Source organism: Canis lupus, chromosome 10 (genome assembly GCF_011100685.1).
Source record: "Canis lupus familiaris isolate Mischka breed German Shepherd chromosome 10, alternate assembly UU_Cfam_GSD_1.0, whole genome shotgun sequence".
NCBI classification, from domain to species: domain Eukaryota; kingdom Metazoa; phylum Chordata; class Mammalia; order Carnivora; family Canidae; genus Canis; species Canis lupus.
Genome location: NC_049231.1, coordinates 10,136,998 through 10,281,176, shown reverse-complemented (window position 1 = coordinate 10,281,176; position 144,179 = coordinate 10,136,998). Strand labels below are relative to the sequence as shown.

Below are 144,179 nucleotides of genomic sequence, written 5' to 3'. Positions count from 1 at the left end.
TAATGTAACATAAGAAAAATAGAGAAAACATTCCACATATTTACAGAGAAATGAGCTATGTTCAAGATTGTTCATTATAAATGGAAACGTTGAAGGATGGTTAGAAGGAACTAAAAAGGAACAAGAAAATTAAAAAGAGAGGTGATAATGAGACACATAGGGTTTCCTGAAGTCCCTTCGACTACTACCGTATTTCCCTACTTTGACATCTCAAGGGATTTGCAGGTGAACTGCAACTTACTTTAGATATTGCATGCATGGTCAGTGCAATAAACTTGTGAATGATAATTAGTTTTCACCTTAGAGCTGGTCAGCCGCCCCAAGAGGATTCCAATCCTCACAGGTCTAAATAATAGAAGTATATGTTCATACAATGGGGAAATACTAAGATAACGGGGATGTGCTAATGAATATAAAAGGGGCTACGTGTGCATGTAGTGGGAGACATAATTTTCAGAGGTAGAGTTTGGGCCCTTTTACTCCAACCCCCATACTAGTCTATCAAACACAGATCGAGAATATTTATATGATCATTCGATGTGCTGCCCAACTTCAGATAGTGAAACCAGAGGGAGAAATTTCATTTATGAATGAGTCTAAGTAACTCAATCTTAACCCAAGGGGAAAATTGTCATGTTGGAAGCATTTCTAATTTTGCGGCAGGGTCTCAGCTTTAAGACTTTTGGCTCAAAGGGCAATTAGCTTGGATAGCGGTTTTTGATTTTTTTTTTTTTTAAGCATTTACCTTTTGTACATCTAACCAGATTGCACTTGGAATAATAACCCTCTCGGAAGTCAATAGGTCTTTGGAAAAAGGAGTGTGGAAGGCTGGAGAGAATGGAGATGGATCCCACCAAGGACAAAGTCGGGGAGCCCTAATGCAGCCTTTTATCTTCTCCGTTAAATGGTCCATTAAATGGTCATGCAAATAAGTGGCCTTCTTGTGAGTCAGCCTTCTGGAAACTGATATGATTTCCTGGGTGGATCAAGAAAGCATAATGTCTCTAAGGTCTGAGTCGAAACTCTTAAAGAAAGCACTATACTGAAAAGATGTATTTCATTCAACTCAGCTCTTCATTGTCTTTTCAGTTCTATCGCTTTCCACTTAATGTAGTTTTTTTTTTTTTTCTCTTTCACACATAATAAGCTTTAGTTATAAGGAAAAGAGACTGGCAGGAGAGACAACCCAACCATTCAGAATTTCTAAAGGTCTCATCAGATAATCACAATCATTGGTGCCATTGCTGGGGCCCCGGCGGTGGGGGCAGAAAGCCCAGTGACATGGCCACAGGCGTGGGGCTGAGCCCGTGCTGAGATTCTGACACAGTCTTTTCCAACGGTTCCCTCAAACAATTGTTTTCTTCCTCCCTGAATCACCAATTATTTGATTAAACTAAGAACTAACTGCTTGTTTTGACTTTAAGCTCCAGCCCGATGCTGGATTGAAGTTTGCCCTCTACCGTAGCTAAGTTCAACTCGCTGCTAAATTTAGGTTCAGTCTGAGATACGAAACGGCTACAAATTATGTTCTGAGGCCAGTAAGTCATTGTTAACCTATTTTGGGGCTTTAGCAACACGCAGGTCATGCAAAAATAGTGTGAGCGAAAGACCTTTCTTTGAAAAATCCCAGCAGCCAGTGATCCTTTCTTTGGGTTTCTTTCACCTCCTGTTATCTGTTTGTTTGTTGGGATGATGCGTTGACCTGGGAGTAGTTGGGTCTGGTCCGTTGATGAGTGTGCGTTGTCACCAGGTGTGGTCCCAAGAGCACGTATTTCCCTGCACCACCTGGGGCCTCCACGCCTGGTGCGCTTTCCCAGGCTTGCCTCTACCTCTGCCAGCGGCCTTCAGCCACACTGGACCTGTGAATGGATGTGGGCCTATGTTCACCTGGGGGGCCTGAGCTCCTCCCGGGCCCCAAAAGTGGGCCTCCTATCTCGGAGAAGATTGGTAAAGAGATGTCATTTGTCATGCCAACATAGACTGCCTCAGTGCGGACAGCGGTTTGGCTAGCGGTGTCCAGGCTCAGCAGAAGGAGAGCAGGGGTTGACAGTGACAGCTGACATACATGAGGAGCGCACCAGGTGTCCCCCCATCCCCACCCCCCTGGTTGTGGCCTATTGTTCATGCTCCACATGCTGGTTGAATGGGTGCGACCAGAAGGGACAAGAAACAGGCTATGTTCTTCACGGGTTCGTTGGCACTCAGCACTCACAGCAGCCCCTCCTTCCCCCACCCTCAGAAGTCAGGGGAGACTTTCCTTTTTAAAACTTTTATTTATTCATGAGAGACACACAGAGAGAGGCAGAGACACAGGCAGAGGGAGAAGCGGGCGCCCTTGTGGGGAGTCCGATGCGGGACTCGATCCCGGGACCTTGGGGTCACACCCTGGGCCAAAGGCAGACACTCAACCCCGGAGGCCCCCGGATGTCCCCAGGGAACACTTTTCTGCAGGTGACTTACATAGCCTCCACGACCCAGAAAAGCCCTCCAGTAAGAGATCTGGGACGAAGTGGCTGAGTCCGTGGCAGAGGGCCCAGGGTACAGATTCACGTGTCCTACTCCCTTTTTTTTTCTTTCTTTTTAAAAAAAAATTTTATTAGAGTTCAATTTGCCAACATTTAGCATAACACCCAGTGCTCATCCCATCCAGTGCCCCCCTCAGTGCCCCGTCACCCAGTCACCCCAACCCTCACCCACCTCCCCTTCCACTACCCCTTGTTCATTTCCCAGAGTTAGGAGTCTCTCATGTTCTGTCTCCCTCACTGATATTTTCACTCATTTTCTCTCCTTTCCCTTTATCCCCTTTCACTAATTTTTATATTCCCTAAATGAATGAGACCATATAATGTTTGTCCTTAAAAAAAAAAAAAAAAAAAAAAAAAAAAATAATGTTTGTCCTTCTCCGATTGACTTACTTCACTCAGCATAATACCCTCCAGGTCCATCCACGTCGAAGCAAATGGTGGGTGCTCATCTCTTCTGATGGCTGAGGAATATTCCATTGGATACATAGACCACAGCTTCTTTATCCGTTCATCTGTAGATACATGTCCTACTCCCTTTAGCGATTCCCATGGTGCTCTAAACACCCGGAGGCAGTGAGGCTACAGTTTTCTGTGCTGGGAAGCAGAGGCATGAGGCCACCTCTAGGCGCTGGCCGTCGGGAGCCTCTCTCCTACGGACCCGCTTTACCTGCTTCCAGCCGGCGGTCGACCCTGGAAAACCCTACTCCCACCTGGAGCCCATCTCCAGCCTGCTTTGCAGGCATCGTCCACTATGCCCCTTCCAGATCAGAGGGTGCAAATAAGTGAGTTCGTTCTGTGTGTTTCTTCAAGTGTTTCTTTTTAGTGGCAGTGTTTGCTTGTGTTAGATTAGGCCTGGGGTCACCAGTGACCTCATACCTACCTTCCTGTGGCTTCTCACCCTTTTATGTTGCTTCCTCAGAAAATGTTTTATTTTTTATTTTTTTATTTTTTTTCAGAAAATGTTTTGATTAGTTTTGGTTTTCAGTTTTAGCCCACGGTTCTCATTTTACTTCTCTCTTTCTCCTTAAGCCCCGTCCCTCCGCTCTCACTCCTACGCTCTTGCTCCTTCTCTCCTTGCCATCGCCTATTAAATAAATAAATAAATAAATAAATAAATAAATAAATAAATAAATAAATGTAAATAAAGCATCTTTACCTGTCACGATCCCTCTACGTAGCCTAACAACAAACACACACACGTGTGCACACACCTTGCTGTGGATTTCTCCTTTGCCGCGAGGCTGCAGAGCTGGGTAGCTACCCTCCCTCACCAGTGGAGTGAGTTATGTGGCAAGAGTACATTTGGGAGGCCTGGATTCTTTCACATGGTAGCTGTGTGATTAGAGGTAAGTCCACCTCTCTCTATTTTTTTCATCTATAACGAGATGCTCCGCTCCCTGGCTTCTTAGCAGTTTTTTTTTCTTTCTTTTTTTTTTTTTACAAAGATCAAATAAAGGAATGCTCTTGAATTCTCTTTGTGAAGTATAAGCGGCTATGTAAATGTTGTTTCATTATTGCAATCGCTTTGCAAATCTGGTCCCCCCCTTCCCCCCCCCCCCCCCCCACTGGAAGGTGCTAATTATACTGCAGGAGGATCTGATCGCCCTTTGAGGCACCTGGCCAAAGAATGACAGCTTCTAGGCCATGCCTATCCCAAGTAATTCTCACTTATCTGGAATCCTCTTCATCATTCCCAAGAATGTTGCCTGATTTCCTGACATTAACCACAACACAGGCGCTCAGGCGGGAGAAGCTGGTGGGGCCCCTTCAGTCGAGGCAGCAGGATCACCATCAGCAGCGTGCCTCCCGCATTACTCAGGGACTTTTATCTTTGTCATCCGTAATCTTCTTGTGGGTGCAGGTCAGAGATCTCCAGATGCCTTCCAGCTAATTGCAGACAAGACTGTGGAAGAAAAATGTGCTTCCAATGTGGGGATTTCTGTTTGACAGCCTTGTATTTGTATCTCAGTTAAAACTTCTTTGCAAAAAAAAAAAAAAAAAAAAAAAAAAAAACTTCTTTGCAGCTGCATCTGATTTGCCTGATGGATATTAAAGACAACTGGTGGTCTGGCTTAAGAAACTGATAAATTATCAGTGCTATACTGGTTGGGAGCACTTCCCTAAAAATCCCCTCCATGCTTCTACTGTAAAAAATGATTTGCATTGAAAACTCAATGGAAAAAAAAATCAATGAATATTAACATGATGTGTTAGGAGACGACACCCAACTAAAGGCTCAAGTATCACACAATACGATCCATTCCTATTTTCAATACAGTAGTTTCTTGTCAACCGTAGAAATTTAGTTCTGAGAATCCCCAGGGTAGAATTTATAGTCAAGGGGAAAAAAAAGATTGTTCAGAAACAAAACCAGAAAAACAAAACAGGGCTAGTAGGACTAAAGTGCACGTCAACCTTAAAACATTCTTATGAATGTATTTCAATTTCCATGAAACAAAGGCAGCACATTCCATAAAGAGAGAATCAATGAGATGATGAAGTTTTCACTGCTTGAAATTCGTGATGGTGTGCAGAGTGCTTTACCTCCCTCTCCAGAAGGGTTGTGGCAGGAGGTAGGAAAGTATTGCTGAGCAGCAGGGATACAGGCCGGGTGAGTGGGACCAGCTCGGGCTGGGTGCCCTTACCTTAGGCTGGGGCTGCTGCTCATCCTCATGGGTTCTGCTTAAGGACGCAGCCTCGGAGCGGGGCTTGCACGTCTGGAGCCTTGGTGTTCTTTCAACATGTATTTGTAACATGGGCAGAAGAACACCCCTGTGATGTATTGTTGACACACATTGGCCTTGCCCATCTGGCACCATTGTTCCAAGTGGCACAGATCAGACCTCCGGCACCAGAGGAAATCCCATGGGGGGGTGGGGTGACAAGGAGGTCTGGCCCAAGTCCCATCCCCTTTTGCCTTATCCGTGGCCTCAAATCTCAAATCCCTGCTGTCACCACTGCCACCTATGGCTCTGAGGGATATGGCTCCTCGTCTCCCATCCAGGTGTGATGGGTCCTGCTCCCTGGGTCCTGCTTCCTGGGTCCCTTTCAAATGTCTGTTGTCTAGGACCCAAGAACCCAAGAACAAATAAAGTCACAATTGGGCAGTGGAAAAAAAAAAAAAAAAAAAAGCTTGGCCACGAGAGGCGGGAATGGGACAGAAGGCAAGCTGCTTGTCTTTAACGTCCAGCCAGGCTGCCGGAGACCAGGGTGCAAATACCCAAGTGATGCCCTGAAGTGCTAAAGGGAAAGCAGGCAAGGATGTCCCAAATAGAGCAATCCAGGTCATGGCACGTGGGGTGGAGAACAGGGCGGGTTATCAAAGCAGAGGCTTCGAGCCCAGCAGAGAGCTCAGGAAGGAGAGAACGGAGCCAGAACAGCAATGGTGCAGTGCGCGGTCCAGGTCGCGTTGGAGTGAGGCCTCTGCCGCCCTGGGAGCTCCTGCAAACGGGGGAAACCAGCTGCCAAAGGAGTGGGATTTGGGCCTTTCCTGCGTGCACAGCCAAAGAAGTTGAAATCCCTGAGGATGGCATGCCTCTTGAGGAGGGAGGGCAGCCCACAGGGCAGGGAATTCCCCACAATGGACCCGAACTTTCCTTCAACAGTCTGCTCCCCTTGCCCCGCATCCTGTCCTCATCGGCTGCTTTGTAGGTAACATCAGGGCTTTCACGTAGCCTGTGCTTGCAACCAACCTACACCTACTGCCCTCTAGACCCTTCTTAGAGCTCCTTTCCAGAAACCTCTTTCCAGTCTCACCTCTCCTGCTGTTACAGTATACAGCATTTCTTTAATAAACAGCCTCAATATTTTCAGTGTCTCAGCAAGTTCTGATGCAACTTCGTTCATATCTGCCGCTTAGTAACCCAGTTTCCTGCTAGTCCTAATCTGTTCTCGCCTCAATTTGTTACTGAAGTGCCTTAGGTTTATTATTAGTCTGTTTATTTTCTTCTTCAACAAATTCAAAGCTGGAGAAATTAGTTGTCAAGAGAATCTTCTTGGATCTGTCAGACAACTCCCTGATAATTCAGGATAAAGACGGTTTCTTTCTTTCTTTCTTTTTTTAAATTTTATTTATTGATTCATGAGAGACACAAAGAGAGAGGCAGAGACATAGGCAGAGGGAGAAGCAGGCTCCCTGCGGGGAGCCCGACGTGGGACTCGATCCCAGGACCCCAGGATCACGCCCTGGGCCAAAGGCAGGTGCTAAACTGCTGAGCCACCCGGGCCACCCAAAGGCAGTTTCTTAATGCACCTTCTCTGAGGTTTCCACCATGGGAGCTTTAAATGTTCAGAGTAATCTTTAAGGCAAAAAACTAGACGCCTGTCGGTATTAGCCAGCTGGGGAGGCTAGACCAAAATACCATGGACTGGGTGGCTTAAAATGGCAGAAATTTACTTTTTCTCAGTTATGGTGACTGGAAATTCGAGATCAAAGTAGCAGCACGGTCAGTTTCTGTTGAAAACTTCCTCCCTAATTTGCAGACAGCTCCCTTCCCCATATGTTTTCAAATGGCAGAGGAAGAGTGAGCAAGTTCTTGGTGGTTCTTCCTCCTCCTCCTCCTCCTCCTCCTCCTCCTCCTCCTCTTCTTCTTCTTCTTCTTCTTCTTCTTCTTCTTCTTCTTCTTCTTCTTCTTCTTCTTCTTCTTCATCATTGTCTTCTTTGTCTTCTTCTCTTAAAGATTTATTTATTTATTAGAGAGAGAGTGTGCACAGTAGGGAGGGGGAGAGGAAGAGAGAAATCCAAGCAGACGACACACTCAGCAGGGGGCCTGATGCCGGGGACTCCATCTCATGACCCCGAGATCAGACCGTAGCTGAAACCAAGAGTTGGAAACTTAACTGATGGGACCACCCAGGCGCACCACTGGTGTGTCTTCTTTTAATCCCATCCTGAAGGCCCCACCTTCATGACCTCATCCAAATCTGATTATCTCCCCAAAGCCTCATTTCCAAATAACATCACATTAGGGCTTAGAGCTTCAGCATATGAATTTTGAGAGGATGCAATTCTGTTGATGGACCATCCAAAGAGCAGATAGGGTGTATCGCCAGGATTACAACAGAGCTTCCCTTATGCTTTCCATACCAGCCCAAGAGCAGATGTCGCACACAGTAGTTGTTCAGTGATCCTTGTTGAACAAATTGAAGCATGATCAAATGCCTAGACCTATCCTTCTAATATCATGATGCCACATAGCGAGAATCAGTATTCATTTGTTCAGCAAATAAATATATTAATGAATTAATATCTTGTACCCACAAACTCTACCATTGGAGACCAACCCTGAGCTATAGTTTGTTAGCTGGGTGGATCTCATTCCCTGAAGCCGACCTTCCTTCCTGCTCACTGTTCACTGGGTTCTTATTTCCATCGTAGCCATTGGTGGTGACCTGCCCCTGCAAGAAAGAATGACAGGGTAGGGTTTGAATGAAGCGTAGCTGGATTCCAATCCCACAGCAACCATTTTATATTTGGGTGAAAATGAGCATGTCACTGAATAGCCTTAATAACCATAATCTCCCTGGGGATGCAGTTGCTTTCAAAGGAAAAGTTAGAATTAAACGATTTTAAACAAAATTATATTTCATCAGCCTGAAGAAGCAGCATCTCAATAAATGTCTATTCTCTTCTGAGAGTGGGCAATTTCCATTTTCTACAAATCTTGTTTCTTCTGGGAAAGTTTTCTACCTAAAGTTGTGTTCAGTCTTGGGTGACACTGGTCATCCAGGTACTCTGCCCTCTGGAAGAGGTCCTGAGATTTGTTCTGACTCAATCTTATTCCCACTGCCTCAGTGCGTCTGCAGGGAAGGCATGTGTCCCAAGCTCAGCCAGTCAGCCTTTCTCTTAGGACTTTGCTGAAAAGAATGATGTGAAGACAAAAGAAACTTTTAAAAGCTCATGCATTCCAGCAGCTACACCTTTAACAATCATGAAACTTTTATCCTGGTTCTTACCTCATTTCCCAGCCTGATTTTCTGGTCTTCCTTTCAACTATGTGAATTCCCCAATGCCTTTCTGATACATGATTAAGTTAGCCACAGCCTGATTCTCTAGTTTGCCACCACAAAATGCTAACTAAAATTCTATTGTTAAAACTTAAAAAAAAAAAATCACTTAAGGGCATAATGGGAGCCAAATAAAAAGAAATAATTATCTTGTTTGTAGTCAGAAGGATTTGATACTTTAATGATAAAAAAAATTTTCTATAAAATCAATATGATAGTAAACCACCAAAAGGCTTGTTCCCAACTAAAATTTAAAAAGAAAAAAAAGAATAACTCTACTAGATATTGAAAGGCATTATTATACCCCAAGATGTCCAACTGCAGTAGTGGATTATTTAACTAAGGATACATCGATAACTATTTTGGGGGAAAAAAACCCTTCATATATCAAAAGAAATTCTAGAGAGATAGAAGATGTAAGTGTGAAAAATAATCATAAAAATTTTAAGAGAAAATAATATATTAATGTACTTATGTTCTTGGAGTGGGAAAAGCCTTTTCAAGTATGAATCAAAAATTAAAAGTCATAAGGGAAAAGACTGATTAATTTGACTAAATATGTTTTAAAAATTCTCTGTAGAGCAAAAATACCAAACACATGACCCCTCAACTGAATTGATTCCCAGTCTTCCCCCAGCCCTATAATATCACTAGCAATTTGCCATGTTATCACTTTAGTCATTTCTTTTTAAATCATAGGAAAGATACCATACCAGTGCTTAGTTATGTAATATTGATCCAGATTCAGGAATCTGGTGACAGCCACCTTGAACTGAACCACGTGCATTATTGAAATCTGTGTGAAATAATGAAGGCAGTGTTTTAAAATACATATTATATAAAAAAATACATATTATATGTCAAGGCAAGTGCTTTGCATCTATTGTCTCATTAAGCCTAATAAATCTGCAAAGTAAGTACCGCTATTATACCCATTTTACAGGTGAAAAAATCGAGTTGAAGAAATAAAATCACAGGCATAGTTATTAAAATGGCAGAGTGAAGACTTGCACTCAGGTCTATGAACCGAATGTGTGTTCTTAATACCTTTTGGTCCCACTGTTGATGAAATGGAAATATGACGTATCTCTATTTGGGAGGCTCAGTGAGCCTAAGACCAGGTGCTTCCCCTTGTTCTCCTCTTCTGAATAAAAAGCAAGCTTCGCTGCACACAAACACACATTTACTCATTCAAAAACCTTTACTGAGTACCTATTATGTGCCAGGTAGAAGTTGCAGCAGTTAGCGAACAAATCAGTGAACAAATCAAAGTGTCTGCTCTTAAAAGAGGAAGTAGATGGTACAAGACAAACACGTAATATGCTGGATGGCAATAAATGCTATTTAAAAAAGCAATTAAGGAGAATAGAGGGTGATAGAAGGCAGGGTGGGTGATTTATTATAATGGACGATCAGGGAAAGCTTCTCTATTAAGGGGACATTGGAGCGGCTACTTGGGGCATTAGGCAACCAAGCAGATATTGAAGAACAGAGTAATGAGCGTGAGATTTTCAAATGCAAAGGCATGTGCACTCCGGACATGCTCGAGGAGCATGGGGTGGTGGTGGCCAATGAGGTCAGGCACAGAGCAGAGGCTAGAACACCTGGGAAAACGTCCTCCTGCCACATTCACAAACAACCCCCTGTAGGGTCAGTGTCTGCGAGACAGCGCTCGGCTGACTTTCAAGCCGAAGAGTGTTTTATACCGTCACGCTCTGGGAAGAGCTGCACGAACTGATGGCAGACTTGAGTCACCTACCCTGCTGTACCCAACCAGAGAGACACACTGTCCCTTAGAGAATGGGAAGCCAGGAGGTGTTTATGATTAGCGTACACGTCTGCTAGGTAATCTTTCCCATCAGTGTTTTTATCAAGCGGAGTAGACTAAACAGTTGAAATGATCAAGTAGCTTAATTGCACTTGGGGCCTTGACCCCTACCGTGAAATGAATTCTCTCCACTTGGACTAGGTTCTGCATTTGAGATTTACATGTGCTAGTGCTACTGTCATTTGGGTTTAGAATTACTCTGATTGTCCTCCTTGTGGGTTCCTGTTAAAAAGGCGACTCACTTAACTCTCGATAGTTAACACATATTGAGTGGAAGTGATGCCACGGATTCTGTATTTTGTTTCTGAATTCAGTTTGGCTGTCATGAGATGTCCTATAAAAGCTTGTGTTTAGACCCCAAGTCTGATCAAAAATCAATGTCAAAAGATGAATTTCACCAAAACAAGAGTAAGGGATTGAGAAGATAACCTTTAAAAGAGAAGATTGTTTTCACTGCAGTTGAGTTACTGTACTAAGACATGAAATTCCTAAGGAGCAAGGATTGGCAAAAAAAATGTATTTTTTTTTTCATATAAAAGGCCAGAGAGTAACTATTTTAGGCTTTGTGGACCATGCAAATGTCTTTTATAACTTCTCAACTCAGTGTGAAAATAGTATGCAAGTATGCGTAATGGAAATGCATATTTCCATTTCATGCATAGTATGCAATAGAGTGCGGCAGGGCTTGTTCCAATAAAACTTTATTTACAAAAAGCAGGTGGCAGGCCGGATTTAGCTCACAGGACATAGCTTGCAGGCTCCTGTCATAGAGCCTCTGGTTATTTATTTTTACAAGTGCTTAGGAAAACAGGTAGGTAGACAGAAAAGTAGCACAAGTTCTTTCTTTGGTCTCCTGGCTCATGCATATCCAAATTAAATGTAATTTTCAAAAGAAATCCAATCAAGCTAAAACTAAAATAAATACCAAATAGAAATAATAAGTGGGGCTCAGGGGACAGATGACCTTTGCAGTCTTAGGACCATGGAAAATATTTTGGTGCCTAACCATGGCAGGGAGCACCCTACTTTTGCAATGGGTCATAGCAACTGTCTTGTTAAGAAAGGTCTCCGGTCCTATGTCCCCTCCCTCCTTTGTTGTGTGTGTGTGTGGAATTTGATGAAGATTTGGGAGCATGGCTATGGCACTTGCATCAACCTTCTGACCGTCACAGACTTTTCTGTCTAGGGCAGGCCAAACGTACTGGCTTTCTCCGGGCTCTAGCCGTGGAGACCCTCCTGGCTGTCTCCCCAGTCCCATTGTGGCCGCCTTCCTCGGGCTTTCCAGGACTTCTGCACACAGCATATGCAGCAAGTCCCATGAGTCTGAGGCGAGGCCCAGGTCACCAGGAGGGTGCTCCTCCAGAAAGAGGAAAGAGACAGAGGCAGTCCTGTCTCCTATATCTGCTCAACTCAACTATAAACCCTTAGAAGGTCAAGGTCGTAGGGTATATTCCTCCCCTCTGCCCTTTGAGCAGAGGCTGACATGGACCTGCCTACAGAGAGGGTGCCCCATGAGTGCCGGCTGGAAGGAGATGCCCGACACCGGCTGCCACATATCTATTGATCACTCGGGGCCTTTTGAGGTCTTAACACTCAGCAGCCTTCACCGGCCTTTCCCTCCTCTCGCCCCACATATTGCTTCACACGCCAGCCAGGAAATAAGCCTGGAAGTGAGATGCTTTACATGCTGGGAAATCTCAGAATTTTGCTTTAATGGCCCATCGAAGACACATTTAGGATTCTGTACCATGAAATCACACGAGTCCTCATTGACAGTGGTGGTGGAAAACCCAAGCACAGAAATAGAGAAGATGTGGGCAGTCTGGTGGGACCTTTGAAAGGTGCATGTTCTCCTTCACCACTAGTTTTTTGTTTTCCTTTTAAGGTTACAGTCACAGATTGTTCTCAGAAAAAGGCACAGGTTACCCGGGGCGCTGGAGGCTCTGTTGTCAGCAGCATCGCCACCCGTCTAGGGCTGCTCCCTTCTCTGCGTGGTCCAGGTGAGAGTTTGCCCGTGAGAGCAACTCAGGATGTTGGGAACACAGAAGTGAAGCCGAGAAGTGGTTGTCGGCAGATGTGGGGGCAGAGAGGAGATTCCCAGCTGCTTCCAGAGAGTTCTCGAGAACCATCGGCTTCGCTGCAGCAGACTGAGGCTGTTGAAGCTCCTCTGAGGTTCCTAAGAATTGCAGTAGCTTCCAGGCAGGCTTCTGAGAAGCCACCTGCTTAGGTGGTGCTGCCTGAGATCACCAGTGCGACAACCGTGATCTCCAGCGACAGCTTCCCTGATTTCTGCGTCCTCAGAGTCCCCATGAAAACCCCTAATTCCATGTTGAACCCTTTATCTAGCCTGAGCCCTCTATCACCGCAGGTAAAGACAGGGTAGCACATGGGTCACATCACCCTAGCACTTACTTTCCTGTTGGAAATTCCTGGGTGTCACGGAGAGCGGCCCCCGGGAACCAAGTGCTGGATCCCATGGAGTCTAAGATGTGCTTGACTTTGAGCCATACAGGCGCCAACAAGAAGGGAAACGGCCCCGGATCCGGAGGCCCACAGGAAGCCCCTCCATGAAGCAGGGAGAGCAAGCAGCTCTACCTGCGGTGCAGGCATAGACAAGAAATGAACACACCTGACGCCAAAGGAGGGGGAGTCACTGCAAAGGGGGGGGACGCAAATCCCCCCCAGGGGGGAATCTCCCCTGCATGCTGCTCATGTAGTTTTTGCATTCACAACGTCCCCTGCCCCAGCACCCCCCCCAGCCTGGGGCATCCCCCGTGGCTGGCCTCCCCCCACCCCGAGATGGCCCTCCCGTCCAGGTGCAGGGACTATTCCAACAACTGGAAGATGCCCTCTGATGGCAGAGACTTGGATCGTGGAGGAAGAACCCTGTGGGTCTTAGGATTACAGAAGACGCTGGAAGCGCTGCCTCCTGGCTGGGTTCTGCAGCTTCCCACCAAGACAAGGCTGGGGGGGGGTCCCCTTTGGATGAGCCACAGAGTCAGCAGGCTCTGCTCTGGGCCCAGACCATCTCCCCTGTCCCCCACCCTCTGAGCCACCCTCCCCGGTCCCCTCCAGCTCCCCAGGCCCCTGAGCCATCACCACCTTGGAGCTTCAGCACCCATCAAGGGATCTGCTCTGGGGTGCCCCCTGCCCCCCCCGGGGTGAGCCCTTCCCCGGGGAAGCTTTCCCTGGAACCTCGGCTCCGGGGCACCTGCCCTGTGCTTGCACAGCACCTGCCCCGTAGGGGCTGCAGGGCGGCTCCGTGGTTTGCGGAAGCAGAGCCTCAGTGAAGGGCTGGGCCCAGCGGATCACCCTTCTCCCTCCTCGGGCCGCAGTGTCCCGCTCAGGCCAGCAGGCCACTGTCCCCAAGTATGCTGGCCATGGCGCCCCGGCAACAGGCAGGAATAAAACACGGTCCCCGCCCGCGAATGACAGTCCTCAGAGAGAAGAGCAAAGAAAGTCAGCAGGGTGGCCTGACTTGAGCTGAGAGGCCCAGGAAGGGGTCCCAGGGCTGAGTATCTGAAGAGCCCACCCCCCTCACCCCCCACCCCACGAGACCCAGTTACCACCAGCCTGGTGGTGCAGGAGGTAGAAACTCATGAACAGAGACACAGGGGCGTGAGAAGAGAGCTCTAAGGAGGGAGGGGCAGGTGCCCCAGAGACCCGGCCTGGCTGCTGGGGGGAGGGAAAGAAGGAAGGGGTGGAAGGGAGGGGGAGGGAGGGGGAAGAAGGGAAGGGGAGGGAAGGGGAGGAGGAGAGGAGGGGAGAGGGTAATGGGGGAGGGAGGAAGGGAGGGAGAGGGGAAGAAGGGGGAGGGGGAGGAGGGGAAGAGGGGGAGGGAAGGGGGAGGAAGGGAGGGGGAGAAAGGGGGAGGAAGGGAGGGGGAAAAACAGGGAGGAAGGGAGGGGGAAGGGGGAGGAGGAGGAGGGGAGGGGGAGGAAAGGAGGGGGAAGGGGGAGAGGCAAGAAGGGGAGAGGAGATGGGGAGGGGAAGGGGGAGGAAGGGAGGGGGAGGAAGGGACAGGGGAGGAAGGGAGGGGGAGGAGGGGGGAGGAAGGGGGACAAGGGGGAAGTGAAAGGAGAGGAAGGGGGAGGAGGGGGGAGGAAGAGAGAGGAAGGGGGATTAGAAGGGAGAGGGGAGGAGGGGGAGAGGAGGGGGGAGGAAGTGAGGGGGGAGGAGGGGAGGAAGGGGGAGGGGGTAGGCGCAGAGGCTGTCTTGCTTTTAATCATCAGCTGGTCATGGGCGGGAGCACCTGTGCTTAGTCACCAAGCACCTAAACCAGGAAGGAGGGAGACGGAGGAAAAAAAAAAAAAGAAGCTAGAAAAGGAGGGGAGGATTTTAAAAATTTTTTGGTCGTTGTTGTCTCATACTCTTGATCTTACGCTCATTTTCTTTAAATTAAACCTAAGCTTCCAGGGTGCCCATCAACCCCAAGGAGACGCCCCCCGCCCCGCGCCCCAGAGCAAGGGCCCGCGTGGCTTCCACGTTGGCAGCTATTTGACAAGCGGCTCCGGCGGGGGGCGGTGGGGAGGCGGGAAGGTCTCGGGGGCACAGGTGCAGCCCCCACCTGAGCAGCGCGGTGCGGCGGGTCCTCGGCCTGGGCCACGGCAGGCTGCGCGGGACCCACGGCCTGGCTGCCTCCCCCCACCCAGCGGGGCCTGGTCAGCGCAGGACGCTCAGTAGGAGGCTGGCAGGGACCCAACTCCGGCCGCAGGGAGACCTTCGGGAGGCCCCCTTTTTGCAGGGGGGGCGCACCTCCCAGCACCTGGGGGGGTCACGGAGGTTTGTGGGGGAGGGGGCCGCCCCTCTCTGCACCCCAGGGGGTCACGGGGTTTGGGGGCTGCACCTCTCTGCACCCCGGGGGGTCACGGGGTTTGGGGGCTTCACCTCTCTGCACCCCGGGGGGTCACGGGGTTTGGGGGCTGCACCTCTCTGCACCCCGGGGGGTCACGGGGTTTGGGGGCTTCACCTCTCTGCACCCCGGGGGGTCACGGGGTTTGGGGGCTTCACCTCTCTGCACCCCGGGGGTCACGGGGTTTGCAGGGGGGGCCCGGAGGTGGCTGGGACAGAAGGCCTGGCAGGAATGCGGACCCTCCCGAAGGCTCTGCTGCCCTGGGGGTGAATCTGAAGTCCGACCCCCAACCCCTTCCCGCCACCCCAAGAGGCCAGAAGGCAGGGCGCCTGCGCAGCTCCGCGGCTGAGCATCCGCCTTCCGTCCTGGGGTCGAGTCCCGCGTCGGGAAGCCTGCTTCTGTCTCTGCTTCTGTGACTCTCAAGATGAAATAAATTTAAAAATCTTAAAAAATAAAAGCGAGCAAGCCAGAAGGCAGCTGTGTCGCCCTCGCTCTGGCCGGATACTGCGCAGAGCTGAACACCCAGGGGACCCCCGGGAACCTGCGCTGGGTGGCGGCGGGGGGCCAAGCCCCCACGGGGCGGGGGGGGGGAGGCCGGGAGGGAGGCTGATCACCAGGACCGCGTCCGAAATACTCGGGAGCATCCAGGGCCACTGGGCGCGTGAAGGTGGCGTGGAGGATGCCCAGGGGAGCGCAGAGGCCGGTGGGCGGAGGAGAGCCTGGGCTCCCGATCAGAAATGGCCAAGGGAGGCGGGGCCTTGCGTCTTGCCCTGTCCTCCTTCCTCTTATCAGCTGGGAGAGGATGCGGAGTGGGCGCAGAGCGTGGGAGGGCAACAAAGCAGTTCTCTGTAGTAAAGCAAACAGGAGGCTGTGGTTCCCCTGCAGAAAGCTGAGATCTCTCCTCCTTCCCCGGGCAAACGGGGCCCCCTCACCCCAGCCAACACTCCCTGGGTGGGATCAGAGTTCAGGCGGTCGTAAAAACGCCCAGAAGACACATCCACGCACAAAAAAAGACTTGCACAGGGATGTTCAGAGCAGCGTTGCTTAAAATAGCCAGAAGGTGGAAACAACCCAAATACCCATCAACTGATTAATGAGTAAACAAAATATGTTATATGCAGACAATGGGGCAGGGGAGCCTAGAAACAGGAGGGCAGTACTAATATATCCTGCCATAGGGTGGGCTCTCGGAGACCTTATGCTAGGTGAAGGGAGCCAGCCGCGGGACCCTGTAGGACCACATGATTCCATTCCTGTGAAATGTGCACAACCGGAAATCTAGGAGCTAGACATTCAATTTATGGTCACCCAGGACTGAGGGTAGGTGGGGGGGTTGGGGGGGAAGAGGGTGGTTGCTAAGGAATACTGGACTGCCTCTGGGGACGATGGAAATGGTCTCAAATTGGACATGTTGGTGGTTCTACATCTCTATGAACATCCTAAAAACCATTCAATTGTACTCCCTAAATGGGTGAATTCTGTGTCACATAAATTATATCTCAATGAAGCTGTGTTTTTGAAGGCCTGATGGAAGCCGGTGTTTGAAGTCTGACCCCCCGGGCCTCAGTGCCTCCTCCGTGGTACCGTGGTCAAAGCATGGCCTCCTGCAGCCACACCTGCTCAGCTACGGGTGTAGGCCTCTTGCAACACTGAAGCAATGGACAATCAAAGCAAAGAAGAACACACCTAAAATAAGAGATTTAAGGTAAACAGAGCGTGCAGCTGTCATCTCTCCAGTCACCCAGTCCAAGCGCCCAGGAGTCATGCTTGGCACCTCCTTGACCCTCGTCCTCCACATCAGGTCCGTCATTGAGTCTGTAGACGGTGTCGCCCAAACACTTCAAATCTGTCCCCTTGTCCCCTTCTCCGCTGCTGAGCCCTGGTCCGAGTTATCACCTGAGCCCTCTGAGAGCATCCTACCTGGCTCCCTGCTTCCACTCCTGCCCCTTCTGGCTCATGCTCCATTCCACAGAGCAAACTTCCGAAACCCAAATATAACCAAGTCACAATCCCCAGTAACTTCCCACGGCTCTTAGGAAAAAGAAAGATCCTTAAGCTCGCCCACAAAGTCCTGTGGCCCCCAGCCCCTACCTTACCTGCTAGCCACGTGTTGCAAGAGCCTCCCCCTTGCTTTCACGCGCCAGCCACACCGGCTCTCCCTCGTGGTCCTTCAGAGGAACCGTGCTTCCTGATCCCACAGGCCCTTTGCACCTGCTGTTCTCTTGAACAGAAAGACCAATCACTGCCAACTCACTTGGGTCCTTTTTATCCTTCAAATTTTAACCCAAGTATCCCTCCAGTGGCTTCCCGTTACCAAAAGCGCCTGTGCCCCGTCTCCTACCCTCAGTCGTGCAGTCTGTTCATCCCTTCATAGCATTAGCACAGTCTGCCCTGGATTGAGTATTTATTAATTCTCTCCTGGAATGCAAGTCTCCTGATCGTGTCCCAGACTTCCCAGTCTCCCCCACACACCCGTGCCAGCTCCGCGCACAGAACAAAAGCTCAGTGTAAATGTAAGGAATGTGAAGTCCATCTTCAGACTCTTCACAAGTGTTTGTTGTTGTTGTTGTTGTTTGTTTTGTTTTTTGTTTTTTTCCCAGCTCTGCTATTCCCCAGGGCCCTATATCTTCTGGCTGCCCTGGGGCCTCCAGGCATATCCTCTAACCTGGCCTGGCCTATCCGGGAAAAACCACCTTCAGCCTTCCTACTGCCCCTTCCTCATCCCTGCTGCTGCTGCCCTCAACTACAGCATAAAAAGAAATCCCTCCTGGGCGGCTCAGTCGGTTCAGTGTCTGCCTCTTGATTTCGGCTCAGGTCACCACTCAGGGTCGTGAGATCGAGCCCGGTGTTAGGCTTTGTGCTGGGCGTGGAGCCTGTTTCCCTCTTCCCCTACCCTTCCTTCAAATTCCCACTTGCCTGCTCTCTCTAAAAAGGAAGAAATCTATATCCAACCTAATTAACTTCACCAAAGTGAAAACATGGCTAGCCCCTTAAACAGTTGTGGGAGTGATGTTTCTAGAGGAGCATCAGTGCGAGGGCCCCATCTACAGAGAGGGCAGAGGTATGTGAGGGTTTGGCCGGGTGCTAATTACCCCGCTTCCCCAGGGACGACTGTCCTCAGCTGTCCTGGCCTTTCACTGCCCTTCTCCTGCAGTCTCCACGGGGTCAGCAGCTCCCAGATGAGGACAGGGGAAGAGGCGGACACAGCTTCGACTATTTGTACGTGGGGGCATCCTTAAGGCCAGGCTCTGGATTTGGGGAGAGCCTATATCACAGTCCTAATGAACATATTTTTGTTTAATTTTTCCTGAACTCCGCGTCCAAAACTTACCCAGATCGTTGGCTCGTGTCACATCAGATGTTTTATGGTAGAACCGAAAAAAGAAACCACTCTAAACAGCCAACTCCATGCCTAAATTAATCTAGATCAAAGGACTCCAGATTTGGGGGGTTTGCTGGCCTTTGGGTCGGGTCATAAGCTCAGGCTAGGTCTCACCACGCGTGTGTCCTCTGGGCAGAGCTTCCCAAGGTCTCTTCACTCAAGAACCGTTTGGGACACTTATTACAAAGGCATTTTCTCAAGCTGCCAGCTTGCTGAATTATAAGCTTTAGGGCAGGGACCACTAGGTCTCTAGATTTGTTAGAGGTTATGGGGCATCTCCTCCAGGAGAGGCGGTGACTAGAGCAGCAGCGGTGCTTTTGTCCTTGGTGGTTACGTGCCTGTAAAACCCTTGTGGGAGTCCTACTGCTGGAATTGCCAATCCAGCAAGGTGGGACCCATGAAAGTGAATTCCTACCAAGGTCCTGGGTGATGCTGATGCTGCTGGTCCGGGCCCCACACTTTGAGAACCACGGTTTTAGAGCAAAATTCTTTGAAAGAATTGTCTGTGTTTGCTGCCCCCACCTCTCCCTTGCCATGGCCTCCTGAACCCACTCCATTTGGGTTGGACTCCCTTTCACTGTGGTCATCAGTGACCTACTCATTGCTAAGTCCAGTCTTCCTTCATCCTCCTTGGCCTATTCAACATGCCTCATTTCTCCCTCAACTGCGAAATATTTCCTCACCAGATGCCCAAAACACTCCTCTCTCTCACTTTCCTGGTTTCCCTTCTATGTCATTGTCTGCTCCTTCTCAGTCTCCTTGGGTTGGGGACCTCCTTCCTTTATTCTCTATACTCACTCCCTACAAAATCCAACCTATAGCTTTAAATGCCACCTGTATGCTATGGGTTCTCAAATGTACACCTCAAACCCGGCTATCTCTCTAGAACTAAGTATGAATTGTATATATTTTCATTTATCCGATTGCCTGGTTAACACTTCTGCCCATTTCCAGATCTCAAACTTACACTCCCATGCGCCTTGCCTCCACCATCCTACTCCTCTCCCCATCTCAATAAATGGCAACCCCATCCTTTTCATTGCTTAGGCCAAAATTATTCGAGTCATCCTCAACTCCTCCCCTTTTTTCACAACTTATACCCAATCTATTAAAAACCTTATTGGACTTCAAGGCTCATCAGCAGTCACCACCTTCACTACCACCACACTGGCCCAAGTGACTCTTGTTTCTTTCCTGGATTCTTGCAGCCACCTCCGAGCTGGACCCCTGGCTTCTGTTCTTGCCTGGCTTTGGTCTACCCTCCATGCAGCAGTCAGAGTGATCCTGCAACACGAAGGGATCAAAAATCATCTTTAGAGTGACCTGCAAAGCCTGTGCAATATGTGCATCCTCTTTGTCCCACGTTGTCATCTGTCACACTCTGCTCACCCATGCAGGTGCGGCTCTATTGGGGTCGCTCAAATATGCAGGACACCTCAAGTCTTAGCACTTGCTGGTCCCCCTGCCCAGAATGCTCTTCCCTTACATGTCTGCACAGCTCACCACTCTTCTCCTTCCAGGCCTTGCTCAAATGTCATCTTCTTGGAGAAGCCTTCTCTGACCAGGCTCTTTCAAATTGTTTAAGAACTCCACCTCTCATTCCCTGTCCCCTCTCATTTTTTTTCAGAGGACTCCTTCACTTAATTCTCTTATGTTATTTATTGCTTTATTCCCTCCACTGGATTGTAGGTCGATAAAGACACAGATTTTGTACATTTTATTGATGTATCCCTAGGCACATAACTGGCATTGAAAAACATTTGTTGAATGCACCAATGAGATCTGATTTTTATACCAGGTGCTCTGTGTAAGTCATCTTACTTATCCCCACTTCCCAGCTGAAGAAACTAAGGTTAATTGCATATGTAATTTGTTTAAGGTCAGTACAACCTTCAGGGTGAGCCCTTATTTGTCCGTGGCCTTGAAGGGTGATGCCAGAACTTTCTGACTGACTCTCATTGGATACTGGAACCTGTCCCCAAATGATGGGTCATTCTCAGTCGTAAGTACAGCTGGACGTGCACAAACAGGTCTGTTTGGCTCTAAAACCCCCTGATTTTTCCACAGTGCTACCATACCCCTACAGTTTCCATGATAGCCACTGAATATATTTAGTTAACTAAAAGCATTCCTTTTTTTTTAGCACTTTTTATTTAAATTCCAGTCAGTTAACATAGTGTAATATTAGTTTCAGGTGTACAATTTAGTGATTCAGCACTTCCATGCATCACCCAGTGCTCATCACAAGTACCCTTTAATCCCCATCTCCTATTTCCCCCATCCCCCCACCACCTCCTCTCTGTTCTCTGTAGTTAAGAGTCTGTTTCTTGGTTTGCCTGTCTCTTTTTCCCCTATGCTTATTCGCAGCTGAAAGCATTCTTCATTGATTGCACACTAACTGGTCACTCAGTCCAGTTCTCTGTCCCAACGCTCAATGCTTTCCAGATTTCCTACCTGCAGATTGTTTATTCCCACCCAGAGGCTTGCTGAGCCACTTCTCGATTTTGAGCCTGGAGTGGGGTTTGACTGGAGACAGAGCCTGCTCCTTCAGCCAGTAGGGAAACGGGTCCACACAACAGGGCCACTTCCAGCTTCCTTCTCTAAATGTCTCCTGGTCTTGCTTTCCACCGGGTCCACATGAGGATCTTCATAAAATAAAAGGAAGCCTCATTTTATAAGAAAACACAACCAAAACAAAACGTTTTCCAGGGAAGTTGGCTCTCTCCCTATCTGCCCCCATCTTCTTTTCTGCTTCCTCTTGTGGGGTCTTCTCAGTCTCTACCGAAGTAGTGCTTTGGCCCCATCGACAAGGAAGCCTCAGTTGTGAGACTTGGGATGACTTCTCCTGCGATTCCTTTGCTTTTCCAAAACTGCCTTGCAAAACCTCTACTTCTCCGTCCTTCTTTTTAGCTTTCCAGCTTTCCAACTCTCTAGTCTCCCTTCTTAAATGATTCTTCTTAACAAGAATGCCTCGAATTCCATTACGAGTCAATTAAAAGCCTCGAAATGCCTAAAACTATAGAGAGAATTTAACTTGTCTTAGGAGACCTGCTGGAGGAGGTGTTGCTGGTCCTTGTCACTAAGAATTGCAGTGATTCGGTGACGAATTACATCTATTGCTTAAGCAATGAATCAGAGGATGTTGGCGACACCCTCTTAGATATGGACAAATAAGGAATATTCCCTTGAGGAAGGGTGTACCCGGGCAATGTTCAGAGGAGAGACAAAGGTCAAGCTCCAGATAATCCCCAGGAGCATTGGTCAGCACTGCTGCTGTCCAACAATCAGAACTGGGGTTACTTAGAGCCATTTTCTGAGAAGGCCCCATCTACTATCTTCTGCACCTGGGAAGGCCCTGGGTGAAAATAGGGAAAATACATACAAAAAGAGCAGGGTCTCTGCTCAGAGAGCACATCTGGGCCTCTCTTAGAAACCTTCCCATCATGGCTCCAAGCATGGAGTAACTTTCTAACTTTGTCCTCTTGTCTGTCAACATGATCGAAAGTACCAAATAAGAATGCACCAGGAAATAGCAAATAGGTGGTCTTTCCAGTGCAAGATGCATGACAACTGACCATTGTAGTCAAGGGGCCTGTCTCAGGAGGAGAAGGTCCAAGGAGGGACTAATTACGATTTATAGAGGCCCTAAGCATTAAGAAGGATACAGTGCTCTCCTCCTCGTAAAGTAAATGTTTAAATACAAAATGCAAGCCATAAAATAAATATAATACAGTCTATTTTCCCCCATGATATCAAGTAATTTGAAAAGAAAAAAATACCGTGCCTCTGACGTCCTGGTGCCCTAAAACCACGCACAGGCTTGGAATAACACAGCCGTTCAAGGTAGAGGTTTTCCCCATAGAGGAACTCGCCTGACGGTAGGAGACATTTATCCAGATTCATCTATCCCTTATTAAGTACCAGCTCTCTGCCAGATGCTACACTCAGCAATTTTGCATAGTTCATTTCCTAATCCCAGCAATACAATTTTATGGCAATCTGGGGACAAATTCCATCCATTCTATCCAAATGAGAGTAAACCAAGGAGTTTGGTAACACCTTCCCAAACTGTGGACCGTGTTTCACAAACAAGAGAACTAAGTGTGTTGGTGAATCTACTAAGCATCGAGGTGCCAAAATAGGGTAGACATGTAAGTGATTTCTGAAGGAAAAAACAGGAATAGGCAGGGAGAGCCTCAGACATGATGCAGGCCCAGCCCTGGAGAAAGGGGGTGGGTCAAGGAGGAAGATTTGAGGGCTGCAGCACAGATCTAGGAAGGGCACAGCCAGGCTCAGGGCGTCCTCAAGCCAAAGGTGCTCATTGGAGGAGTCACGGACGTGTCCAGAATGGGTCTGCCTTGACGTCCCACCATGCATCACTGGTGGGGAAGAGGCCTCAGGAAGTTTGGCTGGGGTGGATCCAGTGACTGGGGAAGGGTTGAGGGAACAGGGCATCTGTCAATTATGTCCCTGCAGCAAGAGAGCTGAGAGATGTTTCCTCAGTTGCCACACTGAGGGATTAGAGAATTAAAATAAGTTTTCCTGTTCCCCTAGCTTGTTTCGGGGTGAAACTGTGATTCACATCCAGGCTTTTTGGATCCATGTTCCAGATTTTTCTCACTATACCAAGCAGATCCCTTATTTAAGATGATGTGGAATTGTGGAATTTTAGGTTATCTGAATTTATCTGTTAAATGTTTTTGTTTGTTTTTAAAGGTCTCCTTTCGACGTGTTGCAGTCTGCTGGCTTCCAAGTTGGGGAGTTTTGCCAACTACCAGGTTGCCCTGTGTAGAATTCTATCCAGGTTTCTGGGTATAAGCTGGAGTCAAGAGAAAACACGACACCCTTGAAAAGTAACCGAGCATCATTGTACCTCAGGCACCTCTGAAATAGAACTTGCATTCTTGTTGGAGACACGGCATCCTGCCCTATAAAACATCTTTTCTGCAGGCTGATGCCATAAGATAATGAGCAGACACATCAGCTTCTAGCTGTGACAAAGATAGGCTTTTCTGGCACGTTCGAGCTCCTCTTTCTCTCCTGCTAAGGAAGAGGTTTGGTAGCACAATAAGCCATCAACGTTGTGTTGTCAATGATAGCGAGAGAAAGGTTTGCTAGGTGGATGCCATTCTCTGAGGAATTCATTCGTTCCACAAATATTTACCGAATGCCCACTATGTCCCAGAAACTGGAAACGTGGTGACGAACATGGGGACAGACAAGGCCCTGTTATGAAATTTTCCCTCTGGTGGGAAGACAATAAACCACAAACAAACAATACCGAATAGTAGTAACTGCTGTGAAGAATATAAAAGATTACAAGAGGCTCAAGAGGAGTGGGGGAAGCTGGGGGTGCTTACGTAATGAGCCAGAGAAGGCTTCTGAGCATGGAAAGGTATGGATGGAGTCATCCACGTGAAGATGCAGGGGGGGAGCATCCCGGGAACAAAGAACCCTGGGGAGGAAGGACAGCACTGGAAGGCAGGCACATGCATCCTCATTTGAAGCCATGGAATGGGGGTCTGTATGGCTGAAGCCGGGAAGGTATGCGGGGTGGGGGCAGAGGGTTCATGGATCAGAGAGTTAGATGGGGGCCAGGTCACACTTTTGTACTTGGAAGCCACTAGAGATTTCTAAGCAAGTAGTGTTAGAAGCTGATTTAGAGTCGTGGGGAAAATGCGTGTGGGAGGCCAGAGTAGAAGTGGAGAGGCCATTTGGCTGGGATTGCGAGGGTCCAGAGGGAGATAATGGTGGCCATGGTGGAGGCGAGGTGTGACCAGGCTCTAAATGCCATTGGCCTGCTCCTGCACAAGCCTCTTGGGACCCAAGCTCATCTACTCAGGATGGAGACTGAAATAATGGTCTCTTGGCCCTGAACACAAAACATGTCATCTGAGATGTCAGTAGGATGCAGTGTAGACCTGGGGTGAGACAGAGGATCTTAACCGAAGACAGAGAAGGAAGCCAAAGGCACGGTCCCAACTCGCCTGTGCATGATTGAAAGGGGATCAGATTCAAAAAGCAAAAAACCTATTAAATTCTATATTTTGGGACTTGGGGTGCATTTGGGATCCACTGTTGCTTCTGGGCATGGCGTGTGGCTGCATAGCCCTGGAGACGCACGGGCGAGTTACGTGCTGCCAGGAGTAGCTACCAATTATACAGCGCTCACTAGGCAGCGGGTGCCAGCTGCTTTGCCTCTCTCATCTTATTTAATTCTCGGAGCAATTCTGTACTGTAAGCTCATTATCCTTACTTCATAGATGAGGAAACTGAGGCACACAGAGGGTAGTATATCAAACCTGATTACTCGGACTTTGATGGGTCTCTTCTGCTAAATATGAGTGGGGCTCCAATGACTCCAAGGACATGGGACCTCAGCCTGCCAACCACAGCTGTCCTGCACTTAAGTGCACCGGGGCCATTTTGAGGGGCATCTTCTAAGACCTGGAGCTGCGGTGCCACAATCACGGAAGTGAATTTTCCCACTAAGGGTGTTGCCAATAGACCCTGGCTATCAGACCCAATAGAAGACCTTAGAAAAGGGTGCTGAGGTCTCAACAATCAGAAATTGTTGGTCCCCGATGTCATGGCCCAGCTCTAACCAAGGTACTGTTGATTCTCATGGGGACGCTTAGCAATGAATTCATTTAGCGATTATTTACTGACCTACTAAACGCTGGGCACGGTGCTAGACACCCAAGGTGATGGGGGAATAAGACCACTCTGCCTTCAAGGTTGTTGCAGGTTAGTAGGAATACCAACCCGGTAGCCCGCCTAACGTTCACAAAACAAGAGAATTAACAACATAAAATATGTGTGTAAATATTTAACCAGAAAACCACGGGACATAGAAGAGAAATGTGTTAGCTGAACAGAAATTAGGATCTAGAATCCATGTGGGTCGGGGCAGGCAGGGAGAGAGGGATTTAAAAGAAGAAAGGGGAAGATTACTAAGGTCACAATGGAGGAATTTGCAGTACATCTAAGGATGCCAGACATTTCACTGAAAAAGGTAGCATCTGGCTGTATTTCTGCCTGAGGCCACTGTCCTCCTTTGAGGCTGAAAGCGCTTGCCATCTGCTGGGTAATGCTAATGTTAATACAAGAAGATTTTGCTTATGACTTGTATTCTGCCCAGGAGAGGTGGATGGCAAATCTAATAACACGTGGAATGGAGGGAAATATGTTCTTGGGAAGCTCCCAGGCTAAAATCCGACTGCTCTTAAGACCTCTTCATGAGACCAAGGGCAAGGTTTGCTCAGGGATCTTTTACCAATAATTTTTGTATTGGGAAAAACACAGATCTGCAGCAGAAGGACAAAAGTTGGGACTTTGAGAATTCTGGGGCTCTAATTACCCTTCTCCCTCAACCATCCCACTCGCTCAGACGAGTGAAAGAGTCACTTGGGTAAAGAGAAGAGGAAAACAGGGAAGGTTCTGGGGAAGGTCCCACCCTTGCTTCTGAGCTAGAATTGCTCATCTGGGTCGTATTACAGAGGTGGGGACAAAGTTTCCAGAGGGCTTCATTAAAATATTTTCTGGGAAAGGGAATTGGAGGCTTCTTTCTTCATTTTGTTGGCATGGATTATTAGTTCTTTGACACTTGGGAAAGAACACTGAGTCTGGGGCTTTGAGAAAGAGAAGGCTGTTCTGGGTAGAGTGCCTCCTCCTGACACCAGCCTCTAGAACAACCATCTGGAACATACCTCTTCATCTTTGCGATGAGTAAGAACTCTCCCACCAGTCATAATACTGGATTTTTGCTATTTAAATTACAAATATTTTTATCTTATTCATCTATATTTATTCTTTTTTTCATCTATATTTATTCTAATTCTTTAGCACTAATCTGTTCTACTTTTATGTATAACTTGAGATAATGATTTAATTTAATTTTTCCACCTGATTAATTTTTCCAGGACCACCTGGTTTTTTTTTTGTCCATTCCTTCAGTAATATGAAATACATCTTCATCATACACTAAATATTTTATATACTTAGGTGTGATAGATTGCAGTACCACAGAACCACAATCCTGACAAATATTTCAGAGCCCCTTCTTATGGTGCCCTGCCTACAGGAAGGGAAGACATATGAATTCAGGGATAGCCATATAACTTGTGTTGGTCAGTGAAACACAAGCAGGATTGACATGTGTCACTTATATACAGGGACTTTGAGAGCCAGTGAGTGGCCCTTCATGGTTTTTTCCCCCTTTGTAACAATACCATTACTGTTTCCAGACAGATACTGCTCCATCAGCCCACGTCCTGGACAAAAGCAGCATGGGAGAGGATAAGTACTCGGGGGGAAAGCTAAAGAGTTGGATTAAAATTGTCTTGTACACATTTAGTTTTGGAGTTTAGGTATTATCTTTCCTCCACTATCACAAGAGCCTTGGCAACACAATGGGTTCTCACGTGATTGTCTGCATCACCATCTCATAGATGACCATCTCTCTCTCTGCCAATTCCTCCATTTGGGCCTGACTCAGAGCTCCATTGTGAAATGGTAACATTGGGCTGCCAGAAATGATGTGGGAAAGTGAAGAATGGAATTTACCTGGGGAAATGCTGAAAGGTAAGGGAGGTAGGAAGCCAGTAAAAATTGGTCAAAATCCCATTTCTTCTAGTCACGGATGCTGTTTATTCCTCACGAACTCAAGAGTGTTTAGAGAAGTTGCTGTGGCAGTCACTCTGTAAGGCATGGAACTTTCTGAAAGGTGGCAGTGTAATTTAAGCACCACCGGGTCTGGAATGGTTGGATGCAGAAGCTGGAGGGGTTTTCAGGGGCAGGAGTTCTTTAATGCTCTCCCTCCATCTCAAAGTCACTTGCCCATCTCCCAAAGGACTGAGTGCAAATCCTTGCACCAGCAACTCAGGGGACATGACACTGAGGCTCTGGAGAATGTTCAGGTTTGCATTTTTCCAACTTCAAAACCTCTTCACAGCCTCAGACTGAGCCAGTAAGAGCTGATGGATTCTAGTCAGAATCACGTCTGAATGTAGTTAAGACCTAATTCTGCACCTTTGCCTAAATTTTGACATTGAATGGCAGCCAAAATGTGACTCTCTTTTGAACCTGGAGTCAGGGTAAACTGTACTGTTTCAAAGAGCATTCCTACTCCAACCCCCCTCCACAGCCACCTCCACAACTTCGTAGAGATTCGCAGACGTATAAATCAGAGTTGGCTCAGTGTAGAGGAGGATGGAGAACTGGACACCACCCAAACAGAGAAGTCATACCCAGAACAATTAGTTACCAGCAACGTACATTCCAAACAGCACATCACAGAAACAGGAATCCCTAAGTTCAGGGCAATTAAGAACAGAAGCAGCTGGAAAAACAGGGGGAAAAATGGGTAACGATCCTAACATAAGGCTACATTTTTTCTGTTGACTGATTATTTCTGTGTCCTCTAAATTCATATGTTGAAACCTAATCCCTCCAAATGTGCTAGTATTTGGAGGTGGGGCCTTTCGAAGGTACTTAGATCGTGAGAGCAGATCCCTCACGAGTGCAATTAGTGCCCTTATGAAAGAGACCCCAGAGACCACCATTTCCCTCACCCCTTCCACCATGTGAGGATACAACAGACCACAGCCATCTATGGATTAAGAGGCAGGTGTTCAGCAGACACTGAATCTGCTAGCACTTTGATCTTAGACTTCCTAGCCTCCAGAACTGAGAGCCATGAATGTTGTTGTTTATAGGCACCCAGTCTCTGGTATTTTGTTATAGCAGCCTCAACAGACTAAAACAACTTTGAACAGTAAAATGAAGAAACAGAATTCTCTCCAGCTATTACAGGAAGCCCTACTTGAGAAAAGGACATTCAAAAACTGCACTGGGTGCAAGAAAAGTGCATCAGTGAATTAGATTATAGAAAGCCAAAAAAAAAAAAAAAAAGAGTACAAACAGGACCAAATCAAAGATATTCTCATTTAGCTCCTTCCTGAGAAGAGGTCCAAAGGAACATGTTACACCTGATAGGGTAGTGGTTATTGGTACCGTCCTACTGATGGGGATGTAGACTCAATGTGGTTCTTACTCCCTAGCTGAGGCTTAGTCATTCTGAATTAATAAAAAATAGCTTTCTTCATAAATTATTAAGGTAAATAATCTCATGAGGCTTTCTCTAGATGGGTATCTGAAGTAGGTAGACCCCACTACCAAATGAGGTCAGAATTCCAGTCCCCAGACTGGACAGCCCAGACAATCAGCACCCTTACAGAACTGCAGCAGAGCAAGGCTTAGTCCTGCCTGGGTGTACTACAAATTACACTTCCCGTCTCTAAACTCCTTTCATCCTCACAACACTGTCACAAGGCAAGCCGGGTCGATATTTTACAGATTAGGAAACAGAGGCACAGTAAAACCTGGGTCACAAAGTTGGCAAATGGCAATGCTTTACCATTGAAACGAACTCTCATGTCCTTTTAGCTAGCCCCTGCCACCCAACTGGGAAGATCTTCCAAAACAAGGTTGCAAATAGTCAATGTTCAAGCCAACAAGGAAAGATGTGTCCTAGACACTTTTGAGGATGGTGTCCAAGATTCTTTGGGATCACCCCTGAGCCCAGGGGTGGGACCTCAGCAGCCATACCTAAAACATGAGATCTTATGGCACCCTGGCCATGGCTGATGGATCCAAGTGGATGCTTGATCTAATGTAGGACATTTTGAATGTGTCGAAAGAAAGAAGAAGAAAGAAAGAAAGAAAGAAAGAAAGAAAGAAAGAAAGAAAGAAAGAAAGAAAGAAAGAAAGAAAGAAAGAAAGAAAGAAAAGGAACCATGAGAAATCCAGAGAGAGGGAGTCATGGAAGCTAGATTTTATTAGGGGCAACTCTTTCAAACAATTTTTCCTGGATGCTGTAAGATACTTCAGTATCTCCATTCAACTTTTTGGAAAATATAATTTAATCTTTAAGATATTTTGCCTAACTAATCATTTCTTGTGACTAAAGAGTCATAGTTAATAAACACAATTTTCCCAGTCTCTCCCACTCCAGATCTTAAACTTATCTTTCCATGTAACACCTGTTGCTTTTATCCAAACGCAGTTCTCTCTTCACTGATTATTTTCTCTGCGTTTGTCTGACAATTGGAAAGTTGGGGTACTTTCTATTTAGGCCACATTTTCCTTGGACTCACCAACTATTGACCTTCTCAGATGATCATGAAAAAAATTAGAGGCTAGAAGAGAAAAAAACACACTTACGTACTTAGGAGGAATGAGTGGACCGGCAGGAAGCCAATGGGATTGTGAAATCCCTGTTAAATTAATAAACTCCCTGTCAACTTGCCTCAGTTCCTCTGAACACTGAGAAGACACTAGCAGTCTGTCTCGGGCCCACCAGAACCAGCTAGTTGACTCACATTGCAGGTTAGGTCAGTTCAGTATCCTTAAATCACCTCCCTTTTGAGTCAAGTTTGCAGTTCACGTAATACCAGATCAGCAGGCCGGTAGGTAAAACGACACTTCGAAGAGTATTATGAGCTCTAAGCTTGCAAGTGGAGTTATATTAAAAAAAAAATCATCAATTTAAAACTTAATCCCTCTTTGCTTGGACTCAGGGAGACAAGGACAAACTTTGGGCGGCTCTTCTATTTGATAAGGCTGAGTGCAGTGGCTATAAATTAGAAAATAACAAATGGAGTGTTAAGGAGGCACTTGCGGTGCCCTAGAACCTTCCCACTTTTCCAGAGTCCTGCAGGATTATGGGAAAGACAGATTGGGCAGAGACACCAGAAGGGAGAGGCCTGTACAAGCGCCTGAAGGACTTCACACGGAGGCCTTTGCATCTGTAGGTGGTGCCAAGCATGGGTAACCAAGAGTGCATGTTATGAGCCTCCGGTGTCTACTTCAGCATGGCTAAAGGTGCTCTTAATTGGTTTTCTATCCAGAGGCATTAAATTAACTTTAAAAATATTGCTTACTTAGTTCAACGAAGGAAAATTGGATTTAGATTTAAGAGTTGCTGTGCAGATGCAAAATAAGCTCTAAACCTTCACATTTTTTACCACAGCATATGGGCAAAGCAAACTGCAAATGATTTTGCAATTCTTGATTTGAATGTAAGTACTTTTGCGTCTGACACCAGCATACTTTTTCACTCATTCAGGTTGATATTGGGGGGAAAGAGGAGTGTTAGGGAAATAAAGTCAGATTTGGACTCTGCTAAGTTGTTAGTCACCATGCATGGCTAAACCATCTCATTTAGGGTGGGCCGATATCAGAGTCAAACAGATCAGGGCCTTGCTATTTTTTTTATTTATTTATTTATTTATTTATTTATTTATTTATTTATTTATTTATTTATTTATTTTTAAAGATTTTATTTATTTATTGAGAGAGAGCATGAGCAGCAGAGGGCAGGGAGATGAGGGTGGAGAGTGAGAGCAGAGGGAGAAGGCAAAGACCAGGTGCTTTGGGGCTTGATCCCACAACCCTGAGATCATGACCTGAGCCAAAATCAAGAGTTGGACACCTAACTGACTGAGCCACCCAGGTGCCCCAGGCCTCGCTCTTTTTGTCAGATATATTCAGATACAGAGAGCACTGAGCAGAGAGCTGGGAGACTCAAGTCCAAAGCTACACTTTGACAAGCCAACTGAAATAAGCTCATGGGTGAGCCTTGAAAAGAACGGCTCTGGAGACCAGAGTGTCTTTAAATCTCCTTCCAAGTCTATATCAGGCTTCTAAATGGCCAATTTCATCATTATTTCTCATTACCCTAAAATTTGGATGACATTTTATCTTCGAAAGTTTTGCACAAAATCCAACCATAGTAAACTCTTATTTCTTAATCCTCAGATGGATTTCCTGGTTGTTCAAAATAGTTCGATGTTGATCTGTGTTCAAGGGACGAGGCAAGCTCCGCCATCTTAACTTCTCCCCCTTAATAAACTCTTATTTATCTAAAATCGAAACACCCCTGGAATTCAAATAATCAGAATAGTTTTAGTCAGACCAAATAATATTCACAACAATGGTTAGTCACTATGTTGTATATCATAAGTCAGCTTCAGAATCACAAAGAAAAGAGTTTGGTTTTATGAAATGTGTTGTATTTCTCTTCGAGGGAAATTCTCAGGAAATGAGAAACCAATCAGAGTAGCTCAGAAGAGACAAAATATCTTCCATTAATCTACCAGCTTCTCTAAACCTCAGTAGTGAAGCTGTGGTTTGCATTGATTTTTTTTCCCTCTTGTAAGTAAATCTCCTTTCATTTTGCACTTGCCTCATTTCCATCAGTTATTCTTGGCATCCAGAAAAGACATAATGCTTTTGGTTTTGTTTTTTTACTGAAATTAGAATCCTGCCAGGCCAGCAACACCAAGAAAAGAGTCACAGTCAGCTTTATTTCCTCGGATCTTGAAAAGAATTGACCCAACTTGAATGAACAGTTCCTTTAAATCCAAAATCACGTTAGAGGAAACTTGTTTTTGTTTGACAATAGAGAGTTAAGTGCAGCATTTAAAATGTTTCTCTCTTCCTGGAGGGAACACAGTTACTCAGGAAAGATGCTCAGACTGGGCCACAGGCTGGTCCCTTACTGGATACTGACGACAGGCTGTTCACCAAGATGCTCTCCCATGTCCGAGGCCACACAGCCTCTCTGGGGACCCAGGGGGGTTCACCCGGGGAAGCCTCTGTCTCCCATAAGCACAACGTGCCATGGAGCAGAGAAAGGATTGGAGGAGACACCTCCTGAGCATTATTTGCCTTCAGGGAAAACATCAGAAGGGGTTTTACTTTAGGGGCACCCGGGTGGCTCAGTGGTCAAGCGTCTGCCTTTGGTCCAGGTCGTGATCCCTGGGTCCTGGGATCGAGTCCTGCCTTGGGCTCCCCACGGAAAGCCTGCTTTTTGCTCTCTGCCTGTGTCTCTGCCTCTCTCTGTGTCTCTCATGAATAAATAAATAAAAATCTTTAATAAAACAAAAAGAAGGGGTTTACTTTAGTTTTCCTTTTCACTCTTTTTTCTTAATTATTATTTTTTAAGGTACTATGTAAAAGTGGCCAAGTCAATCAGACTCCAGAGCTGGACAGGCTGGTTTCAAACCCCGGTTTGGCCACTTACTAGCTGTGTGACCCTGGGCAAGCTATTGAACCTCTCTGTGCTTCCTTTTTCCCTCATAAGATTCCTGTTTCTTAGTGTTGTCTTAAAGATTAATGTGTTCAGACCCATGGCTGGCAGGTAGTAAAGGGTTGCTTATAGATTCTGAAAGATCCTAAAAGTTTTTGGTTGTAATGAATCACCCACTTAACTTCAGTTAAACAACCTCAGTGCTTTCACATACGTCAGAGAATGTGAAATGGCAAGCTCTCCGAAGGGCTGGCTTGGTTTCTAAGCCACCTGGCCCCAATCTACCTTTCCCATCTCTTTGCTCACAGCTCCCCCACCCCTCCCCTCCCTCCCTCCTGCCCTTCCTCCCCACCCCCTAGCCCCCCATCCTTTCAGTGCTCCAGTCACCTTCCTCTTCCCCATCAGAGACCCCTGATCTCCTCAGGCTGCATTGCTTCTCCCTGGGGTGCTCCTGGGAACATCCTACTACTCTTAGGATACTTTTCCGCCTACTAAGTTTCGTCATTAGTATTTTAATGCTTCTTTTCATCTCCTAGCCTTCCTAGACTGGTCAGTCCTTGAAGACAAGGCTACGTGCTACTCATTTTAGTAACTCCAACAGTTCTGCTTCACACAGTCAGTCTCAAATTAGCTTTTGTCAATAAATATACAAAGTAAAAGTACACAAGCAAAAACCACGGCAAACAGAAGTGAAGTAGACAGTGGGCTCCGGAGTCAGAAAGACTTTAATTCTGTCTCCGTCCATATCTACCGGAGAACCTTGGACAGTAATTCTGTTTCCCATCTCCTTATCAATAAAGAGGAGATAATCAAGGTTACTTCTCTTAAAGGGCTGCTGTAGGATGAAATGAAACAATGTGTAAAAGGACCTAGAAGCGCACCTGGAACTTAATAAGAAGTCAGTAACTATCAACTATAGTTGTTGCTGCTATGGTCTCATGACTTCCCTCGTTTTTATAATTAGCCTGGGGCTCTTTTGTTTATATGGAAGCATCCTTCCACCCACCAAATGACTCCTAAGGAGAAAAATGTATTCTGATGCAGTACGATCATTAAGGGTAAAAATTATGATTCTGAGCTAATAAAAAAGAATTCTTAATATGTTAAGCATATCTGTTTAAAAATTCAAGGAAGTAAGTTTGGTATTTTAGAAACATGTCCATCAAACTAAGAGTATAAAATGTCAGCACTTCAGAAGACTTCCCATCTATGAATCACATTGTTAATATGATCTATAGTTCACCTGTATTCAGGTGTGTAAAGGTCACCTGGCTACTTTCCCTTGGTACAGTTAAAGAGAAATGAGGCACAGAGAAATGTTTGGCTCCAGGATAACAGAATTAGTTGCGTTAGCTTATCCAAAAAAATCTATTCATTCTCAAGTCCTTGTCCAAATACCAACCGCAGAACCAACTCTCATTTAGCTGTTTTAAGCATGCCTTTTAAGGCGTATCGTTAAACTGAACCTTCTAAGATCCAAATCTACAAACAATTAAGACGATGTGATTCAAATATATAGCATTCTGGTGGTCTTGCTTGCTGAAAGACCCAGCTTCAATTAATTTATCAATCCAAACGCAGTCAGGAGACACAAGCTACTCTGGTGATTTTAACAGAGAGGAGGTAATAGAAAAATATTGTTATCTAGGTACTGAAACACTGAGAAGACAAACAGATGCTGTGGTGGAAGCAGCAGGGCAGGAAGAGCTACCCTCCTAGGCCTTGGAGGAACAAGGAGAAGATGTGGGGCCATGGGGCCCAGTATGGACATCTCAGAAGGGCCTCTGTGTGGTGGGTTCTGGTTTCTCTGAGCTCCGATGGAGGATGGCTCCATGGGCCTGGGGCCCCTACCTGGCAGCCCTGGGCTGCTGCTCACACCTCTGATTGTGAGCCTGGGGAACCTCCAGCTTGGAGTCCCCCGCTGCTACCAGAATGACGTGAGCCGGTGGGACCAAGAAGCTTGGCGTGGGTGATCCCACAACAACAGGAGACAAATGGCAAGAAGGAAGGCCCTGCTCCCTCCTTTGGGTCTCTATCTAGCACCTGCAATTGGCAGAGGTGAACCACACAGCAGCTGGCAAAGCGGGAAGAGCTTTGCGGAGACAGCCTGCCCTGGTTGGCATCACAGTAAAGAAAAAGGTGGGTTGGGGCTCAGAGGTAGTAACTGAAGTGGTACAAGTGCCCAGGGGAGGAGCAAATTAAAAATACTTTGCTTTGCTTTATCATTGTTTATATACCCAATCTAGTGATCTGTCTTCTATACTTTTCTTGGCTCCTATTTGCATACTTTAAAAAAAATCATAATTGAGGTAAAGAAAGTTGACCTCCCAATCCAAACATGTGTTTTTATTAAAACCTTAGATTTAAAAAAGGGGTGATTTTCTAAAGCCTAACACCAGAGTTTTCACCCGGAAGCCCTACAAAATTATGATTTATCCACCGTGCTTATTTTCGTAAATGTTATTTATCTTCAAGGAAAGAATATATATGAATCTGTAATTTTAAATGATTGAAAGCTAATGACCCTAATGGACTATAACGCATCAGTAAATAATTATAATGGATGACTTTATGTAGTTATTATTAACCATATACATATAGTAATGAGAATCACTAATGGAACCCCCCCATAACTAGAAAATTCTCCATGTTTTTATCATTACTGTCTTTGTTAGAAATGTTACAAAGGATGAATTGTCCAACACAAGTCATTCCTAACCAAACCTATTACAACTTGATTTCATTTTACTCAAAAGTAACTAAGATGTTGCATTCAGACTCAATGGAGATCAAATCTGAAATACCTGGTCGGAGAATAGTACTCCTCTCCATTGAGGAGTACTATTGATTCAAAAAGCATTCTTGGGGTGGCTATTGCATGTCGTCACTGAACATGACTTTGTAGGTTAGGGTTAAAACAAGGTCTCTAATTCAAGAAGCTGATTGAAATATCGGCTTTAATTGAAAAAATGCTCCTAACACATCTCAATGGGCCCGATGCAGGTGACTGATCACCTCATGGCCATGGGGCATTTGGAAGCTCAGCTGTGGCGCATCTCCCAACATCCCCTCAGCAACCTGTGACTCTGTGATTCATTTCCCTCCGTGGACTGTGACAGAGTTGGGATGCCTGGGTCATACAATAGTCTACACGTGTCTCTCCATGTTTGTCCCTTGCCTTGGGGTTCGATGACACAGACGATGACTAGCGTGACATGAGAGGCCACGTGTGGAGACAAACAGAGTGACATCACTCTTGAGTTTCTACAGATCAGAGACAACCCTCTCGCATCTCCCCCACCGCCAGCCTGGACCTTCTTCCCTGGACTCTAATAGGAGAAACACACCTTGACTACACTTAAGCTAATATACTCTGAGTCTATTTGTCATCAGGGTTTAGCCCACTCTAATACATAGTTGAAGACCAATCCACTGAATAGAAGAATTTCAAGTAGTAGGGTTTGAGTTCCTAGAAGGGATAAAACCTAATCTGGGTGTTAACTAATTACAACCTCAGTTGATTTAGAGCCTTGCTGTGCCAACGACAGTCCCGAGAACTGACAAGTACTGCTAGCTGTCACAACAGCCCTTCGTGTTACGTCTTCTTAAACCTCACTTTGTAGAGGAAAAAATAGAAGTTCAGAGTAGTCGGGGTTCTTCCTCGAAGTCATAAAGCTATAATGAATGGTAGGCCTATAATCTGAGCACAGGTATTTCTTTTTTTCAAATTTAAATTCTATTAATTAACATATAACGTATTATTGGTTTCAGAGGTAGAGCTCAGTGATTCATCAGTCTTCTATAATAGCCAGTTTAGCACAGGTATTTCTGCCTTCAAAACAGCGCACTGGAGTGACAATAGCTGTGGCACTTTTGCTTTCCAGTATTAACCTCATTAAAAAAAAAGTCCACCTTGCTTTCCTGTTCTTCAAACCCATCATGACTTCTGAAATCTGAACCACAGTGCTCTTTTTGTCATCGATGCTACAGCATTGGGAAAGCCCAGAATAAATAATCAAGGCATCTAGGGCTGAAAAGGAAGCAACAACAAAAAAAAACCTCAGCCATCAAGGCCATCCCTAAGCTGCAGCCCAGTGTATCTGAAAGAGGAATAGAATGGACACCAGGGAGCAATAAAGTGAGTGACCCTTCGTACTTATAAGGAGTCCCAGGAGGATGAGAAGGGTGAGAGGCAGGGACCTTGGCCACAGAATAGGAGAAGAAACCCAATCAAAGGCAAATACACATTGCTCAAGATCACCAGCATTTGCATAGATAATCAAGAGCTAACTGTAAGTCATTTGTTTTTGGCATCTGGATGGCCCCAGAGGAATTCAAGGCAAATAAACAAATGTAGGCCTGGGATGTCTACACAAAACCACACCCAAGAGCTCCTGGGCCTTGGGAAACTATTCTGAGCTTTGGATAGGAGAGGTGGGCATGCAGGGGGCTTATGGACAGTATTTCTCATGTTGTCTTTGAGCTGACATGTTTAAAGTGTTAGAACTGGTAGTGGGTTTTTTTTTTTTTTTAATTTTTAATGGAGCACATTTATAAGTCATTTATACTGCAGATGGTCCAGTAGCCCAGATTGCCATGAAATAGCTAAATAGAGCCTTATGTTCAGCCTGCCGTACTCTAAGACACTCTGGAAGCCCTTCCCAGAAGCCTGCAGTTCTCCTTAACCAACAGTGACAGCCAGCAACCAACAAGGTGAAGGTCACTCCATCTGGGAGAGCCAAGTGCTTTCACTGCAGAAGCAGAACAGCCGCAGGAGCTGTGGACGTCCTCAGTCCTGTCCGCCCAGAGCGCCTGCACTATCTCCTAGGCACTGTCTTCACCCACGTCTTCCAGGCAGGGGGTCCAGTGTGTGACCATGTTGCAAATTCTGGCCAGGGAGTCGGGGACAGAAGTGACAGTGGCACTTCCAGCCCGGAGCATTTCACTGCTGGTGCCGGGCCTCCCACAATCCTGTTTCCTTGTGCCCACAGCAACGGGCAACATTTGAGATGGTGGCTGCTCCAGGAGGGACGCAGGTCTGCAGCAAAAAAGGCACATGTCATTTGAAGCCTCTGGGAGTTTGCACTTGATTGTCACTGCAGCATGATTGCGACTTTCATAGCTGGTGCCAGTAATACAGTGTCCCTGAGTGCTCCAGTCAGGGCGCTTCACCCATTGTCCCTTCATTCTCAGGGCACCCGCTTGAGATGACACCTATTGTATCCTCACTGCATGGATGAAATGGGGAGGGACAGAGGAGTCGGAGAAGTGAGGGTGGCACAACCAAAACACAGGGCCGGAGACTTGACCCCGGGGCTGGGCTGCCTCCTGCCCAGGTATCATGTGTTTGCACACCATCGCCGTGACAACACGTGATAAAACTGCGTGTCATCGTCGAGCACATACATGTTAAAACCTGCAGGAAGGACACGGCGACACATCAAAGTCACCATATGCTACCATCGAGTTTAACTCTTGTTTGCGGTGCGCTGCAATTATTTTATGGGGAAGGAAGAAAAACAGAATCCGAAGTAATTGCACCCCAGATGTCACTACGCCAGTCGCCACGTGGCCTGGCAATTTTTAAAAAGCAGTTGCTGGCACACGAAATAAATAACCTGTGATCGTGGAGGCCGCTCAAGATCGGGGTCTACGCCCTTGAACCTGGGCTTCCTGAGTCACAGTAATACCTTAAAAAAAAGAAAAAAAGAAAGAAAATCCAGGAACTGCGAACATTATCTATTTAGCATGTTTCGTTTTAGATTAAACAGATTTTACTCCCTGTTCCCTGGTAATTATATATAATTAAAAAGCACGGAGGAATGTGCGTAAAAGCACAATGAAGTAATAACCATGTGAACAGCGGCTTATTTTAACTCGCCGCCAAGGGGAAGCTGCTTTTATTCAGATTAATTTGTGAAAGGGCTGATGAGAACATGACAGGGAGGCAGAAGGGAGCGTGTTCTTCCAAGTGGCTTGGCTCGGAAAACGCGATTCACCAAACGCGTCTAATTGCACGCGTGTCCACAAGGCATTGCCACTGAACCTGCCTTGGAGGTCACACCCCTGAGGGACGGCAATCCCTTAGGGAGACCCACCCTAGAGAGGTTCTGGGACCTTCCAGAAGCCAGATTGGCTGGGACCACGGTCCTGCAGCAAGACCTGGTGAAGCGCTCCACCTGCCGGGGGTCGGGGCCTGGGCCTGCCCCCCTCACCCCAGCTCCCGCGCATCTTCCAGAAACGAGATCCATCTGCAGACCCTGACTCTGCTCATCAAGGCATTTCCTTGCTAAGGAGCAAGGCGTCGGGCCTCTGCCTGCAGCCAGGAGCTGGGCTGGGCACCTGGGCCTGCAGAGCCTGAGGCAGGAGCTCCCACCCCACAGCACTATCTTTAGAGCAGCTGGGAAATAAGGCTTAAGCTAAGGGATCCGGAGCGCTCTCCCCTGATTCTAAGTGTGAAGACGGAAAATACAGCATGGAAGGAAGGTGGGAAGGGCTGGGGCTCTATCACGCTTTTATTTAGTTAGTTTTTTTAAGATTGATTGATTGATGGATTCATGAGAGCCGCAGAGACACGGGTAGAGGGAGAAACAGGCTCCCTGCGGGGAGCCAGATGTGGGATTCGATCCCGAGACCCCAGGATTGAGCCAAAGACAGATGCTCAAACACTGAGCCACCCAGGAGCTCCCCCATATCATGTTTTTATTTTTTATTTAAGTTTTTTTTTAAGATTTTATTTATTCATGAGAATACACAGAGAGAGAGAGAGGCAGAGACACAGGCAGAGGGAGCAGCAGGCTCCATGCAGGGAGCCCGACGTGGGACTCGATCCTGGGACCCCAGGATCAGGCCCTGGGCTGAAGGCGGCGCTAAACCACTGGGCCACCCGGGCTGCCCTATATCATGTTTTTAAACAGGGTGGCAAGAGAATGTCACTAGAAAGTGACCTATGAATAAAGCCTGAAAGAGAGTGAAGAGGAAGGCCCAGAGCTCCTGGGGGAGGGCGCTGCCAACCCAGAGGACTTGAGGTGGCAAGACCGGAAGGCACAGCAGGAAGGCATGTGTGGCTAGAGCCAGGAGGGAAGTGGTAGGGGGTTGGTCTCTGCGGAAGAGGGCCCGAGTATGGAGGGTCACATAGGTCGCTGAGAAATGACAGCGACGGGGCAAGTCCTCGAAGCATGCTGAGCATGGGAGGGTCATGACCTGACAACGACAGAATCAGTTTGGCTGCCGTGTTGAGAACAGACCCCAGGCCAGCAAAAGAGCAGGGAGGCTGGTGCCCAGGCTAGTGCAACCCGTCAGGCACAGGGTGACAGCGGTCTGGGCCAGGGTGGCAACCCTGGAAGGTAGGGGAAGAGGCCAGATTCTGGATATGCTGTATCTTAAAAGTGGGAACGACAGGATGTGTGAGAGATCAGATGGGGAGTGTCCGAGATGGCGGGGCTGCAGATGGCCCCCCGCCCTTGGCCTGGCACCTGGAAGCATGGAGTAGTCAACAACTAAGGTGAGAGAGACAGAGGAGCCACCTTGGGAGCCCAGTTTGGGGCATTTAAATTTGAAATAACTATCAGATGACCAAGTAGAAATGTCCAAGAGACTAATAGTACTGGGCCAAAGGGATCTAACAGCTAGAAAGACACGCTTAAGCCTCATTAGCATAAACCTAGTATTTAAAGTCAAGGGAGTGAATGAGGCCACCAAGAGGAGTGTAGAGGAAAGGTGCTCGAAGCCTGGATCCTGGGTCACGCTCACGTTCCAGGTGTGGAAGATGAAGAGGAACCAGCAAAGGGCATCTGAGAGAGCCCCACCAAAGCAGGCAGAAAGCCCAGACCGCTGATCTGGGAGTCAACTAGCCAGAGAGAATCACATGATTGCAGCTCTGCCTACTTCGGTGGTGTTTTGAACTACAATGAGAGGACAAATGTGAAACTCTTTAAAAAAAAAAAAAAGGTCATAATCCTGTATGTCTCTAAGATCCTCAAGAGCGTCCCAAGTATGTATGCAAACTATGCAGATTGACTTGAAAAATAAGTATACACACCCTTATTCTATTGATTTAAAATGCATGAGTTCAAATGAATCAATCAACCAAAGTTTGGGAGGTGGGGCTCTAGGAGTCATAATACATTAAAAAAATATATGCAACGAGTTATAAAAGCCACCAAGATTCATAAACATTGTTGAGTCTCTCTGCATCCTCCAGCCATCCCACCAATCTTTCCGTGGCTGCAGCAGCTTAAATAAGAGAAAAATATTTGCCGTTTATGGGATCAGTGTCACTGTGGGATTTAACTTCCAGTTCTCTACCAGAGGCTACAGAGCTGTCTCTGGAGAGTTAAGAACCAAGGATGAGCCTGTGTCCCCATTTCCCCTAAAGACAATGACATCCTACATCTCGCAACTCTTAACCTTGTGTGGTACCTGTCATATATTTAAGACCTATTTGTAGGATCGTGCTATTTGTTTTTATTGGACTTTGAGCTTATAATGAGCTTATGAGTCTTTAGGTGATGGTGATGACAGATGCTCCTTCACTTATTCGGCAGAAATGCTAGAGAGGCAACATAAAGCTCTTGCTTGGGGCGCAGGCTCTGGCTTCAGACCCCCCAGTTCAGATCCTAACTGCGCATCTATAAAATAGAGGTAAGCCTTGGACCTGCCTCATGGGCTTTTTGTGAGGATCCCATGAGCTGGTATTTTATAAAGCTCTCAGGACGGTGTCTGGCTTGTGGTCAGTGCTACAGGATGGCTGGTTTTATGCGAGGAAGTACTTCACACATGCCCACCATGCGCTCGATACCGACATCACAATGTCAGCCCTGAGGAGACGATGGAGGATAATACAAGATCCATACATGGGTGGTGGTGGGAGGGCAGAAAATAAGCAAGGAGATAGATGAGTGGGGGTGTGAGATAGATAAATGGTAAATAAATAACACGGAGTGTGTAAAGTGCTAAACACAGACATGCAGCGGGCAGCGAGTGGCTAGGAGCAGGGGCAGGTGAGGGAAGGCCTCTTTGAGCAGGAGAAATCTGAACCAAGGCCTGAGCACTGCCGGGCACCGGGCACGTAGAGGAGCCAGGGCTGAGAGGACTCCCAGCAGACCCAACCACAAAAGCAAAGAGATACAGCCATGAAGACGAAATAACCAACTTGATCTCAGAAAATACACCGTCTAATTAAAGGTGGGGAAGGCGGATGAGTCAGACATGCAGCGCCAGATGAAGCCGTCCATTCAGGAATGGGCAGGAAACCTACCCACGGGGAAACTTCCACCCTCATGGGCAAGTCTCAGGATGTCCTGATGAAGCATTGATCAAGCTCGATGCAAGAGCTCTGACGTGATTCACCGGCGCCTTTCTACAGGATTCAGAAGTACGCGTCCTCCTTGTGCCCCCCGCTCATCCCCTCATTGATATGTTCCTATCATCTTTTTTTTTTTTTAAAGATTTTATTTATTTAGTCATGAGAAACAGAGAGGAGAGAGAGACAGAGGCACAGGCAGAGGGAGAAGCAGGCTCCATGCAGGTAGCCTGACGTGGGACTCGATCCCGGGTCTCCAGGATCATGCCCTGGGCTGAGGGCGGCACTAAACCGCTGAGCCACCCGGGCTGCCCTCATCTTTTGGATGTGTGCTTTGAGCCAAGGCAGGACAAGGGAGAGGCCAGCTCTTTCCTGGGATGAAATGGCTGATTTTGCCCACCTCTAGCTGCTGCTTCACGTCCTTCCTGCCTTCAGGAATGGCATGAATTCAGATAAAAGGGTTACCTGGTCCAACCTTCCCTGTCCAGGACTGTCCTCGAATGCTATCACTCGGGAAGGAAGGCTTTCAGCCTCCCTTTCTGCTGCGCGTTCTGGTGAATGAGCTTGGATCTTCCTGCCATCCCCAGCCCATGGCTTCGCTTTATTTTTGACAGCTATGGACCTCTCAGAGGAGCCAGACAGGTTTGCAAACCAGTTTAGTCCCAGCAGACCGACACAGCGGGAGCTCACCTCTACACCCGGGGATCTGGGGCAGGGCCCGCCCCGCCTGGACTCTAGGAAGTCGGCCCAGGCTCCCAGAGAGCCCTAGGCATCCCGTCTAAACAGATACATCAAGCTGCTCACTCAGAGAATAAAGCTGGCTCTCCCAATATAATTACAGGGCGGCTGATTTATTATTCTGAACTTTGGTGCATGGCAGGGGGAGTGTTATTTGTGCCAGTTTATAGTATTGGGCCAAAAGATGAAACAACACGCTCGTCTGATTGGTTCCAAGAATCCATTTGCACAAACAGAGCTCCTGCTTATGCCAATGTGTGCTCAGGGATTATGCCACATGGCCTGGTCTCTTTGGCAAAGCCTCTTGGAGAAGGAAATTACAAGTCTCCATATATTCAGAACCATTTAATAGCTGGCAGGCTACTGCCAACCACCTGAGCTACTGCCAAATCTCCTAAAATATCCTAAAGCGTCCATCCTTGTCAGGTTAGCTTTATACATAAATAAATACACCACAAATGACAGCTGCTACATTTTCTCTAAAGGAAAAAAAAACAAAAAACAAAAAACAACCAAGCATTTATCTCTAGCCCTGGTCCCTGTCAGGGTAAACATGCTAAACCCCGGATGGGGAAAGAACTCTTTGTAAAAGATTGTGGGAGGCCCTAGGAGGCCATTGGGGAACCGACCAGGGAATGGCAAAGACCAAGATTAGAATTACAGCCCTTCCACCCAACAGCTTCGCATCCTTCGGCAAGTTTCATGACCTCTACAGACCTCAGTCAACTCATCTGTGAAGTGGGAATTAAAATGTTGTCGTGGTGAGTGATTGGTTCTAGATAAGTCACCTGTACAAGAAAGGTATCCGATAAACGTGTCTCAAAATGGTAGGGGTCTGATGACAAATCTCCTATATTTGGAAGTTCTCTATGAAGCATTTTTATTTTTTTTAATTTATTTTTTTTCCATGAAGCATTTTTGCATTTATGTTTACCTTTCCATCGTAGTTTCAAAATTACTGTAGCCAAATTCTAGATGAGTTGGAAGACCCACCTGGATTAGACTTTAGAGCTCAGTTTGGAATCTGTGCTCGTGATTAGATGGGCACCAAGTAGTACTACTTGATCTGCCGTGAGCTAGAGTGAATAGGAGAAAAGAGAGTCGCTGTAAGGGAAGCATCCAGACCAAGTAAAGGTTCATGATCCCATGCGGGTTGTGTGCATAAAGGTTCTAAGGGTTCAGAACAGAGAAAAATGGTGGGAGAACCAAGTGACCCCAGCCCTGGCCCTATAGACACGAACAAGGTAACATATTCACACCGTAGCAGTGAGTTCTAGTTTGTCAGGCTTCATTAATATTATTATTTTGATTATTAAAGGTTGTGTAGGCTTGTTTCTAACATGAAAAGTCGTTTTGATTTCAGGGTTGTTTGTAAGGAGTAAAGACATTAATACCTGATTTTAGGCTTCACATATTTAAGTCAAAATAGAATCAGTTCTTATCGAGAGTGGATATTTACTCAAAAATTTTCCCATAGAACGGGTTCACAGATTACTCAATTTTCTGAAACCTGGTAATATCTCATTCACCGTTACTCTAATTATTATGAGGGAAATGAAGAAAATGCAAGGAATAAATGGACTTATGCCATTTTAAGTGAGACACGCAGGCGAAGTGACAAAGCAGGTCGTAACACGGCACATATACTAATGATTGACACGGTGTCGAAAAAATTTTGTCCAGGAAGGACAACATGATGGAGTATTTCAAATAGTAATTATTACGTTCAGGTGATGAGACTATGGATGACAGTGTTTTCTATTAAAAATTTTTCATTTGTCTTTAGTAAAGATGAATTTTATAGTCTTAAAACAAGTGTCTCAAATGCAAAGAGCCCCTGCAGGAGGGGGTGGGCTTGCGGCTGGTAGAGGCTGATTCCAGGTCAGCTGCTGCAGGAGGTGGGGGGAGCCCCTTCCTCCCCAGCATTTACATTGCCCCCCGCCCCCTGGTTTCAGGAGATTCCTGTACCACGCTCTTCAGATCTTTAAATGCTCCCCTGGTGGCTTCAACAGATGTGATTTACAGGGCAAGTTTCTCGCTTAAAACACCTTTCTGGGAACTCGCATTCTTTTTCGTACTGGTAAGTTCCAGGAACTGTCTATGCAGCGGTGAAGGTGGTCCCCCTCCTCCGTGTCCTCCCCTGGCGTGTCTCCCTGGCTCACTCCCGGCAAATGAGCAATAGGCCCGCTGGTGCTGCCTCTCTAGCACGACCCTGGTCACCTTAGCCTTCTTTCTGGCGTCCTTCCCCAGGCATTAGTCACTGCACCACGCCTGTGCCAGACCTTCCCCAGCTGGGCTTCCAGTGTCCTGCACCCCTTCCTCCTCCGCACTTGCTTTAGACGGCATGGTGGGAACCCTGCCTATGCCAGCTGCTCTCTTTACGCGCCTGAGGCTAATGGGGTTACACACACACACACACACACACACACACACACACACACGTATTTATGTCCTTGTTTGTTTGTATTTTAAATACCCCACCACCCCGAAGCACAGGAGTCAGTGTCTTCGAAGCTGGCCCTGACATTGGGGATTCCAATGTCCAGCCAAAGTTGGGAACCACCTGATTCCAAAACCTCCCAAAGCAGAGGCAGGACCCTAAAGGACTGAGGACACACACCCTGAAACCAACAGCCTGAAATGAATCATGTCTCCACTGGGAATCTGCTAGCTGTATAACCTTGGGCAATTTATATCCCTTAGTCCATCATTTCCTCATTGGTAAAGTGGAGAAGATGCTGAGAGTGCTACCTGCCTGGTAGGTCAGGGCAAGGATTCAGTGCAATAAGGCTGTGAAGTACTTAGCCCAGCATACGGGGGGTGCTTGGCGCAGGCTGGGTCCTCCTGGTGATGATTGTTACTACTCAGTATCCCGTCATCACATGACTCAGGGGGACCCAGGACGGCAACTTCAGGAATAAAGGAAGAGGAGAGAGGCACCCAGGTGGCTCAGGGGGTTAAGTCTGTCTTTGGCTCAGGTCATGATCTTAAGGGCTTGGGATGAGCCCCATTTCGGGCTCCCTCTCCCCCTATGCTCGCTCTGTTTCTCAAGTAAATAAAATCTTAAAAAAAAACAAAACAAACAAACAAAAAAAGACAAAGTTTTAAAGGAAGAGGAAACTTGGATCTGCTCTGTTGGATCCGGAGGGAAGGCCAAGGCCGAGGCAGGTCCTGCTTTTTCTCGGAAACAAGGTCGGATGAGTGCTCTTGTCCTGAACAGATCTCTGCCGGCCGCCAGGCCCTGCCAGGTGCTGCTGAGAGGGATTCTGGGGAGACCTGAGCATTGGCCACACCCGTCTGGGCCTCCTAAGAGAGGCCCCCCGGAGCTTTAAGAAGCACCTGGTGGGAGCTTTTCATATCTGCAAGATGCCATTTCTGTGACCCTCTCACAAATCGGCCTGATTTTCGGGGAGGCATGTGTGCTGCAGCCCTCCCCAGTCTTGGGCAACCCTCAGGGCACCCGAGACTGGTGAGGCATGGAGGGGTGTGTGCGGCCCTATCCAGCCAGGGCTTACGCCCCCTCCAGTGTACTAACCCTCACCTCAGGATAAATGCCCTCCCACGCTCCGTGCACAGCACACCTGCCAGTGTTTGTTTTCAACTGACAGTGTTGATTGAGCGTGAGGCCCAGTAGGGGATGTGGTTACAGGGTGATAAGGGCTCTGAGCAGCTCAGCGCACAAGAGGAAAATCCCAAGCTGGGTCATGAAAACTGAACAGCCCCCTGCGCCTCTGGCTTAAAAATATCTTTACTGAAATTATGAAAGTGCCACAATAACAATAAAGCACCAAATGTCCCTCTCTCCAAGAGCTGAGTTTCCTTTCGCCACACTCCACCAGCCTGCAAAGCAGTGTGGCTTGGCGTGACACTCAGGGGAGGGCACCCTGTGTTTCTTAGAGACCTTGCAGGTCTCCCTGGGGGGCGTGTGCGCAGAGTTCACTTGGCCGCGAGCCTCCTTCTCTTTCCTCCGCTACAGAGAGGATGATTTGCATGCACGATCTCTCCCATTCCTCCCAGGGAGCCCATCACCTGCCTATCCTGGTGGTGAATTCACTGATGCATCCTGTGTTCAATTCCTGAGCATGAATGACGTGTCAGGCGGTGTGGGAAACCGGGGAGTGGGGTGGGGGACACTGTCCCTGGAAGCCAGTGTGTGAACAACCAGGCACAGCCAAGGAAGGGTACACTCTGGCAGTGACGTATGTTTAGGGGAAAGGAGATTTTCACAAACCAGATCGATTTTTCATAAAGAAGATGACTCTTGAAATGGAGTGTTGAGTGATGAAGAGGTGCTTGCCAAGGTGGGGTGGGGTGACAAGGGTGATGTTACAGGCGAAGTCTTGGCAAAAAGTGAGCTGCAAAAGAGTCTGGTGGGGTGGGGAATTGCTTGCAATTCTGACCCTTTAGGGGGTCTGAACCTAGATTGTGGTGCATGTGAGGGGGCGCGGGGCTGGGGAGAGAGGAGAGACCGAAGCCATTAGAGAACAATGCTTTTGGCTACCAGAGGGGATGAAGAGTGGGTGCATCAGAGCTGTATGATATAAAGGAATTCAGAGTTTAACCTACAAACATAGAGGAATCAACACTGTACTACCAGTTTTAAGCAAAACTCAATCAAATTTGGTCCAAAAGAGTTATTTGTGCAATTAGGAGATGAGAATAGGTGATTTCATCATTTGCTACTTTTTTTTTTTTTTCTTAAACAGCGTTAGATAACAGATGTGCAAGCCCTGGGTACAATCCCATTTCCTTGTTTGCTTCTTAAAGCAGCAGTGCTTGAGGCTTCCGGACAGAAGTCGTTGGCTTTAACTGGCAGCCTTCTTCTTAACACCTCTTCCATTTAGACAATACAGATTGGAAAATTATCACTTGCCAAAAGCTTGCTTTCTTTCTTTCTTTCTTTCTTTCTTTCTTTCTTTCTTTCTTTCTTTCTTTTTCTTACTGGCATCTCTATTAAGCTTTGATAAACACGCACCTGGGGTTATGTTGTCTCTCTCTTTTCCCTTGGGCTATGATTTTCTAAAAGCTTTCAAGATTTATTCTGTTGTACTCTTACCACTCCCTTACTTTCCTTTCTCCCTCTATTGTGCATTTTTCTTCTTTTCTTTTTTCTTTTTCTTTTCTCTCTCTCTCTCTCTCTCTCTCTCTCTCTTTTTTTGTGTGGACCTTGGTTATCATCTGGCAAACAGAGATTATATCATGAATATTTTATAACCCCACCGTGCCAGCATAGAAGATACTATTAATAGCTGACTGGCTTAAAAGAATATTTCCACACGCCTAGCACATGCCTGGCATGGAGCAGGTGCAGCATTAGAGGAAAACACATTAGCTGTAGAATCAGAAAGTACAGGAGTTCAGCCCTTGGCTAAGTCATTTAGTCATTAGTGGTCCTGAGCAAGTCATTTTACACTGAGCCTCAATATCCTCATCTGTAAGGTGGAATTAATAATATCATGGAAGGATATTTTTAAAGAAAAGAGAAAATCATGACTCCCCTAGAGAGATCAAATGAACACACGCTAAAGATTTTATTTAACAGATCAATGTTAAATTGGCTCAAAGGCGAAATGAAAGAAGCACAAACTTATACGGTGTAAAGCAATGTCGGAGTGAGTTTACAAATAGACAGAAACTGGCTTTTCCAATGAGGGGTTGAGCAGATGTCAGTATATATTTGTATATCTGCAGACAAGAGTCATTTGCATTGCTCTCGGTTGCCTATTACCTACAGAGCAGTAAAATCGCCTAAAGACAATGAAAGGCTCAGAGACCTGAATCAGATCATTTGAAAGAGTGTGCACTAAAACAATGTGTGGTCCTCTACGGAAGCATAAACTTTGTTCTGTAACACCTAGCTGGCATCCTGTGGTCACCAACGATTAGATCTCACATAGGTGGAACACCTTGCATAGGTCCAAGAATATACCAGATGCCCAGCAAATGATAACTGGTTTTATTACTATTATTATAAGTTATAAAAGAAAATTGCTTCTTTGGTAAGTTTTTGCTCATCTAACCAGAATGTGTGCTCTTCCATCACTATTATCTAAAGGCATCCAAGAGGGTGCCCGGGTTAGTACTCAGTTGGTTATATGAAGGATAATATTCCAATGAACTGTGAAATAGAATTTGAAAACAATTGATGATTAATCTTGTGAGTTAAGAGAGATGGTAAAGGAACCTAAATGACTCCTGCCATCAAGCTCTCTTTCTGAAAGTCAGTGGACCTTGGGGCCCAGTCATGTAAAATGAGGGTGGTTAAACAGTCCGACTCGACTCTGCTGGAGGCCAGTGTGAGTTCAGTTGAAATGAGCATTTGCTTTACCCTGGGTCTAAGTCCTTATTCAAACACAGATCTCATTGATGCCAGCCTCGATTTCCCATGTGCCTGCTGTGACATCCAGTAGCATCTTCTTCAAGGCACCAAACCCAGAGGAAGATGGCACCACTGCTGCTGGCAGTTCGGTTCTTGTGGGAAGCAAACTTAGAACAAACAAACTCTGTTTCTTGAACTTACTCATTTTAAATGATAAGGAAGCAGAGACAGAAGGGGAGCTCTGTAGGGTGAGTGTGTATGTGTGTGTGTATGCATGTGATTAAACAGTAATAAATAAAACAGCCATCCCAAATTTAAAACCATGTTCCTTGCATAAAGCTAAAATAATTCTCCGGTGATAAGGAGGAATGTGGGGGTGGGATATGAATAAAAATTGGGTGTATTTTAGAACCGTCTCTGATTTTAGTGATTTGGACCCCAAAGTGGTTTCACTTTTCTGTTCCTTCTTTTTCTTTTTGAAAGCCTTTCATGTTAGAATGGTAATAAGGAATCATCCAATTTGTACTCAACATTGGACTTGGCTTCTAATAATTTTTGGGAGTTAAAGAAAGAAATTTTTCTTTAAGCCCAACAGAGTTTCTGGAGCCCCAGCCCTCCTTGAACACCTTCCAGCACCCTACTTGGACTGTGGAGGAACGCTGACCTAAAGACAAACTTAACCTGTGCTACCCTGATTCCCATAGCTGCTCATAACTCTTCCGTGGATACAAAGAGCTCTTTGACCAGAAGGAAAACTGTTGTGGGAACAGGTAGGGGCCAGGGTGGTGGGAAAGGAATGTTGGCTTTAATCAGGAATACAACCCTCAACTGTGGGTAAAGACAGGGCTGGTCTTTTGATTTTAGGGTTATCTACAATTATTGCATGAGTTCCTGAGAAAGATCCATTCTGCCAAAAATAACTCCACTTTGCAAGAGAATGCCAGAAAATCCACAATTTTGAGTTTTAGTTCAGTGACTCAACCATCTGTTACTTTGCAAGGATGCTTGTCTCCATTTCTTCCTTGGATTTTCAGGGAAAGAAACGGCCATCTAATCTAGTGATTCTTAACTTTTTTTTTTTTTTTTTTTGGATGATGGATGCCTTTGGAACCATCTCTGATTTTAGTGGTTTGAATCCCAAAGTGGTTCCACTTGTCTGTTCTTTATTTTTTCTTTTTGAAAGCCTTTCATGTTAATGGTAATAAGGAATCATCCAATTCCTTCTTTTTTCTTTTTGAAAGCCTTTCATGTTAGAATGGTAATATGGTAATAAGGAATCATCCAATTTGTGAAATGGAGTGGGAGGGGAAATAGATCTAGAAAGCTTTGGGATCTAGAAATCAGGAACTAATTCCTAGTGGGGGTGATTTCTTCTGTGCTGCCTGTGAAATGAATCAGATTTCCCCCCCCTTGTTACAAGGAAGATTTCCCAAGAGGAAAACTGGCCTACATTAGAGCCTTTTCCACATCCCCAACCCTCACCCATGGCTAAAAGAAGTGAAGCTTATTAACTGGCAGTACCACCAAGATAGAACACTATGCAGAGGGGATCAAGGTTCTGAAGGGTAATTCGAGTCTTGATGCTACTGAGAGAGAAGAGTAATTTGAGTCTTGATGCTGGGCAGGCTAAAACTACCACTAAACACACTTCTACATAGACATCTGCATATCATGTGAGTGGGGGAGCCATGGACCCTTGGTCTAGACCCCAGCTCTGAAAACCCTATGATCAATATTTAAATATTTAATTCTCTAACATACTCCATCTCCTGAGAGTATGGCTGTTGTTAGAGGACCTAAAACCCAAGAAAAAATAGGGTACCTGACAGAAAAAATAACAATGAAGATACCAAGAAGTGATAAGAAGCAAATAAAGGAGGCGGGAAGAGTAAAACCAAGTTTTTCCCAGGCCTGATCCTAGTAGTCTCTATGTAGAGATGTATCTACTCTGTCACAGACTCTTATATCACAGATCTCCTGGACATGCACTGACCCAGTGGTAATATTACACTATCTAGAGTTTCAGTGAAGATGATCATGAGAGATCTACTGTATGCAGAATAGTGTCCTGGAGTGGGCAGTGCTAAGCCCAGCCTCTGGTCTTGACTTTTGATCTTGCTGGTATAGGTACAGCTCCAGAGAAATTCATGGTGGGAGGGAGTCTTTCATCCATCTTAGCAGGGAAGGGGCATGAACCTGGCCTTGTAGTGGCCTAGGACACATACCTTGAAGACAATGGACACAGTGCATATCTCTAAAACTGCTTGTTCTGTACATAGCTGTGGCCATTAGGGTAAAATGAGATTCTCTTAAGTGACTTCACCATTTCAGACCTTTATAACTCTACTTCTGAATAGGTGGTACAGGTACCCTATGAGGCCCAGTGTGATTTTTGCTCCTGCCTACTTCTCCAGATGTGTCTCAAGCTCCTCTCACTCTCACATACTAATCTTCAGCTACATTGGCTTCCCTCTAAATTTTTCATCTTCCATAAGACCTTCCATAAGGCCCCATCACATGTGGTACCCATGGCATGTACCATACTGGTAAAGTATGTGTGTGCTAATCTATTATACTCCTGCCTCCCTAACCTAATAAATTCTGGAAGGGTACAGACCACACCTGTCTCATTCACTGCTATAACTCCAGTGCCAGGCACATGGTAGGTGATCACTGAATATTTGTAGAATGAAAATTGTACAGTATTACACTGAATGGGAGGAGCTACAAAGGCAAGTAGTAGAAAGGAAAATTAGTTAAGATAGTAAATCTAGAGAATGATATACATGCTAATAAGTGTGGAGGTGGAAACAGATATAAAGCATGAGATGCTAGCAGAATTGTGAATTATCTTCCATTCTTTCAACCTTAGGAATGAAGGGAGCTGAGAAAGCATATGGAATGTAGCCAAAGAGAATTAAAGTTTTAGTTAAAGCTAAAAGCTCCCATATCACATTTGGATGTTGTCCTGGCAACAGAACTACCATCTTATGATAATGATATTATAATATGATAAAGCAAATACAAATAATTTAACAATTTATCAGTAATGGAGAAATAAATGAACTAGTTGGCTTCACCATTGGGGATAATCTCAGAGGAAAGCTTGGAGGGGTCTCCATGTTGCAAAGGATGCTGTCCTAGAACTTGAGTTATGTACAAAAGGGTTAAACCAAGTCATGGAATCTGACACCGATTTTAAAATCTCTGTGGGGAAGCACATAAAGCTATGATCAACAAAGATGGTTTTAAATAATGAAACAAAATATGAGACGTGCTCTGGATATCAGTTATCTTCTAGCACAATTATGTTGTGGAACCCACAACTACAAAACCTCAGTGGCCTAACACAAAAAACATTCATTTTAGCTCACAAGTTCATGGATCGATGAACAGTTTTGGTGGTCCAAGCCCTGTGTGGCTATTTTGGCTAAGCTCACTCACAAGGGCAGCTGGTGAGTTGACTGAGCACTGGCTGGTCTAAGCTGGTCTCAGCTTGGATTGATGCTACCCTGTACCACGTCATCTCTCATCTTTCAGCACACTAGCCTGAGCTTATTCTCATAGTGAAGGCAAAATTCCAAAAGAGGAATGGAAGCACACAACGTCTTTGGAGGCCTAAGTTTGGCACACTGTCACTTCCACTACATTTTAGGGGCCAAAGCAAGTAGCAAGTCCAGTTCCGATTTAAAGAGTGTAGAAATGGAATCAACTTCTTGATGCAATGACCTGCAAAGGTATACTGCTAAGGATACAAATACAAAGAGGCTATTGATTATGCCCATTACTACAATTAACCTACCATACCAGAAATCAACTTATTATAAGGCTATAGTAACTAATTCTGCATGATACTGGTGAAGAAGTATATAAACAGAATAATTATATAGTATTATGATCCAAAAGAAACTCATATGATAATATCATGACAGAGGTGGCATTGAAGATTCTCGATGGGGAAAATTATATACTTTTCAACAAATGATGCTATGACAATAGGCTATTCAATAGGGGGAAAAATGGATCTTTACCTCACATCATACACAAAAATCAGTTCCAAGTTCATTAAAAATCTAAACGTAAAAAGCAAACTTTAACACTTTTAGAAGAAAATATAGGAAAATATCTCTATGGCTTGAATGTTGAGAAGGATTTCTTAAACAAGACTCAAAAGGTACGAACCATAATAAAAATGTAGGTAAATTTGATTACATTTTAATTTATAACTTCACAATGAGTTATCACTTTACACCTGTCAGAATGGTTAAAATCAAGATCACAAGAAATAACAAGTGTTGGAGAGGGATATGGAGAAAACCGAACCAACGTGTACTGTTATTGGGAATACAAATTTGTGCAGCCAATGTGGAAAACATTGTATGGAGTATGGAGTTTCCTCAAAGAATCAAAAATAAATTTACCATATGGTCCAGTAATTCCGCAACTGAGTATTTACCCAAAGAAAATGAAAACACTAATTTGAAAAGATATATGCAGCCCTATGTTTATTGAAGCACTATTTACAATAGTTAAGATGAGGAAGCACCCAAGTGTCCATCCGTAGATGGATGGATAAAGACAATGTGGTATATATATTCAATGGAATAGTACTCGACCATAAAAAATAATGAGATCTTGACATTTGCAACAACATGGATGGACGTAGAGGGTATAATGCTAAGTGAAATAAATCAGTCAGAAAAAGACAAATACGATATGACTTCACTCATATGTGGAATTTAAGAAATAAAACAAGTGAACAAAGAAAAAAGAGACCAAAAACAGACTCTTTTTTAAAAATTATTTATTTTTTTTATTGGAGTTCAATTTGCCAACATATAGCATAACACCCAGTGCTCATCCCATCAAGTGCCCCCCTCTGTGCCCATCACCCAGTTACCCCCACCCCCCACCCACCTTCCCTTCCACCCCCCCCCCCAGTTTGTTTCCCAGAGTTAGGAGTCTCTCATGGTCTGTCTCCCTCTCTGATATTTCCCACTCATTTTATCTCCTTTCCCCTTTATTCCCTTTCACTATTTTTTATATTCCCCAAATGAATGAGACCATATAATGTTTGTCCTTCTCTGATTGACTTACTTCACTCAACATAATACCCTCCAGGTCCCTCCACATCAAAGCAAATGGTGGGTATTCGTTGTTTCTAATGGCTGAGGAATATTCCATTGTATACAGACCACATCTTCTTTATCCATCATCTTTCAATGGACACCGAGGCTCCTTCCACAGTTTGGCTCTTGTGGACATTGCTGCTATAAACATCAGGGTACAGGTGTCTCGGCATTTTACTGCATCTGTATCTTTGGGGTCAATCCCCAACAGTGTAATTGCTGGGTCGTAGGGCAGATCTATTTTTAACTCTTTGAAGAACCTCCACACAGTTTTCCAGAGTGGCTGCACCAGTTCACATTCCCACCAGCAGTGCAAGAGGGTTCCCCTTTCTCCACAGCCTCTCCAAAATTTGTTGTTTCCTGTCTTGTTAATTTTCCCCATTCTCACAGGGGTTAAGTGAGATCTCATTGTGGGTTGATGTGTATTTCCCTGTTGGCCAGTGATGCGGAGCATTTTCTCATGTGCATGTTGGCCATGTCTATGTCTTCCTCTGTGAGATTTCTGTTCATGTCTTTTGCCCATTTCAGGATTGGATTGTTTGTTTCTTTGCTGTTGAGTTTAATAAGTTCTTTATAGATCTTGGATACTAGCCCTTTATCTGATAGGTCATTTGCAAATATCTTCTCCCATTCTGTAGGTTGTCTTTTAGTTTTATTGACTGTTTCTTTTGCTGTGCAGAAGCTTCTTATCTTGATGAAGTCCCAATAATTCATTTTTGCTTTTGTTTCTCTTGCCTTCATGGATGTATCTTACAAGCACTTACTATGGCCAAGTTCAAAAAGGGTGTTGCCTGTGTTCTCCTCTAGGATTTTGATGGAATCTTGTCTCACATTTAGATCTTTCATCCATTTTGAGTTTATCTTTGTGTATGGTGCAAGAGAATGGTCTAGTTTCATTCTTCTGCATGTGGATGTCCAATTTTCCCAGCACCATTTATTGAAGAGACTGTCTTTTTTCCAGTGGATAGTTTCCTGCTTTGTCGAATATTAGTTGACCATAAAGTTGAGGGTCCACTTCTGTATTCTCTATTCTGTTCCATTGATCTATGTGTCTGCAAAAAACAGACTCTTAATACAGAAAACAAACTGGTGATTGCCAGAGCAGAAGTGCATGGGAGGTGGGGTGAAATAGATAAAGGGATTAAGAATACACTTAAATTGATGGACACCGAGAAATATATAGAATTGTCGAATCATTATACTATCCACCTGAAACTAATATAACACTGTATGTTAATTATACTATCATGTAAAAATAAATAAGGTGTTAAAATATAAAGTTGACTACATTATAATTTGCAACTTCTCTGCAAAGAAACCTCTAAAAAGTTGAGGAGAAAAGCCGTAGTCTTCAGGAAGATATTTATAGAGCAAATAATGGAGAAAAGGTTATAGTATTGGGAACTAATAAAGAACTTTCCAAAATCAATGGGAAAAACATAAGTCAATAGGAAAAAAATGAGTGAAAATTAATAAATGAAGAAAGAGGTAATTCATAGAAGAAGAGACCTGAATGGCCAATAAGCATATAATAAAGGGACTGACCTCATCGGTAAATGGGCAAAGACAAATTGGAACAATGATGAAGTATCATTTCACAACCATTAATTTGGTGAGGATGGTGTAGGCTACTACCAAGGGTTAATGTCAAACCACTAGAAGTCTTACGTGGAGTGGGTTGGAACTGCACTCAGCATCACTCTGTGGACAGCAACTTGGCAATATCTAGTAAAACTGAGTATGCATATATGACCCAACAATAGATATACCAGAAAGTTTCTCATATTTTACTCAACTTATGCATGAAAATATTCATCATAGGATTATTTGTAATAGAGAATGGGAAACATCCTAAATGTCTACAAATAAGAATATGGATCACTATGTGTTGACTTATTCGCCTAGTAGAATATGGTACTACCATAAAAACAAATGAACTAGAGGAAATATATTAACGTGGAAAAAGCTCACAAGCATCAGATTGAACAAAAAAGCAAGCCCCTGCAAGATGTTTACAATATAACAGTTATATCAAGTTTAAAGACATGTTGAACCCCACATGTTTGCTGTTTAGGAATACATACATATGTAGTAAAAGTTTGAAGATAGGCGTATGAATGATACATAAGACATTAGGATAGTACTGGTAGGTAGTTACCTCTGGGGAGCAGGTGAGGTTATAAAGAAGAGAATGTCCTTGGGAAAGATACAAGGAGGTTTCAACTGTGTCGATAATGTCATATATCTTTTTTTCTTTACATTTTATTTTTAAGTAACCTCTACAGCCGACATGGGGCTCGAATTCAGGATCCCACGATCAAGAGTCACATCATCTACAGACTGAGCCATTCAGAGGCCCCCATGATGTGACATTTCTTAAGCTGAGTGATGTTAACATGAGTGGTTTCTTTTAAAATATTGTTCTCCATATGCTACTTGTGTGTCTGATATATAACTTAAAAAAATCAGTAGATATCTAAGAGTCTTGCCATGAAAGAGAAAAAGAGATGATGGGAAGAAGAAGAACTCACCTGATGTCAGAGCTTTAACTTCTATGTGTCTTTGGGTCTCCTTGCCCCAGCTTCTCTCTCTGGCCCACAGAACTTGCCCTGTAATGTTAGAGAAATACAGTAGTAAAAAGATTCCATGCTTAAGGAAGTTTTTAAAAGTGCTGGGTTAAATAAAGTTAAATAGAGTTGTTTTCAGCAAAACTTGCCAGAGTATTTAAAATGCTAGTGGGTGCCATGAGTCTCTGAGCGGGAGATAGAGTGATCCTTCCTTCCTCCTTCCTTCCTTCCTTCCTTCCTTCCTTCCTTCCTTCCTTCCTTCCTTCCTTCCTTCCTTCCTTCCTTCCTTCCTTCCTTCCTTTCTTTCTTTCTTTTCTTTCTTTCTTTCTTTCTTTCTTTCTTTCTTTCTTTCTTTCTTTCTATTTATTTATTCATTTGAGAGAGAGAGAGAGCAAAAACAGGGGGAGAGGTAGACAGACAAGCAGACTCCCCTCTGAGTGGGGGGCCTGACGTGAGGCTTGATCCCAGGATCTTGAGATCATGACCTGAGCTGAAGGCAGACACTTACCTGACTGACGCACCCAGGCACCGCACTGGCACCATTTTTTCTTGTAGGACATCAGGGCAACAGTTTCTATGAACTCTATTTTGGGAAATGTGCCCCCAAAAGTTTCCTTTCCTGGTCATCTGCCTCTATCCCCATGTCTCAGTCTGCCCCCCAAATAATTCCACTTCTTTTTCCACACCTGTGCCTTTTTCATTTCATAGCCACTTCTCCATACCACTCTCCCACATTTTTGTCTCCCTTTCATGGAGGCAGCAGGGCACCATGAAAAGAACACTCAGCTTGAAATCCTGGGCCCTGTGAGACAGGGGAACACTAGTTTCTGTGCCTTGTTCTCTGTCCACAAGATGGGGAGATTAATCAAATCCCTCCTAATAGGAAGACTTGAAAGTATGAACTAGATGCTTTTTTGAACTTACTGTTGACTCTTACTTATAAGAGAGGGGGAAAATAATAGTTTACCTGTCTTACGAGACAGTATTATTATTTTTGGAGACAGTGTTCATTTCCTAGGACTGCCATCACCTGAATGGCATAAGCCCTAGAAACTTACTGTCTCCCAGTCCTGGAGGCTAGAAGTCCGAGATGAAGCTATGGGCAGGGTTGGTTCCTTCCTTCTAAGGATGGAGAAATCTGTTCCAAGCCTCCTGCCTGGCTTCTGAAGGTTTGCTGGCAGTCTTCAGTGTTCCTTGGCTTCCGTTGCACCACCCTGCTCTCTGCCTTCATCTTCACACAGTGTTCTCCACGAGCACAGGTCTCTTTCCAGATTTCTCCTTTTTCTAAGGACACCAGGCATATTGCATGCATATTGCACTCTAGTCATCCAGCATGACTTCATCTTAGCTAATTACATTCACAATGACCATTTTTAAAATGTGGTCACATTCTGAGATGCTGGGGGTTAGGATTTCGACATAGGAATTTTTCAGGGGACACAACTCAGCCCCTAACAGAGACCAATGAAAATAATATCTATGAAAGTACGATAACATTCTTGTAAGGGGTTGCAAACTGTAAGAGTCTGTGTTTGTCACAAATGATCACATCCTAAAGCACCTAGTAAACTACGAGGTTGCAGCACACGGCCAGAACTTGGCTTGGCACAGCTTAGACAGTTTTGGGATGAACAATGTTAACAGAGCTTATCCAGGGACTCTTTAAAGCAAGTGCTCTGTTGGGTTCTAAATCTATCCTCAGTAATTGATTGCTTTACCTCAGCTAACGGAGAAAAATCCATTCTGCGAAGTTACTAGATCCATGGAGTTTATATATAAAAGGAGCTACAGCAGTATGTGGAGAGATTAAATAATTGCTTGGAGGCAGGGATTCGAAGAAATTTCCCAAATTAGCCAGGCTGTTTCATCATTAAACTAAACAGAGAATCCAGCTCTTTTTTAAATGCAGCCTTGTGCCTCACCCGCTGACCCCAGATGCGTGTACTTTCTTAATGGGTGACTTCTACAACATTGTTTACCCTACATAGGAATTCAGAATGACATTAGGGCCACCTTGAACCTAGTGAGACTGTTCGTGACCAAATGACCTTGTTGTTAAGGTGAAACAACATAGCATGGCGGTAAAAAGCATGAATCCTCAAGTTCAGCTGCCTGGGTTTATGTCCTGGATCTACCTGGGAGGCCTCAGGCAAGAGATTTCTGTGACCTTCACCAAATAACCTTACTGGCTTGATAGGGCTGTGATGAGGATTAAACCCGACAATCCATGAAACAGAACAGTATCTAGAACATAGACTATGTTTAGTAAATGATGGTTATTCTTACTTGATGATAAAACCTCAGAAAAATCACTTTGAGATCATCTGGCCCTTTTAAATTGTGGATGGTAAAAATACTGATACCAATCATCTCAACCGTCATTTCTGCATATCATCTCGAAGTTCCCAGGACACTTAGAGTGAGATATAATTTTGTGTCGTGCTGTTTAAATATAAGCAGTTTCTGGGTTCCTACATAGTTGTCCGAAATGGTGGTATAAGATTCCATTGAACTGATACAGCAGACCTTACCCAGCAGTTTTCTTATAGTTAAGCATTCGGAATTTTTTGGTTTTGTTACTGTACGTGCCACTGACTAATATCACTTTGTACAAACCTATCATTTTTTCTCATTAAGACAGATTAACCAGGACAATCTCCCTTAAGCTTCTACCTAAGGGCCTTTGCTTCCGTTGACTCCTCCTCCATACTATTGTGACCTAAATTACCTTCCTTATAATTTACTCCCTCAAGCTCCCCAAACTCTAGTTACAATAGCTAAATCTCCATTATTGTTTCTTATTCTCCCTCTACAGATTGCTGGCTCCCCATGCCGCTCCTTGCTCTGTCATGTACCAGAGACACTCATCCTCCCTCCCTCTCTTCCCAGAGCTCACATTCCACTTCCAGGGGCATCAAGTAGGAGGACCTCAGGTTAGGGCCACTTGCTATACCTTAGCCTCCCCCTTCTCACACTGGGCATGTACTCAAAGTCTAAAAGGGAAATAATGTAATTCTTCCTAAAGCATCCTTCCTCCTGTTCTGTGTCTGCCAAACTCCTACTCATCCTTTAGCACTCATCTCAAATGCACCAACCCCCAGGCATAGCTCACTGCTCCATCCTTACTGTTCCCAGGGCACTTGCTACGTATCTTGGTGTTCTCAACAACCAACAGTGATTGCACTGTTGTAGATGCTCAAAAATGCTCAAAGAACAGTGACTATACATTATAGATGAATAAGTCAGTTAAAAACAGATCTGTGTATAAGAAGTTAGAAACTGCTTAAATTGCCTGTCTTGACAGGATTGAAGTATAGTGGCTGATAGAAAAGATTTTGAAATCAGATAGATCTGGGGACGTCTGGGTGGCTCAGCAGTTGAGTGTCTGCCTTGGACTCAGGGTGTGACCCTGGGGTCCCGGGATCAAGTCCCGCATCGGGCTCCCTGCATGGAGCCTGCTTCTCACTCTGCCTGTGTCTCTGCCTCTCTCTGTGTGTCTCTCATGAATAAATAAATAAAATCTTTTTTAAAAAAAGTAAAGAAATTAGATAGATCTTGATTTGAATAGTAACACTGCAATCTAAGTAGGAAGCCTTGAGAAATGTAAACCAAGTTCTCTGAGTCTCAGTCTCCTCATCTGCAAAACAGGATCATTTCTGTCAACCTTCTTGGAGAGGTAATATGCAGATTAAGTGGATTAAGAGACGCAAAGTCCACAACAAACACATGGCTTAAGTGGCAGCTATTAAGACTAGCAAATAAGATGCTGGAAAGTCAAGCTGGCCCAAAGTATTGTTCCCCACTGGATTTTGTCAGTAGACCCCAGGCTCTCATTTCTTAAAATACAAATGGGGGCAGTACCATTAGCTTACCAGGAGGACTAAATAACACATGTTTTCAGTGAGGTTCTGGCATTAGCATTGGTGGGTACATTCTGCTCTGGTCTCTTACTATTTTTTGCTCTTTCTTATCAGGGATCCTCATTTAACATAAAGTGTTGCTAAAGGCATGCTCCATCCCAGCCTGTCCAACTCCAGCCCACCTTCAAGCCTTTTCCACAGCTGATTCGTTGTCTGAGATCCATCTCATTTTTGTCTTTTCTTTGAATTCAAAATTGTTTTTAGCCAGTCTGGCCAAACGTGTGAATTCAATTTGTGATCTGGAAGGATCGACATTATCAAGTCACAAACAATCATGACTCATGGGTTACAACCAATAACTATAGGTAATTTAATAAAAGATTAGTGACCCTAAAGAAAGTGGAATTGTTACTAATAGATGAGGAGCAAGCATAGTGAGAAAATGGGGGTCTGAATGGCACACCCAAAATATGGCCCTGAGCAGCAATAAGATAACAGACTGTGGGCATCTCTTGGGGAAGGAGAGGAGCATACACAATGGGGAAGAAGGGAAAAGAAGGAAATCCAAGGGAAGAGTGGTAGCCCACTTCAGGTTTTGTCAGGGATTAGCCTTCCTGTGCCTATTGACAGCCAACACTCACTTGCTAGGTTGGTAAATGGGCTGCTGGCTTAGGGAAGCCAATGCCACCAAGATTGGATCAAGCCTGCAGGCCTTGGTACCACTGGCCTAGTGCCTGGTAGTGCCAGGCATGCTTACTATAAGCTATCAGAACATCCAGGGGCTTGCTGGCCCTAGGAAGGCTCTTTAAAAACTCAAAGCTTTGCATTTGATTAAGGTGCACAAGATACAAGACAGAGTATTAAAATGTAAAAGTCTGCTAAGGAATAAAACCAAAGCAATGCCAAAGAATTTAATCTAAATGCAGACACATAATAAAATCATAACTCTGCTTGGCCCAGATGCCTGAAGCATCTTGAAAGAAGGCACATTTCTGCACCTGAGTAATGTTAATCTTGGGTTTAGGAGGACTTGAGGTGAATGTGGAAAACTTTGAGACTGTTAAAAAAAAATCACTTCGGGTTACAATTAGGTCTGCTAGTAAATCAACCAAATATTTATTAGAAAATTGCAATGTAGAAGACATTGCAAAAATGTCTTTTTTTTTTTTTTTTGCAACGATGATGACAACAACCAATCTTTATTATGGTACTTTATAGTTAACACCAAGCTTTTTACATGGTGGAGGATGCTCATTGATCTCCAAATAATATGCATGTGTGCAATCTGGTATGAGGCATGATTTTCGCCCCTAAAAAGCTTACGGTCCAGCAATAAAAGAAAGACGTGACCACAATGTAATATAATACAAGCTGGATGATGATTAAAGCTATAATAAAGATAATAAATTATGATTTCAAGGACTCAGCTACATAAAGGAAGTATAATTTAAAATGTACTTTGAACTTTTGATAGGTAGAGGTGTGAGACAGGCATTTCGAGTAAAGAAAACATCACGTACAAGGGCAGGAAATGGAAAATTGCAGCATGTGTTCAAAGAATGATAGGAAACGCAGGAAGAGTAGGTTGTGGTGGACATCTGTTACTTTTGCCTACTCAATATCCATTCTTTATTCTCTTGACAGTGGTAAATATTTCCTTTGGGGAAACCTATCCATTCTCTATTCTCTTCAGAGTGGTAAATATTTCCTTTGGGGAAACCCATCTACTCTTGGTAACTAATGAGTGGAGTTGACCCTACTGTTGGAGTCAGGACAGTCTAGTGATCATCACTTGACCAATCACTACCTTCCATCTCCCTGAATATAACAATTACTTCAAAGCTGGGCACACATCTCAAGTTATCCAATGTCTCAAGACTAAATCTCAGAAATTTTGTTGGAAGTTTAAGAAAGAGATAGTCTCTTTCCATGAGATTGGTAGCCATAAAGAATAATGAAAAACTAGAATTTCCAATGGTCTCTCTGAGGAGAGTGACTGCCATAGAGAAAAGGCATCACATTTATACACTTGGATCTTGTCACATCTAAAACAATCTGCTCCTTGACTTTTCCAATACAGGAGATAACACTTTCCCCCATGGGTTTAGCCAGTTTGCATTTTTTTTATGCAATGCCAAGCTGAAAACAGAGAGGGCCTTGAGTGCCCCCATCATGGGAGTTCATTCTCTGGTCGACAAAATTCACAGGATGTTTTGGAAGAGTGATGGATTTTGTATTCCATGCCAAAAAACAGTTGGATGCAGTGTTGCAGATGAGAAAACCAAGAAAGTGACTTCCACAGAGGCAAAGCCAGTGGCAGGAATTGTTGGCTCTTTGTGCACTCCCTGTGTGAGTTCCATGGAATCATCATTGCCTCCATTTCTGAAGCTTAAGGTGTGTTAGCATTTTTCTACGCATTTGCACACATGTTAACTCACATGATGTTCACCCCAATCCTATGAGAAAGGTCCAGTGATGATCATTTAACACTCACACCAACTTTATGAGGAATGTCCAGCTATCATCTCCATTTCTCAGAAGATGGAATTGACACATAAGGAGGTTAGCAAACCTCCAAGTTTCCGCAAATGACCAAATGGCAAAAAGTAAGATTTGGACCTTGGGAATCAGGTCTCAGAACCTGTCTTCAAAGAAGATTGCCAACACCGTAAAGGCTTGGAAGTGCCAAATTATCTTCCCCAGTCGTCTATCCTTTCCTCCCACTAGCCTGGATGCCCAAATTTAGAATCACTTTTTTGACCTAGCGAATGCAGTTGGAGGTGTCGCTTCAAGAACACTCCAATTACACTGTTACTTGAGTAGGAGAATAGGATGCTGGCCTTTTCACATCAAAACAGCAGACCTTTAAGGGAGACAGGTAAGTTTTGAAGAGAAAAATGTGGATGTTGGGGTACTATTTGGGGAAATGTCCATTTTCCCTGGTGCTGGTAGAAGGGCAAATGGTGTGCAGGTGAGCAAAGAAGTGGAGTGGGGGGACAGAGAGAGAGAGAGACTCGGCCTCCTAGCAAAAATGCCATACCTCCTTCAAAATGCAGATTTTTGTCAAAATTCCCAAAAGCACATTCTTGCAATGTTATGCTCACTTCCATAAATGGCCCTTGTCTGTGTTGTTTCAGTCAGTCCCTGGATACGAGGAGATGAAGTCAGGCCTCCCAAGTACTGTCACTGTCAAGTACTTTCTCTCTGCCAGACCTTCCCACAGCCCCAGATGGTCTAGCTTCTCCTTCCCTGTCATTTCCTGAGGGGGTGGGAGAGAGGCAAGAGTTAGAGAAGAGGCAAGAAGTATAGAATTTGCCAGTACCAGCCCTGGCTCTCACGCAACCCACCCAGCAGGGTGGGTTTCAAACAGACCATTGGTTGGGAAGTGGTTGAAGCTTGGCCCTGTGCCCACGCCTCCCTGCCTACCCACATTCCCCTGCAGGAAGTACCACCCACTTCCTTCTCACCTCAGGCTCTCCATTATCATAAGGATTCTCATTACATTTTCATCACACTGATACAAATGATTAATTATGCACAGAAGTCATAGCTTCCTAGGTCACTGGGGTGATCACATCAATGGGAGCATTTTGGAGGAGAACCTGGAGAAGACATCATGCTTCCAGAGTCCTTTGTTTATTCACTCATTAAACAGATATTTACCACGAACCTATAATATACCGGGAGAACTCTCGATGCTGGAGATAGAGGGGTGAATTTTCACAGAATTTTATTCTTGTAAGTATATAAGCTTGTGTCAGGTGGTAACAAGTGCTATGAAAAAGAAATAGAGTCTGGGGTTTTAATTTAGGAAAAGGAGGAGTCCACACAGAGGGGGAAGCACTGAGATCCTGGGCTGAGTGAAAATCAGAGTGAAGATCGTGTCAGGCTGAAGGAAAGGAAGGAGGCAGAGCCATTGCTGAGGACAAGAAGGCTTGTGTGGCTAGAGCACAATGACCAAGTGGAATAGTCATTGGGAAGGAAGGTGGAGAAGGAGCCATGGATCAGATGAGAATTTTGTATTATATTCTTAAAGTAATAGGGAGCCATGGAAACATTTTGCTCAGAAGAGTGATGTGATGTACTTTCAGGGACGCTTGAGGCAAAAAAAAGAATGTAAGACAAGGAAGCAGGAAGACCAGCTGGGAGGCTGTGTAAAGGCTCAGGAGAGAGACGAAGGTGGCCTGAACCAGGGTGATAATGGTGAAGGTGGGGAGAAGTGCTAAAGTTCAAGACATGCTTTGAACCTAGACACCTCAATCTCACTTTGTGGCTGTGTGGCGGAAACCTCTGGTGACTGTTACTTGCCTTTGACTCACGTCTGATTTCAGCTGTGGCTGTGGTGGACAGTTCCCAGGAGCTCGCTCTCACCTGGTGTTACCTCTCCAGTACTGAAGGGGTCCTCTCTACCTGTAGGCAGGCTGGGGGGGGCGTGCAGGGCAACCCTCAGCCAACAGGAAACTGGAGTCATATAAACGCTCCAGCTGTTTTTCAGGTAGAAGTTTCTAGAAGGCATTCTATAGACTTCTCAGAGGTCCGCCTGTATCGGTGACCTCGAACACACACCTTCATGTTAACTGGTCCTTTTTCCCTTGCTCCCCCTGCTTTCTCACTCCTGCCTCCTAGGATCCCCTCCCAAATAAACTGCCGTCACTCAATTCCTTGCTGCAGTCACTGCTTTGGGGGAGCTCAAACTAAGGTAGCAAATTTGCCTTCTCTACCTATCTCTCATTTGCCAACAAGTCCAGACATCTATAGTTCTCTCTCCATGCTCAAGGCTCTAGAGAAGAACATCCAGGAGATACGAACCTCAACCTCATAGTCTAGTTTCTAGTTTTCTTCCAGGGATCTGTGAAGTTTGCAAGCAGAAACAGAGCTTTTCCTCAGCTCCTTCAAAACCCCCATCATCCATCCCCACTTCAAAGGTCAACATCTAGAGCCCACCTTGTGGAAATTTAATGCGAAAGCAATTGCGCATTATAGGGAAAAATAATCAGGAATGTCTTCCAGCTGAGAGAATATGGGATACTGTAAGGAAGACATAGTCTTAAAATATGTAAATGACTTTGTAATGGACCTGAATGGACACACTGCCAAGTTTATAAATGATAAAAGGACAGGGATATGGTTGAGTGATAATTCGGCCGAGAGATAAAGTGTTTAAATGAGAGTTGGCAAGAATCACTTAAAGCGCTTTGGCTGGTAGGTTCTGAACATTCTTTATTAGAAATGACTATAGATTAAAGAGATATGAGACAAGTAAGTAATACAAAGCAGAAGAAATCCTTAAATCAAAATAGACATTTTAATAACTATGCTTTAAATAAATCCCCCGTCTGAAGTCTTCTAATGTTTAACAGCTGCAAATAAATATGACACCAGGAGAATCTAATCAAATAGTTTAATAATGCAGGAAACAAAAAGAGCAAAAGGGAAACTGAAACAACCCATTTTCAGTCCCTCCAGGATTTCAATTTCTCTCTTTGGCTCTCCCACCCAGCCTCCCAACACCCTACGGGTTGGGCAGCCTCCTGGTTGAGAGCTGTGGAGCCAGCCAGCCAGACTGGGTTTGAATCTCAGTTCTGTCCTGTTTCACCTCTGTGTGCCTGGGCAAGAAATTTAACCAGCCAAGCCTTAGTGATCATGTCCACAAAATGGGACCAAACTACCTGATAGGGTCGTTCCAAGAGTCAATTGGGCTCCAACCTGTGAAGACAGAGTCATTAGTGGATGAGGTATCAGCTATTGCTTTATGACTACCACGTTGCTCAAAAATAGTTCAAAAAAGAGGGACTAGAGGAAAAGAAAGAGAGAATGAAAGGCAGACAGAGAAGACAACGGATGAGAAGTGTGCCCTGAAGGCACTGAGTCTGCCATCCAAGTAGGGCCAATATTCGGGCAGAGCACCTTGGCAGGCTGACCAGCTGGCCTCAGTTTAAGTCAGTACCAATGCTCCAACGAGTTGATAAATTTTGACTATCATCCCTGCCTTGGCTCGCACATTATTCATCCATAAGATACAAAACTTTAGCATCCTTTAAGAAATCAATATGGTGACACGTATCAAGGGCTGTGAGATTGTTAAAGCTTTGCCCCGCTCATGGGAATTTATTCAAATACCAAGGAAGAATAAGCTACAGACCCACCGAGGCCTAGGGAGAGGTTATCTACGAAGGCAAAACACCACAAGCAGTGCTAACTTCCAGCAGTTATTGTCACTCCTGACATCAGTGAAAATCATGTAGCATTAAAATTATAATTGTGAAACTCAGAAACCCACAGGGAACGTGAGGTGCTTATAGTATAATAGTAAAAAAAAAAAAGGTAGCATAAAAATTGTGAATATATTCCAAGGGAACACATAAGTTACACATGGACGGGACGCACAGAATGTGCAAGGATAACCGTGTCCTTCCTTTGTTCAAAACTGTTTAGTATGTTTGTTATAATATTTTAACAATTAAAAAGGGGCTGGGATTTGGGCTTTCTCTTCCCCAAACCCCATGCTCAGAGGCAAGGAATAATATCTGCAGAGCACGGGCCAGAGTTCCTCTCCCAGAGACACTATTATCCCATTCGGGGGGCTTTTGTGCAAATGAGGAAAAGCAGCCCCTCTCATGAAAACCCTCCCTAGAATGCGGACTTTTCTTTCATACTGAGGTCTGTTCCGAGCCTCACCATCCTCCACTGGAGGCTAGTGAAATAGGCTTCTTCCAGGAATGTGTTGGCAGGATTACCAAGGGGTGGGGGGCGCTACCGCAGACCCAGAGATTAATTATTTTCGGCGGCCTGCAGGTGAGAATTAGGACGATGGTGGCTGAGTGAACAAACACGAGGGGGATAGAACTGAATTAGACGGTATAGAAGTCAGATCTGCCTCCCCTTGACACCAGCAAGTTGGGTACTTTCTAAGCATTCCTCTCCTGCCTACTGAAGATTATATTTAGACCAACCCAGGAAAGATTGCACCCGAGATCCCACAGAAAGCTGGTGATGTGAGTCCCAGATGTAGAAGGAAGCGAATTTGCCACCCCGGGCTGTCTGCACCTTCAGAGGCAGCGCCGTTCCAGGTCTCCGGCGAAGGGGTGAGGACAGGTGTCCCCGGGGCGGGGGGAGGCACCGGACCCGGGGTCCCGAGTCCACCGGTGAGGGCCTTGGTAGCGCTCTCTGCTCCACAGGCATCCAAGGGGCACAGCGTGGATCCCGGGCACCCAGCCCCCCCACCCCGGATGGCTGGTGTCTTTCCAGGGAGACCTCGAATGTGTAAACACGTCCAGGAGCACATCACACAGTTTCTGTCAAAGGGAGCTCTTCAACGCTCAGCAACCCGGGGTCAAGGACTGGGTCTTTGGAGCCATGCCCCCCCCCCCCCCAAATATCTGAACGACATGACCACTCAGGCGTCCTGAAGAGAAGCAGGAGAATGCAGCTGATGCTCCGGGTAAAGAACAAGCGAGAAAGTTCTTGCTCCCCTCCTTGGTGCCTCTACCCACCGGTCCCATCAGACTCTGCGGGCAGTTGACCTTGCCACAGGCGTGGAACCACTTTCACTAGAAGTTTGGATGGAATCGGTTTGGGACTGAGGCACACGGTTATGTGAGGTCCCTGGGCTCGGCGCACAGAGTCCTGCACCTCGAATGTTCTTTTCACATCCTCCTGCAGGGGTGTGTTGAGGCAATGACCCCACTGACCTGGCCCGGCAGCTGTGATTCCTCCCTGGTGACTTGAAGTTCATGCCCGACCAAGCCCCAGGAGGCCTGAGGCAGGGTGGCACTGCCCGGGGGTGGCACTACCCTCACTCCTGAAACCTATAATTCGGGATCTTGCAACTACAGGGCTTGCCTCGGGCCTGCTGGCCTCCAGCTTGTGGCTCCTGATGGCACAAGTACTCGCCAACAGGGAGAGCCTCCTGTGTGCCTGGACAGTCCGAGCAGACCTGCCCGGGGCCCCAGCGATCGGGCCACTGGGTGCTGGGACCGGGGGCCAGGCGACAGGGCCGTGGCCGGCAGCCCCAGGACACGCCTGCCAGGCCAGGCCGTGCTCTGCCCTTCGCACGCATGTGCTCTTAAGTTCTCTGGAACAGTTCCCCACTTCGTGCTGTGCTGGGGTAAACAGGAGGCCGTCATCGGGAAGGTACTAGTACAAATGTCACTGTGCACGTCACTGCCCCCAAAGCAACAGCAGCCTCCTCGAACGCCAAAGGATGTCGAGAAACGGGTGAGGAGGCGCTGGAGACAGAAGCCTAGCTTTTCTTTTCCTGGTCGTGCAGCAGACAGCTTCTCGTCCTGGCAGCCCTCCAGCTCCGCTTTCCCTTCTAGAAGTTCTAGGTCCTGGTGGCCTGCTCCCGGGAAGCACAGTCACAGCCTGCTTTGAAGAGGCCGGCCGTGGGTACAGCGCCCAGGGGAGCCCCGGGCAGGCTTCGCCCCGCTCGCTGCACTTTCTCAAAAGAGGGAGCCACCTTCTGAGACGTGCTGGTGGCTGGCAGTTCAACTTTCAGTGTGTCACCGCCTACGAGCCACAGGCTTTCAGCTGGGTGACCTCTGCCTAAGGCAGATCTGAGAAGGAGCTTCCAGAACGGCAACGTGTCCGCGATCCACTGGCTGGATCCACCCAGCTGGGGAAAGGTGTGCTAACATTAGTTAGAGCAAGCTGTGCCATCCTCTCCGCCTTGCCTTGGGCTTCCTCTGCCCCCGGAGGATGGCCACCCATGGTCACGGCCAACTCCCAACTCTCCAAGATTCAGATCATACCCTTCCATTCAACAAACAGGGGTTAAGCACCCGCTCTTGTGCCATCGCTCAACTCGGCCTCCCAGGAAAGATGACAGTTAAAGACTGTTGTGTGCACCTCTGGGGGCTCTATCTGTTAGGGGAGTAACTTCACTTGGATGGGGTTGGGGGATCACAGAAGGATATCACCTCCTCCCCCAGATCCTTCCTGGCTCTCCCAAAGCCGTCCTTGCTTATTTGCTCCCATGTCTTTCCAAAGGCACGTATCATCCCATCAGGCCACTGCATGGGATTTCCACGTGACGCCTCTCCCACACCTGCCATCCTGCCATTGCATCGAGGGGTCTTCAAGGTCATGGGTTATCTCAGTTACCTGGTGAAATGGCCAGTGAGTGAAATAAATTCTCTACAAAAGTAACTGTTGTCTACCCACCCCAAAGTGTGATCACTCCACTTAAACATCTTTGTTAGGGCCATCTCACAGGTGACCATGTATTTTACTCTTTGGAACGGGAACGTGTAGACGAGTGTGACTGAGCAGGTGAGCGAAGGCTCAGTTAGGTAGGTAGTAGGGGCGGGTGAACGGAGCCACTGACACGAGGGAAAGAGCAGGGAGTGCCTAGAGCGGCTGCTGAATGGGGGTGGGGGTGAGGGGGGCATGCCAGCTGCCAGCAAGGGCGAGGACAGAGGCCAAGGAAAGGCAGGTGTCACACAGGTACTTCTGAGTCATTCACGTCCCAACTACTAAAAATGTGTGAAAGTTATCTCAATGCCAGGGAGACGTGTGGAATCTTATTAACCTCTTTGCACACGTGCCAAACGCTACAGCTTGATAGTAATTAGCCAACCCAGGGCGGTAACGGAACAATCGGGTGAGAATGCCCTAGAACAGTGCTGCTCCGACATCAACGTGTCCGTTAGCTGAGTAGCCTGATAAAATTCAGATTCTGACGTAGAAGTCAGGCGAGGCAGAGAGTGTGTATTTGGAATAGGTTTCCAGCTTCTGTTGGTCCACGGTTCTCACGTTGAGCAGTCAGTTCTAAAAGATGAAGAAGGACAAGCTGTGAAGTCAACAAATGACACTATTACTCTTCTTTTTACATTTTCACTATTTATTGAAATTTTTCTGATAGTGGAATTAATACACAGTGTGATGGTAAATTTGGAAACCATGCAATGTGCAAAGAAAAAAAAAACAAACCCCGAGTCACCTTCAATCTCGTCATCCAGAGATAAGCTATACAGCTTATTTTGATGTTTCCGTCTCATCTCTTTTTTTCTGTTTTTACATCATACCCTCCTTACATTTTTTAATCTCAATTTTATTTTCTTTTGCAGTTGTGAGGGTAATATGCAGTTAGGTTATTTGAAAACATATTTTATAGGAAGCCACTCCACAAGTATTGTGAAGGGCTCCAGGCACTCTTCTAGGCACTCAGGGTACAGCAGTTGAAGAAAGAGTCCCTGCTCTTGTTTTATAGTGAGGGGAAACAATCTGATAATAAATAAGATTAAATGGATACAATTCTCAGTTTTTAAAAAAATTTTATTTATTTATTCATGAGAGACACAGAGAGAGAGAGGGGCAGAGACACAGGCAGCGGGAGAAGCAGGCTCCATGCAGGGAACCCAATGTGGGACTTGATCCCGGGTCTCCAGTATCAGGCCCTGGACCAAAGGCAGGCACAAAACCACCGAACTACCCGGGCTGCCCAACAATTCTCATTTTAAATGACTGCATTATATTTTATGTTACAGCTGGTCACAATATAGTTAACCTCTTTCAGAGATGTAATTTCCTTTCTTTTACTAGTGTGTGTGTGTGTGTGTGTGTGTGTGTGTGTGTGATATACTATATATAGTATCCTAGTATCCTGATTTCCTTCAGGTAAATTCTTTTTAAGTGGAATTTCTGAGTCACTGAGTATGTGCAATTTTTAAGTTTTTAATACATGTTGCCAAGTGGAACCCCGGCAATGTTGCACCACATACACCCCTACCAGCAATCAGGAGGGTGCCCAAAAAGCTTCGCCACATCTTTTCCAGTATTTGTTGTTACTTATTTTATATTTGTCATGTTATTTAAATTCCCCTTATACCTATGAGGTTAAGCATTTTCACATGTGCATAAGCCATTTGCTGTTTTCTTTTGGTCAGGTATCTTTTCCCTTTGCCCACTTTGGCTCCGAGGTATTGCTCTTTTCTCCTTATTAATTTGTAACTGTTCTTTATATATTAAAGATATTAACCCTTTGCTCTACATTTTGTAAATGTTTTTCTATTTATTATTTATCTTTTTATTTTGTTTCTGTTTTTTAAGAAAACATGTTATTTAGAAGTATGTTGCTTGATCTCCACATTTTAGGATTTTCCAGTTATCTTTGTTATTGATTTCTAATTTAATTCTGTGGTCTTAGAGCAGGCATTGCATGATTTATATTCCTTTAGACTTGTCAAGGTGTGTTTTATGGCCCAGAATGTCATCTATCTTGGTGAGTGTTCCATGTGAACTTGGGAAGAATGTGTATTTTGCTGTTGTTGGATGAAGTAGTCTATAAACGCCCATTATATCCAGTTGATTGATGGTGCTGTTGAGTTCAACTAAGTCCTTGCTGATTTTTTGCTGGCTAGATCTGTCCATTTCTGAGAGAGGGTTGTTGAAGTCTTCAACTGTGTTAAAGGATTCCCATATCTCTCCTTGCAGTTCTATCATTCTATCAGGTTTCGCCTCACATTATTTGACACTCATTGGTTAGGCCCCTACTTCTTGGATAATTGACCCCTTCATTATATGTAATTCCCTCCTTTGTCCATGATAACTTTCCATGCTTTGAAATCTATATGAAATTAATATTTCTACTTTTGCTTTCCTTCAATTAGCAATTGCATGATATAGTTTTCTCCAACCACTTGCTTTTAATATATTGGTGCCTTTATAGTCAAAGTGGGTTTCTTATAAAAATATGCGGTTGACTTGTTTTTTATTTTTTTTATTTTTTTTATTTTTTTTAATTTATTTTTTATTGCTGTTCAATTTACTAACATACAGAATAACCCCCAGTGCCCGTCACCCATTCACTCCCACCCCCCGCCCTCCTCCCCTTCTACCACCCCTAGTTCGTTTCCCAGAGTTAGCAGTCTTTACGTTCTGTCTCCCTTTCTGATATTTCCCACACATTTCTTCTCCCTTCCCTTCTATTCCCTTTCACTATTATTTATATTCCCCAAATGAATGAGAACATATAATGTTTGTCCTTCTCCGACTGACTTACTTCACTCAGCATAATACCCTCCAGTTCCATCCACGTTGAAGCAAATGGTGGGTATTTGTCATTTCTAATAGCTGAGTAATATTCCATTGTATACATAAACCACATCTTCTTTATCCATTCATCTTTCGTTGGACACCGAGGCTCCTTACACAGTTTGGCTATCGTGGCCATTGCTGCTATAAACATCGGGGTGCAGGTGTCCCGGCGTTTCATTGCATTTGTATCTTTGGGGTCAATCCCCAACAGTGCAATTGCTGGGTCGTAGGGCAGGTATATTTTTAACTGTTTGAGGAACCTCCACACAGTTTTCCAGAGTGGCTGCACCAGTTCACATTCCCACCAACAGTGTAAGAGGGTTCCCTTTTCTCCGCATCCTCTCCAACATTTGTTGTTTCCTGCCTTGTTAATTTGCCCCATTCTCGCTGGTGTGAGGTGGTATCTCGTTGTGGTTTTGATTTGTATTTCCCTGATGGCAAGTGATGCAGAGCATTTTCTCATGTGCATGTTGGCCATGTCTATGTCTTCCTCTGTGAGATTTCTGTTCATGTCTTTTGCCCATTTCATGATTGGATTGTTTGTTTCTTTGGTGTTGAGTTTAATAAGTTCTTTATAGATCTTGGAAACTAGCCCTTTATCTGATATGTCATTTGCAAATGTCTTCTCCCATTCTGTAGGTTGTCTTTGAGTTTTGTTGACTGTATCCTTTGCTGTGCAAAAGCTTCTTATCTTGATGAAGTCCCAATAGTTCATTCTTGCTTTTGTTTCTTTTGCCTTCGTGGATGTATCTTGCAAGAAGTTACTAAGGCCGAGTTCAAAAAGGGTGTTGCCTGTGTTCTTCTCTAGGATTTTGATGGAATCTTGTCTCACATTTAGATCTTTCATCCATTTTGAGTTTATCTTTGTGTATGGTGAAAGAGAGTGGTCTAGTTTCATTCTTCTGCATGTGGATGTCCAATTTTCCCAGCACCATTTATTGAAGAGACTGTCTTTCTTCCAATGGATAGTCTTTCCTCCTTTATTGAATATTAGTTGACCATAAAGTTCAGGGTCCACTTCTGGATTCTCTATTCTGTTCCACTGATCTATGTGTCTGTTTTTGTGCCAGTACCACACTGTCTTGATGACCACAGCTTTGTAGTACAACCTGAAATCTGGCATTGTGATGCCCACAGCAAATATCATTCTCAATGGGGAAGCACTGGGAGCCTTTCCCCTAAGATCAGGAACAAGACAGGGATGTCCACTCTCACCACTGCTGTTCAACATAGTACTGGAAGTCCTAGCCTCAGCAATCAGACAACAAAAAGACATTAAAGGCATTCAAATTGGCAAAGAAGAAGTCAAACTCTCCCTCTTCGCCGATGACATGATACTCTACATAGAAAACCCAAAAGTCTCCACCCCAAGATTGCTAGAACTCATACAGCAATTCGGTAGCGTGGCAGGATACAAAATCAATGCCCAGAAGTCAGTGGCATTTCTATACACTAACAATGAGACTGAAGAAAGAGAAATTAAGGAGTCAATCCCATTTACAATTGCACCCAAAAGCATAAGATACCTAGGAATAAACCTAACCAAAGATGTAAAGGATCTATACCCTCAAAACTATAGAACACTTCTGAAAGAAATTGAGGAAGACACAAAGAGATGGAAAAATATTCCATGCTCATGGATTGGCAGAATTAATATTGTGAAAATGTCAATGTTACCCAGGACTTGTTTTTTAATTCACTCTGACGATCTCTGTTGGTGTATTTAGGTCATTGATGTTCAAAGTGATTATTGAGGGCAGCCCGGGTCGCTCAGCAGTTTAGCACCTGCCTTCAGCCCAGGGCATGATCCTGGAGACCCAGGATCGAGTCCCACATCGGGCTCCCTGCATGGAGCCTGCTTCTGCCTCTCTCTCTCTCTCTCTCTCTCTCTCTCTCTCTCTCTGTGTCTGTCATGAATAAATAAATAAAATCTAAAAAAAAATCCTCTATTAAAAAAACAAAGTGATTATTGATACAGTAAGATTAACATACACCCTACTTGTTACTGTTTTCTGCTTCTCTGTTTTGTTCCTATTTTTGTCTTCCATTCTTTTTTTGCCTTTGTGGTTCTAACTGAGCATTTCATAAGATTCCATTTTCCCTCTTTTCTTAGAATATCAGTTATATTTTTACCTCTTTTAGTGGTTGCCTTAGAACTTACAATACATACTTAACAACTAATCCAAGTCCACTTTCAAATAACACTATGCCACTTCATGGATAGTATAAACACCTTATCATAACAAAATAATCCTAATTCTTCCCTTCTGTCCCTTGTATCTTTGTTGTCATTCATTTTACTTATGTATAAGTATGCATATATATATATACATATGTATGCTTGAATATATGAGCATACACAATAGAATACATTGTTGCTATTATTTCAAATAAACTGTTATCTGTTAGACCAATTAAAAATTAGAAAAATAAGTGTTTTATTTACCTTCACTTATTTCTTCTTATTGTCCTGCCTTTCTTTATGTAGATCTGAGTTTCTGGCCTATATTATTTTCCTTCTCTCTAAACAACTTCTTTTAACACTTATTGCAAGTAGTAACAAATTCCCTCAATTTTTGTTTGTCTGAGAAAGTATTTCTCCTTCAATTTTGAAGGACAATTTCATGGGGTACCGAATTCTAGGTTAGTGGGGTTTTTCTTTCTCTTAAAGAAATACTCTTTTAAATACTTCACTCTCTTTTTGTTTTCATGGTTTCTAAGTAGAAGTCAGCATAACTCTTGTTCCTCTATAGGTAAGGTGTTAGTTTTTTCTTGATTCCTTCAAGATTTTTTTTTATCTTTTATTTTCTGTACTTTGAAAATGATATGTCTAGGCGTTGGATTATTTTTGCTTCGTTTTGTTTTTTTTTTTTTTTTTTTCTTGGCATTTATATTGTTTGGTGTCCTCTGAGTTTCTTGGATCTATGGTTTGGTGTCTGACTTTAGTTGAAGAGTAATTCTCAAGTCATCGTTTCAAATATTTCTCCTGTTCCTTTCTTTTTTTCCCCTTGTGGTATTCTCATTATGCATATGTTACATCTTTTGTAGTTGTCCCATAGTCCTTGGATATTCTGGTGTGTTTTTTTTGTTTGTTTTTTTCAGGCTCTTCTCTTTGCTTTTCAGTTCTGGAGGTTTCTACTGAGATATCCTGAAGTATAGAGATTCTTCCCTCAGCTGTGTGCAATCTACTAATAAGCCCATCAAAGGAATTCTTTATTTCTGTTAGAGTGTTTTTGATCTCTAGCATTTCTTTTTGGTTCTTCCTTAAAATTCCCATCTCGCTGCTTACATTGCCCATCTGTTCTTGCATGCTGTCTACTTTATCCATTAGTGCTCCTGGCATATTAATCATAGTTATTTTAAATAATTCCAACACCCCTGACATGTCTGGTTCTGATGTCTCCTCTGTCTCTTCAAAGTGTGTTTTTTTGCTTTTTGGTATGCCTTGTAATTTTTTCTTCATAGCTGGACATGATAGACTGGGTAAATTGAACTGCTATAAATAGGGGGCGTGGGATGGGAAGAGAAGCATTCTATGGTCCTATGATTAGATCTCAGTCTTTTAGTGAGTGTATGCTTATAGACTGTGAACTTCACAAGTGTTCCTCAGTTTTTTCTCTTCATCAGGTGCGACAGGATGGCTAGATTGGGCTGAAGTTGGGTATTTTCCTTCCCCTACGTGGAAGGTTGGGGCCAGCTGGAATGTGGTGTTTCTCTTCTCCTGGGGTTAATTAGATTCTAACAATATTCCAACAGGTTCAGAATTGGCTAACTTGTTTCTGCTGAGGGAAGGCCTTATTAAGAAGAATGGAGTGCTCTAGCAGTATTTTAAAATGGCTCGTTTCTCCTCAGCCTGATGGAAGCACATCAAAGGTTTTTTTTTATATTTACTGTGAGAATTGGTCAATCTCCTAGAGGTAAATCCCACAAAACAGTGGGGGCCCCCTCTATGATGGGATCTCCCTAGAGTTTTTGATTCTCAGAGTTGCCTACACTGGGCCTCCAAAAATTTATCAGTTTAAGTGTTCATACCCTGGCTCTGCTTCCCATGGCGTTTCCATCATGATTCTCCACTCTGGTAAGCCACAGCTCCCTGTTTTAGCCTGTTTGTTTTTCTAATCTTGGGGGCAGCAGTTTGCCCTGTGTCCTCCCCTTTCTTAGGAATCCAAGGAGAGTCATTGACTTTTCAGTTAGTTCAGATTTGTACTTGTTTGGGTTGAGTGGCAACTTCCAAGCTACTTATATGTGGGACCAGGAACTGGAAATCTGTTTCTGTTTTTTAAAAGCCTATATACCTTGTGAATTTTTAGGTAAATCCTAGCTATTAATCTTGTCCACTGCGAATTTGGTGTTTATTTTTATATTTGGAATAGCCTTGCCCACAGCAAGGTGGGAAAAATACAGATCCATGTTTCTAGTTCTGTAAAAGCGTCTTATATTATCGGTATATGGGAAGCTTAGAAGACAGTGTCGCAAAGACATTCTCCTCTCCTGTGACATGGTTTTTTAAACATTGGTTGTGCAATGGGTTTCTTATTAGAGAACCAGGAACAGGGAAACACTGAAAGTTGACATGTTTCAGGATAGTAAGAGGCGTTGAGAGGCCAGCTGCCCTTTGTTCCATGCATGCTTCTCCACAGGAGGGATATGATGGGGTCTTTCATCTATGCTTGGTATATGGTAGACGGAGTAATACTCTCCCACAACGTGCATATCCTAATCCCCGAAACCTGTGACTATGTTACCTTCCATGGAAAAGTACTTTGCAAATGAGATTAAGTTGAGGAACTTGAAATCGATCCCCCTCCCCCCGCCCCAGGGCCCAAAGCAATCACAAAGGTCCTTTAAAAGGGGAGACAAATGGAATATTACTCAGCCATTAGAAACGACAAATACCCACCATTTGCTTCAATGTGGATGGAACTGGAGGGTATTATGCTGAGTGAAGTAAGTCAATCGGAGAAGGACAAACATTGTATGTTCCCATTCATTTGGGGAATATAAATAATAGTAAAAGGGAATATAAGGGAAGGGAGAAGAAATGTGTGGGAAATATCAGAAAGGGAGACAGAACATAAAGACTCCTAACTCTGGGAAACGAACTAGGGGTTGTGGAAGGGGAGGAGGGCGGGGGGTGGGGGTGAATGGGTGACGGGCACTGAGGGGGGCACTTGACGGGATGAGCACTGGGTGTTATTCTGTATGTTGGTAAATTGAACACCAATAAAAAATAAATTTATTATAAAAAAAATAAAAAGGGAGACAAAGAGAATCAGAAAAGGCAATGAACAATATAAGCAGAGGTCGGAGAGAAAGAAAGAGAGTCTGCTAACTTTCAACATAGAGGAAGGGGCCAAGAGCCAAGAAATGCAGGTGACTTTTTAGGGACTGGAGAAGTCAAGGAAGTGGATTCTCCACTAGAGCTTCCAAAAGGAATGCAGCTATGCCAATACCTTGGTTTTAGGGCTTCGAACCTTCATAACTGTAAAATAATAAACCTGTGTTGTTTAGGCCATTAAGTTTGTAGTAATTTGTCACAGTAGCAATAGGAAATTAATATAGGATTGTCAGAGTACAGGTCAAGTACAGGCCCAAGCCCCGCAGTGGTTTCCGAATACCGTTGCTTCCTAGCCCCTGTCCAATTTAGTTGGCTACTGCCAGGATAGTAGAATGGATTTCACCAACATTGCATGGTCTTAGAACACTGGTATCTTACCCAGAAAGAGCTGGTTGGAGTCAGGTGCCTCAGAGTAAAAGGGCAGGACCTTGAGGCTTTTGGTTCTTGCCCTTGAATTAGCCCAGAACATTCCTATAAGTCATCAGAATATTTCATTCTGATTGGTTTCTGACAGAGACAAAAATTTCTCACCTTTTAGGATTCCCGTGAGGATGCAGTGAGTTAGTACATACCCGTGTGCCCCTTAAACCATTGCCTGGTACCTTTTAATGTTTTTAGTAGGTGTTAGCTGTTATTTGTGTCAGAGTTCTCCAGAGAAACAGAACCAATAAGATGGGTGTGTATATTCTGTATGGAGGTTTATTTTTAGAGAGTGACACAGTTGTGGAGTCTGACAAATCTGAGATCTGCAGGGCAGGCCAACAGGCTGGAGATCTAGGGAGTAATATTTTTTTAAAGATTTTATTTATTAATGAAAGACACAGAGGGAGGCAGAGACCTAGAGGGAGCAGGCTCCTTGCAGGGAGCCCCACATGAGACTCAATCCTAGGACCCCAGGATCATGCCCTGAGCCGAAGGCAGACGCTCAACCACTGAGTCACCCAGGCATCTCTAGGGAGTAATTAATGAAGTCTGGAATTCAAAGGCAGTCTGGAAGCAGAATTTGTCCTCCCTTGGGGACTTCAGGCTTTTTCTTTTATGGCCTTCCAATGATTGGAAGGTGTCCATCCACAGTATGGAGGGCAATCTGCTTTATTCAAAGGCTATGGATTTAAAAGTTAATCACATCTCAAAAAAATCCTCACAGCAACATCTAAACTGCTATTTAACCAAGCCTCTCAGTGCCATAGCCTAGCCAAGGTGACATAGAAAATTAGCCATCATGTGGTTATTTGTTTCCTATCTTATTTCAGTGGCTAAGACTTCCAGTAAAATATCAAATGGTAAAAGCAATACTGGGCATCCTTGTCCTATTTCCAGTTCTAACAAGAATGCTATATGAGGTCTTCATTTGCTATCTCAACTAAGTACAACTAAGAAACTATTCTCTAACCCCACTTTAGTATATTTTTAATCCTAAATGGGTACCATCTGCTAAGATGATTATATAATTTTTCTCTTTTGACTTATTGAAATGATGTTTTATTTATAGATTTCCTATTAATAAACCATTCCTTGCATTCCTATGGCAAATCTTGGTCAGACTGTAGTCTTTTCAGATGCTGCTGAGTGCGATTTCTTTGTATTTCAGTTCATTTTCGACTTGTATTCCCAAGTCCTTGTCAGTTGTCTGAATGGTTTTATTTTTATTTTTTATTTTTTTTTATTTTTTTTTATTTTTTTATTTTTTATTTTTTTTTGGTTTTATTTTTAATGGTTTGAGGTGGAGGGTCTGTTTGGGTGATCTTTGTTAAAATTTGGTGTTTTCGTTGTTCTCTCTTCATAAAGTGGGTTGGTAAGGGTTCCATGTTTCTCTGTGCCATGTAGCCATTCATAAAACACAGGACTAAATGTGTTCTTGTGGCAAGATACATAGATTATCTCATAACAAAAGTAATTTAGTTCCCCCCCACCTGGCAAATTCCTTTCCGTTGACTCTGTATTAACATATTAATTCAATATTACATTAAACATCAATTTAATATTTTTCAATGTAAATTTCCCTTACAAAAACATGACCTTTTTTTTTTTTTTTTTTTTTTTTTTTTTTTTTTTAAACTGTCTTTTGGATCACCTACATTCTGGAATTCTCTATAAACCTCCCAACTTAAAAAAAAAAAAAAAATCCCTAGTAAGAATAGCCAGCTGTTATTCAAGAGGGGTGGCCATCCAAACCCTGGTCTCCTTGTGAATCATCCTACTTTAGGAGTCAATCCTATATTCTTTGACAAATGGTAATTTTCCTCTTCAAAAGCATCACTGTGTGGAGCTTCTCCTACACTGAGACCAGCATAGGCTGACTCGTTTTACACTTCATGTGGTTTCCTACAAAACAAACTCAAACAAACAAAAGTATAAAATACGTGTGGCCATTCCTGGCTTTTAAAAAAAGCCAAGGTTTGGCCTGGGTGGTCTTAGTATCATGCAGAACTCGAGGCTTTTCTTTAGGGGACTCGGCTGCCACTGAGAGGTCTGGGTGACTTTTGTTTAAAAGTGAAGCCAGCAGTTGGAACAGTAAATTCTGATTCAGAATTTAAAAGCCAGCCCTGCCACCCTGCATGCTGCCCTCTTCCCAGCAGATGGCTCAGATGATGATCTCCAGCGAGGCCAAGAGCCAACTGCAACATTGGTCCAATATTCACTGAGGCCAGGCTTTATACTTAAGCTGCTTTATATTTAACTCTTATTTGCTTTCTGGTGATGCATTTTTTTAACTAGTCACACAACTGAAAATTGTTTTCACAAACCGGCATCATTCAAACAGTGTCCTGGGGCACACTAGGGAGGTCAGTGGGTGTTCGAAGAGGGGGAAAAAAGATTCTCCAAATAAACTTGGGACACGCTGGGTTAAACAAAACTCTACTGACTTGGCTGCACAACTCCACAGAGTCATGAGTACACTGATATTTTCTGTGACCTCTGAAACTTTTCTCCTGCAGTACACCTAATAACATTTCCAAGGACGCTGTTACTGGGCTGAATATATTTTGAGGAATATTATCCTGAGTAATTACAGTTGTTATCATCTACACTGAATGCTTACTAGATACTAAGTACCGTGTTGGGGATTGTACATGGCATATCTCACTTAACCCTTACAACATCCCTAGGAGATGGGCATTATTCTATTCATTGCACAGTGGTGTCCTGGTTAAGTAGTTGGCCCACAGTGATGGTACCAGTGCATCACAAACCCTAATTTGCATCCAGGTCTGTCTGATTCCAAAGTCTATGTGCTTAACTGGTAAGCTACATTTGTCTTTGCGCTACTACTCTTTGAAATAGCCGCCTCATAAATTACTATATTGCATTACATTAGCATTTGCTTTCTCTCATACTCTGAGAACTAGCCTCATCCTCATGCCCTGAGAGCCAGCCTGGCAGATCCTTGGGTCAGTGAGCACCTTCCCACCATGCTGCAGCCACTCAACCGATGAGCGCTGCATCAAGCCTATTGGGAATGTACGGTGGTTTCTGCCTCTGTCTGACATTAATGTGTGTCAAGAGGTGTATAAACGATGTCACCAGGCCTTCTACAAAGAAACACCCAAGGACACCAAGTTGGATATTAAAGTTTGATAGCATCTTCAAGGACATAGTAGAGGAAAGAGAGGGTAAAGCTTAGTGGGTAATTAGGGGTTGGTGGAAATTCTTTGGCAAATGAAGAGCACCACACCGCTGTGGTCTGGGAGGAGTGACCAGCCATTGTGTGAAGCTCTGGCTGGAGGCTTGCCCATAACCTCAGGATTTAAAGAGGAGAGAAAAGTGAATGCCAAAAACTTGCTGGAAACACCTCTCTGCAGGAATCATTCCATGCACTGCCATGATTGCTCCCATTTAAAGATCCCATCCCTGGTGCTAATGGGATAGCCTTGTGCTGCCTCTTTTAATAGCTTCCATATTTCTCTATCCAGTGGCCAGCCTTCTTCCACACTGCCCTACACGGTCTTCCCCACACAGAGGTAAAAAATTTACAATGATATAATTTTATATATCAAAGAACTACTCTGTGAGGGCCATGGCAACATGTTCTATGGGAAGAATGCCCAGTTTAGAAATCTCCTATCTCAGGAAATCTGGGGGTGAAAATTGCTAGACTTGGAATATGTAGCTTAAGGGAACCCTCCTCCTACAATCTTCACTCTTAAGGTGTCTCCTCACCTTCCCTATTAAAAAAGGTGAGGTCTTTTCCACACATAGGAGTTAGCGATTGTTATGTAATAAGCCACCCCTACTGCTAGTGGCTTAAAATTGCTCGTACTTGTCACATAGGACGAGTCTACAGATTGGTTGGGGAGTTCTGCCTGGGGCTTGACTTAACTGATCTTAGCTTGGCATACACAGGCATCTGTGGTTGGTTGGTTAATCAGGGGGCTGGCTGGTCTAGGACGGCCTGAGCTAGGAACACTCCCCTCTGCTCTCTCTACCTCATCCTCCAGCAGGCTAGCCTGGGTTCATTCTCATGGTAATTATAGGGGTTGAGAAGAGGAAAAAAGCAAACTCCCACATATAAGAAGTTTTTAAGCCTCCGGTTGTGGTACATTTGCTAACATTCCATGGGCTAAAGCAAGTCTTAGGATGAGCTCAAGCGGAATGGAAGGAAAGAGCAAAGCCATAGGGGGAAGGCCAGGGTAGGCACTCTGGTACATCAAATGGATCTCTTGACTTGAATTCAAATCATATGCTAATAGAATGATAAAAGTGGCTAGGTATATAGCAAAGAACTATATTAACCTTGGCCCTACGGCGACTCACAATTCTAGAATTAACCTAAGATCTAATTCAGACCCAATTCAGAATACTGGATTGACCTCTTTGTATAACTTTGACAACTGACAGAGATCAGGACATGCCACCCCAAAATATACCATTTTGGTGTAAGTATTATTTTAAACTGAAGACATTTTAAATTCAACAGAGACAGAAAGGCAGCTTTGTGGTGCTTTCCTTATCTGACTAAAAGCAGAAATTCCTGGGAAATCAGTCTACCATAAATTCCCTTGTTGGGGTGGTTCTGTTCCCAGGACAGAGACCAAGAGTAAACCTAATGTAAATCCTCTCTCCAGGGCAATTTTATGGCCTTGAAACACATGAAAACACACATACCACTATAGACAAGCATCACAAACTTCTGTATCTCCTTTTCTCCTAAAATTTCATTTCATTCCTTAAAAAAATTTCCCTGTAGAAGCCTTTTCTCCCCTCTCTTTCCCCTACTAATTTAGGCATATAAGCCCTAAATCTACCCACCTCTTTAAGTAACTCATCATTGAGCACTCCTGCATATATGTATCTAGATGTGTAAATAATAGATGTGTATTAGATGTGTAAATAAATGTTTTCCTCTGTTAATCTGCCTTTGGTCAATTTAATTTGTAGGACTCAGTCACTCAACATAAGCAGGTACAAGAAAAGTTTCCCTCTCCCATACAGTACCAATTCTATGACCCACCCAGGTCAGGAACCATACCCTAAAAATTCCTTGCTATTTAAACTGCTTAAATTGGAGTCTTCTGTTGTTCATAGCTAATAATATCCTTTTTTTTTTTTTGGAAGATTTTATTTATTCATGAGAAACACACGTAGAAAGGCAAAGACACAGGCTGAGGGGAGAAGCGGGCTTCCTGTGAGAAGCCTGATGCAGGACTCAATACAAGGATTCACAATCCTGGGATCACAACCAGAGCCAAAGGCAGACACTCAACCACTGAGCTATCCAGATGCCCTTAATAATATCCTATCTAATTGGATATTGTGTTGGAATTGCCTGTTGAACAGCTGAAGGGAGATATCAAGGAAACAAATGCACGTGTGAATCTATATTTGAAAATAGACATAAGGGTAGGAGATAGAAATTTGGAGGTCCTAGGCACGTAGATGTCATTTAGAGCCATGTGACTAGATGAAATCCCATTGGAAGGAATGGAAAAAGAGCAGAGAAAATAGCTCAGAACTGAGTCTTGGGGAACTCTAACATTTAGAGTTTGAGTAGGGGGCAAAGAGACTCAGTAACCAAGGAGGTAGGAGGAGATCAGAATGGTTGATACAGAAGCTCAAGGGGAAAGAAAGGATCTTGAGTAAAGCGGACTTGGATTATGTTGAACCCTTGTGAGAAGTCCTGCTCTAAAGTCTTTCTGCATCTACAGAATTTCATCTCTTCTAGAACCCACACCCTTGCCCTCTATGCTCCAAGTTACTGGACTTCCTTTTCTTCTGTCTCCCATCTCCCAGCCATGCTCTCCTTACCTCTGTGGCTTCACCTGTGATTAAACCTCCACATAAAACATGCCCCCTCTTTACCTCTCCTCTCCAACTCCTGCTGCTCTTCTGGGTCTCCGCTCAGATGCCACTGCTCTGGATCTGGCCTCAGGTCTCCTGCAAGATGCTTCCAAAGAGCGGGGATCCCTGGGTGGCGCAGCAGTTTGGCGCCTGCCTTTGGCCCAGGGCGCGATCCTGGAGACCCGGGATCGAATCCCACATCGGGCTCCTGGTGCATGGAGCCTGCTTCTCCCTCTGCCTGTGTCTCTGCCTCTCTCTCTCTCTGTGACTATCATAAATTAAAAAAAAAAAAAAAAAATTTAAAAAAAGATGCTTCCAAAGAGCTCCACGCTTCCCCTGTTGAGTTAGTCTGCTTGGGCTGCCTTAACAATACTACAGATGAGGAGGCTGAAGCAACAGAAGTTTATTTTCTCCCAGTTCTGGAGGCTATCCATCTGATATCAAGGTGCTATCACTGCTGGTTTCCAGTTAGGACTCTCTCCTTGGCTTACAGGTGGCTGGCTGCCTTCTCACCATGTCCTTGCATGGCCTTTCCTCTGTGTGTGTGTGGAGGTTGCTCTGCTGCCCCCCTTCTTAGGAGGACATCAGTCCTGCAGGGTTAGGGCCCTACTCTTAAGTCTTCATTCAACTTCAATCACCTCCTTAAAGGACTTAGCTCAAAAAAACAGTCAATTGGGCTTTAAGACTTCCACATGAAAATTGGTGGGACACGATTCAGTTGCTAACACTCCTCAAACATGTATTGGAAGACAATGTCTCTCTTCTCTATTTGACTATAAGTGCTGTGAGGCCAAGTCCAGGCAATGTGTACGGTAGGTATTCTATTCTCTCCACATAGCACAGTGCCTCATGGTGCTAGAAATATTTATGGACCGAATGAATGAGCTCAGGGATGAGGGGTCTTCATCTTCTATGCCATCTGGCTACCCCACAGAGCTAGCCAACGCTGCACCCTAGCTGGGAATGCTCCTACCACGAGTGTCCCATTTTCCATGCTCCACAAAATCTCACCCATTTGGAATAAATGGAGGGAAGCCTCGTGTGAATTAGGGGGAAATTATAGAATTTTAAAAGAAGTTTTGGCATTCTCAAGTAAGCTCAAAAAAACAAAAACTTCATATCTGAAGTTCTCCTTTGCAACGCATTCACTAATCTTTTGCCTTCAAACAAATGATGTTGAAATGGTTTAAAATGTGATGAAGAAGCTCTTTCTTCAATAAATGAAGCAATCCTCCTGAAAGAGGTCTTTTGATCCCTTTATTTGGTAAATTCTACTTCTACCATACAGATAGGCTAGAAGTAAACTGAATCCGGCCTCGAGGAAAAGAGGGAAAAAAAAAAAAAAGTTCCCAGCTGAGAATTCCGAAGGTCTCCACATGTTAGGAGAGCTAAAAATGATGAGAAAAGGGGGTTGCAGAGAGGCTCAGAACTGCAGTGTTTCAAAACTCTTTTGCTATATAAAGTCAAAGTAGTGAGTTTGATTTATAGATATTAGGATACTATCTTTAGAAATAGGAAGTCAGCAGTGGTATATATATTCTTCTTCTCCCTTGAAGATTACACACACACACACATTTTTTTTTTTTTTTTGAAGATTCAAAGATGATTTGGGAGCATAGAAACTGGCTTTTTTTAGGCTATTTCATTTCTAGGTTTTCCAAAACTCTAAAATATGTTAGGGGCAGGGAAGGAAAAAAAAGTCTCTCAACAAGTTCCCAATGGTTCACTGGTGTTTAACCCTTCACGTGTGCCTTTTTCCTTTCTAAAAAAATAGAATGTGTTTTGGTAAAGGCTGACTTGGGATGTAAATGCCTAGTTGCAGTGAGAGAGAGACAGAGAAAAGGCGCTCAACCCCCCGAGGGTTCCAGCTTTCTCTGTGGGGCTGGATTAGGGCTATTATCCCAGTGGTTTCGCAGTGAGGCTCAGGGACATGTGACAAACAAGCTGACTTGCAGCCGTGCTGACACAGACTGTACTAACAATAACACCCGAGCTGACACACCCAGCCTGTCCTCTCCCTCCGACCACAGGCCTATCAAGTGGAAAAATGCCTCTGAGAGGCAGCACAGACAATACCTCTGGCTTTAAGGACATCACCAGAAGCCAATTTTCTTTTCTTTTCTCTTCTTTTCTCCTCTTCCCTTTTTTCTTTTTCCTTTCCTTTATTTTCCTTATTTATTCATGAGGCCAGAGAGAGGCAGAGACACAGGCTGAGGGAGAAGCAGGCTCCCCACGGGGAGCCCAAAGCAGGACTCGATCCCAGGACCCTGGGATCACAACCTGAGTCAAAGGCAGATGCTCAACCACGGAGCCACCCAGGTGCCCCAAGAGCCAATTTCTTAAACAACCATACAGCGTAGCAGTGAAGGGCCAGAGGCAGGGAAAGGAGTACTACACTTGTCTATTTTAGCACAGCCCAAGAGCAACACTACTTCGACTCCTTGGGCCCTTGACATAAATGCAGATTTGTGGATATTTTCTGTGATGTGGGTCCGTTCTTGTGATATTATAGAGAGGAACAAGTATGGCCCAGAGATCTGAAGAGCTTGCCCCGAATCAGTAATACCCAAAAGGAAAAAGCACAGTGGGCACATGTGCCATGGGCTAGCTCAGGTGTGGCCTGTTTCTTTAGATCTATTAAAAGCCACCTCTAACATTTTTCTCATTGGCCCACAGGCAGGTCTGCAGGGTGATTGCAGCCTGTAGGCCCTGAGTCATTAGAGGCTTTACTTCTGTCACAGTGCAGAGTCTGGAGGTAAGCAGAGTGCCGTGCGTGAATTCAGAGACTGTGAGGCCTGGGGGAAGACAACTGGAAAGATGTGCTGGGTCATGTGTAGGTGAAGGCTCTAGCTTAAATGTCTGGAAGCTCTTGGCAAAGTCCAATTTGGCTCCAGGAAAGGATTATGGGCCTCTCTCCAGCACAGAATTTGAGACCACAAGATGTACACTCTGGTCCTGGCAATAACCCACTGAGAAAATTGCCTTTGCTTGCCTTGATGGGATAAGAAGGACCTCAGCACCTTTCAGACCCTCATAGGCAGCCGCGGTGACATCCGCACACACACATGCCAGCCTACAGGCTACAGGGGGTAGTGACCCAGACCAGTAACAGCAGCAATCCTTGCCCTCCTTTGGCCCGGGATTTCCTCTGTCCTCACTGAATCTCCTCCCGGTCAGGAAGGTTATTAAACTTACTTTGTTCATATCTGATAAGTCAAAACTCTCTGGAGAGGAGCCTGCCCAATTAGCTTCGCCTTCTGAAATGGAATGTCAGTCCTCAGCCAGACTATATTCACAAATGCCCCTAGGATTGACTTGGCTTTCATCGTTTCATGACTTTGGGCCTTAGTTTTTTCATCTGTGCGGGGCATTACAACGACCTACTCACAGAATTGTTATGAGGCTTGAATGAGAGGAAACAATGTATGTGATAGAGCTTTGTAAACTAGGGGGTTGGGGGGAGCAGGGGAAGTAACAGTCATTAATAAGATCCGTTGATCAAAGCCAAATTTATTCGTGTAGCTGTGAGTCGGGGATTCTGGGAGCATGCATTCTTTGCCATTTTCTAGCAGTGTGAACTTGAACAAGCTAATTAAATTCTTACAGGCTAACTGTTCTTCCCTATATTATTAGGAAAACAATGTCAATTTGTATCAAGCTGTTATAAGAGTTCAAAGTATACCCTCTTCCCCTAAGTGGGATGGGAGCACAGAGCAGATGCTTTCTAAATGGCAGCAATGGCTGTTGGGTTAACCCAAAAAACATATGTGCAGGGTACTTCTTTCCTCCCTAACTGGCTAGTATTCTTTCCCACTCAAGAATTGAATCTTGACCCCTGTTATTGTTACGAGCATGCAAGACTGTGGCCCATGAGGCTGATGTCTGGGGCGTGAAGGTAAATAATTCATAGACTGTGAACACCTTGCACACATTTACATGAAGATTAGTATTTCAGTTTCTTAGACTGAAAACAGAAAAGGTACCAAGGAACTTAAAAAAAAAAAAAAGGGAAAAAAGATAGGGGAAGGGTGCAAACCAAAGCAATTAATGAAGCTTCCTGGGACAGCTTGGTAAATTTTCTATCAATTTAGCCAGTGTTGGGATCTTTACCGACTCAAAGGTGAGGTGAGGGAAAGTCGCTAGGCCTCCCAACTGATAAACTGTAACCTTCAACTTCTAAATCAAGTAAAGGGAAAAAGACACTAAATTGTTTCCATATATAAGGTAGCTTTCAGAGCCATATTACGGTCTGTCAAAAGAGAAAAGAGGAGGAAGCAGATGAGCTAGAGAGGGTGTAGTCTTCCATCACTCAGGATGCCATCTTAGGACCTCAGGGTACAGCCATGTCCCACATTTGCTCTCAGGTGCTCACATAAGGATTTCTTGTCCCTTTTCTCACTGGAGTAACTTGAGACAAGTTCCACGACAACACAAGTCATATGACGAAGTTAAGTACATTCCTGCTGTCATTCAGGATCCAAAAGGAGCTCACGGGTCCCGGAGTCAGCATCAGCCGTGGATGGCTGGCGCTAGATTCTAGTATATCCTCCAAAGAAAAGAGAAGCTAGTTCTGGGGTGAAATCACAGAAAGCAAGGAGGCAGCAGTCAGAATTGCAGTGACTGGGGGAAATAAACCCAAAACCCTGTGTATCTCACCCATTCCCCAGGCTTCAAGTGTCTCTCTGCCTCCTTCTGTCTCTGCACACCAGGTGATCCCAACTCACTCTTGCCAGGATAGTCCCATTTCGGTGCCATTTGCGTGAGTGCAGATACCATGGCAATGCAGCCTGGGGCTGCTGCCAAACTTTGTCCAGGAATGAAGTAACCTGATGCCCGGTTAAGGAGTTTCTATTTTAACTCTGAATAGAGCTTTCTTATTTTATCACTTGCAAACAAACACATTGAGAAGACCAAAAACCACTTGCAGAGCCTGCAGATAGATCTCCCCGCTCACCCCAACCCTGATCAGTCTGATTCCTGTGTAGAGCATGGCTCTGAGACCATTCTCCTGGCTGCAAGTGGTATGATTGTGAGCCTCTGCTCACCGAGGGCTCCGAACGTGGTGGGGGGGGTGCTGTGAGATGTATTTGCCATCTCCGGGCTACAGCTGTAGACTGTACAGACCAGTCTAGACATGCAAACCAGTCCCCTGCATGTAACACTAGCATTAGCATCTCCCATACAGGGCAGCCCGGGTGGCTTCGTGGTTTAGTGCCACCTTTGGCCTAGGGCGTGATCCCGGAGACCCGGGATTGAATCCCCCATTGGGCTCCCTGCATGGAGCCTGCTTCTCCCTCTGCCTGTGTCTCTGCCTCTCTCTGTGTGTCTCTCATGAATAAATAAAGTCTTTAAAAAAAAAAAAAAAAGAAATCAGCATCACCCACACGTTGCTATCCTCTGCAGCATGTTGGTCTTCAGGGATCAGTGGTTCCTTCAAACACCCTCACCCCACCTTCCAGAAAGGTATGGCCTTTCTCACACCAGCCCTGCACGCAGCGGAGTTTCTATGCTACCTGGCTTGGGTGTTTCTGCTTCTATAAATTTTCCATCTCTCAGCCTTTGTATTTGCAAATCCCACCTGAATTGTACTGCTGGGCTGGAGAAACACCTCCGGCTAGTTATGGAAATCAGTGACTCTCTTTGTTTTAATCTGCACTTGGTCCTTGAGAGCTTTCACTTAGGCTCAGGGGGCTCCCTTTATCCTGGGCAACCCTAACCTTATAAGGTGTGCTCACTAATCCGTGCCCCTAACCGTGTTCCTTTTTTGCATCTATTTCCCAAGGTAGCGATTTTTCTTTGGCACCTGCTCCCCTAAACTAAGTCTAAGGTCTTCGGGTCCTTTAAGACCACAAGCTTGCCCAAACGACTACCAAACGAATGACCTCACCGACTATGGAGTAATGGACCCAGGCTCCAATAACCACAGCCTCGGGCCATCAGTAATGCTCTGTGTGTTATTGTTTCAGTTCTGCTTCCCAGGAGGGGCTACCCCATGGTGTGGGGGCAGGAAAGACCAGCTTCTAGGCAAACTGCCAATAAAAGTTCTTAAGAAACAGACCCATTTCAAAAACTTCCCCCTCCCTGATTAAAATGGCTGCTACCTCTACAGAAAAAGTCCTTTGAACCTTAAAGACCCTTTTAGAGTCTTGCCTAACTTTGGGCAGGTGACAGACGATGGCATCACCTTTCAGGGCACCCACAAGTGCAAGGAGGTAAAGAGGACACAGAAGAGGAATTTCATAGGTGACAAAAAACATTCATTCCCTGCCCCCCCCCCAAAAAAAACTAGACTTGCTTTCCATCAGCCGTGGTTCTCTTTGGTCTCAAGTGCCAACCCACACTGTCCTATGCAAGCAGGTAGCCCAAAGGGGGGCAGAAATCCTTCTTCATAGTGGGGAGAAAGTAGATAGAGCTTGTTAGCCTGAAGGGGGAGAAGTACAAATAAAATAGTTCTGTGACAGTCACCTGCCCCTTTGTAGATACCTCTGGCTACTTGGGGACACCCCTTCAGACGCTTTCTGGATATCTTATTCTACTTATTGACAGCAACCACCTGATGATCTCGTTGCTACCAAAAAAAAAAGTTCATGAAAATTCATGAATGAAAAATAGATTCTGAAGTAAAAATTAAGAGTGCATTTAGAGATAAATCGGGAAGAGTAGCTCCTGGTTCCCCCATATTATTAAATTGATAAAGGACGGTCAGAATGGAAGAGAGAGGTGATTAATTTGAGTCAGGGAAAAATGAAGGTATATTTCTCACATTAGATTTACCTTCCAGTCTTCCATGTGGGAAAAAGATTTTCTTTCATTTTTCAGCCACTCATGACAAGTACACCATCTCGAATTCCCATGATTGGATTAAACCACTATAAATAGACCTTGGAAACTCCACTCTGACTTTTAGACCCTGCCATTTAGGTTCAGGAATTTCCCCCTCTCCTTCCTGATATTTAAAAAGGAAAAAAAAAAAAAACTTTTCTATGCTTTTTTGGTCTGTGAGTTTCTCTTCCACAGGATTTCCATACCAAGTGATGAAAAGCCTGCAAGAGGAGAGAGAATACAGAACTGTGTACACTTTGTTAAAGTGAACAGAAGCCTTGGAATAAATGCCTATGTGTGAGCCTTAGAGCTAGTTAATAATTCTAGGCACCAGCAGGAAGTAAACACAAATTTGATAATCTGAGAAAATCCTATTCTACAACTGGCCTATTTAAATTAATTTACAGTGTGCTTAGTTGTGCTTAAATCATACATTCTATTCAAGTGAAAACACAAATAAATATATAATGCTCACCAGATCTCCAAAGATGGGTTCCTGTGGCTCTTACCCTCTCAGAGGAGGGAGCTGTGGGTTTGTTGGAAGGATAACTTGCCCTGAGTTACGCAGATGGCCGCAAAGACACATTGTTCCTATGGGAAGGGATGCGATATAAAAAAAGAAAAATACCAGTTCGTTGTAATCTGCTTTTAATGGGCTCCCATCTATCTTGAAGGGAAGAATGAGATTCACAAGAGACATAACTATTACACCAGACTTTATATCCTGAAACTTGAGTTTTAATAAAAGAGGGGCTATGCCATTTCTCTAAGTTGGCAGTGGACATTATTTTTATTTCAAGGGATTAAGCTTTTACTGCTTCCGCTTGGTAATCTTAGCCTAAGAAACTCTGCCATTGACATTCACATGTATGGACTGTAAGTAGAGGTAGGATGCTCTCCTACTCTTCCTCTACTCAGGGCCACAGTGAGAGTGTTTAATCCCGATTGTTTGGCACTAATTTGTTAGGCTAAATAAATTGTTGTCGATAGTTGTATGCTATGTGATAAGCCCCCTGCAGGTAAAATATAATTCATATACAATCTGGAGGTATTTATTATCTTTGGTGACGATGATGGTTGGAATGTCTTCAACATTTTATTAGTGACTCCCATCAAAAGCTTTAAAACAGTTGCCAGGATAGGGTTTTAAATTTTGAGATGGGACTTCTTAAAAATTTTGACAAGGTTAGTAGAAAAATCCTCAAAGCCAGAAAATGGAAAGAGCCCTGGATTCAGCAGTCAAGACAGGAAGCTATGTCATGGGGATGATGTAAAGTGATTCCTATAGGCCCAGTGACACACAAGGCCAAAGATGGGGATGAAGAAAGCCTGAGTGGAATTTTGCAATGAGGTTAGACTCCAGGATGGATATAAAAATTCTTTCTGTGTCTGAAATGAGCATGGGCATGAGGTGGTATTGTTCTTCAGGGTACTCTGGGATAAGGAAAGAAATGTTTGTGTGTAGATGCAGAAGGAAGAATGCTGCTGGTTCCCTGGCACCCAGAAGCCTAGAGAGATTAACTGGACCAGTAAAGCCCCATCAATAGCATAGAACCCATGAACACAGATGTCACTACTGCCAAGGCCTCCTGACGTCCGAGCTCGTGCGGCCTATGCCTGCATGTTTTCTAAATAGGATGGGGCTGCCCTCTGACTGGTATCTTCAGATCGGGCCAGCAAAGGCACACCGGTGTCTGGCACACAGAGGAGGCAAGCCGAGCTCTAGCTCTTTACCACCAATCGGTCTTTCAGCTCCGAGTGACTTAGGAAAGTGGGTAGTAGATCCTCTTGGCACATCTTGCTGAATAAGAAAAATAAGTCAAACCAAATAATGACTTCTCTTTCAGTAACTTTTTTTTTTTTTTAAGTATTCACTTCAAAGGCACCAAAGCATCCTTCCCTGGCTCCCTCCCATTCCTGTTCCAACCACAGTGGTTGCCTGTCTACAGAAATAACCCTGAAGGAGGGGTTGGGAAGGGAGTATGATGGCTGCCATTGTGGGTGAGTGGTGCTCATTCAGTCCCCACACTTTGGAAAGTCTTGGTTGTGCAAAAGTTTCTGACCAGTCTTGTGGATTATATTGCTGCTCAGTGTTCTCTTTAGAGACCTCGTTGGTACTCCATCCCTCAGTAAAGAAGAGTGTCCTTCTCTCTGCTACCATCGCATCATTCCTGAGGTCTGACCCTCAAGCCTCACTTAATATTTCATCCCAGTGACCACATTGTAGGGATTCAACGTTCTGAAATTTAATTGTAAATAATATTTCCAGGCACCCAAACAGTGAGTCAGGTAGGTCTAACCTTTACCAGATACATTCACCACCACCTAGAAAACGAACAAGACATAAATACCCTAACGGCTCAATTTTGTCAGATGGAGCTTTTTTTTTTTTTTTAATGGAAAAAATTTGTTCATAACACCCAATATAAAGTATTTAACTACTTCAGATATTTCTTAAAAGAATAGCATTCATGCCAGAATGGATATAAAAAAATTGCATGACCCTTCATTGCTTAGATAAGAAAACAGACATGAAGAGGCTAAGTTACTTGCTCAGGGTAACTGTATAGTCCCAAATTCCTTTTATGTCATTTAATAAGAGTTTAATACACTTAGATATCCCACATCCCTGTATACACTTTATCAATAAGCCTGTGAAAACCACACTATATATATTCAGGGGTCCTTTCTGCTGAGGACGCTCTTGCTCTCCTTTATCCAGGAGAAGGCGGGTGAGTGGAGCAGACGCTGCCCACAGATGGTCATGGGGTGGGATTTTCCTGCTGCATACAGAGAACTTGTAGATCCAGGGGAAGGATTCCTCCCTGATCAAGGCTTCCTGGAAAATTTCACTTTAATCCGAGAATCAGAGAAAAACTGGAGGCAAGCCCAGTCCTCAAGCAGAACGGTTCTTAGCCCCGGCTCTGTATGCCGGCCCTGCCTCTGCTAACAGACATGGTCTTGCTCAAAAGGGTTCCTGCTCTGCCCCTGTGCTCTCCTGGTCCTGCCGGGGGGGGGGGGGGGGGGGGGGGGGGGGGGGCTTCAGGGAGGAAGAGAACCAGAGTGCTGAACCTTAAGTTTTCTGGGAGCCCTGAACAGGAAGAGCAGGGAGGAGTGCCACAGTGGCCACCCCTATCCCCACCATCCCCACCCCTAGAGCCTCGCTGCCATTCTTTGGTTTCCTAAGTTAACATCCTTCAGGAGGCCTGGCTGGTTTCCTCAGGAGAGCCTCCGACCTCTGATGTCCGGGTTGTAAGTTCGAGCCCCATGTTGGAAATAGAGGTTCCTTAAAAACAACAAACAAACAAACAAAAAACTAAAAAAAAAAAAGTGCAGAGGTAAATAAAATACCATCATCCAGAGAAATCCCCAGGGAGGCCCCACACCCCCAATTATCTCGATTTTTTTTTTCCTCTTGCCTTCCCAGCAGCTACACAGAAGTAAGAAAAGGCTTTCACTGCAGTGTGGAAGATAAGATCTTGAAATATTAATCATCGTGTTTTCTTTTTTTCCGGCACTTCCTGACCTTTCCCTTAGTGGGCAGAAGCACCTACTTTGCAGAATAATTCGTGTTGCTGTGACTAGATGACTGAGGGAAAGGAAGGGTCAGCTTTCCGAGGTTGCATTTCCACCCAAGGGCAGATCAGGGCATTGGTGCAACCACACAGATTTGCGGGGGGGGGGGGGGGGGGGGGGGGGGTGAGAATCCCTGCAGGCCACCTGTGCCCTGTACCACCCCCCGGCCTCCCACTGGTCTCTGCCCTACCCTGACAGGTCCCCACACCTCAGTCACCCCTGTGATCCTCCCCTGACCCGAGCCATGGGCCGCGTGGACAGTGCTGTGTCCAACAGTGCTTGGGGCTGGACTCTCAGAGTGACCGAGGGCACTGGTTCCAGAAGGGAAAGGCCCAGCTGGGTGTGTCAGTGGACCCAGGGGTGGGGCAGACAAATTGACCCCTGCACCCCAGCAAGCAGTGGTGCTAATGGAAGAATATTTTGAAACAATGTACAAAAAAAGGTTTCTGAGGCCAGCCTCTCCCAAATACCTAAGGGTTCTGCAGAGATGCTTGCTAAGGGGATTGTGACCCTGCAGGGGTGATGGTGGTATTTCTTGCCGGCCTCCGTTAATTGGCCTGTGCCAAGCCAGCAGTGTGTACTCGCAAAACATTATTTTATTTCATTTTTTTTATGACCAGCCAGGGGAGTAAATATTCTTTTATGGATGAAGAAACAGACTCCAAGGCTTCTGGCCCTTTTTTTTTTTTTTTTTTTTTTTTTAAGATTTTACTTATTTGTTCATGAGAGACAGAGGCAGAGACCCAGGCAGAGGGAGAAGCAGGCTCCATGCAGGGAGCCTGATGTGGGACTCCTGATGTGGGACTCGTACCCCAGGGGCACGACCTAGGGCAAAGGCAGAAGCTCAACCGCTGAGCCACCCAGGTGTCCCCCAGGGCCTCTGCCCTTAACCAGTGGACTGTACCACCTCCTAATGAAACTAGAAGATAGAGAATAAAGGTAATACTTCCCTCCCCCCGAATATTCTACTTCCTAAAATATATTTTTATGATATATTCTAAGTACAGGAAACTACCCTTTTCATTGGTACCTGGAAGTTCCCCCACTGAGTAAACTAAAATTTGGCCTACTGGATGGTTTAAGACTCAGCCCCGAAGTGAGCTAATACATTAATTTAATCCAAATTTGTACAAGGAAGGGTCTCCTCAGCCACTCACAGGAGGGTGTAGGCATCAAAAGCAATTCTTTAAGGGCCTCGGATGGGAGGGTGACCTCCCCTTCAGGGCGTGGAGGGCCCACTAGCTTGCCCCCTGCAACAAACTGGTGGTGTCACTGGGCCGCAGGCACCCCCTTCAAGCACCCTGAGAGGCGGTAAGCCTTTGGAGAGTTTGGCCAATGGTGGGAGAGTACCAGAGGAGATGGGTTCCCTGCTAGTGTTCCCATCCTGTCCCTTCCAGGGGAATCTGAGGGGGAACCCCCTTCCACCTCCCACTTCCCTTCCCCATACAGCTTAGCACAACAGAACAAGTGGGTAAACACCCATCCAATCTTAAAGCTCATTTCAGGAGGTTTGGGGTTATTTGCAAATGAGGTCCTTCAAATCATTTTTGCCGGTGTATGTAAAGCAACATATTTCTGCACCATTTAAGAGAAAAGAAAATTAGTGTGAGCTGCCAACAGCTGGCTGACAGCCTCGAGCCCTGGGTGTGTTGGCCATGCTCCAGCTTTCACATAAGGAGTTCATTTTTGGTTCGTCAAAAAAGGGAAGGAGTTGGCCGAGATCCTGTTCCACAGATTCAGGAACAAGGATTCGCAATTCCCTTCAGAAATTGCTGGAGGGTGGCTCTGCAGGTCCCCTTGTTTCTCTACCTGCTGCAGGGAGAACCGTTTAGCCGTCCAGGTTTGTCCTCCGATGACTCAGTGATTCGGGGCAGCGATTAAACCCAGCGAAGGTTAATTCCCCCTTTTCTCCAAATCCCTTTTATAAAGATCTACTATTTCTGCAGATTCCAGATTTTTTTTTTTAAGCTGCTTTTTCTTCCTCATGAATCCCACTCCCCCTCACTTTGAATTTAGCTTTTTAGACGGGGGCCACGTTTACTAGAGTAATAAAGAACTCAGTTATTTGTCAGAGAAGGAAATCCTCTTATTTTCCTAATCTGTGCCTCACCGTTGCAGAGTAATAAAAATTTCATGTTTCAGAATGGCAATAACCATTTTTATTTTCAGAGCAACAAGTAATCAATGTACAAAATGTAGGCAATGCCGGAAGGGGGAAAGAGAAAAAAATTAAAAATCATTCTAAATCCCACCACTGGAGATAACTAACCACAATTATTAGCCTTTTAATGTATATGATTTTATATCCATTTTTTTCCTTTCACAAACGAAATGACTAATTTGACATTTTTCTGCATTTTGGATGTTGTTAGATGAAAACCGAATAGACCAAGGTCACTATTTTTAAAAGGGGCAGTATACTGCAGACTATGAATGTGCTTTAACTTATCTATAGAAATAGATATTCTTTGCTCATAAATACGGCTGCAGTGAACTCCTTGTACATCCATCCTTGCTCACTAGGCTAATTATTCCTTACAATAAATTCCTATGAACAAACTTTGCTAGATCAAATAATACTCTTTTTTTCTGATACATATGCCAAATTGCCTCTCCTCTCAGAAAGCTTGTCCTCATTTTCAACCTCACTACCTTCATTAGAGTGCATTTTTAAATCAAACACTCACAAATACTAAATATGGCAAGCCCTTTTAAGATCTTTGCTTGTTTGAGAAAAAATGGTACCTCCAAATTAGTTTTTTTATTCTTTAAAAAAAACAACAAAACTTTAATTCCAGTATAATGAACAGTGTTGCATTAGTTGCAGGTGTATAATACAGCGTTTCAACAATTCTATACATTAATTACTGCTCATCATGAAAGTACACTTTTATTCCCCTCCACCTATTTCATTCATCCCCCCACCCACCTCCCCAGTGGTAACCATCAGTTTCCTCTCTATGGTTAAAAGTCTGTTTTTTGGTTTGTCCCTTTTTTCTTTGTTTTGTTTCTTAAATTCTACATGAGTGAAATCATATATTGTCTTTCTCTGACTTCTTCATTTAGTATTATCCCTCTAGATCTGCCCATGTTGTTGCAAATGGCAAGATTTCATCTGTTATGACTGAGCAAATATCCATTGTATGTGCACCACATCTTATTTATCAGTTCATCTATGGACGGATCCTTAGGCTACTTTCATAATCTGGCTATTGTTAACAATGCTGCAATAAATATAGAGGGGCATGTATCTTTTTGACTTAGTGTCCTCATATTCTTTGGGTAAATACTCAGCAGTGGAATTACTGGATCATGTGGTAATTTTACCTTTAATTTTTTGAGGAACCCCCATACTGTTTTCTACAGTTGCTGCACCACTTTGCATTCCCACCAACAGCGTGGGAGGATTCCTTTTCCTCCACGTCCTTGCCAACACTTGTTGCTTTGTGTCATTTTGATTTTAGCCACTCTGACAGGTGTGAGGTAATATCTCATGGCAGTTTTGATTTGCATTTCCCTGATCAGTGATGTTGTGCCTCTCTTCATGCGTCTGTTGGCCATCAGTATGTCTCCGTTGGAGAAATGTCTGTTCATGTCTTCTGCCCATTTTAAAATTGGATTTGTGTGTATATGTGTGTTGAGTTCTAGAAGTTCTTTATATACTTTTTATACTAACCCTTTATCTGATATGTCATTTGCAAATATCTTCTCCCATTCAGTATAGGTTGTCTTTTAGTTTTATTGATTTTTTTTTCCTTTGCTATGCAGAAGCTTTTTATTTTGACATAGTCTGAATAGTTTATGTTTGCTTTTGTTTCCCTTGCCTCAGGAGACATATCTAGAAAAATGCTGCTCCAGCCAATGTCAAAGAGATTACTGCCTGTGCCCTCTTTAGGATTTTTATCAGGACTTTTCAGGTCTCACAATTAGGCCCTTAATCCATTGCAAGTTTATTTTTGTGTGTGATGTAAGAAAGTGGTCCAGTTTCATTCTTCTGCATCTGGCTGTCCAGTTTTCCCAACACCATTTGTTGAAGAGATGGTCTTTCCCCCCTTCTCATTTATGACTCCTTTATAAAAGATTAATTTTTTAAAAGATTTTATTTAATCATGAGAGACACACAGAGGCAGAGACACAGGCAGAGGGAGAAGCAGGCTCCCTGAAGGGAGCCCGAAGTGGAACTCAATCCCAGGGTCCCGGGATCACGACCTGAGCCAAAGGCAGATGCCCAACCACTGGGGCCCCAGGTGTCCCTATCAAAGATTAATTGACCGTACAATCATGAATTGATTTCTCGGCTCTCTTCTGTTCCATTGATATATGTATCTATTTTTGGCTAGTGCCATACTGTTTGGATTACTACAGTTTTATAGTATATAGTATAGTATATCATGAAGTCGGCGATTGTGATACCTCCAGTTTTTTGCCCCCCCCCCCTTTTTTTCTGAGATTGCTTTGGCTATCCAGGGTCTTTTGCAGTTCCATGCAAATTTAAGGTTATTTGTTCTAGTTCTACGAAAAATGCTATTGGTGTTTTGACAGGGATTACCTTAAATCTATAGATTGCTTTATGTTGTGTAGACATTTTAACAATATTCTCCCAATCCATGAACATGGACTATCTTTCCATTGGTTTTTTCATCTTCCATTTCTTTCATCAATGTTTTGTAGTTCTCAGAATACAGGTCTTTCACTTTCTTGGTTGATTCCTAGGTATTATTTTTGGTGCAATTGTAAATGGGACTTTTTTCTTAAATTCTCTTTCTGCTATTTCCTTAATAATGTATAGAAATGCAATGGATTTCTGTATATTTTGTATCTCGCAACTTTATTGAATTCATTTATCAGTTTTGGTAGTTTTTTTGGTGGACTATTTAGGGTTTTTAGGTATAGTAACATGTCATCTGCAAATAGTAAAGGTTTTATTTCTTCCTTACCAATTTGGTAAGGATGGCTTTTTTTCCTGTCTGATTTCTGTGGCTAGGACTTCTAGAACTATACTGAATTAAAGTGGTGAGAGCGAAAAAATAAGATACTATGTTGAGGCATCTTCCCTCTAAACCTACTTTGTTGAGGGTTTTTATCATGAATGGATGTAGTATTCTGTCAAATGGTTTTCTGCATCTATTGAAATGATCATATAGTTTTAAATTAAAAAAAAAGAAATGATCATATGGTTTTTATCCTTTCTCTTGGTGATGTGATGTATCACATTGATTGATTTGCACATATCAAACCCACTTGCATCCCAAAAATAAATCCCACTAGACTGTGGCAAATAATTTTTTTAGGTATTAATTGAGCTTGGTTTGCTACTATTTTGTTGAGGATTTTTGTGTCTATGTTCATCAGAGATATTGGTCTGTAGTTCTATTTTTTTTTTGTAATGTCTTTGTCTGTCTTTGGTATCAAAGTAATGCTAGCCTCACAGAATGAATCTGGAAGCTTTCCTTCCACTTCTATTTTTGAGACTAATTTGAGAAGAATACATATTCTTCTTTAAATGTTTGGTAGAATTCACCTGTGAAGCCATCTGGTTCTGGACTTTTATTTTTGGGGAATTTTCTTATTACTGATTCAATTTCATTGCTGGTAATCAGTCTGATCAAATTTTCTATTTCTTTCTGATTCAGTTTTGGGAGATTATATGTTTCTAAGAATATCTATTTCTTCTAGGTTCTTAGCATATGGTTTTTCATAATATTCTCTAACAATTCTTTGTATTTCTGTGGTGCTACTTGTTACTTCTCTTTCATTTCTGATTTTGTTTATTTGAGCTCTCTGTGTGGGTATGTCTTTTTTTTATGAGTCTGGCTAAAGTTTTATCAGTTTTTCTGATCTTTTCAAATAACAGCCCCTAGTTTCAGTGATTTTTTTTTTTTTTTTTTTGGTTTTTGGGGAGTTTTTTGTTTTGTTTTGTTTTTTTTAGTTTCTGTGTCATTTATTTCTGCTCTAATCTTTATTATTTCCTTCCTTCTGCTCACTTGGGGTTTTGTTTGTTTTTCTTTTCTGAGCTCCTTTTAGAGTAAGGTTAGGTTGTTTATTTGAGATTTTTCTTGTTTCTTGAGGTAGATCTGTATTGCTATAAACTTCCCTTTCAGAACAGCTTTTGCTGCATTCCAAAGATTTTTGACTATTGTGTTTTCATTTGTTTCCATGTATTTTTAAATTTTTGATTTCTTGATTGATCCATTCATTGTTACTAAACAACTAATCATGTTATTTAACTTCCATGTATTTGTGTTCTTTCTATATTTTTTTTTCTTGTAGTTGATTTCTAATTTCATGGCATTGTGGTCAGAAAAGTTGCTTGGCATGACTTCTATTTTATTTTTCATTTGTTGAGACTTATTTGTGGCCTAACATCTGGTCTGTTCTGGAAAACGTTTAATGTGCACTTGAAAAGAATGTGTATTCTGCTGTTCTAGAAGGGAATGTTCTGAATATATTGGTTACATCCATCTGGTCCAATGTGTCATTCAAATTCACTATTTCCTTGTTGACTTTCTGTTTGAATGATCTATCCATTAATGTAAGTGGGGAATTAAAGTCTCCTACTATATTTTTGTATTACTATCAATATCAATTTTATTAGCTGCTTGATGTATTCAGGTGCTCCAATACTGGGTGCATAAATATTTACAATTATATTTTATTGGATTGTTTCCTTTATTATTATGTACTGTCTTTAACTCTTGTTACAGTCTGCTTTAAAGTCTATTTTGTTTATGTAAGTATTGCTACTCTAGCTTTTTACTTACATTTGCATAATAAATGCTTTTTTGGTCTGTTCACTTACAATCTGCGTGTGTTTTTAGGTGTGCAATGAGTCTCTTGTAGACAGCATATAGATGGGTCTTGTTTATCCATTCTGTCACCCTATGTCTTTTGATTGAAGCACTTAGTCCATTCACATTCAGTAATGACTGATAGGTATGTACTTACTGCCATTTTGTTACTTGTTCTATGGTTGTTTTTGTAGTTGCTCTCTGTTCCTTCTTGTGCTCTCTTCTCTCATGGTTTGCTGGCTTTCTTTAGTGATATATTTGGATTCCTTTCTCTTTATTTTTTGCATATCTGTTACCAGGTTTTTATTTGTGATTACTATTAAGTTTATATATAACACCTTCTGCATGTATCAGTCTATATTAAGTTGATGGTCACCAGGTAGTTATTCCTCTCACCTCCCAGGTTTTATGTACCATACTTTGCATTCTTTTATTTTGTGAATCCCTTGACTGATTTTTGTAAATGTAGTTAAATATACTTAATTTGACTGCTTTTATGCACCCTACTTTTCTTACTCCTGCTTATGGTCTTTCCTTTCCACTCAGAGTCCCCTTTAACATTGTTTGTAAGACTGGCTAGTGGTCATGAATTCTCTTTAAGTTTTGTTTGGAAAACTATCTCTTCTTTTACTCTGAATGATAGCCTCAATGGATAGAGTATTGGTTGCAGGTTTTGTTGTTGTTGTTGTTGTTGTTTGTTTGTTTCAGCACTTTGAATGTATCATGCCACTCTCTTCTGGCCTGCAAAGTTTCTGCTGAAAAATCATCTGATAGCCTTATGGAATTCCCCTTGTATGTGACCATTTCCTCTTCTCTTGCTTTTTTTTTTTTTTTTTAATCTTTTTTTAAATTTTTTTTTATTTATTTATGATAGTCACAGAGAGAGAGGCAGAGACATAGGCAGAGGGAGAAGCAGGCTCCATGCACTTGGGAGCCCGATGTGGGATTCGATCCCAGGTCTCCAGGATCGTGCCCTGGGCCAAAGGCAGGCGCTAAACCGCTGCATCACCCAGGGATCCCCTTCTCTTGCTTCTTTTAAATTTCTCTCTTTATCACTATTTTTTTGTCTTTTTAATTACTGTGAGTCTTTGTGAGGACTTCCTGGAATTGATTTTATTGAGGGCTGTCTGTGCTTCCTAGATCCAGGTTTCTGTTTCCTTCCACAGATTCAGGAAAATTTCAGCTACTACTCCTTCAAATAAATTTTCTGCCCTTTCTCTATCTCTTCTCTTTCTGGGGTCCCTCTACTGCAAATGTTGTTATTCTTCATGGTGGTGCTAAGCAACTTTAGTCTATTTTCATTTTTTATTATTTTTTTTCTCTCCTCTTCAGCTTGATTGTTTTCTACCAGGTTGCTGATCCATTCTTCTGCCTCCTTTAGTCTAGTCTTGATTCCCTCTAGTGTAGTTTAAATTTAGGTTATTGAGTTCTTCATCTCTAATTGACTCATTTTTTATGTTTTTTCTTCTCTTTCATGTTTCTCTCCTCTTTGTTGAGGATCTCACTGACAGTCTCCACTCTTTCTTCAAGTCCAGTGACAGTGTCTTTATGACTATTACTCTAAATTCTCTATTGAGCATATTACTTATCTTCATTTAAACACTCTTGTGATTTTTATCCTATTCTTTCATTTGGGACATATTCCACTTTGTCTCACTCTGTCTGTTTCTTTTATCTTTTTTAAGATTTTTTATTTATTCATGAGAGACTCAGAGAGAGAGAGAGAGAGAAAGAGAGAGAGGCAGAGACACAAGCAGAGGGAGAAGCTGGCTCCATGCAGGGAGCCCAACTTGGGACTTGATTCCCAGGCCCCCAGGATCACACCCTAGGCTGAAAGTGGCACTAAATCACTGAGCTACCCGGTCTGCCCTCTATGTCTGTTTCTATGTGTTAGGAAAGTCAGCTACATCTCCTGCTCTTGGAAGTAGTGTGTGGCCTTATGAAGAAGAGGTCCTGTAGCGCCTTGCAGCACAATGTCCCCTGTTCACCAGAACCTGGCACTTCAGGGGTGTCTCCTATGTGTGTTGCATGTACTCTACTGCATGTAGTATACATACAGCTGAGCTGTGTTTGCCTTCAGTCTAATTGTCTGCAGTGACTCTTTGCTTATTGTGGGCAGAGTTTGGTCCCTGTGTCAGTGGGCCAGGATGGGGCTGTCTCGGGCTTGAGTTAAATCAGACCAGGCATTTGCCAGCGCTAGGCACTTTCCCCATGTTGTTGCCTGAGAAGCTTTCATTGGTGGGCATGGCCTGTGGTCAGTCCAGATGTCTACCCCCAGGCCATCATTGGGGACACAGTTGGACTGGTATGTGTGGTTATCTTCCCCTCTCCCCTCCAAGTTGGTGGTGATTCCTGTCAAGGCTGCTTACACACTGCCAGGCTTGTAGCACCACTTTGGATAGATTCCTGCCAAGGGCATTTGGAAGGAAAAAGCTGGGGGCAGGGTATGTGGTGCCAGCAAGATTCATGCTGGTCTGTTGTGAGAGAGGTTCTGCAGTCACCCAGGAAAACTGCTGAGGCTGAGATGGAGGGGGCCAGTCTGCAGGAGAACACAGGGGCAGGGCATGCTCTAGGTGGAGAGGGTTTGTGCTAAACTGGTTCCCACAAGTGTCTGTATATCTAGGTTTGAGAGGGAAATGGCACCCTCCAGCTCCTTTGTTCTTAGGTCTTCCAAGGATCCCTGCTCCTCCAGCACCAGCTCTTAGTCTAGTAAGCAAATCTCTCTCCCATACACCCCAGGTGTTTTCAAACTGCTTCTTCCAAGCAGTATCTCCATGGGGCTGTTTGTTGTGCCATCTTTGTAAGGGCAGAGACTCAGTTTCCTCTCACCCTCCCTAGTCTCCCAGAGCCAAGCCTGCTCATTTTCAAAGTTCCAGGTGTTAAGTCACACTAATTATAAGAACTCAAGTTAAGCAACCCTCTGGTTTTGATTGCCACATGTTAGGGGGATTCGTTTTCCCCATGCAGGTTCCCGGTGCCTGGGGTCTGCTCCTCTCCCTTCTCCCCGCCCCCCGCCCCACCCCAGCATTCCTCTCTCCAGCAGACAGTCCCACAGATCCGTTTAGCTTTCAACTGAATCTCCATTCTTCCTACCCTCTTTGATGTGGCCTCTTCTCTACATTTTGCCATGGAGAATCTGTTCTGAGAGTGTTTGGGTTGTTTTCTGGATTATTTACACTGATGTGGGTATTATATAAATTGCATCCATAGGACAAGGTGATTTTAGGGTCCTCCTATACTGCCATCTTCCCTATGCTCTGTTTGTTTTGTTTATTCTTAACAAGGTTGATTATGTATTCATATGCTAATAACTATTGGTACTTTCTTTTCTTTTTTGCATTGTCTGTTCTCTTGTGCTCATTTTTCTATTGAGGTATTAATCGTTTCTTTCCTGATTGCAGGAACTCATTACACTTAAGTGACATTTTCTAGACTGTCATTCAGGGAACTTTATTACACTTTGAGATATTAATAGGTGTGTTGAAGGGAGGAAAAGATTTCCATGGTCAGATTTAACACATCATTTCCTAAGCTTAATTGACCATCAAACCTTTTTTGCTTTATTTCTTTTCTTCCTTTGTTTCTTTTCTTTCTTTCTCCCCCCCCCACCCCCCTCCCCCCACAAAGAGCACCCTCTAGCATCATTCAGGATGTGAGAGTTCTGGGCAATAACATTTGAGAAAATATTCTATAAAGGATATTAATACTTTATATGTTACATATGTAGCATGATTTTTCCCCATTACCATTTGTCTTTACTCTACTTTTTTCCATACAGCATTCAGTTCATGTATTGAAATCTCTCATTATTTTCCTTTGCAGTTAAGTAATCTAGAATATGAATCCTGAAGTCATATTTGTTTGCTTTGAATCCTGGCACCATCGCTTGTGGGGACCCTAGGAAAATTACTTAGAATTTTATCTCCAGAAAATGGGAGAGGTATTTGAATATAAGAACCTATAAAGTTGTGGGGATTAAATTACTTAATACGGGTAAAGCACTAGAATTGTGTTTGACCCAGTGTCAGATATTTATGATGGGTTATTTTTTGGATGATACAAAAAGTCTTTCCCCATTATCCATGTTGTAAAAAAAAAATTTTTTTCTTCTAGTATTTTTGTGGAAATTAATTTTGCTATTAGCTATAGAGCAAAGAGTCTACTGTTTCCCCAATGGTTAGGTAAGTTTTTCCAACACCACTTATTAATTATTTCTCCCTTTATCATTTACTATTACTTTATTTTTCTAGATTTTTCTCTCCTGCTTGATCTGTTCTGATACCAAGACCCCTACTTTCCTATTTCCTTTCAGAAGAGTCACAGCCATGTTTGCCTATACATATTGGATTCCCTGTTAGAGTTATCCCATGAGATACTTGGTCAGGATGAGGACTTTGAAAATGGGGTTTGGATTTTTAAATACAGGTGGGAAATATAGATCCCACAGGCTTTCGATTTTAACTGTTACTATGCCTGTCAGTACTCATGCTGCTGAGTCTAGATGGGATTATAGCTTGTGGATTCCCTCAGGAATGTTTGAACCCTAGTGTTCACTGTATCGCAGGAAAATTAATGTCTTTGAATTCCATCTGGACTCTCTCCTTCCTTTTACATCAGCCACATAACCTCTAAATAGCTGGGAAAGATGTGAGAGGGAAGGGGTAGTAACCTGATTCATCTCAGGTTGTGGGGGGAAAGCCAAATGGTCATAGTTGAGAGGAAGATGTGATACTGGGAGGCTTCATAGAGGTGGGGCCAGAAGAGAGTTGAGGACATTTCATTCAGAGCTGAGGGAAAACCAAAGTCCTGAGAAATATCCCCAAGGCCCAACACAACATTCTCCTTCTCTGCACCCCACTATCTCTTGTTCACCTTGTTCCCAGCAGCCTCTTTGCTATTCCTTAAACATTGCTCCCACTTTGAAGCATTTGCATGTGCTGATCTCCCTGAAAGGTTTTTTTTCCCCCCCAGGACCTATATTGCTTGTTTTGGAGTTAGTATGAGCCCTTTGCTCAAATGTCAACTTGGTGAGGCCATCCCAATGAGACATTTTACTTTTTGTTTGTTGTCTACCTCCCCATCCTAGAATAGGAACTTCCTAAGAAGTTTGGTTCTTTTGTTCTTTAATTTCTCTCAATACCTAGAACAGTGCCTGATGTACATAGGACTCCATGATTGATTGAAGGTGAATGAACAGAGGAGTGTTGTACCAGCCAGTGTCACTTGCACAATAATTTGGAATGTGTCTGTTAACAATAACATATTTCCTCAGGATGTAGCTGCCTGAAGGACTCTGGATTTTCAAGCTCACCTCTAAAAACAAATTGTTTCTAAAGTGGGGGGTAAAAGATTGCATCTCTGGAAAGTTAGAACAGGCACATGTCTATGGTGGCTTCTTTCATTAAATGCCCGAACTTCATACCTGATGCTGCCACAAAGCCAGGCAAGGTGAAATGCAAGTTAAAACCACAGTGAGATACCATCACACCCCCACCACTATGGCTAAAATAAGCATACAGAAAATGCCAAATGTGGCAAGATTGGGAAGGAAAGAATTCTCACACATGTTGAAAAACTGTTGAGTAGCATATAGTAAACACATACCCGTGACTTAGCATTTCCACACCTATGTAGACCTAACAGGTAAAACTAATCCATTACGCTAGTGAGTCTGGAGAGACTAGAAAAGAACATGAGTGGTGCTCTGCGCTTCCGATAGCATTATGCTCTTTGATCTGTGTGCTGGTTATGCAGGAATATTCAGCTTTTGAAAATTCATCAAGCTGCATATTTACATGTTTACTGTATGCAAAATTTCCTGAAAACCATCAATTAGAGATGCAGGTCACTCATTTGCTAAAGCTACTTGTTACTTAGTACAAACTGAAACTATTTCAGGAAGCACTGCTCCAGCACCTGGTGTAGGGGTAGAGTAAGGTCAAGTGGAGGGTTTGGAGAGGGTTGGGAGGACAATTTCCAAAGGTGGCAGGAACACACCTCTAACATGATGCAAGAATGAAAACGGGCAGGAGCCAGGTGGGGTGGGGAGGAGGCAGCTGGTAGAAAGCCTTGAGTGCCTGTTTGAGGTCACTTATGGCCTCAAGGCAAACCCTGCCTCTGCTCAGGGGCAGAATGGGGAAAACTCTCCAGGCAGCCTCTGGGAGAGCAGCTATAGGCCATGCAGGTCAGTTTCCTAACCAGATATTGAGGAAAGAGAATATCCTCTGCTCATAAGTTGAATGTAGAAATTTTGTTTTAGAAGGCAGCAGAAAAGGGGCACCTGGGTGGCTCAGTGGTTGAGTGTCTACCTTTGGCTCAGGTCATGATCCTGGGTCCTGGGATCAAGTCCTGCATCGGGCTCCCCAGAAGGGAGCCTGTTTCTTCCTTCTTCCTCTGCCTGTATCTCTGCCTCTGTGTGTGTGTGTCTCATGAATAAATAAATAAAATTCTTTTTTTAAAAAAAGAGTAGAAAGACAGCAAAAAATATATAAGGCAGGTCTTTAGTAATTTCTGAAGAGCAAGCTGCAGCAGAAACTGGCTGGTAGAGATAGCCCCACATTTCTTTCAATTAATGAAGCTAGGAAAAGAAGGACCAGAACATACAAGAACTCCAAGGCCCCATTGGGGTGCTGATGGCTCCCCCTACGCCAGATCTACACACTTTGGAGCATGCAGTGCAATGGCTCTGACAAGGCTTTAAGGATCCCACTGCTAACATTGAAATGTGGGCATGGGAGGAAGACAGGACCTGAAGAAAGTAAAAGACCATCCCATTAACATTCAATTGCTGTGGAAAGGAAGGGAACCAACAAAAATCTATAGTTGAAAGAGAACCCCTCTTCAGTATTCCAGGGTTAGGCCTCTTGGAGAAGGTTGGAAAATGGTGGCTCAACGGTTTAGCACCGCCTTCAGCTCAGGGCGTGATCCTGGAGTCCCAGGATCGCGTCCCATGACAGCTCCCTGCATGGAGCCTGCTTCTCTCTCTGCCTGTGTGTGTGTCTCTCTGTCTCTCATGAATAAATAAATAAAATCTTAAATAAAAAGAAAATGGTAAATTGGCCAAGGATTTGCATTGTTTCCAGCCTTCCAGGAGCAGGTTCTTGCTAGAGAAAACCTCTAGCCCTCCCTCTCCGGGATCTGAAAAGGCCCAGCAGAAGCTGCGAAGAGAGGAGAGATTGGGAGCTCAGTGTTGCTAGTTAGAGAGTCTTTAATGATACTCGAGAGCCAGAACCTGCACCATCATCTGGCTTCCCTGTGGCCACAGTGTGGAAGCCTCCCAGCACTTGTACGTGTGAGAGGCAGGGAGGAAGTGGGAGTGGGTGGTGGGAGTTGAAGAAGTACAGGGCAAACCCAAGAGGTTTGCAAGAGGGAGATGGGTGCATAGGGCCAACTCTGGCATGCTTACTGTGCATGTCCAGGCATATATGCAGCATATTTGGGCAGTTAGTATGGGTATCGAGCCTTGAGTATGCACCATGTGCAGAAAGCTACACGAACAGAAAATATTCAAGCACTGGCTTGTCCCATTTCCTCTCTCAAGAATGTCCCAAACAGATCCCTCAGAGGTGGAAAGTTCCAGTTTTGTACCTGAGGAGATGCAGATAAGTCTAAGAAGGATGTTCAAGGTCAAGTCAACTGAACTTCTAAGTGCGGTGTTCTCTGTTTATGGGCTGAGAGCAACCTAGAGTAGACACGTGAAAGTCCTGACCATTTAGGGAAAGTCTATGTGAATTGTACTTTCTGTGAATAACCATTTAAGAGATTGGAGCTACTATCTTTAAGCCTCATAGCATGTGCATTGCGAAGAATAAAAATTCAGATAAAGGGCAGCCCCAGTGGCTCAGTGGTTTAGCGCCGCCTTCAGTCCAGGATGTGATCCTGGAGACCGGGTATCAAGTCCACGTCGGGCTCCCTGCATGGAGCCTGCTTCTCCCTCTCTCTCTCTCTCTCTCTCTCTCTCTCTCTCTCTCTCTCTCTGTGTGTCTCATGAATAAATAAATAAAATCTTTAAAAAAAATTTTTCAGATAAAACTTAGATTTGGATAGACTACTGCTTTCTAAATAGACACCAAAAGAGACCCAAACCCAAAACCTAGGTTCGGAAGGCCCAACACTGCTTTCCAGAGACATTTTTTAGAGCCAGTTTTTAGGAGCAAATTGTATCAGACCCAGTTGCCACCAAGGACAAGGAGAAGACAATTTTGCTGCATGGTGGGTTCTCTCAGTTTTCAGCAATGTGCACAAGACATCTTGGGCCCTCCTGGTACTTTCCGGTAGCTGATAGAAAGAATGATTGTTGATATGAAATATGTGGAGGTACTAATTTCTTTAGATAATAAAACTGTATTTTTACAAGGCCTCAGAGGCACAGGAATTCTGATCCTCAAAATTCAGAATTGCCTGGAAGGCTCAGGGTTGACATTCTTCATTTTCAAATACAAGTTCCACTAGATGTATAGCATCGGAACAAGAGAGGGGCATATCCAAAATAGATCTTTCCTAGTTTTCATTGGCCATTTCCCACAAATCTTAGAGAATCAAAGACCCATAGGCTTAGGGGATATTATAGGAGATTTGAGGATAACCATCCATTAGGACAAACCCTTTCTCTGACCTGACCCAGGCATATCAGGCCAGAGCTAAAAAGAAAACGGGGGATCCCTGGGTGGCACAGCGGCTTGGCGCCTGCCTTTGGCCCAGGGCGCGATCCTGGAGACCCAGGATCGAATCCCACATCGGGCTCCCAGTGCATGGAGCCTGCTTCTCCCTCTGCCTATGTCTCTGCCTCTCTCTCTCTCTCTCTCTCTCTCTCTCTCTGTGTGACTATCATAAATAAATTAAAAAAAAAAAAAAAAAAAAAAAAAAAAAAAACGGGCCAGAAGAGGCATCCATGGAAAAAGAGAAGCCAGGGTCCTCTATCTTGTCGAACCTTTTGTAAACTGGTAAGGAAAAACTATAAACAGATGCTCAAGGCCTTAGTGACCTGTTTCAACCAGGTTCTTATACACGTATTAGTTGTTCACAACCTGGTTTTAAATCCCTTAGATACACACCTCTATGGAGGGCATCAGAGCTGTGCTACAGCAGGAAGAGGCTGGGAACAGGGCTGAATTTTGCTCCAGAAGCTTGGACCATGTGAGATCCAATATCCTGTTAGCAAATCACAACTTTTGGCTCGACGTTAGGCAGTGAGATACAGGTTCTAGGAAGTGTGCATGTGAGGTATGGGGATGGTCAACAAAACCCCCTCACCTCTGGGCACGCCAAGGCCAAGCAATATCTGACAGAGCAATAGGGGTGGTAGTCTTGGTTGACTGTTTTTAGGGCTGATGTTCTCTTGCAGTTTCACCCACAAGATGCCACATCTCTTGAAGGCATCAGAGTCCTAGGAGATCCCCAGGCTCTAGAGAGATGCGGTATTCTTTATGCCAGAAAGGCTAGGGCTTTCCAAGTTGGGGTCACTGCTCTCACCACTGGGGCTCTGCTGAATCTAACTACTCCAGCAGGGAGGGACCAAGGGAACTCAGAATAGCTGATGGCCAAGGAAAGAGAGACCCAGTCCTGTTGGACTAGATTTTATATAAATTTTATATAAATTTTTATTTATTTATGATAGTCACACACACACACAGGCAGAGACATAGGCAGAGGGAGAAGCAGGCTCCATGCACTGGGAGCCCGACGTGGGATTCGATTCCGGGTCTCCAGGATCGCGCCCTGGGCCAAAGGCAGGCGCAAAACCACTGCGCCACCCAGGGATCCCTAGACCAGTTTTCTATAAGTGAATTTGAATTTGGCATTGAGAGTAGTAGAAATCACAATTGTTTAATAGTATATCATTAAAATGAGTACTGGAATGTCCCCCGTGAAGACACTTTTTCCCCCAAGAGTCTTGCAGTTTGGTTCTGAAAGACTGACAGAGCTTTGAATGGAATATTTGAAAGTTGGAAAGCTTTACACCTGTGGAAATCTTTAACGAGGGAGCAGAACTCTGATGAGTGTTCCACTTAGAAGTCCTACCCTGAAACTTTTGATGATACTTAAAATAATAAAATTTAAAATTACATTCAGTTCTCCAAAATCTTAAAAATTTTATTGCTATGAGTATTATCCCCAGAATTCTTTCCTGTTTTCTCCTGGGAGTCACAATAGGGGTCTCTCTCTCTCTCTCTCTCTCTCTCTCTTTTCAGATAAAGTTAGAGCCATTGATTCTTGGTCTCTAGCTCTGCCCTCAGCACTTACCTTTGATTCCCATAAACTTTCACTTTAGAGGTGCCTTCACCTGATCAGTGAGTTTCTTGCCTGACATCTTTCAAGACCTCCTGGAAATATCTTGCCAGAAACCTACTGTTCCATTATTTACAAATGGTTAGCTAACTCTTCATTTTCCATATTCTTCTTTTGATTCCAAGGGTAGCAATACCAACCAAAGGGTACATAACCTGTTTTTTCTAAAGCCTCTCCAGCCTGGGGTTTATTAAACTCTTAATTACTCCTCTTTGCTTTCTCTGTCTTCCATGCCAGTGTGCCTACAGAGGGATCGTGGAGGGGCATGACTCGCAATCAAGGAGCCACTCCCTTGCTGGCATGAGGCTCTCCTAACCTACTATGACCAGTTAGTCCCAGTCCTAGCTTTCAAATACAATTACCTGGGGAATTAAAAAAAAAAAAAATACTACTGCTGGGTTCTATCCCACATCAAGTAAATCGAACTCTTAGTATGAAACACTAGCATCAGTATTTTTTGAAACCCTGCAAATGTGCACCCAGAGTTGTGAAGAACCACCGGGAGCCATGGTTAGCCACGAGCCTTTGCTGAGCATCTGTTTGTATCCCGGTGTCAGCCCGTGCAATCACAGCACAGAGAAGTAGCACAAGGACTCTCCAAGTTGATCAAATTCTCCCACTCACTGCTTTTTGCCTTTTTTTTTTTTTTTTTTTTTTTGCCTTTCCCACTCTTCAAAGGGGCGCTTCTGTCATTTAAATGACTTCTGAGAACACAAGGGTGCTCTCTGCCTCTTTCATGAACTCCTCTGCAAATTTCGAAGCAGTTAGCACTTCAATCACTATTATTCATTCAGAAAATGTAAATCACCTTTTTACTTTGAATTAATCATTTTCCATTTTCCCAAGGTGATTCAGAAATCCAGAGCTCACCAACAGTGAGTGAGCAGGTGTGTGGGCCCAGAGACACACCTCACCGTTCCATTAACAGCAGAATTACACCCTGAGAGGTAGCTGACGGTGCCAACCACAATAAAAATCAGTTTCTGTCCAGTTATGGTAAACTAAAGAGACCTGTCTTTGAAAACACATTTTGATTTCTCTAGATTTCAGGCAGTGTTAAAATACATAATCAGTTCTAACCTTGTTTGCATTAATCTTCTTTACAGAAATTGCACATTTGCTTTCAAAGCACTGGGTTGGAGCATTTTGCTGCTATGTGGAAACCATATCAACAATCATCCTCAGGACATGAACTGCACCTGCACATAGAGCCCATGCAATTTTAATAATGTCTGCTAACCTATTGATAAGCACACAGGCAGGAACATACAAGACTAGACTAGAGAACCATCAAGCCAGCAAATGTTTGCTTTCTAAGAATCCTCACTTTCTGTGACATCTCATCAGAGGTTTAAGTCATTCATTCACTCACTCATTCTTCAAGAAACATTTTCCTAGATGTCTATTATGTACCAGGTCCTGTGCTTTGAGTTGGGATTGGACTATTGAACAAAACGTAGCCTCTGCCTCCAAAGTCTATGGTCTACAGCTAATCACATCAGCAGACAATGACCTTTGCAAACTCTTTTCTTCTCTCTCCCTGATAATATTCTTCTCCCATATCTTTGTTTGGCCCAATTCTATTCAACTCTTTAGATCTTGACAAGGTATTACTTCATCTGGAAAACTCTCCTTAGTGCGTCTTGTCAGGGTTTGGTACCTTTTCTATGTACATCCATACGCTCATATCCTAGGACTTGGCATTTTGTATTATAGGGACTTGTTTACATATCTGTACACCCTTAATGAGCAAGTTAGGGACAAGAGCCATGCCATGTCCCCTTTTGTGTCTTTAATGATGAGCACATAACAGGAACTCAAAAGATAATTGAATGCGTGATGGAGGAATTCACAGGGTATTATGAGAATGCAGAGGAGATACACCAAAAGAGACTTTCTGGAAGAGGTGGCTGTTAGGGGAAGCCATAAATGATAAGTCTGAATTACCCAGACTGGGGCTCATTAGAGGGTGGAAGCAGAAGGGCAACATGGACTATGCCAGAAAACTCCCAGCACAGTGGTGTTGATAGGAAGCAACATGTGAGGTAGGGTGAGAGGAGAGAACAAATTGAGGCAGCTAGAGTAAGGTCATGGGGGGCGGGGATAGGGGGCTCTGACCAAACCAGACCCAAACTCCATTTTCCCTTTGGTTCTCATCTAAATGAATGAGCACACAGATTCAAGGAGTCCCAGGATCTGATCTCCAGGGGTTACACATTCGTTCCCGGCATAGACAAGAATCCCTGAGACACAAAATATACTAAAAACTCTTCTCTGATATAAGAACCATTTCATATACTGCCCCATGAGATTCAGTACATGGGAGGAGGGGAGCTCCATAGGGGAGCTGCCCCTTACTGCAAGTTATGGGTAAAACACCTTATCAAGTGTGATGGATGCATCTTTGCTCAGTGTCTTCCTAAAACCCAGCTCTTCTTGTTTGACCTGGGCAGACCTGGGAAGAGCGTACGCCCTAATTTCTCCTTACTCGATTGTGTTTTTAATATACATTTCAGGAAAATTTACAGTCAATGCAACCCATTTAAGGTAATCCCAGGCCTTTAGAAAACCTTCTGTTTTAGGATCAGCTGATAGGATTCAGTCATTAATTAATTCAACAACCGTTTAATGAGTACTTTGTGCCAGACACGAGGCTGGAGTCTGGTGATTCGAAAATGAATGAGGCATGGTCCCCACACTGCTCACAGCCTAGTGGAAGAAGCTCTAGGATATGGAAGTTGCTCCATGCAGGCAGTGTTGAGGCCATAGTTGACCTACAGAAGCCGGTGCTTCTTGAAATGTCACCTGGGAACTGCCTAGAAAAGCACAACCTGTGGTGTCTAAATGTGGTGTCTCTCCCGATCAGATGGGGGGGCCCCAAATATGGGCAATGATCAGATGGAAGCCAGTGGTGTGGGAGGTGAAAAATTTACTCAAGACAGAACAAAGGAGATCAAAGTTGACTGAATAAACTCCAAGGGAGCTGCTGGTAAGACCTGGAGGGAGCCAGTGGGTAGAGGCTATATTTCAAGGGGAAGGTGAGGAGGTATGAGAACATATGGAATCTTCCCTTTTTTGGCAACTGTGCCTGGTTGTAAGAAGCCCATTGGTCAGTTAGGGCCTCTGGATATTTGGAGGTGGGTCCCCTGACAGGCCTGTCTGTATCCAGCAAGGGGGGCGCTGTGGGCCCCTTTTACATCCCATCACTCAAGCCTGTGTGCCTAAAAGCAGCCTCTACACAACCTTGGGCCCCTTTTCCAGATCTACTGAATCAGAATTCAGGGGATGGGGCCCAGCCATCTGGGTGTCAGCAGACCCTGCAGATGATGCCAAAGCTCATTTTTGTTTGGGAAAGTCTGGTATGAGATTGAGTCCTACCAGGCCATGGTGGAGGATCCATTAGCCTTTCCCAGCCTTCCTCTCCACAACTCCCCTTCTTAGCAAACTCCTGCTGATCCTAGAAAACACCAATCCAGAAGGATACTCCTCCAAAATGAAGTAAACGCTAAGTTATCATGAAATGTCAACCCCAGACCCTTCTAGCTAGAATCACAGGGATGGAGAGCTTCATGAATATCAGTGTGGCACGGACTGGACGGGCCAGAGTCATTTCAGTGTCGACAGACAAGGAATCCGAGGGGGTGATGTCATCCTTGTCTCCATTCCGCTCCCTGCCACTTGAGGGTGGGGAAGATTTTTTTTTTTTATTTAAATTTCACTTTTAAAATGTGTTTTAAAGAAACTATCAGCTTGGCTATTCAAACCAACCAACCAGCCAACCAACCAACCGACCAACTGACCAACCAGGAGCTTCAGAGTTATTTCAGAGCATGGGAATAGACACAGGGTAAATTGAAACAATAAAATAAGCAACTTGAATGCTTCGGAAAATAAAGGAAGAGGGAATGAGGTCACAATCGGAGCATGTGAGTTTTGTAATCTTATGGTGGCTCTAAACAAATTCAAGCAGATTGCTTGCTTTCTGGAGTTCCAGTAAAATGGATCTTGCCACCAGTGGACGGTTCAAAGCTCCTGGCTGGGGTTTTCTGGCTTATTGCCTTGTGTTATTAGTGACCTATTTTCACTGCAGTGAGATCAGCCATGTCTGCGGGCCTTGAATCAGCAGTTTCCCCTCCACTCACTGGCTCCAGGCTGGCAAAGCTGACACTAGTTTTCACAGAAAGCGCCACCCCTGCGCTCTCCCTGGAAGTGGGGAGAGCACCGTTTTGTCATAAAGATGTTGGCTTTGACCAGAGGCTGCCCTGACAGCCAGCTGTCATGTCTCCTTCAAATAAGCTGCTAAACTTGGAATTAGCGTGGCCTAATAATTAAGCAGGACTAAAAATAGCCCCAAACTGCCTGAGCTTTGCTTAAATCCTACCCAGGTGGGAGAGGTGGTTTAAAAAAAAAATCTAACTGCAAAACCATATTTTGTAAGGCTTTGCATGAAAATATGGAAATAACTGCCCAATATGCAAGCTGGGGAGACGATTCAGGTCATCTGATTCTCAAAAAACAACCTTTTGAATTGCACACTGATTTGAGATGATCAGTCCTTGGTGGTTATTGTCTTGGTGGACACTGAAAGCAGCCAGGAGCTGTACTCCGAATATGCTGAGAATACCCTCCCTCTCAGAATACTGAGAAAGTAGCTATTGGTTTAGGGCTACAGAGAGCCTGTTGCCAGGCAGATGAGACGATGAGCAGAGTTCCACGAGAGGGCGCGCTCGCCACTGTGCCTCGGAGCCCAGTGGCCTGCATTCCCCGCGGTGGCAGCTCTGTGCCCCCTGCAGGGTGCCCCTAAGAGCCAGTGCTCTGTGTCCTGACTGCCTTCTGGCTGAGATCAGCAGGCAGATGCGCTCTCTGCGACATCAGAGAAGCAACTTCAAAGGAGGGGAAATCAAGCAAAACATTAAAAATAAAAGGGAAAAAAGTCCCCAAATACATCTAGAGTAACTTTTCTCTGTAGTGATTGGCCTTTGGGTGTTCACTTCTTGATGCTCTAACGGTAGGAATATGATAAAAGGAAAGTACGCTTATCACAGTTACCCGTGTCTAGCCCAAAGTCAGAGACAGCCATGGCCCCAACAAAACAGGGACAATGGGCAGGGCGGGGGGTATTTCAGGATACCCTTCACTCTCATTGGCATTTCCCCCCTCCCACTAAGACACCTTGGCCTCACACTAAGCTAGCCCCCCCTCCCCTGCCCCAGGGCCATTTCTTCCTGCTCTAACTACCCTGGCCTCCACTCATACTCCCTCTCTCCCAGTTCAAAACTCACCTCCTCAAAGGCATCCAGGGAGGGCCAGCTGAGGAATGGAAGGATAGATTTGCTTCATCTAGCCACCAGGGAAGAAATGGAACAATGGAGAGAGCAATGATGCAAGATGGAGGACTTGGACTCAGCATGACATACCTGACAGGCAGCAGGGTTTTGCAAAAAGACCTCTGCCCCCACCTCCACCTCCACCCCACCCTCCACATATCTGGATTCAGAAACCAAGACTCCACCATGTACCAGCGGCAGAAACTAGAGGAGTCACTCATCCTTTCTAAACTCAGCCTTCTCATCTGAAAAAAAAAATGATAATCAAAATATCTGTTCTATTCTATAGGTTATTCTGAGACTAAAATAAGATACTGTAGGTGAGACTCTTTGTGCGTCATAAGGAGCTTTATAAATATAGTGAATACCTAACCCTGAAGCTGTTCAAGCATTAATAAATTGACAGGCGTAGCTGAGAAAGGAAGGAAAATTTGAATTAGGTCATATCATCATCACCACCATCATCATTTCACATTTCAGAAAAAAAAAAAAAAGCATCACTAAGTTTCTTCTTGAAGAGAATCTCTGATGCTATGAATCTGTCTCTTGTCATAGATTACTCAGGGTAGGGACTGGGAGTTTGAGTCACCCCAGAATTCATATGTTCAAACCCTACTCCACAGTGGGAGGATATTAGGAGGTAGAGGTCTTGGGGAAGTAATTAGATGAGGTCATGAGAGCAGAGCCCTCATGAATGGGATCAGGGCCCTTGTTAGAGTCACAAGAGTTACTGCTCTCTGCCCTCTACCATGTGAGTATGCCATGGGAAGTAGATAGGCTGCAACCCGGAAAAGGGTTTTCACCAGAACTCAGCCACGCTGGTACTCTGATCTTGAACTATGAGAAATAAATTTGTTGTTTATAAGCCACCCAGACTGTGGTATTTGTTACAGCAGCCAAAATGAGCTAAAACATCCAAACTGCCTTGACTCAGAGAAGTGTCCCTAAAGATAAATATCTAGAGACTCCTTGCAAAGATTTTTACTGTGAGAAATGTTTATTATAGACTTGTGCAAAATTGGAAACTCTATCCCACATGGAGTGGTTTAATTAAACCTCTCTTCAGAATGAATTATTATGCATCCATTAAAATGACACAGAACAACATGTAATGATATTTTAGAAAGAGTCCATAATAAGGAATTAGTGGGGGGAAAATAAACAACACGTATCATAGACTGACACTGAAATTGTGTGCACAAATGCATGTAGAAAGCATACCGAAGAGTTCAATAGAATATATGTCAACATGCATGCTTATAATCTGAGAAGGCGGGAATTAAGAATTTCTCTAATTTTATACTTTTGGTTTGGATTTATTTTTTACTGTCCTATAAAGAACATAATATTATTTGGGTAATACAAAAAAAAAATCCCTAGTAATCGTTACATAAAAAATAAACAATTCTGAGCTCTGGAGAAGATCAATGGGAGACTTTTGAAGCCAGGAGCTCTCCGAGGGCACTTAGTACTTCTCTGGAAGAAGAGGCACCCAGACCAGACCCCTGCCCCTCTGGAGCCTTAGTATCTAAGATGACTCAGGACCTCATCTGGGATTGCTGCTCAACTACCTCTATTGTGTTCGCTTATCGGATGAGGCCTGAGAGGGGGAGTTTGCCCCTAAAGTCTGTGTGAAGAAAGAAATAACACCAAAACCTAATGAATATTTAGTCTCAAGCCAATGGGTGACCAATGGGTGACTTAGCAACATAATGATTCTATAAAAGGAAGAGGGTCCCTGGAATACAGCAAAGGTATGAACTCCTGGTTCATTGCCTTTGACATGGGCTGGGTAAGAATCACAAGGAATAAGAGAACAGCTGTAGTAATTGGCACAGAAATCTACACTGTTCATCTTGAAAGATCTCTCTCCTCGAAGTATCTAATAGACTTTATTGATGCACTTTTTTCTATTTAGTGTATAGTCAGTCGATATGTAGAAAGAATGCTAAAGGTCACAGCTTATATTATTAAAATTCTAGCAAGTACACCAGGTCCTGGGCTTGCAAATGCATGCAAATCTCCTCATTTTAACAGCTGATTTATTATTGTTAGTTCTACCCTGTATCATCTGGTTAGAGATCAGGTCTAATGAAGCCTCAGGAGCTGATTTTATTCCCATACAGGCTTGTTAGCTTCAGAGAGAGAATTTTCCCCATAGCCACAAAACCCTTCTCCTAAGCCCTTAACCTAGATATGTCAGAAGGAGCATGAGGCATCATAAGTCCTGGGAAAACAACCCTAAATCCTTGTCTCACTGAGACAGTAGTCCCGTGTTCCTAGGAACAGGAAACCGCTGGTCATTTGTTGTGGGGTGGCCAGAGGAGGCTAGGAGGGAAGCTTGGTTTGGCAAAAATGATGCAGAGAAGGGACTTGCCAGACAGGAAAGGTAAAAAGATGATGTCTTCAGGCTAGCTGTGTGGCTGAGAGTCAACCAGTTGGGCAGTGATGACTTGCAGCCTGTCGCTCTACAGAGCCAGGTAGGAAGAAGAAAAGGCAATGGAAGTACCTAGAAGAAGAGACTGGCAAAAGCAGAGAGAGATTTTTCTGCCCCTCTTCAAAACACTAGCATCCTTCCCTTCTCTCCTCTGTGGTCCCCATACCTCCTGTTTTATTCCTCCAGAGTACTCGTCGCCCCATGTCACTCTTGCCTATTTGTCTATGCTCCTTAGTGAACTTCAAGCTTCCTGTGGGCAGAAGCCATGTTTACTTATCCACAATGGGGAAGAGGCTGGTAGCCTCCAAGCCCTCCACACCGCAGGCTCATAGTAAATGCTTAATAAGTACAAATCAGTGAATGATGTGTGCCAAAAGCCCTGTCCTGAGGCAGGGGTGATCAACACATCCTCACGAAGAGGAGCACAACACAGAACTTGGAGATTGAAGTCAGCCCCTTGGGTGGACTTCAGGGACACGTTGTTTCTATTGATTTAAATTCAATTAGCCAACATATAGCACATCATTAGCTGCAGATGTAGAGGTCTGCTATTCACCAGTTGCATATAACACCCAGTGTCTAATACATCATGTGCCCTCCTTAATGCCCATCACCTAGTTACCCCACTCACCACCTCCTCCCCTCTTCCAACCCTCAGTTTGTTTCCTGTAATTAAGAGTCTCATGGTTTGTCTCTCTCTCAGATTTCTTCCCAGTTTTCCCTTCCTTCCCCTATGATCCTCTGTGTTGTTTCTTATATTCCCCATATGAGTGAAACCATATCACTGTCTTTCTCTGACTTATTTCACTCAGCATAATACCCTCCAGTTCCGCCCATGTCAATTTAAATGGTAAGATCTCATCCTTTTTGATGGCTAATATTCCTGTGTGTGTGTGCATACACACACACACACACACACACACACACACTACATCATATCCATTCAGGGACAAGTTTTAAACAAGGAGGCAGGAAGAACTCTGACATTCCTTGTTGATGAGAAGAATGAGACTCTGGAGTTGAAATGGCCTAGAAATCTTGTATGCTTGCTATACCCACTTTGATATGAGTTGTAGAATATTTTCTTTGGTTCCTTATACCTTTTAATTTAATTATGTGGGGAAAAGTGGTTGCTATGCATTTCAAATACTCCCAGGACTGATGGGCACATAAACAGAAAAAGGGTGGAGAGGAGCCACGTCACCAGGCAATTTCTTCTAGGCATCTGGGGAGACTTGTGTAAAATGCTCTCATGGGGTGTTACCTTGCACGTAAAATAGTCCTTAACATCTAGTAAGTGCTTTTCCTCTCTGAGGGCTGCTTCTCTTTCTCCTACATCATTGATTTATAAAGGGAGTTGTTCCACTCCCCATTCTTCTTAGTGGTACAAACCAGGAGACTGGTCTATTCACAGGTGCCCTTTCTTAAATGGGCATTCTTTTTATTTTTTAAGCATTTATTTATTTATTTGAGAGTGAGCATGAGCACGGGGAGGAGCAGGGAGAGAGGGACAATCAGACTCTGCACTGAGCATGCAGCCCTACGGAGGGCTCGATCTCATGACTTTGAGACCATAACCTGAGCCAGAACCAAGAGTCAGACACTCAACTGACTGAGCCACATAGGTGCCCTAAATGGGGATTCTTACAACCCATTATAAGTTCGCAGACTGACGACTGTGTCTGAAGATTAAGGATCAGAATTTCTAGCAGAGGAGAAGGTGGAGGAGGAGTTAGGAATAATTGTGTACCAATTCTGGCTTCAGTCAGCATTATAGAAGGAGATCTCTGCCAAGGTTTAGGGGGCCTACCTAGAAATAGGGGTAATTGAGGAAAGGGAGTAATCTGAACTAGCACTCTTTGCTAGAAAGAGCCAGCAATAAGGGGGAAAATCAGCAGAGAAGCAGATAGCCTATATTCTTAAGCCTGTGGGCACCCACTAGTGACATGGTTTAGGGAGCAGAAAACTGGCCTGGGAATCTGGACACCCAGCTGTTCTGAGTGTCAGCAAAGCAAACATTGGCTCCTCAGCAAGCGAGATGGGCCTTCTCCACCCTCACACTTGATGCTTCCCCTCACACGGAATGCTCTGTCCCAGATCCCCTTGTCTTCGGGTCTCAGCTCAAATGCACTTCCTCAGAGAGGCCTTCCTAGATATCTCTCCCCTCACTTCGTGGCCATTCTCTGCCAAGTCACCCTATGTCATTCGCTGTCTGAAGCTGTTCTGTACACATTCTTGTTTGTTCTATTTACTGTGTCCTCTCACTGCCTATATAAGCTCCATGAAGGAAGGGACTCTCTCTTTTGTTCACTACTTTATTTCAAGCACTTAGAACAGTGGTACCTAGTAGGCCCTCGATTTATAAATGAATAAGTGAATGAATGAATGGAATAGCCTGCATATGAGGTTCAAGATAGCAATGGGAAAGTACTTTCCATTACCAACAGGATAGGTCTCTTCCCTTGAAAAGGAAATGTGCATTTCCTGAAGGTAAGGACCAGAGTACAAAGTGGTGTTTACATCACAGGGAAAGCCTTTATTTCCATACTGAAGCACTAACATTTCCTCCCCAATATGCATGTGTGCATGTGGGTGGACACACCAGAAGGCAGCTGTGAAGCTGGGGTGGGCCGGGGCCAGTAGGCAGGACAGAACTAACAAACTAACCAAGTTATCACTGTGATGTAGAGGAGATTGTTTACATACAGCTCCCAGAAGGCAGAGGATGGCTTTGTCTTACTATTTGGGTACAGTGACAAAATATAATTTAAAAAATCCCCAGGAACTTGTTTCATTCTCTTGAACAGCTGCTGCCCATGGGCAGGTGCTCAGGGAAGGGACACCAGCAAGCTTAGACAGCTCTCATTTGGTTGTTTTCCATCTATCCACACCGCTCAGAAGACGAAAGAGAAACAGGCCTTCCCATCATGTCCCCTCTGCCCACTGTGTGTACCTCGGATCTGGGCTTCCAGGAGTGGTGGTAGCCTGGCCCTGCCCAGAGGGGGCCGTGCTCCAGCCTCATTCTCTCTAAGGACCTTTTTCTGGTAGAATGAGGGAGGACATTCACTATTGAACAGTATGGAGCTAATGCCTTCTTTATTAATCACTTCATTTATAGAAGATGTCCTAATGAGAGGGGTGGGGGAAGGGTATGCTGAGAACAATAACCCCCCCATATGTTGGTATTTGATACAGTTGATCGCTTTCACATAGACCATCTTGTGTTCCTTTTAGTCCTCATCAGTGCCCTTCATGTAAAAAAAAAGAGCAGGTATTTTTCCATCATCATTTTACAGAGGAAAAATCTGAGTTCAAAAGAGGTGAATGACTTGCTCTAGGTCATGGAGGACTCAGTCTCCTCATCCCCACATGCAGTATCCAAAGGCAAATTTCTAGGGAATGAAACAAGACTGACAGTCTCTTTTGTCCCAACCAGATTCTCTCTGTATAAAATTTTATGCAGATACAAGAAGAACCTATTTTATAATTTATAATTTTGTTGTGTCAGACAGGCTTAGCATGGTGCCTGGTGCACAAGGTAATTCTTGAACGGTGGAAAGAAGAGAGTTCTTCTGTTTTAGGGAATGAGATTGGCTACCCGGTACACCAAAACCCTCCTTATGAGAATAGCATTAGGGCAGAAGCCCAGTACAGCTGACTGCAACTCAGTATATAGGAACTGACTAAATAGAATTTTGGAAGTAACAGAGACCCTAGAGGTCATGAAGAGCCACGAAGCTTTGTTGCTGGTTACTTAGGCTCCTCTGCAGCTGCTTGTCTGTTCCTGACAATCAGCTGATCTGAACTCACATTCCGTACACCAACATTTAAAGCAAATACTTCCTGGACTAAAAATAAAGTACACATAAAAGTCTGTTTAAATGAATCATTCTTCTTTTGGAAGCTAAAAAGGGGAGGGAAAGGAACAGTTGATATGCTCTGGGACTAGCAGCTATGAACAGCTTTGATCCTCTGAGAATTTCCAAGTTGAAAACACCATGTGAGATGATTCCTTCCCTTGGGATATGGGCTGCATCTGACCTTGTCCTGTGAGTGTTAGTTTTGACTCTCTCTCTATCTCTTTTTCTCTCTACCCCTCCCCTTGCCCCTCCCCCTTCCCCTCCCTCACTCCTTCCCTCGCCCTCGCCCAGCCTGTAAATGACTTACTCAGTAAGAAACTTGGGGCTGACGAGATAAGAGAGGCTGGAATGTGTCCTAGCCTGGAGTCAAACAAGGAACCTTATTATTTAGAATAATGTTAGAAGTTGGCCACCAGTTCTGGGGAATGGCCTTCCTTTTCCTTTTGTCTTCCATCACATGTTCATTCACTCATTTCTTCATTGATGGTCCTATAAACATTCGTTCATTGTTCCACAGATGGGTACAAATATGAATAAGAGATCATCTCTACTGTCAAGGAGCTCTAGTCAAGTGGGAAGGTGCAGGAATGAGGCTGAAGTGTGGTAGAGACAAGACACAAAGGACCTTGTGTGCTGTTCTAAGGAGTTTGCATGTGATCCCACAGGTCAGTATTTCCTGAACTTGGGGTGGAAAACTGTCTGGGTCAATTTTATTAGAAAGAATTTATTAAATATCGTTAGTATTGACAACTTGTTTTTATTACAACATAAACCAGGTAATATAATCCCAACATTTACAATCCTTGTACAATAATAAAACCAAAACAAATTTATATAAGGTAAAACCCAATCTAATGCAAATTAACAAAATTCACTTAATGCAATGGATGTTACTGTTTAACTGAAACCAAATGGCTCCTGGCGTGTGACTGTGCACTCACAGAAAGCGTGTACGTACATTATTTTAAATTCAATATGCCTAAATGACCATGCGCTAAGTAATGACTCAACTCATCCAATCCTTCTTTCAAATCAAACTAGCATGAAACTGCCATCCAAAGAGACTGTGGTGATGTCACATAGCCATCACATCCCTTACCTAGGTGTCCCTTTCATTTATTTTCTCAATAGCCCAGGACAATAAAAATAAGGCTGCTTGGCTCCTGGTCACAAGAGTCCATCAAATGACCCAGAAGATGCATCTATTTAAATTTTAAATGTTCTTAAAATTAAAAAAGGATTTTTACAAACGTCTAAGAGACCCCATCAGCCGCAAGAGGACAAGGCCAAAGACCATAGCCTGATATTTGAGGAGATATTACATAAGTGCTTGGGGCCCGCTGCTGACAGATTTTGAACAAGAAAGTGAGGTAATCGGATTTCCCTATCAGGGCAATTATACACCAGGGGCAGCAATGATGGCACACGAGAGGAAAGAGAAACCAGGAATGAGGAGTTCACTTCGGAGATAACTATGATCCTGTAGGCGATTGATGATGAATGACCCAGCGAAGGCAGGATGAGTAATGAGGTGTAAGAGAATAGATTTTTAAAAAAATGAGAGAATAGATCAGAAAGGTCTGCAAAAGGCAAGATGCATAGAACTCGGGGACTGACGACATGTGACAGGTGAAGGAGAAGGGACATTTCTAGCTCAGGTGACATTATTAAACCAGAGTGACAATGTAAAGAAGGTGAATTTAGGCCACTTAGGCAGGGGGCTGTGAACTACTGGGATGAAGATAGGCAAATACTGTGGGCTAGAACTTTAAAGAAAAGGCTTCTAGAGATGAGGCTGGTGTGCTAGGATGGCCAAGTGGTCACCATCCTGCAAAATGTAACTTCAACATCCAAGAGTGGCTCAGTGCCCACTCCCCCAACACCCAAATACAATGATTCTCCTGCCTCCCCGTTGCTACCCAAAGTCCCACCCCAAATGACCACAGCTGCAATAATCTAACTTAATACTCTGATATTGAATATATATTTAAAGTGAAAAATCTGAAGAGACTGGCCATCGATGATAGATGGCCTGAATCCCAGAATGTGATGGAGCAACTACAAACATGGCATTTGTAATCACTCAGACCATGGCTCTAATTCCTGGTCCACCACTTGCTTGTGATGAAATCTCGGCAAGTCACTTATCCTCTGGTCTTCCTTTTTGCAAATCGGGGTTATAGAATCTGAGTTCAAAAGCTAATTAGGAGCATTAAGTAAAATACTGCCTATGGTGTCTAGCACAGTGCCTTCAACGTCCTGGTCAACGAATCTGTCCCATTCTCCTAATATAACAATCAAGAGCATGAACAAAACCAGACTTCCTGGATCTAAACCGTGATCTACCACATTCTAATGACATGACCTTGGATAAGTAAACTAACTTCTCTGTAACCCAGAGGGATAACTCTATTCTCTAGTGCAGCGAATTATTGGAGTCAACTCATTGAGTTAACGTTCACAAAACTCTGAGCACCATGTGCCTTGCACATAGTATGCACTATCTAAGTGTAAGCTGTTATCAACATCATAATTACTCCACCATTCTTCCAGTAATTAAATTTGAGATTCTTTCTTGGTCATCGTTTTGGTGGAAGAGGATGGACATACAGTGTGGTGCTGGGCAAATAAGCCACTGAGTGCAAAGCCCCATGTAGAGAGGAGGAAAAGAAGGTTGACAGTCTTCAGGGTATGCTTTGCCCATCTCTCAATTTTGTCCAAGACAGGCTGGTGGCTGCAGGGCCTCAGGAGTGAGATGGAGAATAACTGAAGTCCAAAGTCCGGTGATGAAATGGGAAGACTGTCATCGTCAGATGTTTGCCTGAGAAGGAGGCACCTGGATGGAAGTTCTGTGGGTGCTTCTGAGATATGACAACACTTATTGTTTTCAGTGAACTTTACTTTTCACTTAATGGTAGTTAAATGCTACAATTATGCTGGATTTTGTCCCAAAGTAGGAAGAGAAGCAGAAAGCAAACACACACACACACACACACACACACACACACACATACACACACACAACCTTCAAACCAACATGCATTTCCCAAGGGTTAAATCCAGAAAAGTTAGAAGCCCAGTTAGGAACATGGGCCAGTGAACAAACATAGATTTTTCTGACATATTCAGCATTATCATGTCAAGTTTCTGACCCTAATCAACCAAGGTCATGAACAGACTAGTCCTTTTAAAAATTCTATGAAAGAAACTGCTGTGCGTTTTTCTCTCTGGACTCTGGACTCTCTCACTTGGAATACAAATGTGGCCTGGCTCTTTGCTGAAAGGACTTTAAGCCTGAGCTGAGTTCTCAGTGATTTGCTGCCTCCATCAGGATCAGAGAAGAATATTCCTTAATGCATTTCAATCTGTTTAACCCTGAGAGGATGCAATGACTTTGGGTGAAAATGAAGCAGAAGGGTCTATTGGAGACGGAGACATTGTTTATCTGGGTACAGATTTTAATTAGACTTTTTCCCATATTAAAAAAAAAAAAGATGCCTAGGAGTATAATGTAGAGAGAGTTCTTTGGGGTGAGGCAGATATTAGATCCAATTCCCACTCTGCTACCCACTCTGTGTGATCCCGGGCACATCACTTAACCCCCTGAGCTCACTGGCCTCACCTGTAAGACAGCAGTGGGACCTGCCTTATAGGTGGATTATAAAGCCCATCAAACTCTGTCCCTGACTCCTGCCTCTGCCTTCTAGCCATTTCCTGCCAGCACAGCCCTCGTTAGGCATATCGGGCCTCTCAGGGCTCCCTTTTTGTCTCTTGTTATTAAAAAAAAAAAGATTTTATTTATTCATTCACGAGAGACACAGAGAGAGAGGCAGAGACACAGGCAGAAGGAGAAGCAGGCTCCCTACAGGGGAGCCCAATGTGGGACTTGATCCCGGGACTCTGGGATCATGACCTGAGCTGAAGGCAGATGCTCAACCACTGAGCCACCCAGGTGCCCTTGTCTCTCATTCTTATTCGAGTCAAGATTCATCTGCTTGAAACAATCTCCCCCACCCCAATTTTCCAGGCTGATAGCCATTCATCCTCCAGACGTCCCTATGGATGCCACTTCCTCCAGGACGTCGTCATCTTTAACACCCCACCCCCACCCCAGTTAAAGTTTAGTTTGTGTGTCCTATGAGCCCAGAGCACTTGTGCTTATCCCATCAAAGCACCTAAAATGCTACCCTGTTGATTTTATCAGATCATCCCCATGGACTGTGAGCTCTGTGCAAGCAGAAATCCTGTCCTTCTAATGGAGCAGTATCTCCAGGGCTTAGTGCAAGACAAGACACACATGAAGCATCCAATATATATATTTGCAAAGTGAATGAAAAAAATAAGTGAACGAAGACTGGCAAATATTATTGTGTTGCTCTTTGTATGATCCTGAGATGAAAGTTAGTGCGTGAGAAGTCACACTCTTAGAGCATACTCCGGGGTATTTTTCCATGTTGCAGCGCCTAATATTTGCAGTAGTCCCCAGGGCCAGACCACCCCCTTGAGCTCAGACTCCACCTTCCTTTGAAGCTGAGACTGCTGGCTTTCCTTGTGCACACCTTCTATTTCCTGTGAGTGCCGCCCACCTATGGCACTCCAGCCAGGACCTTCAACAAAGCTTGAGGCCCAATCTCCTGCCCTTGCTGATCTAGCATGTCCTTCGATCCCATTTCTGCCCAGTCCCATGCGAAGGGTTACACAAGATTCGCTCTGACTTGCTATCTTTGAAACTATGTGACCAAGTAACAGTCCTATTGATCTTTAATGAAGAAAGATCTAACCCAAGTATTGTCCTTTCTTCCTCTCCCATAGGTCAGATTTTCTAAGAACATACTAGAAGGGGGAAATCTACCTCACATCACTTTTCTCCTTGGAACTCGCTTCTTAGTGCCCTATTCTCCTTCCCATTCTGCCATAGGCTCCCACTCTTCCTCACTGGTCATCACTGGGAACTCCCAGTCAACCCCCATTAATCAGTTCTTCTCCCCTCTCATGGATTCAGACAAGAGGTTGATGCGGGGCTGACCACATCCCTGTCAAGTGCCTGGACCTTTCATTCTACATTGTGTCAACACAAAGGGGTAGAGATGTTTCGGTCTTGTCTAAACAACTAGGGTAATTCAAGAAACAAACAACATATTTTCCTCTTAACTTAAATCTGCACACTGCCCATGAATCTTCCTATGGCCTAAGGAAGAATATCAAAAAAGTAGACTTTTCTCGTGCAGTTTCCATCAGGGTACAAACCCATTCCCAAAGAGGCTCTCACTTCTCAAATACCTTATCCTTCCCACTCGGCAGAAAAATGACATCAAAGTGAAAATCTAACTCACTACCCAAAAGACCTGCTCCTGACCCAGAAGCCATCACCTTCCCAGTGCTACATTTCTCTAAGTCTGGGTTATTCAGCCTAAGGAAACTCAGGAGCACTCCTTGGCAATGGGGGAACACCCTGATCTCAGTGAAGTCTGGACCCCAAAGTAAAAGAGCTATGCGACTACAAGCTGGATCTCTAGATCCAGGTGACAAAGGCTTGAATACAGCTCTAATTTTCCCAGCTGTGTGACCTTGGTCATGTTTCTTAACCTCTCTGTGCCTCAGCCAATTATTTGTGATATGGTGGTAATAACAGTGAGGCTATACAAGGACTGAGGCTTTAAAGAGTGAAAACACTTACAGAACAGAGCTCAGCAAGGAAGATGTACTCAATACATTTTATCTACAGCCATATATATATATAGTTCCCCACTGATATAGACATGTCTATTACCTTTTCTGTTTGTCTAGCAAATAATTGTTGAAGCAGACATAAATATACTCATAAGCATTTTCTGAGAACAAACACTAATTCCCAGAGATAGTGCAATCTGGAAATATTTTTCTGAATGACTCGTGAGGAAGTCTCAAAATGGATCCAGTACAGAAAGTTCACTCCTTATGAACTTTCAACTTACAGATGCCCATTAGGTGCAAATGGAACTTTTCCTGCTGTCTGCATTTTGGCTGAAGCCCCTAAAGGGAAGGTAATAAGTAGCATGCACCTCCCTCCTCAACTCCTCAATCCTATAGGGACCTGTTGGATACCAAAACTCACTAAAAGGTAGCCCAACTAGACTATATATATAGACTATATAAATGGAGACTAATCTAGTCTAGAGAGACTAGAAAGGAAGATGAGAGGTGCTTTGAGTTCTGATAATATTCTGCTTCTTGATCTGGGTGCTTAAATCTTGAAATTCCCAAAGGGAGCTCACTGAAGGGAATCCCCAAGACTAAAGATCATTCAGTTATTCTCATCACAGGAGAGTGTGACACATGCCCTCGAAGGCTTGAGGACATAGTAGTTGAACGTAGTTGAACAGAGACCAAAGCCTGCCTCATGGACAGACCATTTCTGAAGGCAGGAGCCTGCCTCAAGCTGCCCAATAGGGCAGTTGAAGACAGAAGCAGCAAGGGAGTATGCTTTCAGCATGGTGGAGCATGACTGCATGAGTCCTTGTGAGCCTTGTGGACACCATAGAAGATGTATTGAAACATTGTAAAAGGACCCCACCTTACAGAGTGGTCTGCAAGAGCAATGAAACCCCCATAGTAAGAGGCTAGAGATAGGACCACTGGGATGGGATTTGAGATGGACGGAGGAAAGTGGGTCACAAGAGGTCAGCTGAAGAAGGCATCAGCCATATCAGGAACCAGTACAAAGTCCCAAAATGGAGGAGCCACAGATGCACATTGTGCAAAGGGGTATCAAAGGGCCTAATACCGTGGCAGTGCCAGCCAAGAGAGAATCCAAAAGAGCACCAACTACATGAAAAGACTATTTGCCCTTCTTTCCCTTTTGCCCCACTCCCTAACCCTGGAGAAGCCCTAGGCAGCAAAGCAAATTGAGGAGGAAGAGTGAGTCAGAAAGAACATTGCCCAAGCAGAGCCCAAGATCAACCCTCCTTCCCCATTTCAGGACCCCCAGCCAAGGGTCAGCTCCATGCTATGGAAATGAGAGAAGTTTTAAATTGGATCTGAGATCAAAGATTTGATTTAGACTCCACTGAGTCTTTTAATACTCAAAGAGTCACAATTATCAAAGTAAGACTTGGGGTTTGTTTTTTGTTCTTTCATATAAAAATGACCAGGCTACAGAAGGGGACAAGAGAAGAAAATGCAGCAGCGTACATTTTCAAGGTGGTCATAGTGGGGGAAATTTGGCAGTTTCCTGTGTGTAGGTGTTGGACCCAGTGCATTCACAAGACATCAGTTAAAATAGGACAAAACAAAACATATGTCAAGCAAAAATCTCATCAGTCATGCCTTCTCCCACCAGACGGTTCTGAGCTATTGCTCGCCTGGGCTTGTCATAAATTGACCTGATCCTTGGCAAAAAGGTCTTTCTCCTTAAGATTGTTATGAAGGACCTAGATCCTTCCTTTCTTTTACCCTTTTTTCCTCTAACCTGCTGGGCAGAGGACAGTATGCCCTTCAACCACTCCTTGAATCCACAAACACCTACCCCAAGGACAGAAAGCACTGATCCTACTGACATCATTAGATTCGAAATCAAAGCCCTGTCTCAATTTCTCTCTAGGGAAAGAGATGCAGCATGTTTATTTTTCTGGCTACAAAGATATTGGGTATTTAATTTGGGATGGGGAAAGAGAGGTATGATTTAGTTGGGGAGAAAAGTAATTTAAGGACCTTTCCCAAGACATGAAAACTTTCTCTGAAAGAAGCAAATTTAGAAACTCCAAATGACTTCCAAGAGGGCTCACGAATGGACTGGAATGATCTTCCTTTTCTCAAAACAATAAAACAAAAGCAAACAAACCACAACCAAAAGCCCACACCATGCCAGTAATGCCAGTAAACATCAAGAACTCAGCCAGGCATTGGACATCCCCCTTCCTTCCCCTTCCCCCTTTTCTACTCTCTTTCCTTCAGGACAGACTTAAGTCATTTCTCATCACATATCCCACCTTATTATTGGTTCCACCATTCTTTGAAAGCGAGCCCCTTGGTCAGCCATATCTTCCTTTCACACTCAGGGAAGCCAATACAAATTCCACATGGAAACCAGGAGAGCCCAGAGGAAAGTGCTGGTCACTTTCTCTCGATTTTCTACTCTCCTGAAAGCTTATGGTCTAGTAGAAATTCTGAATTTTCTTGAAGCGTCTAGAAGAAGCACAGCTGGAACAGCAGTATCTAAATAAAAATGCTGCTGACCTGCTGATATTAACTAGTCTAAAAATACCATGAAGCATGTGGTTTTCGTTAGAGCAACAAAGCAACTATAGTATGACAAGCAGCCTGCCTTCCAAGATTACCCTCATTTACATGATATTATGTTACACGTGGAGCTGGACCCTTGGGTTTAAAGAAAAACACGAGTTCAGCAGCAAGAGGTGAAACGAAGAGCCAGGCGCTCGGCCAAAGGTTTGAGACTACCCAGGAACGACTGAGCTCACAGTCACATGGCCCCACTCCACTCAACACTCTAGTCACACGTCATTTGTTCTACTCATTTGGAACTTCTCACATATGGCTCTTATCGCAGGTAATGGTACATAAGATCAGGGCAGAGCCTGCTTCTTGATCAAGACCACATCCTGCAGAGCATTTTCCACATGGGCTTTAGCACCTATGGAGCTGATGGGCAGCAATCCCATGTAGCTAGATAAGGTATGGGTGGAAAGCACACAGACTTTGGTGTCCTGGAGCTGTGTTTCAAGCCTCAATGGTTTCTTTTTTTTTTTTTTTTAAGATTTTATTTATTTATGTGAGAGAGCAGAGCACACAAGCAGGGAGGGGAGGGGAGAGGCAGACTCCCCACTGAGCAGGGAGTCCAATGTAGGGCTCAATCCCAGAACCCCGAGATCATGATCTGAGCTGAGGACAGATGCTTAATCAGGTGAGCCCCCCCAGGTGCCCCATGATAGCCTCTTTAAAGCTCTTTAATCTTGGACAAGTTTTCTACTTTCCCAAGTCTCAGTTTGCTCATCTATAAAAAGAATATTAGCACAAAGGGGGATTAATGTTACTACATTCAAAGCTCATATTCATCGCGTGCTTACAACACACCAAGGATTCCACTTCATGTTGCTATAATGCACTATTCTAGTCAATGTCCATCGACACCTCGTGAGGAAAGTAGTAGTAGTATCCGCATTGAGAGATAAGGATGCTGTGGACCAAAGAAGTCACATAACTTACAGATGACACAATAAGTTAGTGGCTGAGCTGGGATTCAAACCCAGGTCTGACTCATGTCTTGCGTGGCTTGTGTTCTCATCCACAGAGTTTAAAGTCAACACCTAACCTGACTACAACAGGCAAAGAACTAAGTGGTTAAAGGCAAAGACTCTGGGTTCTTCCTCGCTGATCCTTGTGTGAACTTCAGTTTCCTCCTCTGTAAAATGGGGACAACGGGGCCTACCTCATAGTAGGGCTGTAAGATTACACGGCATAATATGCATATGGCTTTGGGAACATTCCTGCCACGTGGAAGTGACTCTGCTATGTTTACTGGTTTTATTATGCTAACACAACCGACAGGTCAATGATGATGGGGGCTGGAATAAGGGCATATGAGAGAGGATGAGCATGGGAGGCCACCAGGTGACTGCTCTGTGGCACCTGTAAAACCCCCATGGGAAACTTGCAGGGTGACTAGGAACAATTTCAAGGATACTGAGTCCGTACTTATGCAGATAGAGGAATCCGGAGATTTTACGATATTTATAAGACTTGAGCTGGTGAAACCAGGAGACATCTGGATAGGAAATGTGATGCTAAGCAGATAGATGTACACCTCAGGCATGGCCCCACAGCTGAGGGCTGGGGAGTCAGGTTGGGGAAGTTCACTGCTGGCTTGGTCCAGGGTGCGCCCCCCCCTCCCCAGGTACCCCTGCTGTCTGATGATGTCACTATGTGAAGTCACACGTGATCCGGGGGATGCCTAGTGATGGAGCTGACTTGTCTGGCTCATCAACCCCATAAAATCATTTTCAGATCATGCCTATTTTGAAAGACTAGAAGTATAGCCAGTGGGAGGCCTCCATGATGATAAGATGTTCCAATACTGACTTGGGAACTTCTTAGCAAACTGTGCAAACAAGGAAAAAAAAAAAAAAAAACAACCTCTCTCCAAGATGCGATGTGAGGCAGGACTACATGATCAAGTAGAAAATGCAAACTGCTTTCAAGTAATTTATGGAATTGCTGTCAACAGTGAAGCTGTGGATATTGACCAATTCACGTCTCAAAGAGGATCTGAAGGAAGAGCGTTTACGTCTCAAGGGATAAATGGGAGACCAAGAAAGAACCTTTACGATACAAACCCAGAAACCACTTCATCTTGGACTGTGTTCCTGGATTTTGGTTCTGGGTGTGAATTTCTGGCTGTAACAAAAATAATAAGTAAGCAAGCACTCTACCTCTTTCCAACTCTTTTTTGCACATATCAGATGGAACCTCAGGTCTATTGTTTTAATTTTAATATCCACCACCAGCTAACTGTGTCCTGGAAATAAAGGCTTATCTTACAAAAAAAAAATCTGAAGAAAATGATGACAAGGCTGTTTATGGGAAAGGATCTCAGCCTTAGGAGGCAATATGTAGAAATGAGCAAAGAAGATGGAAAAACAGGAACATAAAATCCGGCCATCCTGAAGTCTTCTCTCTCCTTACTCAGTGATTTTCAAATTATAGCTTTATTTTGGCAATACTATAAAAGTAATGCTGATAAGCTAGTTACTAAAATCTGGGTATGACATATTTTAATATAGCAAGGAAATAAAGTTTTATTTTTAAAGCTGTTGATGAAATTTCTCTTAAGGAGAAAGCATCTTTTGCTTAGCAAAATGTCTTGAGGAGCCACTTGGTTGTGGAAAAGTAGGCTCTGGAAATATTGTTCAAAGGAAGACCATTAAGCCAAAGAAAGATCTATTTCTCTGCCTAATAATAGAAGAAAAAATAGGTTTCCAAGGGCAGATTGAAATGGCGGGGACAGAATAAGCTGATAGAGAGGTAGGTGGAGACACAAGGGAGGAGGGAGAGAGTCCAGGAAAATGAAATCTGGAGGGTCCAGGAGAAGAGAGCTCAAGAGAAATTCTCACACTGGTAGAAAAAGCTGGGAATGTGTCAGTCTAGAAATCAAGAGATCTCTCACATTTAGTTTTAAAGAACTGGCCGTGCTCCGAGGCAATACAATCCCCACTGTCTCGAACTCTGTAAAAATGGGCTACACACGAATGACATCAAAGGAAAAAGCAACTGTGCTCACGATTGGGATGAAAAGAACCCCATGAAGCAAGAGAGAAGTAAGATTGAGAATTTAGTAGGAGCAGAAAGCCTAGAAGAATCAGCCCAGCCCCTGAGGATTTGCACAGTGTCTAGAAATGCATGCTGGCTTTCCCTGTATGTGCATGTGATGGGGCCCCAAGCCATCTTTCTTTGAATACCGATGGTTGGGGTGATCCAGGAGTTGGAATTGGGGAACACCCCGAGAGACCGTATCTGGATTAAGTAAGTGTCATCTCGCTTGGGATGCAGAAATCTCCCTTGCTAAAGGAAGACAGCGCAGCACCACTACGTAGCCCGCAGCTGGTGCCACTGCCAAACTGTTCTAATCGTTAGGGAGGCCGCTGGTGACACGCAAGTCCAGCCGTTACAGCTGGGCGAGTGGCTCTGGCTCTAAGGTGATTGTTCGGGATGCAGCTGCCAGAGCACGATCCCTTTATGTACGGAGCAAACGTTCCCGTGAGCTTTTGGGGTGGCAATGGAAGGAGTGAACCTATGGGCCTAGAAGTCTGCGTGACTTGGACCAAGACATGACTTTGGGGGGTGGGAGTCGAGCTCTTCCTCGTGTCCACCCTTCTCCTCCGGAGGTGATGTCCTCTGCACTCGGTGTATTTTCAAGATCTGAGAGGCACTAGTCAGGGAACCTGGCTACGCATCGCACAGTGCCCAGTGGGGTATTAGTTCTCCTAAGTTTTCTATGACCCTGATGGTGATTTTTTTTTTAAGAACTTTAAAAAAAAAAAAAAAGAACTAGAGGGTATTACGCTAAGTGACAGTGATTAGAAAGTCCTGACAGTGATGGTGCGTCGAACTGTTGCATCCTGGTCCCTGCAGAGGGGTGTAAAGAATATGCACCTGGCCTCTTCCCTCGGGTGCCTCCAGGGGTCCTCACCCCTACCTTGCACCCTTGCTCCCCATGCTCCCCCAGCGGCTCTTCCCAAGGCCAATGGTGACCAGCTAAGGGAGACCGGAGTGGCCTCCCTGCGTCCTTCCGGCCTCTGGTACCCTCTCAGGTGAGCGGTGACGTAAGGCTGCCCAGGGCTGAACTGACCAGCAGGTGAGGTACTTCAGCCTCGGGAACCCCAAGGGCTCTGGGGATCTCTTCTGCTCCCGCTCAGGAACCGTCGTTGATGAGGCTCTCCTTTGCCCGAACTTGGGGGGCTCTTCTAAGTGGCCCCCTCGGTCCTGAGCTCACTTAGTCAGGTTTGGACAAGAACCTGCTGTGTCAGTTCAGCAAGAATCCCTCACCCTTGGTATCTGAGCGACCCCCGACATCTGAGCCAATCCCCCCCATGTGTGCTCCCCGCACCGGCCTGCCTCCCGTCGAGTCCTGGGACACAGCCTTAGCCAGGGCCCCAGGCTGGATGGTTTCTCTCTGCTCCGTGGCTGTGCATTTCCACTTTTCCTTGTGGTCTCTGAAATCCCGCTCAATCCCCATCCACCCCACTGGGAGGCACCTGTTGCAGTAGTTTCTCTGGATAGAGTCTTCCTTTTGGTCTTCTTCTTCTTCTTTTTTTTTTTTTTTTTTAAGATGCATTTATTTATTCATGAGACACAGAGAGAGAGGCAGAGACACGGGCAGAGGGAGAAGCAGGCTCCCTGCAGGGAGCCCGATGGGACTCGATCCTGAGGCCCCAGGATCACACCCTGGGCTGAAGGCAGGTGCTCAACCGCTGACCCCCCAGGGGCCCCCCTTTGGTCTTTAACAAGTAGCTGAATGCTTTCTCTTTCACGCCATCCGAGAGGCTGGTTCCACAGTGCTCTTCTGGAAAAGCCGCCCTTGCGATCCTCCTCACTCCCCCAGGGCCCTGAACCCCAGATCCGCTCTCTGAGGCTGCCTCCAAACCTCTCCTCCGTCCCCGCTGCTGGTCCCTTGGGCCGCACCGTGGGCTCCTGTGTGCCCACGGGACTGCTGTTGTCTCTGGCCTCCTAATGCTCTCACTGCTGCTTCCCAGATCTCTCCACTCGCGTACACTCACACCCCGTCCTTCCTCCCCACCGATGTCACAGTAACCTAAGCACGGCTCTGGCCTTACTCCCTTGGCATCGCTCCGCCGGCCTCTCCCCATGCACACCTACATACAACCTTGTGTCGCATTCTCCAAGTCTTTTTCGCTATTCTCCTGGCTCCAGGAGCCCGCCCTCCTGAGCCTGAGGCTTCCCCCACCGGGACCACCCCTTCCCCTCCCTCTGCCTTTCTAATGCTCTCCGAAAGTCAGCGTAGCCACCACCTCCTCCGGGAAGGCCTCCCTGACCCTGCCCAGGGTGAAGCGGGGTGGCCTCCTGCGCTGCCTGTCCCAGGCCTTCCTCCCCACAGGGCCACGCTGCAAAAAGGAGGACAGGACGTGGCCGGTGGACAGGGATTCTCAGTGTCCCCTGCAACTCAGGAAGGCCCACCCAGCTTGGTGGCGGGCTGCGGGCATCCGAGTGGGGCACCGTCCCCAAAGTCCAACGTGATTACCTTCGGTGGCTTGGCACCCAGCCCATATGGAGCCACACCTCCCCGAGCCTCCAGGTGCCCCAGGCTCACCATTATCACCCTGCTATCGGCTGCGCAGGCCCCGGGCACCTGCACGGTGGCCACCATGCACTGTTGTCTCCACTGTCGCCAGACCTCAAGGGACTGAGAACTGCAGGTGCCGGAGGCTACGGCCACATTCTCGCGGAATCCTAGGTGATCGGACGTGTCAGACACACGCGAATCTACTGCAGCATTTGGTGGCCCCAGAGTCACAGTAGTTGCATCGCTTGTCAAGCAAGCTGCAAAGTCCTTGTGAGCAGGGACGTGTCTCCTTCAACTTCACATCTCCAGGAATCCTGGTTGATAAGCAGTCGCTGAACGTTGGTGGAGGGAAGGAGGAAGGAAATGGAGCCGGGAGCTCCCGAGGGCTCACCCAGGGCCAGCACTTAGGACACTGGTGTTCTTAGGGAGGAGTCTCCAAAGTTAAAGATTTGCAGATAAAAAAAAATTAAATAAAGATTTGCGGGTGTACATGCTGACATTTTTCACGCGGTGCTTATGCTAGATTTACGATATACGCAGCATTGCAAAAATCCTGAGCTATCCCATTACCCCCCAAGCTGCTGCCCCAGCAGGGGTTGTATCAGTCCGGTGTAGAAGTGCTGCTTTTAGCCAACGACAAGTTGTTCTGATTCGTGGCTTTTCATATATTTATTCCGTACAGCGAAAACAAACCCGTCATTATTTAGGATGATGCTTTGGTAAGCAGAATTGGTCACATGCAAGAAGAAAAAGAAGAGATGTTCTCGGTGCCCAGTGCTTCGAGAGCCAGCGTAGTGCAACTCAGTTGTGAAGAATGAGACGTCACTAGTATTTACTTTTAGCAAAAACTGTGGTCAGAACAACGGCGTCCTCAGTTATGCGGGTGTGGCCTACACGAGGTAGAAGAAGAAGAATCGGGAGACTGAGTAAAACATTCAGCTGCTCCATGTGGATGGAGAAAAGCAGGAACAAAGCAGAGGCTTCATTTGTTCCTGGTTGGTGCCAAGAGACAATTCACCGGCCCTCATGAGATCCTCCCTGGAAGAGGACTGGTATGGAGGGTAAGTGAATCCTATTTGTTCACTTTCTATTTGACCAGAAATTCCTGCATATGTTGTATTAGCACACTGGTCAATTTCAAATGACACGTATCCAATTCAAATCCGTTTGGCCCTAATGTCCATTTATTCATTCTCACAGTTGAAACGATGAGGAGGACCAGGTTGGAGTTCAGGCATGGCTGGATCCAGGACATCACATTGTGTCCTGAAGATGCAGTTGCTGCATCTCCGCCTTTAAGCTCTGCTCCATTCCTCCTTAAGCAGGTTTTCGCTACTTGGCAGCACAGATTATTCAGTAGCTACAGACTTAAACGGCTCTTTGCTTTTGCCATCTCTAGAGGGAGCGAACTTCTGTTAGGCCCTACCACGGCTCTGAATGGCTCTGCTGGATGAGATGTCCACCTCAAGACACATTAGTGAGTTCGAGAGATGGGGTATGCTTGTCTGGTCTGGCTCAGATGCCCAACCCTCAGGAAAATCTCTGTGTGACGGACAGACCAACAAAAGTCTCTAGAAGGGGAATTTCCCAACAGAAAGAAGAGTTGCCTACATACTAAGAGTAAGATCTGTGTGGAGCATCTCCTCTGCCATCCTGTCCACAACCTCCCCACATATGACCTAATCCTATTTTTTTTTTTCCTGAAAGGCCTGAAAAATTTCCTCCTAGGTCTCGTGCAAAACAAAGCAAAGCAAAACAAAACAAGACAAAAACTATTTGAGGTTGGAAAAGCCATGACTTTCCAGGCACCGTACTAGGATGGAAGGCTTCGAATGCTCAGCTTCTAACAAGTACTTGCTCAACCTTGATGCCTCGGCTTCAGTAAAAAAGTACCTGTTCTTTACAACAGATTTACCTCTTCGGCCGAGATGGAGATGCTAAGACAGGATAATTTAAAAGCTGGAAGAAGCCAAATAACAGTTTTCATCAGGGGAATAAAATAGCATCAATTCTCTGGATTGGACACCACCCAAGAAAAGCCATTATCCAGCAGTGACACATGAAAGATCTGCTTTGATTTCATGCAGGAGGGTATTTAGCAGTGTCAAGACAAAACACGCCAACTCCCATGGGCTGTCAAAAAAAAAAAAAAATGCCATTAGAAGCACAACCCTGAAAAAAACAAATCCACTCCCATTGCAAATGTCACCAAGCTTTTGATGGGAAATGGATGCATTTGGCTGGAAAGAGTGAAAGAAGTGGGGGTAGCAGGGGACGAATGAATGAAGAAGGAGAGAGACAGTGGGAGAAAAGTGACCTTTTATCTACTCCAGATGTACGTGAAAGTGGAATGCTCAAGAATACAGACTTTGACCAGAAACAGGAAGACAAATACTGTGACGATCTCACTCACATAATAATAAAGTGGTCAAATAATAAAATAGTCAAGTAATAAAATAGTCAAATAATAAAATAGTCAAATATTAAAATAGTCAAGTAATAAAATAGCCAAATAATGAAATAGTCAAAATAATAGTCAAACTCATAGAAGCAGAGGGGCTGGGGGGTCAGCGGGAAGTGGAGAGGGGATGGTCAAGGGTATACATTTTTTGTTTTGCACAGTGAATAAATTCTGGCTACGGGCTGCCTACCCAGCATAGTGCCTCAGAGCCAACAGTACTTAGAATTTGCTAGGTGGATACGTCTTATGTGAAGGGGTTTTACCACAGTAATAGTAATGATGACGGCGACGGTGATAGTAATAAAGGGGGCAGGGAGAAAGTTGGGGAGGCGACGGAGAATGTCTGTGGCCCCGATGGTGGGGATGGTCTCACGTTTGTGTACTTACCCTCCAACTCATCACCTGGTACACATTCAGTATGTACAGTTTGGTTTTTGATTTTTTTTTTATATATATATCAATCATACCTCAACCAAGTGGTTTTTAAAAAAACTGATCACCTTAGTGATAGCTCAGGGGCTCAGGGTTCCTTTTTGGGGTGATAAAAAGGTTATAAAAGAGATCACAGTGATGGTTGCACAACTCCATAAATATAATAAATCACTGAATTGGACACTTTAAATGGATGAATTATATGTGGCTTAAATCTCAATCAAAAAAATAATATAAATAAATAAATAATAAGTTAATAAATAAAATAAAATAAAATAAAAAAATAAAAAGTAAATAAATCTCAATCAGGCTGTTTAAGAGGGCAGCCCGGGTGGCTCAGCGGTTTAGGCCCCGCCTTCAGCCCAGGGCCTGATCCTGGAGACCCGGGATCAAGTCCCACATCCGGCTCCCTGCAAGGAGCCTGCTTCTCCCTCTGCCTGTATCTCTGCCTCTCTCTCTCTCTCTCTCTGTCTCTCATGAATAAATAAATAAAATCTTTAAAATAAAAATCAATAAATAAAACCTATTTATAAAAAATAGGCTGCTTAAGAAAAAATATTTTTGAAAAAAATATTTTGATTAAGAAAGAAAAAAAGAGCGAGCACAGGCTTCGGACTCAGATGAGAGGTCAAGGTCAGGCCCTGCCACTTAATTGTTACCTAAGCTTGGTTACCCAACCTCCCGAGGTCTCTGATTCTTCATGTGAAAAACAGGAAGAAAAATAATAGTGCAGTTAAGGCTTAAAAGCAGCCATGCCCCAGTGGTGCTGAGCCAGGCCCGCGCAGGGCCCACACTGAGTCCTCGGTGAATCCGCGGCATTACAGGGTGGTGGGGACGGTGTATCCTGGCGCTCCATGGAAAACATTTCCAGAACAGAGAAGCTATTTAAATTCATCCACTTAAAAATACCGAGCTAGAAATCCCGGATAGGCTTTGCCTCTGTATGTCATGGATAGAACAGCAAAGTGTGAGTAAACACACTCCTGTTTGACAGCTGCACACTAGGAACCCGCATCTAAAGAACCTTCAGCATGATGGAGTTGGCCTTTTTTGCAGAACACTAGAGGTCCCTGTTGGCACTGAATCTTCCAGGCCTCGGGACTGAGAATTCAGAGTGACAGTTTTCTCCTTCGGCCCCACTAGATGTCTCTTCAACAAAGTTCTGGAACCCTCAGCGCCCTGGCACCAAGTGGGTTTGCCCAGAAACCTTCACACGGAAAGGTCTCAGCTTTATTTATTTTTATTTTTTTTATTTTTATTTTTTTTATTTTTATTTTTATTTATTTTTATTTTTTTGGTCCCAGCTTTAAATTACCAACTTGCCTTCATGTGGATACATCCTAGAAGCCACCTTTGTGCTGCCACACATGTGATCCTGATAGAAGGCGTTTGTTTTCCAGAAGCATTTTCTGGTATTAAGACATGAGGGAAGCAAAGAGGACAGTGACGATTAATTTAATTTGGGGTTAATTTGGAAATCACAGAGGGTACTTGGAAGCCAGAGGGGAAGTCCTCTCCAAGAAATTAAGAACAAGGTTGCTGTCTCAGAGCTAAATTGTCAACTCCGGGCAGCCCAGGTGGCTTAGTGGTTTAGCACCGCCTTCCGCCCAGGGTGGGATCCTGGAGACCCGGGATCGAGTCCCATGTCGGGGTCCCTGCATGGAGCCTGCTTCTCCCTCTGCCTGGGTCTCTGCCTCTCTCTCTCATTCTGTCCCTCATGGATAAATAAATAAAACCTTTAAAAAACATTTTTTTTTTTAATTGTCAACTCCACAGAGGCCTTAGGGATTCGCAGTTACCTTAACACACCAAAGCCGCTCACAGGCCAGAGCAAGACTTGGTTCTGTGTTGTTGGAAGGGGCTGATGCATCAAAAGAAAAACAGCGTTTGCTGGCAGCTGGGCATCCAGGGAGAGCTGGAGAGAGTGCCAGAGGCTTGCTAGGGTAATGTAGCAGAGAAAGGGGGCCCCTGGGCCTGGGTCTGCAGCAGAGCAAGCCCCAGTGAGGGACTGGACCCTCGCGTATTGAACCCTGAAGCGCCTGGGCAGTCACGTCATCAGAGTCCATCCTGACCAACAGGACCTCCAAGGTCCTGTGAGCTCCTGCGTCTGCCCACAGGGAGAGAAGGAGCTGCTGAAGGCCCACGGGGGAGAGTTCTGCTCCATGTGACATGCATTTCTCATTCTGAACCCTGCATCTGGCATATTCTTCAATGCCTTCCGAGTTTGGGAACGTGCACTGGCCTGTGCCAGCCTCCTGAGCTCTAGGACAGTCACAAGACTGAGGTTCCCACCCCGTAAGGCAGAGAGGGGGTCATGTGCTGGGTCGAGGTGTCTTCCCCAGTACTTCCACCTGGGAAGACCTCTCCGTGAGGCTGTGAGCTAGCTCCTGGAACGCATGGCTTCCTTATTCGGTGTCCAGTTCACATGGTCCTGAGTCTTACCTCGTGGTGAAGCCAGCTGTTCTCCAGCGTCCATAAAGGCCATGCACTGAGACAACGCCCTCCGCGACGGTACCGACGGCGGCGCTTTCCTAGGGGCAGAGGCTAAAGGATTGGGGAAGGCTCGCATCCTCTGGGCCTTCTTTCTTATTGACACAGGATGACAGCTCCAGTGAACCCCCGGCCGACACCAAGTTGAGTAGCCACGGCCCGGCTGACCGTGGGAATGTAGTCCCTCATTCAGCAAATAGCCCGTATGCACCTGCTGCCGCTGGATGCTGTCCCCAAGCCAGGGGTGCGCACTGAATTAAACCAAAACTTTCGCCCTGGGGGAGCTGTTCTTTATGGTCGCATAAACAGAACCAGGAAATAGGCACAGAACTGAAGTACAGAATGCGTCCCCACTGTGATGAGCACAGCGCAAAAATAATAAATAAAATAAAAACCCCACAAGGAAGAAACACCAGAATGGGAGGTGGCGAAAGTGATGGGGGTGAGGCTCCCTGAGGTAGACCTTGAAGAAGGCCGCCGGAGAAGCCTACTGCAGCCAAGTACAGCAAGTGCAAAGGGCCCGGGGCGAGAGTGTGTGAGGAACACCCATGTGGCTGGTCAGGAGTGGGGGTGGGGGTGGGGGGGGGTGGAGGGGGGGGGAGAAGGTTATGTCGCAGACCTAAGGGTGGGAGGAGGAATTTGATCAAGCTGGGCGTTGGGAAATGTAAACATAACCCAGAATTTAAAATGCGCTGATAGGGGATCCCCGGGTGGCTCAGCGGTTTAGCGCTGCCTTTGGCCCAGGGTGTGACTTGAGTCCCGGGTTCGAATCCTACATCGGCCTCCCTACGTGAAGCCTGCTTCTCCCTCTGCCTGTGTCTCTGCCTCTCTCTCTCTCTCTCTCTCTCTCTCTGTTTCTCATGAATAAATACATAAAATTTAAAATGCGCTGATAATTTTCCTCATTTCACCATCAAGGCTGGGTTTTGCCACACGCACACGCACGCACATGCATTCAGAAAGTGTGCGGTTACTACTTTTTAACGGAACAACCCAAACCCGCAGCAGCCCACCGAGGGCACGGCTGTGTGCTGGCCTACGTCGCGCCCGCCTGCTGACACAACTACGGCTCTTCCCCACGCGGCTCCTTGCTTCACGTCCCCCGGGTGGCTCTTCGCACATAATTATGTGACTATCTGTCTACTGGTCTGTCTTCCCCTCAATTATGAATGACTTTAGGCCAAGAGCCTCACTCATTTTTGTGACTCCAGTGTGAGCGAACCACAGGGCACAAAATGGGAGCTCGATAATGACCTCATTTAAATTGAACTTGGGTTATATTTGGGCAGCAGCTGCTTGCTTCTTCAGGAGCCCTCAGTATATCGATTTTTAAAAAATTTTTAAATCCACATCTACTCTTAAGTGTAAATAACACAGTAGGGGCGCCTGGGTGGCTCAATTGTTTAAGCATCTGACTCTTGATTTTGGCTCAGGTGGTGATCTCAGGGTCATGGGATCGAGCCCCTTGTCAGACTCTATGCTGGGTGCGGTGTCTGCTTGGGATTCTCGTCCTCTTCCTTGTCTTCCTCTCCTCCCCATTCATGCCCTTTCTCTTTCTTTCCCTCTCTGAAAGTAAACAAATAAATGTTAAAACACACACACACACACACACACACACACACACACACACACACACAGTGAATCACTTCCAT

At 44.6% G+C, this 144,179-nt stretch overlaps 1 long non-coding RNA gene across 2 annotated transcripts; it reads right to left on the bottom strand.

Moving 5' to 3' along the window:
- Positions 1 to 65,805: 65,805 nt before the first annotated feature.
- Positions 65,806 to 131,554, bottom strand: LOC102151646. 2 transcript variants are annotated; one of them, XR_005365356.1, is made up of 3 exons: positions 131,320 to 131,554; positions 91,553 to 91,668; positions 65,806 to 70,370 (listed from the first exon to the last, which is right to left on the bottom strand). It is a non-coding gene; the product is annotated as an uncharacterized LOC102151646 (long non-coding RNA). The 2 variants fall into 2 exon arrangements; XR_005365357.1 differs by lacking the exon at positions 65,806 to 70,370 and adding an exon at positions 87,753 to 88,825.
- Between the last annotated feature and the right edge of the window lie 12,625 nt (positions 131,555 to 144,179).